We start from the raw sequence: 144179 nt of genomic DNA on the forward strand, positions 1-144179 counted from the left end.
CTTAGTACAGAATAAGTTCTTAGTTCGTTCTGGCACATATCAAAATACATAAAAAGTCATTTTCAAATCTATTTAAGAGAAATTATTACATCATATTCATGTCAACCTGCCAATTTTTCAAAATGCTGATTGGGGTTTTACGTGCAAGACGGATCTTCTAGTTCCACAAAACCTTCAAGGAAGCCTTCTTATATATTTTAATTTTAATGTTGTTTTGTTTACTTCTTCTCACTTTTACAAGGCTATAGCCATTATAATTTTTTTTTGTTTTAAATTGTGGACAAAATTGTTGTTTCAAAATTACCATTTGAGAGCCCCCATGAGGGAAATCCCCCAGAAATAGTGACATCTGCAGGTATGAACATGCTTTCATTGCACGTTTACTTGCCTGTAGCAACCAACGATTTATCATATTATGTACATGTAATTTTCATATCTTGAATTTATCTCCAAGCATGTTACCGTTTCTTGTAATTCTTAATTATAAAGAAAATATCAATTTCAATAATTATAATGTAATTCTTTATTCTAGGTATTTTTCAAATGCCGTTTTTGTTTATTTCCGGCTTTTATACGTGAGGGAGCAAAAATAACTGAACATTAGTTGCAATTTCTACAAATTTAATGAAATATTAAAGCAAAAGAGGCGAAATATACCAAGAGACATTCAATCTCATCAGTCGAAATAAATCTGATGACATCATGGCTTAAAAAAAGATATAAAACAAACAGATAAACAAGCGTACAAAAAGACAACCTAGAAAACAAAAAATGTACAACATGAACCACATCAAAAACTGGGAAAATCTCATGTGATCCGGAAGGGTAAGCTACTGTTTTAGTGCTTGTATTTGTCAATTTGCTATATGTAACGCTACAGCCGAAACATTTCAAGAGCTTTCTTAAAAAGCAGGTGTGTAAGAGGTAAGCATTTCTGAATTAAAAAAAAACTTACGATTATTATTTTATTATATGATTTTTTTGGCAAATATTATTTTCTGTAATAGAAATCAAAGAAAAGTACAATATGTTTATGAATGTAATGTGAGTTTATAAGTAATGTCAAGGATCTATAGAGACCCTTTTTAATAGTGCCTATTTGGAGGACTTAAATCAGCGGGTAGTGTTATAACGGAAGTGAAGGTCAATAGAGACACTTTTTATCTTGCTTTGGTTTGTAACCCGGAATTGTTTTTTTCGCAATCGATTTATGACTTTTGATAATCGGTATACTACTGTTGCCTTTATTTATTCATTCTAAAAGTTCCGGAATCACAATCTTCATAAACTGATCTTTACAGAAAAAATGAGAAAACATTATTAAAATTATCATAGGTATATCCCACTAAGCTTCAAGTGTTACCAATTTGACAAATATTATCAGAAAGAAGAAAGGGAAAACTTTTCAAAAGACATATAAAAAAGAAGATGTGATATGATTGCCAATGAGGAAACTCTCCACAAGAGACCAAAATGACACAGAAATTGACAACTATAGGTCACAGTACGGCCTTTAACAGTGTATACTTCAGTAAGGGAATTTTAGCATGTTTGGGTTAAAATAAAGTGATAAAATGATAAGGTAGAATAGACATAGTAAGAATTAAAAATAAACCTTTCATTCAGTTGTTGTCGTTTATCAATGTGTAACATATTTGTATTTCGTTCTTTTTTTATATATATATAAAAGGCCGTTAGTTTCCTCGTTTGACATTTGAATTGTTTTACATTGTTATTTCGGGGCCTTTTATAGCTGACTAAGCGGTATGGGCTTTGCTCATTGTTGAAGGCTGTATTGTTACCTATAGTTGTTAATTTCTCTTTCATTTTTGGTCTCTTGTGAAAAGTTGTTTCATTTGCAATCATATCACAACTTCTTTTTTATACATCTTGTCGGAGACAGGATACAATAAATATCATACCAAAAACAAAACGAATCATTAGGTACTAGATCGAAAGTTATTATTTTTGTCTGACCCAAAAAATGAGACTGCATAGGAAGCTGTAAACATTATTGACACATGTATAGCAGGATCTGCTAACCTTTCAGAACACCTGAGATTACCCCGAGTTTTTATAAAATTTGATAGGGTTCGTGTTGCTCCGTCTTCAGTTTTCTTTGGTTTTTTTTAAACTATTGTTTATGTGTTTGTCTTTTTTTAACCACGGCGTTGTAAGTTAATTTGTCACTAATTAGTTTGAATGCCCTTTTGGTATCTTTCGCTTCTCATTTAAAAAGATGCAAATTGAAACTTGAAAGATGCGTCTCGGTAAAGACATAATCCACACTAAAGTAAAAGAAAATAATTTATTGACAGTTTATACCTACCGACGTAGCATTTTTTACTGCTTTTAAATCAATTTTAGAACTACACAGTACTTTCTTATATACACTTATGTTTGACCAACTTTAACATCCCAGATTAAGATAAGACCATGCACCCCAACTTCTGTTGAGAAACTCGAACGTGTTTAGAACCTAGGCATAAGGAGCAATTCAGAGGCAACATCGGGATCCATTGCTAATATTAGTAATGTCCCCGTTTAGCCAGTCCGGAACGGTAAAATTGGATTAAATAACATATCAGGATACCAACATGCTGACTAGTTTCGGTTTAGGCATAAATACTTTAAGAAGGCAATGCACACCTCTACCTCTGGTCAACATGAATAATCGTTTAGTTTTACAAGCCGGTAAAAGATCAATTGCGAAGCAATTTATGTTTTTCTATTTAACAGATGCTTTTGTGTTTTTGGTAAAATTGTTACACGATGATGACTGATGTACCCGTATTTTGACTGTTTTATGTATTATGTCTGTTTACCTCATGCATCGTTGGAAACATATAACGGAATTTGATGATATTGTTGCACAAAGTGAGAGTTTTAGCGCTATAAAATCAGGTTCAATCCACCGTTTTCTACATTTGAAATGCCTGTACCAAGTCAGAAATACGACAGTTGTTGTCCATTCGTTTTTGATGTGTTTTATCATTTGATTTTCTCTTGTGATTAGGGACTTTCCGATTTTACTTTCATCGGAGTTCAGTATTTTTGTTATTTTACTTCTTTTTTGTTAAACATTACACTTTTATTGATTGTTATCTTGAGCTCTTTTATAATCACCAACTGTCAGCCCATACGTTACCAATGCAATTGCAGGTTCTATAATTCTTTGCATAATCTATGTGCCTTTTGTTAATCTAGGTACTCTAGGTGCCATTTGCATTGAAGTTATCATGCCGTTGTTCTGTATAAGGGGATATAACCTTATTTTGACATTTTCACCTATTATATCTGTTTGTTTTGCTCATGCATAGTTGTCAATATGATGGAATTTATGCGACTGTCATACAATAGAGATGTTTAGTTAGCTACAAAAACCAGGATTAATTCACCGTTTTCTACAAAAGAAAATGCCGGTACCAAGTCAGGATAATGACAGTTGGTATCCATTAGTTTGATGCGTTTAAACGTTTGATTTTGACATTTGACTACGCAGATTCGATTTTTTTATTTTTCTGCGAAGTTCCGTAAACTTGTTATTTTATTGTATATCCCCTTACACTTTCTTGCTTTGTGCATATACGGCATTTGAGTAAGAAATAGTTGATAGCTAAATGTTAATACTATAGATATCACAGAATTTGTAAATTCTCGATATGCATTTCTTCGTGTTCTCAAATTTTATACTGAAATGTCTGTATTTAAGGTAGTTAAAAGATTTAAAATGCTTTAACTTTCTTAATAATGCTTGAAAACGCATAAAAGTGGTATTTTTGGATAGCTAACAGATTGCTTTTTCAATTTTAGTATTATGCAACAATTATGTAACCAATTATAATGTTAACTGTGTCTAAAATATTTTTCACCAAATTTCCACTTTCAAATGAAATTAGCTTCTGCATATGTTTCCCTAGAGGGTTGATTTTATTATATGTTGTTCCTACGGCCATTATCTACAAAAGATTGTCTCAAATTTCAGATAGAATGCGTAGAACAAATTTTTCACCTAATTAAACATTATCTTCTTTTATGTGGTTAAGATGTTTACAACAATTAGAGCATTGTGAGAGAATGGAATACCATCTGAGACACCCTTTTGAAACCCATGATGTGTTAGTTAAGATTTCGTTAAAATGTTCTGTATAGTTAAAGAGATGATAGAAATAAATTCATTCAAGTGAACTTACCCAGATTTTGCCCCTTATTACATAATAATTGATTACATAATAATTGCATAATAAAAATATTGCATTCATTTAAGAAATTAATCTTTTATCTATCTATACATACCTCTTTTATTATTTTTTATGTATTCATAAGAAAGTTAAAGCATTTCAAAGGTTAGTGATTGGAACTAAATAAATCTTTGTAGTGTGCTACCTTGAGATAAATGTAGAATAAACAAATATTAATTAGATAAGTAGCAGAAAAAAACAACCAGCCAAGATGAAAGATGTGTGAAGCTAGTGTAGCACTTTACTCTAGTACTTGTAAGCTCCTTGGAATTGCGTGTTTAGTTGAATTAGAAAGAATAATTTATATAAATAATAGGCAATGTTAGATAATATAGACAAAACTTTTTAAAAGATTACTATATTATTGCACTTTATTCATATCTAAATCAAACCATTCTTTTCTATCTATCGCTGGTCGAGATGAGAATATGTTGCGTAATTTAATTAAAAATGAAATGTATGCAATTGCGTAGGATAATAAATCTGATAAGGTCAAGTGATTGTACATGTCAATATAAAAAAGGAGATGTAGTATGATTGCCAATGAGACAACTATCCACAAAATACCAAAATGACAGAAACATTAACAACTATAGGTCACCGTACGGCCTTCAACAATGAGCAAAGCCCATACCGCATAGTCAGCTATAAAAAGCCCCGATAAGACAATGTAAAACGATTCAAACGAGAAAACTAACGGCCTCATTGATGTAAAAAATTGAACGAAAAACAAATATGTAACACATAAACAAATGACAACCACTGAATTACAGGATCCTGACTTGGGACAGGCACATACATCAATAATGTGGCGGGGTTTATTTAGCTGTATTTGGCAAACTAAGCTGTATTTGGCAAAACTTTTAGGAATTTCTGTTTCCCATTGCTCTTCAACTTCGTACTTTATTTGGCCTTTTAAACATTTTTTTATTCGAGCGTCACTGATGAGTCTGTTGTAGACGAAACGCGAGTCTGGCGTAATTTTTTTTTTTTATCATGGTATCTATGTTGAATTTATTTATAATGGACTTAAAATTACACGGATATGATGGATGTATAACTCAAATTCAAATAGGGTAAAATACGTCGCTATTATGTAGCAAGTTAGTTTTTGAACTAAGTTACATTGGTCTCATGAAATGGTCATCGATTAAATTTCGTTCTGACGGTCTTTATTTTGTTAGATAGTAAAATATAGATTATGATCAGATTTAAATGCACAAAAACAATGGACCAATTGTATAGGTTTGCTTCTTTTGTGATCTTTTCTTATTTTCAATAAACCTAATAGAAAAGAAAAAAAAATGTCTCTGTGCGTGCAAAAAATGTACTCAATTTTACTCAAATTAAAATTCAATCTAAAACATATATATGCATAATTATGTTTTTGACTAAAATATCTTCTGAGTTGTCTTCCTTACACCAGCTAATGAATGTCTCACACAGTAAAAGTTAAAGTATGAGAAGGCAGATTTAATGTTTAATTTTAAAGTTGGCCTCGTTTTGGCATTTTGTTGTTATATCTATTTATTTTACTTGTTTCTTAAGATGTCACATATTTCAGATTATACAGTTTTAAAAGAAGATGAATCTGAATGTCCTTTGATTTCACAAATACTATTGTGAACTCATTTTCGTTCTCTCATTATTGATGTTATAATTACTGATACAGCTAAACACATGTATGAAGGGTGTTACAATTATAATCAGATAATCTTAATATATTTTGTCTCACATTTTACAAAAAAAATACGAACTTAACATTAAAACAGATGGAGGGGAATACGTTTTCCATTCATTGACATCCAATATGAGAGGTGTAGCTTTTTTTTTTATTCATATCACAACGTTAACACTTATGAGGGTGAAAACTTTCTTATATTGGATATTATAAATTACTGTAAAAAATTAAAGACTATTATCTAGATGATCCACATAGAGAATGCAATGGGTTGATATAACAATATAACTCTGGGTAATAATCATGATAATTAAATTTGCAAACACAAAATGGGAAGTCTTTCTCAGATATATTTTTATCATTCTTGCAGAGCAACTTCTGTTCATCTTCTTGACGCAGCGGATAGTCCATGCAGACAGTTACAGGACATAAATCAGAAACCTCTCTAAAAACATATTTTGAAAAACCTGGCGAGAAAAAAGTGCATGCGTCCAAAATATTAAATGAAAAAGGTGTGGAAAGAAATCAAAACAAGTAAAGTTTATTAGTTTATCTAATATTGATTTTCTATGTTGGCCACACAGTACATTTGAAGAAGAGGAAAATATTTCTGTTGACTTAAATAATGCACATTTTGAATTAGAGCTTTACAGAACGGAAATAATATGAAAAAAATACCAATTTGATGAAGTTCTACCAATTTATCGTTTGTAATATATTTGCTATAGTGCACCATGTTAATTTCAATTCAAGTTTGATGTTTTGACTACAAAAATACAACATTTGTGCGATAATATAAAAAAAAAACATTTTATAATTTTATTTCAATTAACACGTTTAATTTAAATGGACAATTTGCACACAAAATGATACTGAAGACACATACAGTTTTTTAATATTCATCATTATATTCAAATAATTACTCATGTTCTCAATGAACACATGATAAATATTCTATAGACAGTGTACATGTATATATTGTTATATAAGTGTCTCACTGTCAGATGAATGTAAAACAAAATCTGCTAAAACATATATTAACATGTATAAGTTCAAATATACATACCGTACACACATTATAATTTTTTGTATTGTATGTACACAATTATTCTTCTCCTATGTAGCAACCTTAACATCTAGACTTTCAGATACCTCTATTGTGTACACATATAGCTAGAAATATGTATATGCCAACGTTGTGTTTTATGTTAAAATCGTGACTTACTAAAAATAGTACAATCGATTATTGTGTAAAACACTCGACTGACTTTATGTTGTGATGCACTTTATCCTTGATCGCTGTCTCACTTAACTACATTACACTACGCAAAGATACCAGATAAATTATCAGATGGGAAACGAAAGCGGAAATTGCCAGGTCGTTCCATCTTGATAACATCATTAATGATTAACGATCACTTTTGAAAATCACAAGTAGAAGATCAAAGGACAAAGTACTTTTATATAAAGCAGACCTTCTGTTCATGTTTGTACAGGTATAATTATCCTATTTATATTAGAGCAATCCCACTTGCGATATAGATATTACACTTAACGTATATATTTTGTGTACATTTTATCATTATGTACAGGTTATAACTTGTACAAAAACTTTGAACCAGTAATTATTTGTATGATGCCATCATACAAGTTATTACTCGTCCACATATAATTGTACCAGTAATTACTTGTACATTTTTGTGTTGAGAAAAAGATAATAAATTGTACAACTCATTATCTTTCAGTTATGTTGGTTTCTTCTTTCGCTTTAAATGTTTTTGAACAGATATATCATGTTATGGAGGGGTATTGACGAAAAATACCAGTCAAGGGACTGTGAAATTTCCCGAGCCGCTAAACAAGTGGAATGCTGCCCAAAGACTGGTATTTTTCGCAAGTTCCCCTTCATAACATGATATATCTGTTTAGTAAATACTAGTTACACCGATTGATTTGAAACTTTCTGTAAAGGTGCGTATAAATCTTTTTCTTTACCTGTAAGCTGTAATGATGTTTATGTTTAATTTTGAGGATATGTGGATATTATCATAGAACCGGTGGAATTATAAATGTATTTATACTCATAAGCTCGCTTTCTTTATGTTTCGTCATATCCGAAATATTTTGGAAGGAAGATGCTCGCGAGGGTTAAAACAAAATATCCCAAATGGCAAATATTATGACATTTGAGGCATATTAACCAGAAGTGGTAAAAAAAAACCAGGCAAATTCGTTTGAAATATGCGAAAAAAACATTGGCTACCAACCAAAGAGTGCAAACTTTGTCTTTGTTTCTTATTTGTTTCAGTGTATTACTATTTTTAAATGTTAAAATATTACAGACAAATGACGGACGCAAAGTAACAACATCAGATAACATGACACCTTGAGCAAATTCAGCTGAACAGATTGTTGCCACTTTAGTAAAGACTGCTGCTGTATAGTGACAACGTCATTAAAAGCAAAAATAGAATAAAATCATTCTAGCATTTATTTTCAAACATAAATCATAATAAAAAAAATGCATATGTAATATCATGTATTGGAAACAAAATTGAAGGCTTATAGATCAAATAATCCATTTATTTGTACAAGACAAGTAAGCATGAAAACTGAAATTACACAAGAAGCTTAATCTCTTGTTTTAACATGTTCCTGTCTTAAAGCCACCCCGATAACTTCAGTGAACATGCCCTTGGTCACCACTTTATGATAGCAGTTGTATTGATTTCATGTCGTTAACCGTAGTGTTCTCTGGTATGTCCAACATTGTCAAATCCTCTTAATTCAGCTTCCTTGCGTTACTAATATCCTCTCTGTATCTTAAGCGTGGGCATACCGAATTGTTAGAAAATTTACTGTCATGCCGCAAGTTAATCATTTAATCATACTATATTTTTTCGACACTGTTTTGCACCTTTACACCTTAGTTTTGATATTTTTTACTCATATATCTGTTACATAAAAGGACACATATGTTGAAGTTTATACCTTTAGGTCTTAGTCATCAATTCAAAATTATTTGTATTATTTGTTTAAAGGGACACGATTTGGTGAGTACATCAAATAGGCCAAGGTAGAATAAAGGTTTGTAAAAGTTTTTATCTTTTTCTCAGTAAAAATTGTACGAGTAATTACTTGTACAATTTTATTTGTACAGGTAATAACTTGAATGATGGCCTCATATAAGTAATCACTTGTATAAAATGTTTATACAAGTAATAACCTGTACAAATTTATAACATGTACACGAATATATACGACTACCTGAAGACCTGCCAATAGCAAACTCGGACTTTAACAAATTCGACCTAAAAAAATTTCGGCCTCTAAAAAACATGCACTTCTAAAAGAATTGATAAAAACTGCATTCATTGAACTATTGTCTGATTCTTTCCAGATTTCCCTCATCCATGTTCAGACTTGGGGTAATTGTAATTGTAATCGTTCATCAGCTGTAATTGATTACATTTTCCCAAGTAATCATTGTAATCATTAATCAGCTAAAAATCTGATTACATGTAATTTAATTTAATCAATTACTTTTCAAAATGCCCTGTAATCCTGATTACTTTATGATTACATTCTGATTACAATGAAAAAAATCTTGAACTGTGTTTATGGTCAATAAATGAACCTTTTTGTTCTTCTTATTGAATGATATTCAACAAGTTAAGATAGTTTAGTTTACTTTTTAAAGCATGTTTATAATTGATTTGTATAGTTCATTTAAAAAATAAAATGTAACAGTATTTTAATAAAAGCAATCATTAGCCTAAGAAGAGACATGTCATACAATTTTATATATCTAGAAAAAGATATTGTTCACATATTTACAATTTAAAGATGTACATATATGTTTGGTTAAAAATTATTATATTTAAGTATTATAATTATACTTTTCTTTAACCCTGAATTATAATCTTTTGTTAATATTGTGATTTTTGTCAACTCTGAATTGACAGGTAGGAAACCAATTAAGGTTTGTTATCATTACAATTACCATTTGAGTATTCACAAAGTAGCTGTAGGACAATGTATATGATAAAAGATTAATTAGACATGTGAAAATTTATCTAATTAGCACAAATTAAATTAAAAGTTGGACAAATATCTTGCTTAAAATAAATAGATTTTGGTATGTACTTGGACCATTGTGGACTGGACATGTAAAATGCATTGATTTATAGTATTGTATTTTGTTAACAATTTGTTTAAACAATTCTATTAAAATTTTACATAGTTTTTATCTGGTAACTTTATGTCATCCATATTTTAACTTTCATACACTGCACCTTGAAATACATACAAAGTCTGGAAGAGGTCAGAAGACAAACAGCAAACTCTTTAGAAAGCCAGATTAAATTGCAGTCAAAATAATTGAGAGATAAATTAATTTATGATAAAGTGTAATGGGTGACACAATGTTCATGTATGTATGTAGTGAACTTTTGTGGTTTATTAAAAAGATGAAGTAAGAGGTTGTCATTTTATAATATACCAAACAAAATCCTTTTTGAAAAAGTGCTATAGTTATATATTAAACGTTAATTCATTCACATCATTCAAAAAGTTTTTTTTTTGTTTGTTTTTTTTATTCATTGTAATCAGATGTAATCATGATTACTTTGCCAGTGTAATCATTAATTTAATCAGACACTTTCAGAAATGATGTAATCGTTAATTTAATTTAATCATACAAATGACAAAGTAATTAATCAATTACATTGAAAGTAATCGGACCCATATCTGTCCATGTTTGAATAATAGGTAATTAATAAAGCTTTACTTACTAATATTATTACAACAAATCAACAAATTTTTTGACATTTTAACCTCTGGTATTCTTCAGTTTCTTTGTTATCGTTCCAAACTACATTGAAGTCACTTTTCATAAAGTGTTAAGATGTTATAAATGTAGATCATTGGTATCGTTGGTGCTTTAATTTTAGGGAACAATGTTATTTTCACATGACAGAAAAATTTGCCAAAAAAATACTAGAGAGAACCATGGAAAGCTATCCACGGATATATGTATTACTGAATTAGACATTTAATTGAATAAAATGTTCAAGGACTGGTAATTTTGTAAAAAATCAAATGTGTGTTTTATATAAAAAATGACTGAAACACTTAAGTTTTTCTCAAATCAACAAATGAAAGTGCATGTATTAAGATGATAAGCATATTACTGATCATCAACATTATACAACTTTATATGGTCTACCTTACCTGTCTTGAGGTGCATTTTATAATGTAGGTTTAATTCTGCAGAAATCAGATTTAATATATTGTTATTCAAACTGTTAAAAATGCCCAGTGTTAATGTCCTTAGGTGAGGATTCATCTTCAGGGACTACACTACTGGCCTCCAAACGTTTGCCAAATAAATAACAACCTTAAAGTGTTGTTGAACGTTTTAATATATGTGTGACGTTTTACAAGTATAACCCTCTATAAACAACTTTTAGCTTATATCAGACTGATATCCAGATGTTATCAAACAAAAGAGAATATAATTCCTACCTGATCACATTATTTAGAATCCGGATAAATCCGTTTTTTCTGGTGCTTTTTTTAGTTATTTTAAAGAAAGAATTGAAGCAACATAGTCGAGGGCCAAACATGCACAACATTCAGTTAATAACTCGGGAAACAAGGAATCACAAATGTCCCCCTTTTTTTCGTTTTAGAATATGCGTTTAAATAGTAAAACAATTGTCAGTTCTTACTGTGAACTTTTCTTAGCTTGTATACTATATTTAATTGGAATAATATCAAATGAATTATCATTCAATGAATTATCTTTTATCTTACAAAATGTTTAATATATTTATATGGAAAGAAAGACCTTGCCTCCATTCAAATAGAACTTAAATTTAAATATTGTTCTAGACAACTAGAACCAATATATCTAAAAGTCTATAATACATTTTGTGATTTCAATTGATTCATTATGCACAATTCAAGCTTATATTGACAGTTTCCTCTCATATAAAATAACAGTGTGCCAATTACTCATTTACACCGAGGTTCATCTTGTTAATAGGTCGTGTATTTTTTGTCAGCTGTTTCTTATCACCTTGACATACTGATAGTATTTATAAAAAGACCTTGTTTCACAACACAATATTCATGATATTTGAATCTTTACTTTTTTCGGGTTTAAAATCAAATATCAACTAAGTTAGTTGTTTTCCCAAATCAACATCATTTAACAAAAGAGAAAAAAGAATCATATAAAATACTCACAGTAATTTGTTTTCACATATTCGCTGACTTGCGTTTGTTTAAAGGATAGTGCTTTATTTAAACAAATAGTGATATATTTATTTCTGTCTCGATTAAATTTATTTACAACTTTTTATCAAATCTTTTGACAATCGTATCTGATATGAAACAAACGCATCATAGCTATCAGGTTTACAATTTGGTATTTACGACTGACGCGCCTTTGAATGTTATACATAAAATTGAAAAAATATAAACACTTTTAAAATATTCTTCATTAAAAGTAGAATTTGATTCAATTTGGCACAGTACTTATGAGCTGTAATCAATTCTGACAACAATAATGTCGTCAAGAAGATGTTTAATGCTATATTTAAGGAACGATAACATGTTTAACAAAAGTATGGCAAATAAGACTACACGGATTGTCTCCCTGTATAACATTCTGTACAAACATTATATCGCAAATTGCAATAAACATAACAATAAACATAGCATTTTAGAATGAAAAAAAATCGAAACTGCTTATCATTTTTCAAAAATATTGTTTTCCAGTTGTATTATTTTTTTTTGTTTTTTTCTCGCATTGTTATGCAAATGTATAATTTTTAGAACTATGGGCTTGCGAAGTGTTACTAGATATATATGTTATCTTATAATAATATAGATTTTCATAAAACAGCTTTAATTAAATTAGGAAATTCCATAATATAAATATTGAGTTCACTGAATGCCTGTTTATCCTAAAACAATAAACCATGTAAAACAACTCTCACAGACAGCGAACAACTAGGATTTATAGAAGCATGGCTATCACAACAATCAACTTCGTTTGTTTCATTTCATTGACCTGTGTTTAAACTTTGACAAGTATCATTGTCAAGATATATCCCAACATCAAATCACGCGAGATTCCCCAAGCTGTGCTTTGTCATTTTTAATATGTTAATTTGTAAATTGCATGATAAGTATTTGGAGTACTACTAACAGTGTTTTAATTTGCATTAAACTTTTGATCATGGTTCCCCGAGCATGGTTCATATAAACCCCTGATTTATAATGTATATTGCTTATAATTTTGAGTTCGTTCGATTGTAGGATCATTCTGAAAGACAAGATGTAGTTGTACATAGTGACTACAGTGGTGTAAGAGGGCAGTACTGTAACTTATAGATGAAACCATTATAAATAAAACAAGAATAAAACGACGATGACATACTAGCAGATGAACCAACATGAGTCTAACAGTAGAAGAGTCAAACTTCCTGAGATTTTACTTCCTGAACTTAAAGATTGCTTCAAAGGCTGTCAGGGCGTATTTTGATTTAGTCCATCCACCAGCTGGACTTTCCAACGAACTTGCCAATAGTTCTACAACTTTGAGAGGACTCCGTTTTATATCACAACTACAACTTAAAATTTTATACCCAAGTCCTGGTAAGTTGGAGCTTGTTTAAGTTCTGGGGTTTACGATGAACCAGATTAGATATAATTTAAATGATCATGCGTTAAAGACACAGAACGTTAAAATGGTAGCTAGGACATAGGGTGGATGTGCATGATGCAAAGCTTTTGAAAATGAAACTGAACAGTATTTCCCTATTCAAATACAGAAATTGCTAAAAAAAATATATAGTGTAAAAACATGTTAAATTATGCAGTTGAAATAAACTAAAAATGACAATTCACATATATGTGTAATTTGTCATTTGTCATATTGGTTCTTTTTGGCTTGTTTAAGCTAAAGGGAGTTTATTTTCATTCATAAATCTGATTGTGTAATATTTTTCCTTGTTCTATTGGTAAATTGGTACCGTTAATGTTATTCCTACCACTGGGTTGATGCCTCGCTAGTAGATTAATAATCCTCAAGGATATCACCACCCCAGTAGTCAGTATTCTGTGATAAGAGATATTTGGTTAACTTATCCTGCAAAGTGATTCGAAATTGTAAAATTGCAATGGCTGCTTGCCATGCTATTTATGACTTTTAAAGGTCAACACAAACTACTTTGTCACCTTGGAAATGTAGAAAAGTGGTTTCTTCATTAAAGTACACAGCTATCGCATGATTGGCATGAAATTTTTTATGTCGTCAAATTTGATTTAATTCTGAAGCATACACAATGCTTAAATACGTCTGATAAAGGAGAAAAACATATATCGTTTGACTGTAAAGGTTCTAAAATCAAATTGCAGAATTTCCCTATTAACACATGGAGAATTTTTGCCATTAGAGAAATGGGTTTAACAACTCGTGAGAATATATCACCTGCTATCGGCTTGATAATGATAAAGTCAGTCTGGTATATCATTATTTTGAAATTGAAAATATCCAACCCATATTTAAATTATGACATAATATATTTGTTACAGCAAGTAATGTTAGATCAGATGATTTTGATACAACACTGATAGTTTGCCTTTTACGGAACATGAGACCACGTGAAACTGCCCCTGTTACCGGTTGGGATAACTTACCAATTCCGGGTGATACAAGTACCAGTGCAGACATTGCTAGAGTAAAATGGTACAGAAACAAATTAGCACATACTGAAGATGGGAAATTGTCCCCTTCAGATTTTAGTCAGTACTGGGGCGATTTAGAAGTTGTAAGTATCGAGATTATGACCACTATACTAACAAACTACTCCAAATATTAGATTTGTGGTGACACCTTTGTGCATGTTAAACATAAGCTAGTATCCACTTTTAAAATCCAGCTCATAATTATAAGGACAAATTTGAGAAACAAAAGATTGGCTTATGCATCACGATGACAATTCGATGTTATACAAAAGTCTTATGCAATTTCCTCCCGATTGATCATGAAACAACTTTAGATACTTGTATTTAATGTGTGACTGCTAATAAACCTTATGAACAATGTTCATTGGAAGTTTCTTTTTTGATGCTATTTGATTTAGTAATAACATAATGACTCAAATTTGATTCACTAAATGGTGGAAAAATAACAATAATGTCAGGACTGATAGTGAACTCGATGACAATAATTCTGACGATAATAATAAATCAAGTAAAAAAATTATCAGCATGCGTTGGTTGAAATAGTAAATTCTTCGATTTTTTGTCGATGATGTCACCAATACTATCAGTTGTTGATATCTAGTTTGTTTATGCCGGTTATCTTTTTATCTTTTATAAAATGCAACGGAGAAGGTATGATACGGCCATTTTTTTCCCGTTGAATTCAAGAAATCAGAAAGTAGTATAAATCTATCAAATAACATCGATAAAATGTCGGACGTCTGTGTTTTGTCTTACACATTTGCATTCGGGCGGACTTCTTACATTTATATCAAAACAGCAAACACTGCCAAAATAACATTATTTTGAAATCTTGTTGTAAATATTTAGATACGAGCAACAACAACTTTACTGCAAAAGATATGATTATAACATGTGCAAAATATTTTTCATGTAAACATATATTTTTATTTACAAAAAACTATATGCGTGCAACTGCCAATTGAATGCAAATACGTTAATTGTGTCACATGTATAACGTTTTGGTGATATCACAAGGTTTTTTTCTGCATTAGATTGTCAACATTATTCCAAGCTGTTCATTTATAAAACAAAATGACATAGTTTTAGAATGCTTGAATAAGTTTTCTTTTATGTAATTTCAGAAACAAAGCAGCTCTTTTTTGTACAAACATTATAAAAGAATCCTCTTTTGACCTCATCGATCTATGCGTTTGTAAACTGATTTTAATATTTTTTTATAATTTTTAAAGGCCATTGGACGTCTTGGTGGACCATCACTACTGATTGAAGCGCAGTCTGTATTACATTTTGTTATGGATAAATCTTTAACAGATATTTTAACCCTTGTCAGAAACTGTAAACAAGATGTTCATGACCTACAAATAACCAAAGAGGAGCAAACCAATATGATCAAAGATCTTATAACAGCAATGGAAAATCAAAAAAATTGTAAAGCACTTCACGAGAACAAAATGCAGAAGCTCAATGATTCACTTAAAAAAGGTGAAACTGAGGCACAGAAAATTACAGCTGAACTTAAAGAACACAAAGGATTCATAGATAAATCTTTAGAGAAGGTTGAAGCATTTAAAAAAGAAATAGAGAAGAAAGAAGATATAATCAAGGATATACAAGAAAAAGCTGTCGAGAAACAAAATCAGATCGAAAATCATTTAGTCAGTCTACAATGTAAGTTTGATCAAAAGTTTAAAGACATTGATGAACAGTTAGAAAAGCATTATGTACAAATTGCAAAATATGGTGGACAGTTGGTAAAAAATGATGAACAGATTACAAAGCAAGGTGGACAGTTAGTAAAACATGATGAACAGTTGGCAACTTGTGAAAAAAACATTGTTGATATGAAAGAAGAATTACATGCTACTAATTTCACATCAGGTAAGACTGGTTCAGTATTCAGTTGATGTATTTTTCTCTAGTCATTATAAACCATATTCAATATTAAGCCAAGTACTGTATCCATGATATTGCACAGTACAGAAATCATCTTGACCTATTGAAATCTATAAAATTGATTTGCCATCGAATAACCGTTAAAATATTACTTTGAACAAAAGAAACTGCAATGCACTTCTGAGATTTAGAATAAGTTAAAGCGCCTTGTGGGCTGTAGTGTCTGTTTAAGTGTGACTAGATAAAAAGGAAATATTTTGTTATCATTTAATGTGTTTGTCCACACCCGTATTTTATATATACCGGTATATACCTGTTAGTCAACTGCGTTTTGTTTAAATATACTTTATCATCTTTTTGGTCTTTTGGAAAAAGTTGTTTGTGCTGTTTTTAGACCCCTCTACAACGAAATTTGTTTAACATGCACACGTATAAAAAATGCGGTTTTTATCCAACGCAATAATAGGTTTGAACGTAGTTTTCAATTTAGACTCGTTTATATTATTTCGTTTGGGCTTGTATCATAGTTTCCCTCCGGTTTATATGATCCTATAAAGACTCTTAAAATTCAAGAGTTAGGATCTAAAAATGAGGGTACTTTTTATATGGCCTTCCAAATACCGTTTCGATCTCTAACATCACCGAAGAGACATTTATTGTCGAAATCCGGATCTGGTGTACTAAAAAAATATTGACACCGTATGTTTGTGGCCTAACATCGTGGCCACAAGTTAAAAAGTTTTTTTTCTGTTTAGTATTAAATTTATATTAAGATCCATTTTGTTACATCTTGTGATCAATTTTTATTTGGCAATCGTCAATGGCAGTCAGCAGGGTAAAGAACATTAATTGTTAGTCGACCTGTTAGTCAAATGCGTTTTGTTTAAATATACTTTTTCACCTTTTTGGTCTTTTGGAAAATGTTGTTTGTGCTGTTTTTAGACTCTTCTACAACGAAAGAGGGAGGGCCAATTTGCTGGAGATTTGTTTCATTCGATAAGATAGGTAAATCATGTTTTAAATAGCCCGATAGATGCTATTTATAGTACAAGAAAATACATCACATTGGTTATTTTTCATACCTTGAACAACTGTTCCTACAAAACCGAGGCCAAGACTATTGTTTTTTCAATATTGATTTTATTTCATTATTAACATCATTAAAGCAATGTGGCATACTACGTAACTTGTCACGGAGCCAAATAATATTGCAATTTGTCTAACTGACATTACTTTAATATTTTTGTGTAGTAGATTAACAGCTCATTTTACAACTGTTATATATATATTTTTTTTAGTCGGCAGTAAACAAAAAAGATTTGAAGGTAAATATGTACCTGTAATCTAGATACTAATACCTATTTAAGGAATGCGTAGCGCGTTATTCAGTGTGTACCAAATCTTTTAAGTAATTTCTTCATTGACAGAAAAAATATTACAGCCATTTCTTAATAATTTAATTCTAAATTCCATTTTAAACCGTAGAAAACCATCAAAATACGTTGATGACGTCACGGTCACATGACTAAATTATGTCTATGGGCTAATAACAAAATAATCTCAGCGAATCAGAAGACGCGTTACATCCAAAATTAGATTATTGAAAATTAATGTAAATATTAGTTGTTTGTCATCTAGTTTTTTTTTTTAAGACTACTGTGAATTCATTTATATTCGTGGGTATCAATTTTCGTGGATTGCTGAAAACTTGCATATTCGAGGATATTTGATTTCGTGGTTTTGCCCATCTCTGTATACAAAGCCTATTGATAATATGATATTCGTTGAACATTTGAATTCGTGGTTCACCTGTACCCACGAAACCCACGAATATTGGTATCCAACGAATAATAATGAATCCACAGTAAGTATTGTCATTATTGCTAAAAGCCTGGTTTTAATACTTGGAATATCCATTTATTAGCTTGCAAGTTGAACAATCAGTGTTATATTTAAACAGTCTTTCTACAAAAACATATGTTGATGCCTTCAAATTCATAATACTTATTCCATAAATGTATGCTGATACCATAAATGTATCAATACACTAAGTTTAAACATGCATCCTGAATAAAACTGTTAACTGTATAAATCTGAAACATATTTTACAATGCAAGCTTTTTCACTATACGAACACTTTAAAATAAATTATAAAACTATTTATTGACTTTTCCGACCTCCGCATGATCATCTCTGGAGACATGTCCTCCAATCCTTTATGCCATGTACTTTTTTACTGCATCAATAAACAATTGAAATGCAATCTACTAATTATTCAGTTAGTTTTAGTTTTTTTCTACACTTTGATAAAATATTAAAGTAAAACAAAAGATTACGAGTCATGGATGGATATCCAAATCCTTTGTTTTACCATCGTTTGTAAAGTTCCTATCGTTTGTAAAGTCTCAAAATTAGAAAATGCAACACAGAAAACACACAAAAAGCATATGAACTGTGCATGCTTAAATCAAATGATTAAAACTAAGTTTACAGTTATATAAAAAGTAGTTACAGATCAATTTCAGCTTTGTTCCGGTTGAACATTTTTTTTATTCCTCTATGCCTTTATTAAATGATTTAAGTTTTAAGCTTACATTCATATCGAAAGTAGTTATAGTTATAGATCAAATTAAGTTTAGTCCTGTTATTTTTATTTATTGGCCTGAAAAGTTGAAATTTTGCGGAAATTAGAGATAAAAATAGACAAAAAGAGACCTTAAAAAGAAGTCTCTAAGAGGTCCATTAATTTAGTGGTATTTATCTTTCTAAAATTTTATATTGTATCATATTCACCTGCTTAAAGGCGGATGAGATAAATATGTGATCATTTATTGGTCCACACTATATTCTGTAATAATGCAGCTTGGTTTGGATTGTAGAAGACACTTTGCTTAATTCCCTGTAGATGTCGTCTTTCATTATACTAGATTTTTCTAAAACTATTTAACTGACTATTACATATTAAGCAGTTTATTAAATAATAATGTCTTCTTTGGGTGTAATACCACTAATTCAGTGTACTTCACATCCAGTTGTATACGAAAATAGGTAAAACAAATATATTCCCATTAATTTGACAGTTAAAAGTGGGGAAATTTGGTTATATAACTTCAGTAATGGTTATTTTCTTATAAGCAATGAAAAGTTATGTGATTTTTTTCTATAGTATGGGGCAGGATAAAACTTCAATCATGTTAAATATTTCGTTATTTGAAACAAAGATAAATTCTGCACAACTTTTTGAAAAGTGTAAATTTAACAAAGAGTAAGAGGGAGAAATCATTGGTGGTATTACAACTTTAATATTAAATTCTTGTATGATGGAAAGTGGTTGTAATTAAATAAATCTATCATATTATTATATGTTCGATATCTTTCATAGATGATACTAAAGCTCTGATTGAGAACGATGTGAGAGAAGGTACATTTGTAACCACCAAGGCCTTGACAGATGGTTTATTATTGCTGAAACAAAATGGAGTCTTGTTGATAACTGGACATGCAGGAACAGGAAAAAGTCGTATGGGTCGACAACTTCTTCATTTGTTTTGTGCAAAAAATGCTTCATACAAATGTATTAAACTCAATGCATTGGAAGAATGGGAAGATATGGTCAATTTAGAAGATAAAGTTGTGGTGTTGATTGACGACATATTCGGTGAAACAAATTGTATTTATAATAGAGAGAAAGATATACCAATTCTAGACAAAGTTCATGCATATGTAAGTAAAGATAATATTAAAGTTATTGTAACGATCAGAGTAACTGTCAAGCGACAATGTCAAGAAGTGTTTGATAATCATAGGTTACTAACGTTTGAGTTTATTGATTTAAGTTCAAAGAAGTATGTACTCAGCTGGGAGGAAAAACATGCTATTCTAAAAAACTATATGAAAACAGTTCGTCAATCAGACTATGTTGATAAGATAGGTTTTGTTAACCATAATGGTGATACAATTTTAGAGGAGGATGATATTTTGGCAATACAATGGTATAGTACAGTCAGAGGTTTTCCATTAGCTGTTTATCAGTTTGTCAACAATGACAATTATTTTAACCTTGGAGGAAATTTTTTTGACAGGCCAACAGAGGCCATACTTGAAGAAATAAATGAAATAAGACGTAAGGGGGAAGAGCATAGGAAATTTATGATACAATATGCAGTTTTAGTCTTCACAGAAATAAATGAAAACTATATAAAACCTGATGATTGTTCAAATGTTGCAGAAGTTGAAAAAATAATTGATGCAATCTATGGAGAGACCATTAAATTGAAGAAGTGCAACATATCAGATGCAGTTAGGGAACTTCAAGGAAGTTATCTTATAAATATTCCAAATCAAAAATCATACCGATTTCACCATGCAACACTGCAAGAAAGCGTCATTTTATCTTTTGCTCAAATTGATGACGAAAATATCAATAAAATCTTACCTTTAATCAGCTGGTCATTTCTCATGAGGATGGTTAAACCAGAATCATACATGGAAAACGAGGGAGAGGTAGTATTGAGAATTCCAGTTAATAGTTATCAACTATTGGCAGATAAATTAATCGATATATACATGGCAGAAACTCAGAGTCATAGAAAAGGTGTATTACGTGACTTAAGTAATACTGAAATATTCAAACAAGATTTTTCTATCCTACTACCTTGCTTATTTATCGCTTTAGAAAGAGAAGATAACAAAGATAATCATACTGAAAATATGATCAGATGTGGTGAAATGGAAAGGATTGATTATATTTTTGTATATATGAATAACAAAGAAATTGTCCTTTCTTACTTACTTGATATTTTTTCTAAATCAGAAAAGCAGTTAGATATATATTGTTTTGTATTGAAAACATTTAACCAATTAATCAAAACCAGCAATGACTATTTCACTATTAACTACATGAAATTTTCATTGATAAAATCTTTATATATAATTTGTTCGACTAAAGATGTAAGAAATGTTAAAGTCACATTGGATATAATAACAGAACACAAAATACCTGTTATACTCGATCAAGGTGTTAATCTTACACAGATAAAATTACCAGAAATTGCGTTTTTAATGGCTGATGAACCGACATGCGTTTTTCTTACAGTATGCATATGGAATGCATATAAAGTATTTAATAGGCCTGTGTTGGAGTTCTTACTTTCAAAATACAATGAGACTCCATTTGATGTCAATTTATATTTGAAGATGATTTATAGGAGAAAGTGGAGAAGGCCATTGTCATCTTTATCTTATATCCCTCTTAAATGGATAATAGAAAGATATACAGACCAAGAATTTATTGATACTGAATTCATCTTAAGAACTGCTTGCTACTGCCAGTTGTTTGATACGGTGGAGTATCTTGCAATCGGATGTAAAACAATTGATTATATTTCCTGTCTGAAAACATTCATAGATAGAGGACATGACGACTGGAATTCATCTATGTTATTTCATCATAATCAAGAATTGTTTAATTTTCTTCTAACACAAATCGACACGAAGTCAAACGAAATGATCCCTGCTATAATATCAATTTTACAGAAACGTCATGTTCCTAATTATATAGTTGATGCCTTCCTTTCTGTTTGTTTAAACAATACAGAAATATTGACTTCGGCTTCCAGGAATGGACAGTTCTATATTGTCAATCTAATAATTGAAAATAGCCATTTTCAGTTTGTAGAACTTCAGTCAGCTCTTACGGCAGCATGTATGAAATCGAACGTTGGAAACTGTTTTACATCTGAACTGAAATCAGAAATTGAGGTACAAGAGTTAAAAATAGTTGCATACATAGTTGGAAAATTCGGATTTAAACAGTTCGATTTGAAAGCTGCATGTCAAGTAGCATGTGAATCTAGAAAGTTCTATATTGTAGAATGGTTTGTTTGCAACATAGATATAACTTTGTTTAATGTGATTACCATTATAAATTCAGCTTTAGTGAACAAAAAGTCAGATGTATTAAAATGCATACTGAATAAGATTGAAATAGCAAGTTTAGATAAAAGCGAAGTTTTAAAATCTGTAGCTGAACATTATACTGCTAAATGTTCTACTATTATACTGGAAATAGTGCGCACCATCTGGGCTAGTACCGATGATAAAAAAGAATTACAAATGGAGGAAATAGTGAATACAGCTTATGAAGGTAAATGCTTCGAGCTGTTAGTGTGGGTTCATGAAAATTGTAATTTACAGATATCTATTGATGCAAGGAAACTGTTAATGTTAGCATGCACAGCTTGCAGGGTAGATGTGGCAAAGTGGGTTCTCCATGCGTTTGAACAAACTTCATTAGATATTGATGACGGGCAATTATTCTTGTTAGCATGTGATAAGATAGTAGATCCTGAATATTGTGAGCATGGAATAGGTATGGTTAAGTTGGTATGTAATCATTTTCAAATAAACCTTACTGATCTCAAATCAGGTTTGTTGAAGTTGTTGAGTCTGGATGGTTTGGCTATAATTGATATAAGAAAAGAGTTTTATAATTTAGTTGTTTCGATATTGGAAAAGTACTTAAAATCTCTGTGTACAAAAGACGTGGAAATAATGATAAACAAGTCTCTTGATCAAAAACATTATTATCTTGTGAATTGGTTTCTTGAAAAAAAACGGTCTTGCTCTTTTGATCAACAAAACATTTTGAACAAAGCCTGTGCAGATGCTGCCATTGAAACCATAAAGCTGCTAAGCAAATATTTCTATGTTTTGGATATAAATCAAGCAATGATCAATACATGCATTTCGGTTTGTTCCGAACTCAAAAAAGAATTGAGTGGTTTTAACGATGATCGAAGAGTTGATTGTTTGAATCTTTTGTGGACAGAAATGGACCATGATTCAATTAATATAAGAACACTAGTGGAAACAGTATGTGAGGAGAAAAAGATAAGTAACAATGTAATGACATGGATTCTTCTTAATCTTCCTCATGACAGAATTCCAATCAATCAAGTTTTGACAACATGTTGTCGACAAAGAAAAATCAATCATGTGAAGTATATAATTCATGAAGTAAAAAATGGACAGATTGACATAAAAGAATTATTCTATCAGGCATGTCGAACACCAATGTTATCAAATGAACTGAAATCATCAAAAAATGTTATGCTTGTTGATTATTTATTTCGAAAGTTGCATGATAAACAACTAAATTTATCCTTAATTTTGAATGGAAAGCACCATGATATAATACTGTACTTTCTGCATGCAGGATATTGTAGAAACATTGACATGAAGAACCTTTTGAAAGAAGCATGTAGGAATGGACATGTTAAACTAGTGCAATGGATTGTAGAAAATGTTGAGCATACAGAACTGGATATTAAATATGCATTGCTAGAGGCTTTCAGTTGTACAAAACATTTCGGACATATAGAACTGGATGTTGAATATCATGAACACATTTTTGATAAACCGAATAAAGAGAAACTAAAATGTGTTGTTCTATTGTGGCACTATATACAGGATAAGCCGCTTTTTGAAATACCCACTGGGTTAAAATTAATGACAGAGGAACCATCAGACATGTCTTTTACAAATTCAAATGATAACTGGAGGACCTGGTTACTAAACTTCAAGAACATGAATCAGAAAATGATTAGTAAATTTGAAATTGAAATGTTCAATAAGGGAGAAAATGCATACCGACAGAGTCAGCAAGTATATGATGGTCAATGTGAAAAGAAATTGTTAGAAGATTCAAATCACAACAATAATTCACACAGCAGGAGACACTGTCCATCACCAATGAAAACGTAGCGTTTGGAAAAAGAATACCAATCATAACCATTTGTAAGCTAGTAAATAAAACAAAATGTATTATGTAAGGCCTCAGACATTTATAAGTATACATCACTGTATTTTAAATAACATGTTCAAACTTGAATTAAAGATAACTGTATGATAGTGCATTTCATGATCATACTTGGGTTAATGTTAATCTTGATAATCAGTATTTCAAAAAATGTTCTTGTTCAATCTTGATAATGATTGTACTATTAATATTAGCTTCAAATAGTAATAAGTATATTTGAAATCATCTTATTCTAACAAAGGTCAGTAATATTCACTGTATAGTAGATAATATGTTGAAGCATGGATTAGAAATGTTTTTTTTTAGAAAAAATCATTTTAAACCTTTTTTTTTTCAAGTAAACATTGTTTTACATTGTCTTTTCGGGGCCTATTATAGCTGACTATGCGGTATGGGCTTTGCTCATTGTTGAAGTCTGTACAGTGACCTATAATTTTTAATGTCTGTGTCGTTTTGGACTTTTGTGGATAGTTGTCTCATTGGCAATCATACCACATCTTCTTTTTTATATATTCAATGTATTGAAAGTTTATAATAGTTGACTTGGGTCAAAGTTTATAAAAACCTTGATTTGGCTCAGGCAGTTTAACCCTTTGCAAAGAGGATCGCTCATTCTGGAATGTATTGAAAAGTAAAATAAAAACAATACCGAACTCCAATGAAAAAAACCCACATCAAACGAATTGCATTTCCTTCTGTAGAAAACGGTGGATGAAGCTTGGTTTTATAGCTACCTAAACTTCTCACTTTGTTTACATTTATGTTTAAAGGGGCGGGAATGATAATTCTAATGCAAAAAACTTTCTTATCAAGTCTCTGTGATGGGTACCAATTGCGCTCCTCTACTTGCAGATTTTTTTTTGGTATTCCTATGATGCAGAATTTGTCCAAGGGCTGGTACAGAAAGGAGAAAAGAAATTAGCCCAGTCTTTTAATTTCACCTTTCGGTATATTGATGATGTACTGTCTCTTAATAATAATAGATTTAGTGATCACTTACATTTAATATATCCATGTGAAATTGAAATTAAAGATACTACCGACACAGATAAATCTGCTTCATATTTAGACTTTTTCTCGAAATGACTACTGATGGTAGGTTAAAAACCAAAATTTATGACAATCGCGATGATTTTAATTTTCCTATAGTCAACTTTCCATTTCAGTGTAGCAAAATCCCAGCGGTCAGCATATGGAGTATATGTGTCTCAATTGATACGTTACTCTAGATCTAGCTAAAAGTACGTTGATTTTGTTGAACGAGGAATACTGTTTTCTCAAAACTTGCTAAGACAGGGCTATGAATCAATCAAATTAAGGTCATTACTCAAGAAAGTTTACGGTTGCCATGCTGAGATGATAGTTCATTATGACAACAGTGTGTCAAAACTTATATCTGAAATTCTTTCTCAGTCATAATAACCTTCCACCCTCCGGAGCACCTGATTTCACTCCCGCTTTTTGGTGGAGTTCGTATTGTTTTTTATTTATTATTTGTAACTGTTGATGTAAATGTCCTTTGATTTTTTTAGTCTTTGTTTACTCCTTGGTTTTGATTTTTATTGTCTTTACATCGAACTTATGAACCTTTAAACATGTTAAAACGGTTCAAATATTGCGTTATTCAGCCCGTCTTGCAATAAGGTGGATTTTGATTTTTAACCAAGTGAAATAAAAATTTCTTACAAATAATTTGATATAAACATGTTTTACCAAAGGGAAAAAATAGAGAGAAACTGTCTTCAGAAGTTTTGTTTTAGTTTTAAAAGCCGATTTTAATTCTGGTAATAAGGGTTGTTATTATTTAAGGGAATCAACATTTAAACAAAATGTTCTATATTTTGCAGAATATACTCTGTATCTGTCTGTATCTGTAGTGGTACGTGTAGAATCCTGTTTAGGCTTTTATACACGGTGGAGAAGAGCGCCGTTGTTATGGGCAGTGTTCCTGTAGAGCGGTCTTAAATGCCTCTACAGAACCTGCATGCACAACTTTATCTGGTAGTTGGTTCCAGTGAATAGTTGTTTCCACAAAAAATGAATGTTTGTACTGTGGTTTGTTGCTATTTGGTACTTTAAGTCCTCTGGTGTTATTGCTAACTTGACGTTCGATGATATTGTCAGTTTCACAGTTTGAATAAGTTTTGGATTTTATTGTTCGTTTCGGTCTTGCTGGTATGACAAAATTGTCGACTGGTAGAGCCGGCACCAGACCCTCAACCACCTTGTAAATCAGGATAAGACGGAGGCTGTGTGTTCTTTCCTCTAGCGTCTCCATTTCAAGCTGGCGTCTCATATTAGTTATGGATCCTGTTTCTCGACTCCTGTAGTTTTTCTTGATGAATCGTAATCCTCTGTTTTGGATTTGTTCTAGTTTGTCAATATTCCCTTTCATATATGGGTTCCAGATCGTTGCGCTATATTCCATTGTTGATCTTACAAGGGATATGTATGCTACTTTCCTACATGCTTCTGGTACGTTCCTCAAGTTCCTCCGAAGAAAGCCCAAGGTGGCGTTGGCTTTCTTGCTGATGTTATTTATGTGGAAGCTCCATTTCAGATCGTTTGAGATTTGGAGTCCTAAGTAGGGGTTCACTTGTACTTCTTGTAGAATGTGATTATTAAACGTGTAGAAATTGTCTGCTTTTTTATTTATGGATAGAACATATCTCTTTTTGGCGTTGAAACGCATTCCCAATTTGTCGGCCCAGATTTCTAGTTGTTCCAAATCTGTTTGTAGCTTTTGTTGGTCTTGGCTATTTTTAATTGTTCTGTATAGTAGGCACTCGTCAGCAAATAGTTTTACTGATGATGTTACACTGTATGGTAGGTCATTGATGTGGCACAGAAATAGGATTGGTCCTAAGACTGTGCCCTGGTGGACCCCAGAGTCAACTGTTGTTTCGCCAGATGATTCGCCTTCAACGATGGTTCTCATTGATCTTGCAGTTAGGAAGTTCTTAAGCCATTTGTGTGTATTTCCTTTAATTCCATACTGATCTAATTTATGTAATAATTTGTTGTGTGGTACTGTGTCGAAAGATTTGAAAAATGTAATATGCCTACGTCGATTTGATGTCCCTTGTAGTGTTCTTGTAAGAAGTCGTTGATGTTAGTTATGAGTTGGGTTTCACATGAGTATCCTGACCTGAAGCCGTGGTTTAAGTTGGTTAGGATTTTGTTTCTTTCCAGATGTTTAAGAATATGCCTGCATACGATATGTTCTAGAATTTTGCTGATGACAGATGTTAGGGATACAGGTCTGTGGTTTTCTGCCAGGTGTTTGTCTCCTTTTTTTGAAGATACTGGATATGTTTGCGTCCCTCCAGTCTTTTGGTAGTTCACCTGTGTCTAGCGAGCATTGCATAGTGATTTGTAGGATGGGTGCTAGTTGTTCAGCACATTCCTTGAGAATGCGGTTTGGGATGTTGTCTGGTCCGATGCTTTATTTGGGTTTGTGTTTTTAAGTAGTTTTTACAGTCCCTTTTGGTATATCGTTAATGGTGTTATTTGATTTTAGCTCGTATTCTTGTTGTTGGTAGGTTAGTGTCTGATGTTATTGTGAATACGGACTTGAATTGTTCTAGTAGGAGTTCGGATTTCCCTTTACTGTCACTGACAAGAGTAGTTGCCTTTTTTAATGGTGCTATTCCTCCTGAGTCCTGGCGTTTGGATTTAATGTATTTTCAAAACGGCTTCGTGTTATTGTTGTTTAGTCCCTCAAAGATGTTTTGGTTGACATATTCATATTCTGCTTTCCTCAGTTGTTTCTTGCATTCCTTTTGAAAAGACCTATAATTTGACCATTTGTTTGTTTTTCTGGCTAGTTTGTATAGCCTCTGTTTTTTCTTTAGCATTTCCCTCTGTTTGTGTTTGATCCATGGGATGTTATTTCTTGATATTATTTCTTTGTTCGTAATATTTGTATTTATGGTTTTTTGAAGCTGACTTTTGAAGGTGTCCCAAAGTTGATGTACCTCAGCTCCTTGATGATGTTTTTCTTTGACCTCTTCTAGGGTGTGTTTAAGGTATGTTGTGATTTGGTCCCATTTCGCCTTCTTGTAGATATTACATTTTCTTGGTAAGCTTTTTTGATGGTGTACTTTTGTTTCCAGGTCGGTGATTATAATGTCATGGTCTGATATACCTAGTACGTTATTTGAGGATTTAACTCGAGTTGTTTTTCATTTATTAATCATTCAAGAACCGAGATATGTTAATATTATGACATGTATGAACGGAAATGATTTTGGTTCGCTTTTGTGGACGTTTCGTCCTCGATGGTATCACCAGCCCAGTAGTGGATATCAATAATGTGCTCATTTTTATAAATTTCCTGTTAACAAAACTTTATATTTTTCGAAAAACTAAGGATTTTCTATTCCCCGGCATAGCTATAATAATAACTGGCGAGAAATAATGTAGTGTTTATACTGTTATCTCAATGTTTGATGAATTTTATGAATAACTACATTATATAGCTCTTGGTAAGACATTACATATCAAAACTTTATATACTTTTTAATATGAGAGTTTTGTCGTAAGTTAATGTAGTGTGGAAGAACACACTTTTGGTAAATGATACACTATTGCTCCTTTGTAGAATTATGATCTACGATTCCAATGTCAAGAAGATAACCTCTGTAACTAAGCGAATAAAATGTGGACAGAGGGAATCTTACCAACCTTTTGTTTATTTTATAAGTTTTGAAAATAACGGGTGTTCACAGAATCGAATTATTGAAAGCTCACTATTTTCAATTATAGCGGTTCACCTTCCGGCAAAAAAACTTGACCTAGTTATTGATTAAAATGAAAATAACAGGAAAGGAGAAATCATTATATAAATATTTGTCCTCTAATCTGGACTAAGTATATTTGAAATTTTTCGATTCTGGTAGATTTTGTTCTGAATAATATTTTACTTGTATTATATTAAAGTTATACAGGGAAGCTTTGTTGTGTTTCCAGGCTATTTAGAAACTCTAAATATAACATTTGTAAAATTACTGAAAACGTTTTAAAGTTTATTTCCCTAATAACACAAGTCAAAAAAAATGTATGCCCTTATGACAATTATTTACAGCAAACCTTGGATGTAGATAAAAAATAAATTAATTGAGTAGAAGTCTACATAATTGAGAAAAGAAACGGGGAGTGTGTCAACACTACAACCCGTTCAAACAGCACAAGGCCCTAGACCGTCAATGGATTTCAACACAGCAAGAAAATCATGCACCTGGAAGAGGGCCTTAGCCGGCTCCTTAAACAAAATGTGAACTAATTGCATGGATTTTAAACTAAACTCCGAAATATATAAATGAGCTAAAGTTATTAGTTGTTATTGGCTCTGCAATAGCTGTAAGTAACTGCGAGTTCTCTTAGATCTGTAATTACTGTCTTTCTGCTGTTTATCGATCTGACAAGTTAAGCACTTTTCAACTGATGTTATAGTTTATTCTTATGTTGTAGTGTTACACCAAGGTCACAGCGTAGAGGGACGGTTGGCGCACTTTCAAACAAGTTAAACCCCGCCACATTCTATATGTCAAGAGCCTGTTATTATATTTTTGTCGTTTGTTGCTGTATATCATATTTGTTTTTCGTTCATTATTTTGTACATAAATCAGGCTGTTAGTTTTCTCATTTGAATAGTTTAACATTTGTCATTTCGAGGCCTTAGATAGCTGACTATTCATTGTTGAAGGCCGGACGATGGCCTAGAGTTCCTTATTTCTGAATTTCATTTGGTCTTTTGTGGAGAGTTGTGTCATCGGCAATCATAACATATCTTCTTATTGTATAAGACTAACATAGTCCAGAGATTCCTGACTTTGGACAGGCGCAAAAATGCGGCGGGGTTAAACATTTTTTGTGAGATCTCAATCCTTCTCTTAGCCAAAGTAGAAAAACAAACAAACAGCAATACGCACAGTAAAACTCAGTTTAAAAAAAGTCCGAGTCCATGTTTGAATTGATGATAGAAGAAACACACTAAGAAACGTGACAAAGATAAACATAAATTAACAAAGAACTACTAGAAGTTGTGTACATGTTACCTCAATTTAACTGATGAACGATTATGTCTTCATCATATGAAAATCAAGCACATTCCCACCTGAAAGGTGTTTAGTATCATACCATCATAAATTATACGAGAAAAAACATAACCAGTATTATGCCTACAACAGGTTTGATAATAAATGTGTTTATTTCCGATACAAAGACTTTTGAGTGAATCAATATATATTCCAAAAAAAAGGCATTTTTTCAAGATCCGACAACAGTATTGTAACAATATAAACTACATGTTTGGTTAGCTTTTGTGCTTTATAGAGTATATTAACATAAAAGATTGATGTGAAGTACTTGAACGTATAAAATGTTTGCTTGTTCATTTCTAATGTTTACGAATGATATCCTCGTTCCGATGATAAAATTGAGTAAAGGAGGGACGAATATACCAGAGGGACAGTCAAACTCATAAATCGAAAATAAACTGACAATTAACGCCATGGCTAAAAATGAAAAGGAGAAATAGACAAAAAATAGTACACATGACACAACATAGAAAACTAAAGAATAAACAACACGAACCCCACCCAAAACTGATGGTCTCAGGTGCTCCGGAAGGGTAAGCAGATCCTGCTCCACATGTTGTGTTGCTTATGAGATAAATAAAATCCGGTAAATAGTCTCATTTGGTAGGTCACATTTATGAAAGGGAAGGGGATTGTACTTACGACGTAAGGAGCATATCCGATATCACTTGTGTAAAAAAAGTAAAATCATAAAACAACTGAACTTATATTTTTTTTTTTTTGAGAAAAATCAATTCGGAAAGTCCATAATGACATGGCAAAATTAAAATTCAAAACCCATCAAAAACGAATGGACAAGAACTGTCATATTCATAACTTGGTACAGGCATTTTCAAATGTAGAAAATGGTGGATTAAACTTGTTTCTATATCGCTAAATAACGATGAAACAGTAATTCCATAACGGTCAACAAACTCGTGATGGCGTCCGTAAAATTTACGAAGAGATGATTTCATTTTTACCATTTGGAACTCTTGATTTAATAGCTTCCTTGTGAGCAACAACCCTCTATCAATAAACTCATCATAGATACCAGGACTTAATTATGCATATACGCCAGACGCGCGTTTCGTCTACAAAAGACTCATCAGATGGTAGGAAATGCAAGCACGGGAATATCGTATCACTTGAGAGATATATAAACCGTATGCAGGTGCTGCTGGAATGTTGCTACTTAGAAATGGAAAGTTCACAATTGGAAAGATGAAATCATCTCTTTTGTCGTAAAGTTTTGTTTTCAATCGACCCTCATTGTCAATCTCTAGATGCAAGTCAAGATATGAGGCCGACTTAACTGTATCTGTTTATCCTTTATTTCTTGTTCAATGGGATAAATGCGTTCGACGTAGTCACCAAATTTTGAATTATTAAGTGAAAGGAAATCATCTGTATAGCGGAAAGGATATTGCTCACTGAAGAAGTTCCTGTATGAAATCAGCCTTATAATAATAAAGAAACAAGTCGACAACAATGGGGGCACACTTCGTCACCATTGGTATACCGATATGCTGTTGACAAACGCGTCCTACGAACGTAACAAATATGTTGTCAATCAAGAAATCAAGCATCTTTATAATGTCAGTTTTAGAGAACTTTTTGTTTGAATCAGAATAATCCTTTACAAAGAAGTATTTATACCGTTTTTGAGATATAAGCCAAAAACTGCATTTTACCCTGTGTTCTATTTTTAGCCAGGACGGTCATGTTTTTTGACGAAATAGAAAATAAAACACAAACTTTATTTTATACACCCTACTTATCATTCAGTTGAAGTTTGGTTGAATTTGGTTGAGCAGTTTTAAAGAAGAAGATGTTTTAAAGTTAGCAAATATGATGAACAAATTGTGAAAAATTGTCATTAAAGGACAATTACCCCTTAAGGGGTCAATTGACAATTTTGATCATATTAACCTATTTGTAGATCTTACTTTGTTGATCATTTTTGCTGTTTACAGTTTATCTTTATCTATAATAATATCCAAGATAATGACCAAAAACTGCAAAATTTACTTGAAATTACCAATTAAGTGGCAACAACCCGGGTTGTTTGATCCATCTGAAAATTTCAGGGCTGATAGATCTTGACCTATGTACACTTTTTACTCCCATGTCAGATTTGCTCTAAATGCTTTCGTTTTTTGAGATATAAGCCAAAAACTGCATTTGACCCCTATGTTCTATCTCAAGTAACGGCGGCCATGTTTTTTGACGGATCAAAAATCGGAGCACAAACTTTGTGCAGGATAATCTAAAGAACAATCATGCTAAGTTTCATCCTAATCCATTCAGTAGTTCAAGAGGAGAAGATGTTTGAAAAATTGTTAACGACGACAGACGACGACGACGACGACGACGACGGACGCCAAGTGATGAGAAAAGCTCACATTTCCTTTTAGGAAAGGTGAGCTAAATACTATAAAAATCAGTTGAAAAAGCCTTAACTCATCAATTACAAATACAAATACTAAAAATACAAGTTGATATTTATTATGCCCCACCTACGATAGTAGAGGGGCATTATGTTTTCTGGTCTGTGGCTCCTTTCGTTCGTCTGTGCGACCGTTCGTCTGTGCGTCCGTTCGTCCGTGTGTGCGTCCGTTCGTTTAGGTTAAAGTTTTTAGTCAAGGTAGTTTTTGATGAAGCTGAAGTCCAATCATCTTGGATTGGAACATGGAAAAGGATAGTGCAAGAGGGGGGCATCCGTGTACTTTGGACACATTCTTGTTTTTATGTATAGATTTGTAATACATATTTAAACAAAACGTGCATGCATTGGTTAAATTATTTCGATAAAATTAAAATTTCGAAAACTCAAGATTTTAAATAAGTTAATTAAGACATGTTTGCCTATTATGTCTTTTCAATGTGTTCACAAATCGTTGTCATATGATGGCTTTTGACGACTGTCATACAAGTGAGAGGTTAAACTTAGCTATAAAACTAGGTTTAATCTACCATTTTATGCATCAAAATCTGCCTGTTTCAAGTCAGAAATATGACAGTTGTCGTCCAGTCGTTTGCTGTGTTAAATATATTTTAATTTTGCCATTTGATAAGGATCTTTCTGTTTTCTTGATTTTACATTTTCCTTATATCTATTTGTCAGTCATACTTTCTAAAAGATATGTTTTCTTTTCGCATTTAAACAAAATTTCAAGTCAACTAATGACAAAAATTATTCATTTATATCAATCAGTTTCTTATTTGCTAGAGAACGTCAAAGTTCTAGCATTTCCTGATGAACCTCTAATGAACAAAGGCACTTAATCATAATCAAATCATTTGAAAACTAATCATGTATAAGGAGACCTGATACGATAAAGTTATACTAAACAATGAACGAGAACCAAGTAGTTGTATTCAACAATGAATGTACACAGTAGTCATATCAAGCAATGAAAATGTACACATGGTACACAAGAAGTTTTATCCAACAACTAATGAAAATGTACATATAGCTTTATCCAACAATGAACGTGTACAAAGTAGTTATAACCAGCGATAAACATGTACAAAGTAGTTTTATCCAACAATAAAAGTGTACAAAGTTGTTGGACATTGGATCCAACGATGAACGTAAAACAAAAAGTGTAACTAACAATGAACAAGTAGTGTTCTACAAAAATGAACATGTAAAATTAGTTGTACTTTATATCTAACAATGAACATGAACAAAGTAGTGTTTTACAGAAATGAACATGTAAAATTAGTTGTACTTTATATCTAACAATGAACATGTACAAAGATGTTGTTCCCAACAATGAACGTGTACACAGTAGTAACATCCGACAATGAACATGTAAATAGAAGTTGTATCCAACTATGAACGTGTACAACCACGTTGTACTTTGTATCCAACGATGAACGTGTGCCAAGAAGTTGTATCCAATGATGAACGTGTACAAAGACATTATATCAAACGCGATAAACTTTAACAAAGTTGCATCAAACAATGATCACGCACCAAAAAAAACCACATATCTAGGAACTCTGTAGTGGTATTTGAATAGTTTATTCTCACTCAAACAGATGTGAAATAATATTTGGTTGTATGTTGAATGGGATATTTTATTTAAACTTCGTATACATTGATTGTCTTGTATAAACATTAACTATGTAATGTTAGTTAAACCGCTAAAGAACATTGCTATGAATTTGAAAAATCAAAACACATGTTACTTCAATTGTTAATTACATAATTATGTGTATTTTTGTTTCTGATAACTTCATTTATGAACGTGTAATGTGTTTGTTCTATACTAAAACGTCAAACAGGAAAACTGTTGAGTGATTATTAGCAACAAGTAGACGATTCCTAAGTTGTAAATTGTAATGCATAAGGTGATTTCAATCCTTCGGAATCTGTCACCAACACGCGTTTATTCTGTTCATCTGGTGATAATACTATGACTCTGTTCATTTCCGAGCTTACAACATATACGAATCCATTGTTGTCGATTGATAAACCGCATGGGCCTGTAAAATAAGTGGCGTCTGTGAAAGTCCATAACAACTCACCTTCCGTGTTACAGCACGTTACAGTGTTAGTGTTGCGGTCAGTATAATATAGATTGTTGTTGAGTACAGCAATGTATCCAAAAGACAAATCAAATTTGACCATGGTCAACACATTGTAGTTTTCTAAACTTATCTTCTGTATGCCTTCTTTGTATATGCAGCAAAATAATGAACCATCACTGTATGCAATTCCGAAGCAAGAGTTTTCAGTTGGTATGCTTTTATGCACTTTTAATATTGATCTACTAATATCTACAATGTGTATATGATGATCGGATCCACCTGTAATAGCGAATTTAGAATTATCACCAATACCTGTAATATCCATACATGGTCCCTTATGTTTGGCAAATTTATCGTCAATATTTGAGTCATTAGCATGTGTAACAACCTCTCTTCCGGTACAGTTTCATAAAACGACGTTTCATTTTTGGTACAAGCCTTCAAAACTTTAGTTAAGGAATCTGTTGCATTAAACAACAAATTCCACTTTAAAATCGACAAAATATTGTGAAGGTGGATCTCTGCGATTGAGATTTCCGCCATTGGCATCTCAGACACGTTTGATAGGGTTTATGTATTGAGACATTCAAGGTCAAAACATAGTGTAAATAGCTTGTTGCTCTTTTGAATCGGTTAAAATCCGTGCCCTGTGTGGTCTAACGTTGTCGTCCATGTACAAGGGTCTTGACAATGTTGACGCAAGTGGGTGATTATTAAAACAAGGGACTACGATGTTGTAAGGCATCAAATGTCTGTTTTTCTGTCCGTTTATGTTACCCGTCAGAATATGCATACCCAGCTTAAAACGGTATAAGAAGCAACCCCGTACTGGAACAACACCAGCACTGAATGCAGTCCTTGTGCAAATATTGTCTTGGTCATCGGCCGTTTTGTTTTCCCGCGAAATTCGTATTATGGGGTCTACTGACAGTAAAAGATACTGATTCCCATCTGACCAATGAGTGTTTTGTCAGCTTCCTATTTTCACGCATAGAACGTCATTTTTCCATTGAAACCTGACCGTAGAGTGCCTGCTTGTAATAACAGGTCTCTATACACCACGACTGGCTCTTAGGTTGCCTCTATGCAGTCGACGGACCAATGCACAAACACTAATACGACCACCTGGGGAAACAGTGTATTTGTTAATGCACAGATGACCTTTAAAAAAAGTGATGAGAAAAGCTCACTTGGTCCTTTGGGCCAGGTGAGCTTATAATATTGAAGATAATGGGCAAAAACGGCAAAATTATTAATTCAGGGATATTAACGACCAAACAACGGGTTGTGTGATTCGTCTGATAATTTCAGGACAGATAGATCTAAGACTGATGACCAGTTATAAATGCTGTCGTATTTGCTCTAAATGCTTAAGTTTTAGAGATTTAAGCAAAGAACAATTTTTTAGTCATTTCGGCAAGGTTAGTTGGCAAGCGGTGCGTAAGACACATTTATTTAATTATATACCCTGATAATGGTTGTAGCCAAGTTATGATGCATTTGTCTAAGTACTTTCTGAGGAGAATTTTTGAAAAAGATTTTTTTTTTAAATCGAAAATAATTCAAAATTGACAATACAGCTGCAATAACTTCTTAATGGGGTCAATGGACAAATTGGTTCACGTTGACTTATTGAATATTTTACTTTGCTGAGCATGATTGCTGTTTACAGTTCATCTTTATCTATGATAATATTCAAGATAATAACCAAAAACTGACAAAAAATATTAAAAAACCACTTCAGTTGCAGCAACCCAACTACGGGTTGTCTGATTCGTCTAAGAATTTCATATTTACATTTTGCCGCCCCCTATTTTCTATTGTTAGCCATTGCAGTCATCTTGGTTGGCGGGCCCTGTCATTGGACTTATTTTCAAACTACATACCCCAACAACAAGTGTGGCCAAGTATGTTTAAATTTGGTACAGTAGTTTCAGCGGAGACGATTTTAAAAAAAAAGTCAATAACGGACGCCAAGTTAGCTAAATCATACCGTTGCTCAAACCAATGGTTCGTAAATTATACTGCTAACTTTATAAATCCTTGATAAGTGTTTTTTAATTTGTTGTTATTGGCTATGAACTAGCTGTCAGTAACTGTGTTACGGTTACTGAGTACTCTCAGCTCTGTACTTGGTGAATTTTCAATGTGGGAATGTATAATAACTGTGCTTTATACATGTTATATATATAAAAAAAAAAAGATATGGTATGATTGACAATGAGACAACTCTTCACATGAGAGTAAATGAAACAGAAATGAACAACTACAGGTCACTGTACAACCTTCAACAACAAGCAAAGCCCATACCATTTAGTCGGCTAAAAAGCCAAAAAGGACAAATGCAAAACAAATTGACAGATCTAATTTACCGTATGTAAAAGAATAATGAACGAAAACCAAATATGTAACATAGCAACAAATGACAACCAATGAATATCAGGCTCCTGACTTGGGACATGTACATTCATACTATATATTGCAGCGCTAAACATATAACATTAATAGGCATCCAACCCTCCATTTAATCCCCTCATCTCTGTGTTTTGTTAGATGTTTTTCTATTTGTATTCAGCTGATGAGTTTAGCCTTTTTCAAATGATTTTAGCTTGTTCTGATATTGCACTATTACACCACTGTCCCAACATATGGGCAAAAAGGGGAAGGGGTTACACCTTCTAACTTATCTAACCCCACCACATTCTATATGTGCCTGACCCCATGAGAAGCCTGTAATACAGTAGTGGTCGTATGTTGTGTTGCTGTGTATCATATTTTATTTTCATTCATTATTTTGTACATAAGATTCGGCTTGTAGTTTACTCATTTGAATCGTTTTACATTTGTCAATACAGGAATTTTTATAGCTGAGTACTTGGCATGCATTTTGCTCTTTGTTGAAGGCCATTGTTATCTTGAGGATGTGAATTTTTGGGTAATATGACATCTTCTGGAGAGTTGTCTCATTGGCAACCCTAATACATCTTCTCATTATTTTTGCATACTTATACTCAAGTCATTGTCTGAAAACTAAATGTCTTCAGACAATGCTGAAATACCATACACTGTAGATTCAGAAAGTATTGTGTGCATTTATTGTTGAAAATTTGTTATTTAAGTCTTTATTGCGATTTTATGCTTATGGTTTTGAGAAAAATCATGTTCAACTCATATAAAATATTTCAAAAATGTGAGTTTAAATTATTGTGTTTACAACTCTTATCACATTTTTAGCAATAATAAAAACCTCCCAATAATTTCAACAGCAAGTCATTCTTATTGTTGGAAATGAAAGCAAAACTAATTGTGGATTTGGAATTTATTAAATCATAAAGAAATATAAATTACCCATTTTAGATCATTTTAATTTATAAAATACTACTAAAGCATATCCATGTTATATATCTTAAAATAAAATCTATTTAAAAAGTACAATTCAACAATTCAGTCATCAAGGAAAAAAAGTATTGAAATGATTTAAAATGCATATGATAATATTTCCCATTGTCAATATGTATGATCTGTTGTAACTTCCTTGCTTCAAACTTTCAGATCTTTAAGGAGATACACCAAGATTAAGTGAAATAACTCTTAAAATCACCAGTACATTTATGTCAACCATTTTCATCACTATATTCCAAGCTTCTATGTAACATATATTATTTCCAATCTGTTTCAGGTAAATACTTAAAATACATTTCTGAAATTTGACATTAACTAAGTAAACACCAAATTTGAGAGTTATATCTCTGAACCAAGGTTTATCCCCTTAATATAAAATAAAAATACAATGAAATTGATATGGCACAAGAAAAAAGGAAAATGGATACCTTGAAAATAAAAACAACTTTTTGTACAGAAAGTAGTGTGTAAAAATCTTCAGCATAAGATATTTATCAAAATTCAAAAATATAGATATATGGCACAATATAAAAAGAAATGTTATTCATCTTCTTCAAAATGACAAAAACTTTGAGGATAAAAGGTGGTAAGAGTTCAATCAGGTATGTAGTAGTTTGACAAATAATATTTTTTATCATTGAGAAGCTTAATATTTCATTAACAATAGAACCTGATTGAAACATTCAGCAGATATTTAGAGTTATCTCCCTGTAGTGAAATGTACCATCTTTACATATAAACAATGAAAGACAAATCTTTTCAATAAGGGAGACAATTTCTCTGAAGTGAACAATGTTGGACTAGAAATGTAAAAAATAACCATACAAAAATTAAAGTTAGAGGTAGAATAAAAAAATATAATGAATTTCACATATAAAATCTTAAAAGTCATTCTTACAAATATTCAGCAAAGAAATCAGCAGAGCATTTATAAACTGCACTGACATTCAATATAAGCAAATGGGTAGTTTTTAATTTAAATAATTTATTAACAAACGACAAATTTTGATTTATCATGAACTAAATTTGATATTAAACCACCAAATTGACTACTGATATTCAAAAGATATTTCTGTTATAAGATTTTACATTTACATTAAAATAAAAAAAAAAAAGATAAACATGTACATTAAGAAAAAATATAATTTTGAAGAAAAAAAAGAAAATGGATGTGACCAGAATTTAACCTGTTATGGGACATTTGATCAGATAGAACAGAATCATTTATCCCCTACCATCAAAGAACAGATATAACTTCGTGTTTCAAAATTTGGTTGGTTTGTTTATTGTTTGACAAAAAAAAACTATCTTTCTTTTTTTTAGGGGGGGGGGGGGGGGGGGTAAAAAATCAGAGATCCATAGAAAAAAACAAAGAAAAAAACTTAAAAGATTGTTTTGCACTCACTCTGTGTTCAAAACTACCCTTGAAAGCTACTTATAAATCAAAGATCAGAATTCTTTTTTTTATCAAAGAGTACAACCCATTTGATTTTTCACAATTTCAATGGTATTTTTAAGTGCATTATAAGACAAAACTAAAAAAAAATCATGTGTACATGAAAAGGGGATATATCAAAAATACTTTACAAATAGCACCATTAGAAACCAGTGCACTGAACTCATTTACAGTAAAATAATAAAGACAAAATGAATTTATGACATCTTTTTACTTTTCATATCAGAGCTCCATCATTACCACTGAACCTCAGTTAATATTTGTATAAACATATGATAACAAAATATAATGGCTCCAAAAAGTAAACAGGGTTAAAACCGAAAATTACTTTTTCTATGAAGAAATAATAAGTGAAGAAAAAGATGAATATACTTTACTGTCTTGTGCTTTCAACATGGGTAAATTAAAGATTTCAGTTTACATTTTTAAAAATCAAATGATCTTTATTGAGCATAAGAATCCTGCAAGTTCTGATAATAAATAGTATTTTTTACACCTTTAAAAGGCAATATTGGGAACATCTGTTCTTTTTTCTGATGATGAAGTTTGTCTTTCTGTCATTCTGTTTTAGTTCTATGGTTTATAGCACTTTATTATGTCAGACTGATTGATTAGTCCAAGGCAATACATTCTGGGAATCAAGTATCATAATTATTTTGTTTCCCAGTTTTAAAAAGATGTCATAAATAAACTTATACAATCAAGCATTTATACAGATCTGTACACAAACACTAATGTATATACATTCAAGATATAAAAATATAAATTGATGGCAAGGGCAGCTGAAAAATTGTAAACTTTATCTCTTACAACTATATACTATCAAGAATTTCCCCAAAAAGCATGAAAAAATAAATCAATTATATAATACTGGTTTTTCAACAAAAAAAGTGTTTCTGAGAACCATTATCTAGTAAATCTAATACATGTACATTGTAAAATGGAATGTAATTAAAGTGAATGTTTAAATATGACATACATTTATTTTCTGTTGTTTCTAAATTTAACTTTTTTGTATTCTGTTTAAAAGTACATTCTATTCTATTGAATAAATTATTCAAAACATAATTCAATTTTATATTACAGAATTTTGTGTTTGATCTTCTCAACATGATTACATCTCCCCCCTCCCTAAAAAAATATTTAAATTATTAAAAATATTATAATATATTTATAATTTCTTTTATGTTAATTCTTAATTAACAAAAAAACTGTTAAACTTAATCATGTTAATGTTAGAAAACAATGGATTTCAATATTTAATGAAAACATAATAAATACTGATTTAGCCTAACAAGAAAATATAAAAATATAATTTCGTTTTTTTAAAAAACTCATTGCCCTTTTCTAGAAGTCCTCCCCAATACTGAAACTTTTTAAAGCTTATTTTTAAATGTATTTGTACATTCACTGCAGATCTATATAGAAAGATATATAAAAAATATAATCAATTTATGTAAGAGACTTTTACACTTTTAAAATCTAACAAATTAACGATAATTCAAAACAAAAACGTCTCTCAAAAAACATTTTAATAGTACAACCTCTAACAAATCATAAAATATTTTTATAGATTACATAATTGAACAAGTATACAGATCTTATATTTAGCCTGGTATCCTGGCCAATCTCTGCTTTGCTTCTCTAGGGGTAGGCATGGTGGAATTAATGTGTTCAGTTTTTCTGATCAGGAAATTTGCTGCAATTTTTTTTAATAATAATTTAAACATATTTTGATCATGTTGTTTATTATTTAGAGTTCTTATATTTATTCAATACATTTGACCAATTTTTTGAATATTTGTAAATCTTTACAGTTATGTCCAACAAATTTTGGCGAGCTACATTCACTTATCCTGCCAGCAAATTTTCACTATCCGATAATGCATCATTGATACTTTTAAAAGCATAAACATATCATACTTTGCCTAGCTTTACTATAAATCCTACCCTATTTTTACATGAGAAAAACATAAAATGTAATTATTTTGGCCTACACCTGAATAATATTAACTACATCTATATAATCAATGTTACCAATTTTCTCATAATTTGACCCCAAAAACCTAATTCTAAAATTCAGATAAATTTCTACAATCAGTATAAATATAAAGTACCCTATAAATATAATTTAGCACAATGTCCGATTGATTGCCAAGTTATTGCTGTTTTCAGAAAAAAGTGTATGATGGGTTTTTGGTCTTTGTAAAACAACACAAGTTCCAAAGTTTATGATTGATTGATAGTTGCATTAGGCCACATCGGCACAAAAAGGCTATGTCCCAGTCATGCAAATTTTATGAGAACAAAAAATGATGGTTCTTCTCATCAAGAAAATCCTTCCAAATTGATAGCCTCTCGCCTCTAGATTAAAGCGCTTGTTAGCATTGACGGGTAATGATTGCTATAATGGGAAGTAAAATCAAATATTGCATTGTATAATGCATTGGTCAAAAGAAGATTATTCCAATTTTTTACGATGACTTGTAAAAATTACATCATTGATATTTTTAGAACAGGTATTAGATTCCTACATTATGTGGTGTATTGAATGTCTAAGCATTGATTAATTTCTGGAAATGTTCATTGATAGAATGCATAAAATTTTAAAATCAATGCCTTATATTTTGTGTATTTCAAAGGTTGTGAAAAACCTTAAAAATTGAGAAATTAATTCAGTACCATAAGGTGTCATGCAATCTTTAGACAAAAATCCCACCATACAAAAATTTCTGAAATTCTATTTCTAATTTTGTCTTTATTCATCATTTCTCTTCAATCAGCTGATTATGAAGATCCATCAAGCCTTTGAAATACTTGACTGTTTTGACTTTCAGCTCTAACGTTGCATCTTCGTCACAGATAAAAATCGTCTGTGGATGTTGTTGGAATGCTGAGACGGTCCACATGTGACTGACACCCTCTTCTATCGCTTTGTGCATTGCGTATGCTTTATGGGCTCCTGTGATCAGAATCATCACCTGACGTGTATAAAATAATAGAATACAATATAAACAGATTTTTTTTAGGGAGTTATCATCATTGTTTTATTTCATTTTATTATTGTATGGGATTGTATTTTGTATGTACTTATATAATTACTTTTTGTGTAATATGTGAATTTGAGAGAGTGTTTTTAAGTAAAGCATAAGTATATTGTATTGTATTGTAATGTGAAATAATACAACAGTTTGATTTTGCTAAAGTAGTAAAAACCTCACATGTTAAAATTTTGAAAGCATTATTTCACTGAAATTAAAATGGGCTACTAGTTTCTCATATTAATTATCATAAATCATCAAAAAGAATAATATATGCATACCAATTTTTGAATTTGTATTTTATTTGGACAAATTGGATTTTATTTTTTAGATTTGTAGGAAGGAATAATTTTTTTTTGCCATATTGGCTATGTATTTATAATTGAATGCATTTATAAATATTAAAAAATATGCCTGGGATATAGTAGAGACCAGTATGGTAAAAAATATTTTAGTTTCATATTTGCTTTATACAAGTACATGAAGTATGAATTTTCAGAAAAATTAAATCATAAATCAATGAAATTTTGAGGATTTACTGTAAAATTACTTGTTTAAAATTTTGGAGATTGGTATGAGTGCCAATCATAAGACTACGCACAAAAGTTCAAATGAAGTGGATGTAATTAGTTATAGGCAAACATAAATTTTGAGTACCTGTCCATCATTCCACAACTTACCTCCCTTGAATAAATCATTGTTAGTTTTATTTACTACCCTGAAGTAAAATGGCATTACCCCTCTGTTTTCTTTAATCTTATTACTTATGGCAACTTCATAAACAAAATATAAAATGAATAACAAATTACAAATCTTGATACACATATTCCATTTAAATCATAATTACCTCCCTTGCATCCATTACAGTTTGAACACCAACGGTCAAGGCCTGTTTAGGAACTTTAGACAGATCTCCTCCAAAAAATCTAGCATTAGCAATAATTGTGTCGTTATTTAGTGTCTTGATACGAGTTCTTGACACCAGACTGGATCCTGGTTCATTGAAAGCTATATGACCATCAGGGCCAATACCTAAAAATAGATGAGTTTATGCACTGGTTAAAAAGTAAAACAATAAGTAAATTGTTAAAACCTGTTTTAATAAATTAAATAACAAAAGCTTTAAGATGTTTTCTGGAATTGTTTTAATTTTTTGTCAGATATTTGAAATCCTTTGGTTTTATCCATGCAACGGCAATCTAAATTTTGACCTTTAACTCTTCTCTATTCATAGATATATTTCATTTCATTTTAAAAGCCATTCTGGAAAACATATAAAATCCCCACAAACAACAAGGTCATTTACTTTCATTTGTTTTCTGCTATTTTAATTCTATTATTTTATATAAACCATCAATCTATACCATGCAGTTTTAAAAAAAGCGTTAGTTTGAAACAGAGCGAACATCTTAACATGTCTTTAAATGTAAAGCTTTGGTATGCATATATATTCAAGTAGTTTTTGATTTGTCGAATTTCAATTCATAAGAGTATGCAAATTGGTGAAAGCATTTTTTAGCTAATGTCCAACATGTTGAAGAACGATATGGAGGGACAAAGGCATACTGTAGAATTCCTTAATATTCATCAGATACTAATTTTTGTTGATTTCTTAGGTACGGGGGAACAACGAAACTTAAATGATTCAATGAATAACAAATTTTCTAAAGGAATGTACTAATATGCAAGTTTTCTGCAATCCATGAATATTGATAACCACGAAAATAATTGAACCCACAGTAAGACATACCTCCAACAAACAGTTCAATCCCACCAGCATCTGTGATCTTTTTCTCGTAATCATTACACTCTTTTATTAAATCTGTAGCATTGCCATCCAGTATGTGGGCATTCTTTGGGTCTATGTCAATGTGTTTGAAGAAATTGTTCCACATAAAGGAATGATAACTCTCAGGATGGTCCCTTGGTATAGCTAAAAATATAATATATTTCTCTTACAGTAAATGCATGTTGAATGACTTCACATATATATCAAATGGGAATAACTCATGCAAATTGAACCAATATACAAAAAATAAATGGATAATGTGTCCATAAGGCATTCTAAAGGGGATAAGCCACATAACCTGAGAGGAAAAGTGAGGCCACCCAAATTGGAGCTAATGATCTACATTTTGTGGTAATAAGAAGGGAGTATAAGATTTATAACATTTGGTTGAGGCAGCCGCACGCAAACTAGTTAACTAATGGAAACCAATTATGGGATGTACATGTAGGTCTATACAGACATTCATTTCTTATTTTCTAATAATTGTAAACCATATTTGTGTACTCATCTTTTTTTTATTTTGATCATTATTTTCTGTTTCCTTATTTACCAATTCTATTGTCTATTTTTGCCCTTATTATCTATTTTTGTTCTATTTTTCTATATTCTTTTTTTTCTTTCATTATGTCTGTTTTGGCCATTTTTATCTATTTTGTAAACCCCATCCAGACGCTCATGTACGCCCCCTATAATTCTATAAAACAAACAGAAAGGGGAGATAACTTGAAACAACTTACCAACATACTCATCCATATTGAAAGTCTTGACATATTTGAAGGATAGCTTCCCTTGTTGGATGAATTCTATTAACTTTTTATAAGTTCCTAATGGAGTACCACCTAAAAAAAATATAATAAATATGCAAGAACACCTTGGATTCATTTTTTTTTCATGGGTACCAATTTTTATGGATTGAGGACAGTGTTATCTGCATTTTCATTGATATTTGATTTCAGGGTTTGCCAAAGATTGCATACAAAACTATAGAAAATTTGCATTTTATTGAATATCTAAATTTGCGTTCAAATATAATACATGTACAAATGATATACCCACAAAATCTACATAAATTGTTATCTGGCAAATTATAATGAATCCTCAATAAAACTATTACCGGAAGACATTAAGAAACATGCATTTGTACTTATGACATACAATGTACATATGTACATATAAGGAGATGTGGTATGATTGCAAATAAAACAACTGTTTACCAGATTTGAAACAGAGTGGAGGGATCAATTATTGCCTATCTAAAGTCTGGAACCTGTAATTTAGTGGATATTTGTTGGTTGTTGTTCATAGTTATTTTTAGTTGATTGTTTTGAACATAAGTCAACTGTGTTTTTTTTGTTGTTGTTTTTTGTTGAATTGGTAACATTTTGTCATGACCTTAATATGTACATCATGTACATGTACATCTTAACATTGATCTATCATAAGTTGTGATAGAAACAATTTGAGCAATCTAAAAACTATCTTGAGCTAGCTTCCATTTTATCGCCATGCTGGTAGTGTAAGTGCATTATAATTCCTTCATAAATCAACCAAATTCATCTTATTATACTGACCACTGGATATAAGAATAAAAGTTTTTCAGAGCAATTTTCATTTCTTTTAATCTTGCTTAATTCATCACTTTGATCTAGTAAGCTTCTCTGATCAGGTTTGTTTATAACGTACGTAATTTTCAGTTTGGTTATAGTAGTCAAATAAGAAAATCAACTGTTGATTCATCAGTGATTCAGTCAAGGGAGATAATTACTCAAACCGTTAATCATGTCTTTTGAAAATTATCTGTAAAGTGTTGGTTGTTTTTTCTTCTTATTTTTATACTCTTAATGCAGTCTGCTTAATGTAATTCACTTATCTATCATGTCTATAATCTTATCTTTTCTTTATTTTAAATATAAAAAAGAAGATGTGGTATGATTAAAACCTGCTTTGACTTTGCATGTTTGCTTTTTAAAGTTTTTGCTGTGGATAAATTAATCTGTGTCGTGAATGGATGCCACATACTGTAGCTTCAGAAATTATAATTGTGTGCATTTATCATGTTTATTATTTCAATTTTGTAATATAAGACTAAAATGCATTTTTAATTTTTGCGATATATTGTAAACAATTCGGTTTAATTCTAATAAAAAATTTCAAATGCAAGTTTAAATTATTGCAATCATAACCATGTTGCACTTTTCACAATAATAAAAAGGTCGCAATAATTTCTGAATTAACAGTATTCATTCTTTTTTTATCATTTTTTTTTCTTTTGTAGTCCTCCAATAGATACTGGTCCATATTTTCTTTGCAACCCCTATATATAAACAGTATGAAGTGCATATTTGAAAGAGGCAGATATTCCCAGGATTTTGTAAGGCACCATATTACCTTTTATTTAATAGGCAAAGGAATCAGACATGTTCAGGTAAGTTTGTTTACAACATTTTGCCAAAATGTAAATTTACCTGTAGGTAAACCTAATGTGAAGTATTTATCTGGTCCAGGGTTAAAATCTTTAATTCTACGCCTAATATATTTAGCTGCCCATTCACTGACATAATCGTAGTTATCAAGAATGACTAGTCTCATCTGAAAATAGAAAAAATATATGTTACTTTAAAAAATATGTTTTTAGCTTTTATTTATTAGACTTTGATTGGAATTTTATTATGTTATGTATGTATGTACTGTAGAATGGAAGCCTTTTATAACTTTATTTATTTCTCTTTCTACATTTGTAATATATACATTGTATATTTCTGTAATCACTGATAATCATGGTAATTAATATTGTGTTATCTGATTTTTTTAAATACCATTATTCTATTTTCTTAAAACTTTTTGTTAATTTTTTGTTAACACAGTCATGGTTAATTTAATTTTTCTCTAAGTTTCTGTAAAACCTACAATGTATCCCAAACCTCAATCAAGCATCAATATTTAGGGCTAGCTACATGTAGGTTTTATAAGTCTGAACCCTACATATTATGTACATTTTTTACCAAAGAATAATTTTGCTTTTGATTAAGCTTACATTGAAATATCAATTATCTGTTGAGAACATGTTACAAGGTTAACATCTGGCAATATGACAATGTATCCATGTACATGTATGTAGATAATATAATAAATATTAACCTTGATCCTGTTGATATACAGGATATAAAGACATATTTGTTTAGGGGCCAGCTGAAGGACACATCCGGGTGCGGGAATTTCTCGCTACATTGAAGACCTGTTGGTGACCATCTGCTGTTATTTTTTTGTTTTTTTTATTTGGTCGGGTTGTTGTCTCTTTGACACATTCCCCATTTCCATTCTCAATTTTATACAATGTCAATAAATATAAATCAATTTTCTTCATGTTATCTTTTGCATTACAATTAAGATTCTTTTGTTCTTGGGGACAGGACAAATTATTTTGCCCTCCCCCTTTTATCCAAAATATATATTTTTTTCGTTTTTTTACCAACATGATTTTCTTGGCATCAAATCCCCTTGCACTGTGCATGATGTGCCTGACACGCTTGACCAATAGACAGGGGTGGAAATTAGCGCTAGTCCGGTGGTCAAAATAAAATTAAACATCTGTCATTTATATAAGTGTTCGTCAAATTAATGTCATTTTTGCAGGACCAGTAGATTTGGAGCCAGACCAGTAGAATTTTATCCACTGGACCAGTGGGCCAGTACACAAAAAAACTTAAATTCGACCCCTGCCACTTGACCACAAATTTATAGGCTCTACAAATTATTTATATACAGCATGTGTTTTCATCCTTGTATCACCATCACTGGTGATCTGATGGTCATGGTTAAACTGAATGTCATAGAGTTGTGACTGTTTAAGAAGTACATACATACATGTATATTATATATTAAACATGTACAATGATGTACATGATTACCAGGAATTTGCAAAGGAGGGTTATTTGGACTCACAAACTCAACTTTAACAGTCACAATTCGAACAGAACATTGAATTTAACAGTGCTTATTTGTTTTCAAAAGGGGGGGGGGGTCGTCCTAACCCCCTTGGCTATGGGTATGATTACAACATTGTTTGGATCCACACTTTTGGCAGAATTATTTGGTGAAGAAACACACACAATTTTAACAACTGTTTGTGTTTTGCTAAAAAATATTAAAAAATTGTGATATTGTGGTAGAGATGATTTTAAAAGATTTTATTATACTAATCGCTTCTTTATATAGTTTATCATTATTACTTAATGTTTAGTTTCTCTATGTATTATTAAATTATAAGTGTATTTACATTTGTAGCATTAATCTTCCCTGCTTGACCACATATTTTGATATCTTTTTCTACCTGTACAATTTATATATCATTAATAAGATAAGAAAGCTTTTGTGAATTTCCCTGTGGTCAGAATTATCTCATTGACCATGCTTTATTGGGACATACAGACATAAAACTCCCAGTTTTGAAATGGAAAATGTTTGAGAAAAATGGAGAATTTATATTTACTTGAGATTAGGCTATATCTATATCATGTATATGGTTTGGAACTGAAGGATATTTCATTGAGAAAAATGGAGAATTTATGTTTACTTTAAATTATGCTACAATGTGTATCTACCAGTATATGGTTTGGAACTGAATGATAACTCATTGATAGCAATAAATTGTAGTATTTTGGACATATGAAATTTAATATATTAAACATCTTACATTTATATGAACCCATTGTCATTGACCATACATGTACATGATATACAGACATATATTTGATGATAGATGTAGAGCATCTATAATACTAAAATTACGAGGTCCAATTTGTCAGCTGTCATCGGGTAAAAACGACAAATCAAAGAATTCAACTTTAAATATAACTAATATAGGGCAATGATGTAGATTAAAAATTACACCACTCCAGACCCTTTTGTTTTCCACATAATTAATATTGCCAATAATTAACAAGTTCCGGGTCGAGTCCGATACCGATACCAATATTATATTCACCTGCCTATTACCTTATCTGTATGTTCCGAATTCGACTGGCGCACCACCAAAATATGTATTTAGGCAAACGGGTCATAATCACAGGGTTGACATTCCTAAATTCAATCATTGTCAAATTGTTCCCTATTGAAATCAGTAAGACTTTCTAAGATAACAATACGAATACTAAAAATCTGGACTTAAAATAAAGCGTATACATAGGATATTTTGTTAGCGGGCATGACGTACATTTTTAAATAGCAAATACAAGAATTCAACTTTATTTACAATGCTGTTGATCATTGTTGATTAAAAAATACTCCATTCCTGGACCTTTTGTTTTCCTAATAATTAATAAATACCAATAATTCACAAGTTCTAGGTCGAAGGGTTCAAACAGAAATATCTTGCAAAAGCAGAGAAAACTGTGTATCTTATAATCGGTATATGACTTTATCAGATGATAATACCAATACTAAAATAAGGCTTACACATTGTTATACACTTTATTTTAGTCACGGACCCGCGATATCACGGGTGTGTTCTAGTTGTTATAATGCTTGCTGTTCAGTCATGTCAGTGTGAGCCAAGTCTCTGGGTTAAAACTGTATAAATGAAAGTAGACCAATAATTAATATTATTAATAATGATAATGGTTTACTTTTACAAATAGTGACTTGGATGGAGTCTCTGTCTAGTAAGTTGTCTCATTGGGCCTAAAGCAGGTTCAGGGTTACGAAAAAAAACAATATATTAGTTGAGGCCTTAGCACTCAAACAAAACACGCAAAATGTACCACATCTTCATAAATCTATATATGCAATGCTGTTGATCATGTTGATGTTGTGCATATCCAGATTCCAAAAATAAGGCTATATTTTTATACTTCCTGAATATTAATTATAAAGTATGAAGAAGTTTAAGCAAATTTCTATTATCATGGTTATACTATATACATGTATAGCATTTAGTGTTGTACAAGATCCAACGTGTAATCATAATTTTAATATATATATATTGCTTTCAGGATCTGCATTGATCTGGGTATCATTTTCTTGATAAAATTTTGAATCTAAATATACATGTACATGTATTAATGTAGACATGATTTTTTTTAATAATCTGTATGAATAAGTTGTTGATTATCAATACTAGCTTCATTACAATAACTTAGACATTACTGTTGATGTGTTGGAGTTTTATTTATTGGTAGGGTTCATGTTGCTTAGTCTGAAGTTTTTGGTTGAATTTTATGTACTGTACGTTGTTTGTCGTTTTCTTTTAAAGCCCTATACATGTATATACATGTATGTATACATGTATCTTGCCTTGTCTTCTGTAGTCATGGTAGTGGAGCTTAATTAGTTTAAACATATTTATTTATAGTGGATTGCGAAACAAGTTTTGCAACTTATATAAATCCCTTTCCACTTTGCAGGTGCAAGTGCTGCCTTGTAGCGGCATTAGGCTAGCCTACTCTTTTTCGAAATCTACAAGGGTGTCTTTAACGTGCAAGAGATACATGTATGACTCTCTCTTAACACGGGTTAGCCATTTATCGTCCCCTTCCGACGATTCCCTTCCAACGGACTATCATCGTTTCCTTAAGACCATACTCGCAAATGGTGTCAAGGGAGAGCTTAATTAACGGTTCTATTCGCAACCACCTCCAAAAACCAGAGAAGATATAAGATGGTGTTATCAGTTTTAATTTTAACTTATGACAATCAGAGTTTGAATGACTTTTTGATATCTTTCGTCACTTTTCTACAAATAACATTTATATTTGTATTCTATAAACATTTAGCCTGCAGACCTTATTTTCATAGGTCTGGCAGAAAGTTAAAAGCCTTAGGTCTGGTAGGACTGAACTGTATTGTGTGAAGAGTAACAGGTGGCGATTATCATTGACAATGCCAACAGAATTATAATTGGCAAATTCATGAATCAACTTCTACTTCTACTTCTACTATGTAATGACCGCCTTCAACATGTTAAAGTTTACGTCACTTGTACTGCGCATTGCTTTGTGAAGGTATATATACAGTGAAATATAACAAATTTGTGATAGTAAACAAAAAAACAAAAACAAAAAATTTTACATAGTGATAGTGCATATTTTTAATTTATTATTTTTAAATATTAAGATAAAACTATTTACACATGATGAATTTATGGGCTGTAGGTGTAGTTTTAGACGGCTACTTTGAACGACTCTATAGAGTCGCTCATCACAATACTCAGGGGAAGGCTGTTCCAGATTTTAATTGTGCGTGGGAAAAATGATTGTTGTCTTATTTGTGTTCGGCAGGATGGAATTTGGTATGAGAGTGTGTGCATATTCCTGGACTGTCTGAGCGGTTGAATTAATCTGTCTGCTTTTGTTATAGCAATGAGGTGATATGAAATTTTATAGAACATGACCAGGCGTGCATCAGTTCTTCTCTGTGCCAGGTCTCTCCATTTCAAATGATCTAGCATGTCACTAACGCTTGAGGTGTTTATGTGTCGGTTAGTGACATATCTAGCAGCCCTTCTTTGTACTTTTTCTATCTTGTTAATATCCTCAGTAAAGTAAGGGTCCCAAACTGAACAGGCATATTCTAGTGATGGTCTGACTAAAGATTTATATGCCTGTTCCTTTACTGAGGTGGAACTGATGTTAAGATTCCTACGAAGAAAACCTAGTATGCTGTTGGCTTTATTACAGATGTTGTTAATGTGACTGTGCCATTTCAAGTCTGATTGAATTGTTACACCTAGGTATTTTGCCTTATCAACATGTTCAAGAATGTGGCCATGTAAAGTGTAATTATATACGAATGGATTTTTATTTCGACTGATGGACATGACATTACACTTGTCAGGATGGAAAGCCATTTTCCATGTATTTTCCCAAATGCCTAGAGTGTTGAGGTCTTTTTGAAGGGTTTCGCAATCACTGTTTGACTTTATTACCAGATATGCAATGGTGTCGTCTGCAAATAGGCGTATGGTGGAATTTAGCCCAACTGGTATGTCGTTTATGTAAAATAAAAACAGACTTGGACCCAGATATTGATCATGTTGATATCAGTTAACTATAGGTATAATCTAAACAGTGACCTTGCATTCCTTTGAAAAATAAAGCAAAATGATTGAAATGCAACTCTTTGTTTGACTTAGATTAAATAATCAGCTATAAATGTGTGAAATAAAGAAATAATTAGTAAACTTGCAGTGGTTCAGTTTCTGAATCAGCTGATTGATGCTATCGTAAATTGTGTTTACGACATCAATTTGTAAATCTTTTTTTTTGGTTAAATTATTTATCAATTACTTTTTTCAAAAAATATTTGAAACAAAAATAATAAAAGAAATTATATAAATAACAAAGTGGTTTCAAATTGGAATATTGTGTGTTTTATATTTTACGACAAACACAATTCATTCACTTCCGGCAGCATGTTTTCAAAACTATGCAGACGAATTCAAAGACGAACTCTGTCAAATTTTCAAACATTTGTGCGTCAGAAGCAAAAACAGACAAAAGTGACACCAAACCAGATCTACTCGAACACTTTTTACAGATATTCGTTGGTTATTAACCAGTTAGAAAACACACTATTAAACATTTTAAAACGGCGAAATACCGGCTTCTCATTCAAGACCTTTGCTGTGCCGTTTGCAGGATCATTGGCACTGATAGGAATCAAAGCAAATTGTTCCGGGAATTTAGATGCAAATAGTAAGAAATGCATCATTCAATGGGAACATTAAATAATCTTCTTCACCATGTTCACATGTACTTGTCCACATTTATAATTATTGCATCAGACTGTTATAGATGAGGGTGGTAAAGGGGGGTGCTTGCATGGAAAAAACGTGAAATAAGACACAATTTCACGTTGAACGAGTAATGATTTCTGTCATGAATGTTGCACGAAAAATAAAGACTTTGATGTGAACCTTTTGTGACTGAGTCACTGTCTTGTACATGTTGTATATATATAAACTCTCTGTTTTACTTGATATTCCCGATTTAGTATACACATTTATGAAAATAGTATTACTTGACAATCTTTGCAAAACGTTTCAATTTTATTTGAAAAATACTGAGCACTCAAAATAAGCATTTGACAATCAATTAAATAAGCACCTGTCTTGCATGACTGAATGTCAAATAAAAAAGTAAAAACATGTTGAATGTGAAATAGAAAACGGTGATCACGTTGCAGGAAAACCACCCTCATAGATGCATGTTGAAAACTGATATTCAACAATATTTTTCAATGTACTAAATTGATTGGTTTCATATTTTATTGTTTGCAATATATCGGTCTACAAAAATTGTAGCATGCTATTAATCAGAGAATAAAAGGCAACACAAATGTAGCTGTGGAACCATTTTTATGCTCATTGCTGTGGTCTTTGTACATGTACATATAAATATTGAGCCAGCAGATCAGAAACTAGCAAAATTGCTTTCAGGCCTGTAAAATTCATATCTTCAGCCCAACAGAATCTAACAGAAACTTTCCAAAAATTGTCATTTGCTACACCCTACATGTATGACATGTATGAAGGTTATTGAGAATTGATTAACGAAGACATACATTATCCTTCCAGAATCCATTAACATTGTGATTAGCTTCATAACCCTACAAGGGTACCCTTGACTTGTTTGGTCCCTGATTTGTGACATTTCAGTAATTCAGTAACAGACAGCACTCACATATGAAAATGATGAAGGCACATGCATGACATGTCCATGACATGACAGACAGCAATCACATATGAAGACACATGTCACTGACATGACAGACAACACTAACATATGAGGGAACAGGTCACTGACATGACAGACAGCACTTACATGTGAAGGAACAGGTCACTGACATGACAGACAGCACTAAAATATTAAGGAACATGTCACTGACTTGACAGACAAAACTCAAATATGAAGGAACATATCCCTTGCATGACAGACAACACTCACATGATGAAAACACATTTTTCTAATCAAATCCCATGGTTTTATTAGCAATTAACAACACAGGGAGGAACCTTAGCGTCATTGTTGTAGCGCTAAGGGACATTGTTCATAACCAGGAATGAAATAAAATATTTAAAGTTGAAAAAAAAGAAAAAAAGAAAACATATGTTACAGACATGACAAACACCACTCACATGGCAGACAACACTCACATATGAAGGAACATGTCAATGACATGACAGGCAACACTATCATGATGAAGGCACATGTCACTGACATGGCAGACAACACTTACATATGATGAAAGCACATGTCACAGACATGACAAACACCACTCACATATGAAGGAATATGTCAATGACATGGCAGGCAACACTATTATGATGAAGGCACATGTCACTGACATGGCAGACAAAACTTACATATGATAAAACATGTCACTGACATGACAGACAACACTCACATTTAAAGACACATGTAACAAACATGACAGACAGCACTTACATATTAAGAAACATGTCACAGACATGATAGACTACTCATATATGAAGGAACATGACAAACAACACTCACATGATGAAGGCACATGTCAATGACATGACAGACAACACTCTCATAATGAAGGCACATGTCACTGCCATGACAGACACCACTCACATACATGTATGAAGACACGTCACTGACATGACATGCAACACTCTATCATGTCTGTAGAACAGAACAAAAACTTCACAGGTTAAGAATATAAAATAACAAGAATGTACTGCAGCCATGGCAGTGGCTCTTTAAAGATTGTTAAGAACATTTCAGGGGGTGCTTTATGATGTATCATAAATATGTGCAATATACTATCTATTTCTATTCTGAGCCCTATATAGATATTTTAGAATATTTTTTGATGAGGGGGTGTTGTCTTATACAAATATTGTCTTTCTAATTCTAGTCTGATAATTTAAAATGATATTGTTAAATGTATGTAGTTTAAATTCAATTACAGTAACAACTTTATTTTCATTTGTAGATTTGAGGCTTTTAGAAGCAGTTAAAGATAAAGACAATACCACCTTAGAGAGGTTAGACTTAGTTTTTAGTGAAAGCTCACACAAAACCATGAAAAATACATGTGATGTATCATAGAGAATGGAAATGGGGTATTTGTAAGAGACAACAACCAACCAAAGAGCAAAGAAGAGCCCAAGACCATCAATGGGTGTTCAAGGCAGTGTGAAAATCCTGTATCTGTTAATTCAACCATTGTTAACACAACAAACAATATCCTGCATCCAAACAACGACACAGCAGGCTTTAGTTGTCTCCAAAAAAATAATGTATGCCACACTCCAAAACACACAAATGAACATCAATGAACATTGAATGCCACACTCTAAAATACACAAATGAACATTGAATGTCACACTCCAAAACACACAAGTGAAACATTGAATGTCACACTCCAAAACACACAAGTGAAACATTGAATGTCACACTCCAAAACACATAAGTGAACATTGAATGTCACACTCCAAAACACACAAATGAACACTGAATGCCACACTCCAAAACACATAAATGAACATTGAATGTCACACTCCAAAACACACAAATGAACATTGAATGTCACACAACAAAACACACAAATGAACATTGAATGTCACACTCCAAAACACACAAGTGAACATTAAATGTCACACTCCAAAACACACAAATGAACATTGAATGCCACACTCCAAAACACACAAATGAACATTGAATGTCACACTCCAAAACACACAAATGAAAATTGAATGTCACACTCCAAAACACACAAATGAACATTGAATATCACACTCTAAAACACACAAAGGAACATTGAATGTCACACTCCAAAACACACAAATGAACATTGAATGTCACACTCCAAAACACACAAATGAACATTGAATGCCACACTCCAAAACACACAAATGAACATTGAATGTCACACTCCAAAACACACAAAGGAACATTGAATGTCACACTCCAAAACACACAAATGAACATTGAATGCCACACTCCAAAACACACAAATGAACATTGAATGTCACACTCCAAAACACACAAGTGAACATTGAATGTCACACAACAAAACACACAAATGAACATTGAATGTCACACTCCAAAACACACAAGTGAACATTAAATGTCACACTCCAAAACACACAAATGAACATTGAATGCCACACTCCAAAACACACAAATGAACATTGAATGTCACACTCCAAAACACACAAATGAAAATTGAATGTCACACTCCAAAACACACAAATGAACATTGAATATCACACTCTAAAACACACAAAGGAACATTGAATGTCACACTCCAAAACACACAAATGAACATTGAATGTCACACTCCAAAACACACAAATGAACATTGAATGCCACACTCCAAAACACACAAATGAACATTGAATGTCACACTCCAAAACACACAAAGGAACATTGAATGTCACACTCCAAAACACACAAATGAACATTGAATGCCACACTCCAAAACACACAAATGAACATTGAATGTCACACTCCAAAACACACAAATGAACATTGAATGCCACACTCCAAAACACACAAATGAACATTGAATGTCACACTCCAAAACACACAAATGAACATTGAATGTCCATGACTTCTGTCAAAAACTTTCTGAATTGAAAAACATGTACAATGATACAGAATATAAACATTTCAACCTTAAAACAAATCTGAACATGCTGAAAGAGAATTCATTGGGAACCATTAAAACATAATTATCAATTGTTTATAACATTTATTTACCTTTATAAGTAAACAGTTGTCTTAACCATTGGCCATTTCACAGGTTATCATTAGACACAATAAAAAATACTTGTGTTTCTACCAACCCTACTTACCTTTTTATTAAGCAAAACCTTGAAGATTATTACAAGCGCTATTTAAATCAGATTATTTCCCCCATAATACCAATCAAATCTTTTTTTTATAATAATTGCTGCCTACCTTCCTACCTACTTGCAACACAGGTATTATTTAGGCTTTACAAATAGGTGAATGTTTTATAATACGTTGTAGGTTGATCAAAAGTGGTGTAGATTTAAATAAAAGACACCAGTTAGGATGGACAGCATTACAAGTAGCTGCAATCAACAAAAATCTGAAGTAAGAGTTTTAATTCACTGAAAAATTGAAAGCCTGATTGATCGATTGCTGGTTTTTAATTAAAAATACTTTCTGAATGCTTGAATATATCTACAGGACAAGTAAATATTATTAGCTCACCTGACCCAAAGGGCCAAGTGCTCTTTTTCATCACTTGGCGTCCGTAGTCCGTTGAAGTTAACCTTTACAAAAATCTCCTCCTCTGAAACTACTGGGCCAAATATAACCAAACTTGGCCACAATCATCACTAGGGTATCTTGTTTGAAAATTGAGAATTGCAGATAAAATTATGTCTAGACGTTTATAATACCATTTTCTAATTATAGAGCAGTGGAATTGCTGTTGAAGAATGGAGCTGACCCTAACTTAGGGGATGACTACACTCATTATTTGATGATGGCTAGAGAAAGGGGCTTTAATGCATTACAAGGTATTATTTTATACAGGATTGTTGTAACACAAAAAAGTTAGACAACACATCTTTCATTATATATTTTAGAAATAAAAAAGATGATTTAATGTATACTACAATTAGTATGATCAAACAGCTACTCTTTTAAACAACAAAAAAAACCAATAGACTTCTTCAAATCAATTTATTTTCTTTATAAGATAGAGGAGTGTTAATTAAAGAAATATGTCTGGCTAAAAATCAACCAATAAGTTGTAAATAAAATGAACAGTGATTATAGAGCAGTAAAATGTAAAATTTACACTATGTCAGTAGAGCAGTAAAATGTATAATTTTCATCATGTCAGTAGTGCAGTAAAATGTATAATTTTCATTATGTCAGAAGTGCAATAAAATGTATAATTTACATCAAGTCAGTAGTGCAGTAAAGTTTAATCATTTACATCTTTATTTTTGTCAGTAATGTTAGCAAGAGAAGAAGAATTCAGTGATAGATTAAACAGACAATCAACGTTCCAGGGCTGTACAGCTTTACATTATGCTGTGTTGATTGACGATGCTGCCATTGTCAGGGCTTTGTTGGAAGCAGGTATGAATACTTGTGTTTAAAGAAACCATTGGAAATTGAGTGTAATATTGTCACAGATAACTAATAACAAGATTTTGAACCTTTGTGAAGTTTATTCATTGATACTGATAACGGATTAATGTTAACGTCTCCAATTTGTTCAGAATGCCAGTCTGGTAGAATTGAGCAGCCAAAACATCTAAGTACCCAAATCTTTTCAAATATTTTGAAAAAACAAAAAGTATCTATAGCTTTCAGGATAACACTTTTTTCATAGAGAGATAGATAGTTTTAAAAACATCTAATGGTTTTTATTATGTCTGAGAAAACAATGTAAATTGCTGATACTTATGATTTAATCAGCATTCTTTTTAAATATACTTTGTCTTAATTTCATGAAGAAGAAAATATTTAGTCCAGCCATTCATCCCAACACTCATTACATAGGACAAACTCCCCCAATCTTATTGAAAACCAATCTCTCATCGCTCCCGTTTTCTGATATGTCACGTGGAAGATCTAACGAAACCCACTTTGAGGTCACATGTGAGTGAACTAGAAGTTATGAATTTATAATGATATGCAAATGAGTTGACAACCTATAAATAAGCCAATCAAAAAAGTTTATGAATTATTTTGACGATTTTGTCGTAAATATAATGAGTTACATCCCTTTACCTTATCGATAAACTTTCAAGATTGTGGAAGACTCAATTTCATTGGTAAAAAAAGACACACCTACGAGGTCACTCACATGTGACATCAAAGCAGGTTTCGTTAGAACTCCCACGTGACATATCAGAAAACAGGAGCGATGAGAGATCGGGTTTTAATTACATTGGTACTCCCCCGACTGAATTCAAACTGCTGTTGCCACTTAATTATAAGGGTCTGGATGGTATTTTAAAACAGATACTGTGGATTCATTATCATTCGTTGGATACCAAGTTTTGTGGGTACAGATGAATCACTAATTCAAATGTTCAACGAATAACATATTATTAATAGGCTTTGTATAGGAAGATTGACAAAACCACAAATTCAAATATCAACGAATATGCAAGTATTCTGCAATCCACAAAAATAAATGAATTCACAGTATACAAATGATGGAGCAATACTAAAGAAACATTGGTGAAAAAAAGAGAGAAAAATAGGCAAAAAAAATTAAATAAACGTGTGCTAAAATATAAAAAAAAATGGGCAAATATGGGCAAAAAATAAGACAGAAAAATGACAGAAAAAATAAATCATACAGAAATAAAGGTTCCCCTTCCAGAACTTCATTTTTTATGATAAACTTCTATTACAGGAGCAGATCCTACTATTGAGAATAAGAATGGACATAAACCAGTGGATTATGTCAAGAGTGAAAATGTCAGTCAAGTTCTACATAATGCAGAGAACAAAGTAAGGACGTTGAACAAAGAAATGATTTTTATCTTCTTTAGCCGAATAGACATGTGTGTTTCCAGTTTATATATAAAACCTGATAGCCCCCCCCCCCCTTTTCCCCAATATTCTGTGGTCAAGATAATCTGATCAGATTCATTAAAATATGATTTTTTTAAAGTCATGTGTAAATTACATTATAGAATCTTATTTCACATTCACTGATCATGGAAATATAAAATTACTAGCAGAGTATCACTTCTACTATGGACACTTATGGCACTGCAGATAAATTATCATGTTGTGACCCACTATTATGGATCAGTGGGGCATAGTAAATTTCAACGGGGATCATGACGTCACATCTACTGTTAAATGGTGACATCATCTATTAATTTTGTTATCTTTCATGTTTTATTTTTCTACAAAATGGAGCAGAAAAAGTCCAGCATCAATAAATTCATTATACTGTTCATTACTGACTCCCTATGGGCCAAAGAGGATGAATAAAATCCATAGGAGATTCAGTCTTTGACCCATACATATAATTTATGCAATAAAATTAAGAATGTGTTGATATTTTTCTTTGTATTTCAGTTCAATGAATTGAAAGAAGCTAAAGAAGCAGAAGAGAGGAGAAAGTTTCCATTAGAACAGAGACTGAAACAGTTCATTATTGGTCAGGAGGGGGCAATCAATACAGTGGCTGCTGGTAAATAGGACTGTTCCATTAATATGAATGTGAGAGGGAGGAACATTCCAGATTCCCCTATACTTTCTATGAATAATGTTCCATACATCCAATGGACATACAACTAAAATAGAAAGACAAAAAATACCGAAGGGAAATTCAAACTCCTTAAGTTGAATTTAATCTGAAAACGCCCTGACTTAAAGTTATTTTATCAAAATTTTATGAAAATTAAGCAGGCCAAATTAATTTTTAGTGAAGTTGTTTAGTTCTACATAACACAATAGAAATATGAATAATTCTGTGACCTTGCCAACATACTAAGCTCTGAAGGTAACAGTCTGCATATGGCTATTTAAAAAAAAATCCTCTCAAACTCCATCAATTTTAAAAGCCAATTAAAAGTGTTGACATGCTAGTGATACAATAGATGAAGTACTCAGGTCAATTATCCACTAAGGCCCAAAGCAAAAATATAAAATTAGAACAAAACAGTACAGAAAACACAAGCTCCAACCAAAACCCAAAGGTGGAAACAGTGGACTCTGGAAGTATACCATAAATAGCAACTCCTTGTTATTATTTTTCTCTACATTTAGAACCCCTGAAATTTAAACAAATATGTATCCAAAAGATCTTTTAGTGACATTATATGTTTGTCATGAAACAGTGTATGTAACTTGTAAATCTTTTGTAAAAAATAAAAGCAATTACCTTACATTTCAGCTGTAAGAAGAAAAGAGAATGGATGGTATGATGAAGACCATCCTCTTGTTTTTCTTTTCCTGGGATCATCCGGTATAGGTCAGTTGTTCTTATCTTGTTATCAGTCTCTACCACAAGGAGAAGTAATTTAAGTTAGTTTCTACCCTTAGGCAAAAACATCAACGTACATGAAAAGCATATGAAATAGCAAATGTTTTAGTTTGGATTTATTTATGTTTTGACTAAGGTATGGTCACATCAACTTGAAACTTTGTACACAAATTCATTATAATGTGAACTTTTTAAAAGAGGGGTGAAAGATACCAAAGGGACATACAACCTCATAGATTGAAAATAAAAGGACAACACTAGGGCTAAAAAAAGAAAAGGAAAAAGACAAACAGACAAATAAAAGTAAACAGAACACAGCATAGAAAACTAAAGACTAAGCAACATGAACACCACCTAAAACTAGGGGTGATCTCAGGTGCTCTGGAAGGGCAAGCAGATCCAGCTCCACATGTGGCACCCGTTAGGTGTCAAATTTTGGTGTTATTTAGTGTTTCACTGATTATGTGATGTGATAGTGTGAAAGCTGTACACATTCTCAGGTTGGGGTTAAATTAGCCTTCTATTTAGTAGTGGTCATATCATTTCTGTATTCTTTGATTTTTTCAGTTAGTATATTATCTATTTTTTATAATCATCCACCTTATTCTTTATATTGAAGCAACTAATTAACTTATATCATCTAATCATTATTTTTGGCCCAATTTTCTGTTGTATTTACACATAGTTCTGTGTTTTCTAATTCGAAACCAGCCCCTGTGTGTTTAATTTGAGCTTTAGAGCAGACACAAGTTGTGTCTACAAATGTACAGAAGTTGTCGTTTGTTTATGTAATTTATATGTGTTTTTCGTTTCTCGTTTTTTTTTTATATAGATTAGACCCTTGGTTTTTCTGTTTGAATGGTTTTACACTTTAAATTTTGGGGCCCTTTATAGCTTGTTGTTCGGTGTGAGCCAAGGCTCCGTGTTGAAGGCCGTACTTTAACCTATAATGGTTTACTTTTTAAATTGTTATTTGGATGGAGAGTTGTCTCATTGACACTCACACCACATCGTCCTATATCTATTATCAGTGATGCATGAATAAAAAAAAAATTCAAGAGCATAGGACAAAAAATTCCTAAAAAATTTCCCAATTACAGCTAAGGTAATCTTTTCCTCAGGTAGATAAGCCTTAGTGTTTTAAAAATTCAAACAGTTAATTTATGATTTATGACAATATCAATGATAATTCATGTCAACACAAACATTTTTAATAATTTCAGTTATTGCATGAGTAATAAACAAGGTTTTGACCATATTTTACCAAATTTTTTTTGTCACAAACATTTTTCTTCAGGGACCATAATTCATAAAGTTGTTCGTTATGGTAGGAACACTTTTCAACTTGTGTCATTGACCATATTAAACTGCATTTTGATTTAACCAATTATCATGAGATATTAGACGATTGAACTTAAATGACACATTGTGAAAACATTTAGTAGATCTTTTTTGAATATTTCAGGCAAAACAGAACTAGCAAAGCAAGTAGCAACATACCTACACAAAGATCCTAAAAAGGTAACATGTTTTATAATAAGCCAGTTCTTGTTTTCATCTGGCCCAAACATATTTTCTTTTTTAAAAGCATTTTTTTTTTTAGAATTCCTTTATTTACTTTTGTTTAGGAGATATTAAGGTATAACCTTTTATTAATAATATGGTTCATAGAACTTAAAATATTTTTCATGATTAAGAACATTAAAAAATTAAAATTAAAAATTGTGACATGATTGCCAATGATTTAACTTGTTAACCCACAAGAGACCAAATGAAGTGAAATTAAAAACCTTAAGGTCTTATCAGTACAGTCTTCAACATTGAGCAAAACCCACATCAGCTAAAATATATTTCAAACAAGATAGACAAGTAAATATCTGAATAATGACAGACAGGATTTTTGTGTGAAAAAATAATTAGTACCACAAATTCAAAATTATGAACAATTTACAAATTTTCTATATAGCAATATGTATGCATTAATTTTTAAGACTACAAAAAAGATATCCACAAAAATGCAAGCTTAAAATGAAAATTATGACTCCACAGTAGTAAAATGTTTTTATAATTCTTTGTAGGCTTTTATCAGAATGGATATGTCAGAGTATCAAGAAAAACATGAGGTTGGTTTCATAATTAATGTATGCATATAAGAATGTCATTTTTATGGAGCCTGCAACTTCTGTTGAAGAAAGCTCTACATAGGGATAGTGTAACAAACTTCTTAAAAACTTAATATTTTGGAAGGTAGAAGATATGAATTCTTCATTCTTTTTTTAAAAAGCCTTATATTATTAAGTTTCTGTCTGTCATATGTCCATTGTCCTTGGCCTCATTTTCATGGTTCAGCATGTTCAGTGACTGCTTGAAAAACAAAAAAATTTAGTATTCATAATATCTCTCTTATTATGAGTTAAAAGATAACAGTATAAGATAAGTGCATACCTTGCAAGGTCCTCATGCCCGTCAGACATATTTTACTTGACCTCGACCTCATTTCATGGATCAGTGGAAAAAAAAAAGTTTTCTTGGTCAAGTCCATATCTCAGATACTATTTAACTTACCCAGTATAGGTTTACTATATTTGGTGTAATGAATGATTGTAAGGTGTACATGCATGGTCAACTGCAATGTTTCATGTGATGCTTGGTTGACCTAATTTTCATGGTTTAGTGGTTTAAGTTAAGTTTTTGTGGGTTATTTTTTTTATATAATACTGTATGCAGTAGGTCAACTATATTTATTTTACAATGTACATGTCAGTCTGGCATGTTTTATTTGACTTTGACTTGGTTTTTACAGTTTAATGCTCAATATTATTTTATTGTTGTTTTTTGTGTGTGTCTATTTTCTAATACTAGTATAAGCAAGAGGTCAACTATATTTGTTGTATGTAATGATAGTAAGGTGTAAATGTCTGTATGGTAATTATCATCCTTGCAAGGCAAGACATCATTTTCATGGTTTATTGGTCAATCTTAAGTTTTCCTTAGGTAGTGAGTTTCTTTCTTAGATACTGTAATATTTATGCAATAGGTCTACTATTACTGGGTGTTTGGAATAATTGTAAGGAGTACATTTCTGTGTGGCAGGGTTCATCTGACCTTGACTCTTATTTTCATGATTCATTGGTCAATATAAAAATTTCATGATTTTTCTTGTATAGTGATACTTTATTAAATCAATACATGTCAGTCTGGCATGTTTTATTTGACTTTGACTTGAATTTTGCAGTTTAATTCTCAATGTTATTTTATTGTTTGTTTTTTGTGTGTGTCTATTTTCTAATATTAGTATAAGCAAGAGGTCAACTATATTTGGTATATGGAATAATTGTAAGGTGAACATGTATTTCCAACTTGGTTTATATGATCTTGACCTCATTTTCTTGAATAATGTGCATGGTAACTTCAATTTGCATTATAGCAATAGTACTAATGTAAGTCAGTATCGTCTCCTAGGAGACGATATTAAGAATTGAACAATGGACAGTCAGTGCGTGAATGCTTCTAACTACCTGATTCGAAGATATTACGAGATGTGAATAATCAATGTTTATTGATTGGTTAGGACAATCCAAACCTAGTAAATGTCCTTCAATCCAGAAGAGAACACTTTCCATTTTCATCAGCTTAGAGACAACTAGCCCTTTTTGAAAGGCTAATACTTGTTTGTGTAATGAAGTTGACAATTTTCTTGAGTATTTTTTCTTTTTCCTTTTTAGAATTTTATGATAAAGGTAAAATCAGACCAATGTACTCTTGCATTAGTTTAATCTTGTAGGAAGATCTTATTCAGGATAAAAAAAACAATCAAAGTAAAAAAAATGGAAAACAGACTTGGAATCTGATGTTCAGAAGTTGTTGCTTGTTGATGTGTTCCATAAGTTTTTATCGTTTCTGGGTTTTTATATAGACTCTAAGACGGTTGGTTTTCCCCATTTGAAGGGTTTTACACTAATCATTGTTGATACATTCCCCATTTCCATTTTCCATTTTATTGGTGTTCAATGTGAGCAAATGCTCAGTGTTGAAGACCATACTTTGGCCTATAATGGTTTACTTTTATACATTGTGACTCGGATGGAAAGTTGTCTCATTGGCACTCATACCACATCTTTTTATATCTATTGGTTCTAGAAATCGCAAATCTAATACTGGCCCCTAAATAACAAGTAGCCCCACTTTTTAAAAATTTTATTAGTATAAAAATACATTCCAGCTTCTAGAGTGCTTTGAACAGTCATAATTTCTGTTTTTTAATTTTCAAGGTTGCAAAGTTTATAGGATCACCTCCAGGATATATTGGACATGATGAGGGAGGTCAACTGACCAAGAAATTAACAGAAAGTCCAAAGGCTGTAGTACTGTTTGATGAGGTGGACAAAGCACATCCAGACGTTCTGACAATAATGCTGCAATTATTTGATGAGGTAACAGTGTTTTGTATGAGGATAGTAATGCCCTTTATTATCAGGTGTCAAACGGTCATTTACGGCTACCATTAGCGTTAAATTGGTTGAAATTTTACCGTGTTTCGTCAAATATCCTAAATGTGATTCATCAGAGGTCCCAAATAATTATCTTTTTTGTCAATTTTGGGAAAAATTTCTTGATATGTCAGAATCAGTTGTTTTTTTTATCGTCTAAAAGAAAGCGTACATGCACCAAAAATGACTGTTAACGTCATTTGGCAAGAATTTTTACCGTTATTTATCATGAATGTACCCCCATTATTATCCTCTTGTATTAGATCATATTATTCTTTGCAGGATACCAATTTTCATGGATTTCGTGGGTATAGGTAAACCAAGAATTTAAATGTCCAATGAATTACACATTTTTTGTAGGTCTGTACAGAGGCTTTGCCAAAACCACGATATCAAATCTCTATTAAAATGTGAATTTTTTCCTGAATCCACAAAATAATGGTATTCAAGAAATTAAATAAGTCCACAGTTTATAGTTTATCAATGCATCCAATGAGATTTGATTTGTCTTCACAGGAGATTGTAAAATCTCTACATTTTAGATTTGCCAAAAAAAATTCAGACCTATTTCAAGTGCCAATATTGTGTCCCTTTTTGCCCCAACTGGTCGTGGTGGGACCACTGTGGTTGTTTCTAGCTGCTCTAAGCTAAGCAATCTATTTATTTTTGGTTATAATAAAGTTTATGCTAATAATTTAATGCAAAACTGTCTAAAATACAAACAAGAAGCAATTACTTTTATAGATTAGTTTATTATGAGTTACTCTTTAAATTCTCTCATTCTGAAGGTAAAGAAATTTATAAAATTTCATGGTCTTTTCTACAGTTATAAATAACACTCCAGAAATTCCAGGACAAATTTTTCAGTTATCTGTGTTGCTTTTATTGCAAAAGGAAACCAGAAAAATAAGACTGTCTGTTTCCGTTTACCATGTCTATTCTACTAGTATAGTGCTTGACATAAATCTTGTCACCTTCCGTAAGTTCCATTAATAGTGAAACTGATTGAGTTGTCCAACCTGAGTCATGAGAATATACGTTAAGAAATAAATCACCATTCTTATTAATCTGAAAACTGATACTAGCATTATCAAAACTTCCCATCAAACTACATGATATATGGTATAGTCCTGATCTTGGTGCAGTAAATTTTCCAGTCTTCTTGTTGTAAGCGTTTCCTTGATTGATCTGCACATCATCAAATTTCAGAATTTGGCTACCACTAAATGTCTTGCTTCTCTTAAGAAAAGCGAAAAATGCTGGCTAAGTTGCAGCTGTTGTCTCTGAAATGAAAAAAAAATAAAACTATATACAACAACAAAAATGACACAAAAAAGCTATATAATGTTTTAAAAAAAATATCTACATATGGAAAGCTACAGAATTGTAAGTAAAACCTAATTAAGGTGTTAGATGATGATGAAAGTTTTTAATGACCTTAACAGGATGTCTCGGGTGTTATATTATGAAGCACCAGATAACAATTGGTCTATATCTTTAATGCAAATTGTGTGAGTAGTACATGTATGCAATTCATGTGAAAGACTTTTTAAAATATAAATGTAGAAAATTAGGTGTATTATCATAATTTTGATTGTATTTTCTTATAAAAAAAACACAATATTTGTGTTTGATTCATTTTTTTCAACCTTGCCAAATAAGGTAAGATTACTCAGATATTAGGAGATATATAGATAATAACTGTTTAGTGTCTTTAAATATCAGCTGTATTTGTACGAGGCTAGGAAACAAGGTGTATGCGAGCTTTTAGCAAGCTATTACACCTGTTTCGAGCCGAGTACAAATACAGCTGATATTTAAAGACACTAAACAGTTATTGTCTTTATCCTGCAATTAATTCTGCATATTGTTTGTGTTTTTAAAGACACAAAAACTAACAAATATTTAGCATTTGTTTTCGATTTGTAATCCCTTGAGGCCCGCGTAGTAATATCAAAATCACACATTACGCTGAAGATGGGTTCGCAAAAAAAGAATCGTGAATGGTCAACAATAATACATCGCTCAAGGTGAATAATTATCTTTTTTAACATAGCAACTAATTTCAACAGTAAAAACAAATAACAAAATATTGTTAAATTTGAAACAGAAGTGTACGAGTTGTCCTACGCTTCAGACTTGACATTCATTGAAGATGCATGTTGAAATTGACATGGTTGATTTTGTAACACAATCATTTGAAATCGGCAATTGTCATTGTAATTGGAATTCAACTGGAATACACATTCTGAGGTCACACAGGTTCAAACAATACCCAGTCGGGCAGTGGGCGGAGCTTTCAAGCGATATCTGTATAGTATACAGATACAGCATAGCGATATCTGTATAGTATACAGATACAGCATAGCAATATCTGTATAGTCTACAGATACAGCATAGCGATATCTGTAGGGCTGTATCTGTATAGTAGGACACCCAATTGCAGGATAAAAAGTAATTTTATATTAGAAAGTGTTGTTTGATACATATATATATATGAAGAATGAAAACATGTCATAAATCACTACCTTTAATAGCAAAAATATAGATGCAAAACTCACAAAAAAGTCCATAACAGTAATGGACCCCATTACCCCCCTAACCCCAATTTTTTTTTTAAGAATTTAAATTTAAAATGAATTCAAATACCAATGAAATAATTCTCTGCTTGAGCCACTGAGTTGATATGAAAAAAAAGATAATTCTATAAAAGTTCAGATCTTTTGAAGTATTTGAACAAATATCTTCTTTTTGAGCCTATTTTTACTTTATTTTCCAATACTTAACATTTAATTAATATTGTTTCTTTGAAAAAAATAAATGTAAAATGCCAATAATATTCTTACCTTTCATTTCTTCTTTGTAGGTAGCTATGGTAACATTGTTATAAGTCTTTAAATTGTCTACAGCAGTTTCAACTCTCTTATCAACAACATTTTCCACAAGGTCTTTATTTGCTTTGGAAACTGCGGCTTGTACTTCCTGTTTTATCAGTTCTTTTAGTTGTCCAGTAAGAACTGAAATGTCCAACTCTGCTTTAAGGGGTGCATTCAATGTAGCTATTAAGAGAATGTCAATGGCATTTGAACAATTGTCATTTTCACACGAAGTCCCTAGACGCAGTTGAAAATTTAGTATCAAAACAAAAAGAAAAAGGTTATGTCCATGTTCCATCTTGGAAACCGTATCTCTGACTCGCAGGTACATAATGTTCTGTTCAATTTATTCTTTAAAAAGGTTTTAAAGTAATCGCTTGAAAATCGTTTGAAATATTGCTTATTACAGACTGATGGGAAAAGCGTTTATCTTTTTTTGAAACCTACAGAGTTTAAATTTTGAAAAATCTATGAACTTTCGCCATCTGTTTTTAAGTATTAAATGTGTATAATGGTACAGATTAAATCTGTCATAGATACAGATTTATAGATGAATTATAATAAATTGACACCTAAGTGAAAGTAATCAAAACAATTATGAATGACTAATATTTATTATATATATTACACAGTCAGGCAGTTTATTCCCAATTGTTCCACTTTTTAAAATTTTAGAGTTCTGATTTTCCCATATGAAAAGCTTTAATTCTCCCACATGAAAAGCTTTAATTATGTCCCACATTATTTTACAAGAAAAATGTTCTTAGATAAACAAGATAACTGTTGGTTGTTTTTTCTAAATAAACAAGAATTAATTATTGCACATTTTATATTTATTTTATAAAATTATAAAAACAAGTTTTTTAAATTATCAGATTAATGCACTTTTGATTAGAAAATAAAAAGTTTCTGATTTATGAAATATATTTACAATGATAGTTTATACCCATTTCATATCCAAACAATTGTACTGAAAAAAGTGAATATTTCTTTAATAATGGTAAATTTGTATATGATAACTCGACCAGACATATAATGTAATTGAAATTAACATAAAATAAAGAACGACTTGATGTACGATAAAATTGAAACTGCTTAATTAATACAGGTAGCCTTTGTGATAAATAAATAAAGATAAAACAAAACTTTATTCAAATAACTATATATGGTGAGAGGTATAGATATATAGATTCGTAATTATTGCATGGCATGTACATTTGTACAAGGATAGATAATATTTATAAAGGTAGATGTTAATAATTTATAGTGGGAGTTTTTTTTCTCATTTGCTTTCCCCCCGACAAATGAGACTAAAAATCTGGGCCCCCCTTAGTTGCTTTCCTGCATGGGCAACTGAAGGTTGATGTAACAGGGTGATTAATAATAAGATATGTTTAATATTAAAAAAAAAATCAATATTACATTGATTGCATAAAAAAATGCACTGAGGTTCCCAGTTTTTGTAGTTTGTGCGAAAGATTTGAACTGATTTAGTTATTTCAGATAGTCATATTCAAGCTTAAATATGGAAAACTTAACATTTAATATGCCATAATATGTCACTTTTCAGATAGTTTATGTTGAAAATGAAAGTGGCCGCATCTGTGCTCACCCTCAACCTTAATATATGTTATGTATTATCATCAAATACAACTTACATTTCAATATTAAGAATGAACACAAATGTGGCCACTTCCCTTTAAGATGAAAACCATCTAAAATTTAACTCAAATGCTTAAATTGTGAAGATTTCAGTAATTTAGTATGACTTAATGATGCTAGTACGCGATATATGTGCATTGTATAGTCAAAAATAGATCATATTTATGTAGCAGAAGTATTTACTTTCAGATAAATAGCTGTTTCAGTGTTTACATTATAACAATTTTGTAAAACTGATATATTTTGGGGCCAAAAAGGGGTCTTACTGAACCTACTCCTTTGCGAAATATCCTGTTGGATAAATTTTATATTTTTAGGTTATGAAGATGGATGATAGGAGATTATGCAATATATGGTCAATGTCAGATAAACCATTAGTATGGTCGTATGAGTGCCAATGAGACAACTCTCTCTCCAAATAACAATTTATAAAAGTAAAACATAATACGTCAAGGTACGTACAGCCTTCAACACAAAGCCTTGGCTCACACTGAACAACAAGCTATAAAGGGCCCCAAATACTAGATTGTTAAACCATTTAAACAGGAAAGCCAACGGTCTAGTCTATATAAAAAACATATGAATAAGGGAATGTTTATGGTAGGCTTGTAGAATAAACTTATCATAGATACCTGAACTAATTTTAGGATATTCGCTAGACGCTTGTTTCGTCTACAAAAGACTCTATCAGTGATGCTCGAATCCAAAAAAGTTAAAAAGGCCAAATAAAGTAAGAAGATGAAGAGCATTGAGGACTAAAATTCCTAAAAGTTTTGCCAAAAACAGCTAAGGTAATCTATGCCTGAAATTACCATAAAACTTTAAAAAATATCTTCCTATGAAATTTTATTTTAATTTTAAATTACCTCTTTTAGGAAAATTAGTTGCTACTTAAATATATGATTGTAATTCAAATGAGATGATATAGTTCAGGGGCGGATCCAGGATTTCAAGTTAGGGGGGGCGCAAAATTTATATCTTCGCCGAGCGGAGCGAGGCGAAAAATTTTTGGAGGTTTTTTTAGGTAAAATTATTGAAATATTCTTCTAAAGGGGTGCAATGTTGATATCTCGAACTATTGTGAGTTAAAATTAGCGAGGAATTAAAGTTTCAAGCTGAAACCGCCTTGAAAGCCGTACGGTGACCTAAAGTTGTTAATGTTTGTGTCATTTTGGTCTTTTGTGGATAGTTGTCTCATTGGCAATCATACAACATCTTCTTTTTTTATATTAATCCACACCTGACAACAATCTACAGATAGACGGGCGGACAGACGGACGCAATGTGAGGCGAGACAGATCACAATTGTTTATCAGACCAATATATTTTTCAAACGAAAATTTCTTCTTTTACCAGCGATTTTTTAATGTTCTTTCATACTATCTGTTTTTTACATTTTTGATTTTCGGAGGTCGTGCCAGACTTTACTGTGTTCGCCACAAACAACTCAAATCAAAATGAGATGCATTTACGCAGTTATGTTTATTTTCTAGGGATCCAAGCATACAGTAATACGGTACAGATTTCGGCTAAATATTTAGGTTGCAATGAGAAACAAATATAGACACAGAGATACAAATTAATAAACTAACCTTTCGCTTGAAACCGTATTTCTATCTTTCATTACGGATATTATAAAAGATCCCACCTGCCGACTGCTTTCTTGACCGTGTCATGATGAAATTGTGAAAGTGAGTAAGGGATGTTTTGGAACTTCAATTATCAAGCAAATTAATTATAAAAACCGCAAATATAATGTAACATTTGTTTTTACTTTAACTGCTAAAAACCTAGTAATTTGTCATCAAATGCAGCTCCGCGTTTGACACTTCATTTGAAATCATTCAGTATAGAACTTTAATAAAGCGTAGGTTGGTTGATCAGTAATCACGTTGATTCTGTTAAACTGACTGTTTTATATACTTTGAATGTTAAAAAAGATTGAATGGTCTCTTCTGATACTTTAAATATGTTGAAGTCAACCCATGCTTTGCAAATTTTAGGGGGGGCGCACGCCCGCCACGCCCCCGCCTAAATCCGCCCCTGTAGTTGAATAATGTATCATAAGCTATAAATAAAATGGACTCTTTGAAGATGCAAAACTAATTTTAATATTCTTTTAAATGTTATACAACATCATAACTGTCATAACTGTCCCTTGCTTTTAAAAAAAAGTAACATTGATGCCCAAATACCCAAAATTATAATGGTGGTTCATATAGGTTGCAGGAAATATCCAGAGAAGAATGATGGCTCAAGTTGCCCAATAACTCTCTCAATTCTGTTTGTTCTGTGTAAAATGTATACTTGGTCCCCTTTGTTGAGTTCCATTAACACTGAGGAAGGGGACGTAGCATATCCAGAGCCATCTGCATAGCCATATACAAAGGCTTCATTGTTTTTGTTTATCTGAAATGTAACAGTGGATTTTTCATATCCCATCAGATTATATGATATATGGTAAAGTCCAGATTTTGGTGCAGTAAATTTTCCAGTCTTTGGGTTGTAGTGACTTCCAAGATTTATGCGGACATCATCAAATTTCAGAATGTCACTTCGACTGAATGGGTTTATTTGATTCTTAAGAAATGCTGAGAAAGCAGGCTTCACCATTGTCTCTGAAACAAATAAAATGTAAAGTAAATATAGCAACAAACAAACAAAAAATGATTATAAACAGTCAAGATGATGTAATAAATCAATTGTCTCATATCCTGGCAAAAATTAATAAAAAAAAAAAAAAAAAAAAAAAGAAGAAGAATTAAGATCAATAGAGGCCATATTTGCCCCACTTATATTTAATTCATGTTTCAAAATTTTAAAAATAATGATGAAAAGAGATGTGAGAAAGCTAATTAGAACAAGTCTTTTGTCAAATTTTATTTCAAAGTATTGATTTTTACATGCCTTATTTAAAGTCATGAACTAGAAAGAGAGATTTTTTGTTGTAATTTGACAAAATTGTTAGGATTTCAACCAAATTAAGGGCATACGATACAGTTACAGGGGAGGTAATGACGTTGCTAACATAAAATGTTATTTTCATGACGTCAAACTATAACTTATCGGGAAAAGATTCAGTTTGCGACTGATTTTTATCATTCAAACTTATTTATCTTGAAAACCAGTTCATCGATGGACCCCTCTTTTTTAAAATGCCATTTGGTTTGATTTCGCGAAAAGATTATGTGTGCCAATTTTAATGAAAACGTAAATAGTGCAATTTTTTTTAATTTGATAAATGTACAGCAAAAAATAATGGGTTTTTTTTCTACATTCATGAACATTTGATAAATATGAGTTATATCTGAATAAAAATATATAATTTTTTAGGATACTTATAAAATACAGAAATTACAAATTATTTAACAAAAAACAATTTGTGTTTATCTTTGAAAACAAAAAGTTATGTCTTTCTTTTGGAAGGGAAAATACGGCAACAAATCCGAATTTTGAGCAAATATACAAAATGTCAACCTCATTATACTCAAAAAGTAGCACATGAAGATATATATTTTATTATATATTTGATTTAATCAGGTAAAAAATAGTCTATATGGAAATTTTTATCAAAATGTAAATACGGGATCAAAACTGTATCGTATGCCCTTAAGGAAACATGGGGTGCAGGTGTTGACAAACTAAATATTCCAGGTAGATATGTAAAATGTCATAACAAGCATAATGTTAATATATAAAATATCTTTTTTATGACACATGTACTCCATGTTTCCTGTCCAAAGAATCAATGGAAATTTACCCATTTTCATGGAATTTTTGTGGAAAATCAAAATGGATGTGATTTGTGACGTCTTAATTAGATGGCAATTATGTACATATTCAACAAAAAGACATATTTTTCTATCAAATCATTGTAAACCCTATGATACATTGTAATATTGATTAATAAATACGAATTTGAAATTTTAGCTAGAAATAGAGGCCATTTTAGGGCCTTATAGCAGCTTCTCCTTTCAGTTAATTTTCTGGTAATCAGAATTTCATGCAATTTCCAGGCTATTTCAATCACTATTAACATGTGAGTTTGCGATTTCAACTTTTGTTTTAAAAGCTTAATTGAATAAGAATTTATTTATGAAAATGTTTGATACAAATGTGACAGTGATTTTAAACATTAATTTTCCCTAAGCTATGTGTATTTAGCCTCTTAAATGAGCCAATTACTACCAAATTTTTGATATTTTAAAAATACATTCAGAGTTCTCCCCCATGGCCTTATGTTGCATGCTCTATACCATGACGGTACGTCTAAACACCACCTAGGCCGCCTTGGTGCACTAAGCTCCAGGAAGTGCACTAAGCCCATGATGGACCAGTCAAATAAGCACCAAGATCATTCAGTACTATACAGATTTGAATAAAGAGCATATATTTAAATTTTGGTATAAATATATTCAGAAATAAAAGAGTTATTAACATTTTATATGGCACGCGCCGATTTTGTGTAATGTGTCCAGTTGTCATATTGTTGATTGGATCCAATGAAGCTTGACGAATTTAAAAATACTGCACTAAGGACATGAAGCAAAGGTTAAATATGCACCAAGTTCATAAATTAAGATAAATCATTATATTAAAAAACATATGTTAAAAGTTGATTTGATGATATAAAGAGATTTAAAAGTTATTAACACTTTTAACGTGACACGCGCTCTACTTGTGTAATGCATGTCTGATCACCTTGCTAATTGATCCAATCAATTCTGAGGGACTTGCATGTGTATCTTTAAACTAGTAAATTATTTTCTTTGTTCCCAATTAGTAATGATAAAAGGTCTCGGTTTTCTGTGATGCTTTGTGAGAATTTTTTTTGGAAAAAGTGGTTGTTTGCCCTTCTTGAAATAAAAGATTTGCGGAAATAATAGTAAAACCAATAGAAATTGGCTTTTTACGCGAAGAGGAGTATATTGTAGTCTTTTTCTTTCCTTTTATTCTCCCCCATTTAGTGTTTCAATAATTGCACGAATAGACACAAATTTATACAGACTCAGTTATTCCAAATATAATATACTTGAAATTCTGCAAGAGGTAATTATTAAATTTATATTTCATATAAATAGATAGTTATGATTGCCAATAAGACAACTATCCGCCACTGTCCAGAGATGGAAGGACGAAGATAAAAGCAAATAAAGGTCGCGCAATACAACCTTAAATGATAATCATACATAGGAAAAATTGCAACATATGTTTTTCATATGTTTTGAAAACATATGATAAACATATGTTGCAATTTTTCCTTTGTAGAGTAATTTCTATAGTCTCTCACAATTCTTTATAGGATGTCACTTGTATTTTAATTGATAAAATTGCTGTTTTATTCAATGTTTTTATTAAAATGGTTATATTACAAGTGTACAGACTTTAATAAAATATTGAATCTGACCCTTTTTAGAGAGATATTTTGAATTATTTTCATTAAATGCTCTAAGTACTTTCTGTATATGTATGTAAGGTCAAGAAACAGTAAATGACCAGTCCATAGATATTTTTTTTCGAATTAAGAACTCAATTAGATATTGAAAATATATATCAGAAAATGTTAAAAAAAATGTCACCGATAGGGTACTAAATTACATTGAATATATAGAGAAAATAAATATTTTTCTTCAACAATTTCCGGTTTCCTGAATAAATAAATCACGTGAACATCTCCATAGAATTTTTTTTTTTTTTTCCTCTTCCCATATTCATTGGTCCATTATATATACATGGTATACTTACCTTACTTATATTTTAACAGCTGATCATAAGGTAATGTTTGAGGTAAAATTCTTGTTTCAAGTTTATCTTAATATTTTTGTATATACAATCTCAAAAATATTAAGATAAACTTGAAACAAGAATTTTACCTAAAACATTACCTAGAGACCAGAGATATTGCAAATTCTGTAATGAGATAGAGGACGAAAGACACTTCTTTCTTAACTTCCCTAAATATAACTTTTATAGAAACAAATATTTTGATTCATGGAAATCAATTCGGAGTGGAAAGATATTTCTAAAGATGACATGCTTAAACTTAAATAATACTAAACCCCACCTCTCACAAATTTATATGGCAATAAAATTATTTGATTTGATTTGATTATTTCTGCACTGGGAAGGCTCTTATTTAATGAATTTATGATAATAGTCGTTTATTATGCACTTTCGAATTACAATGAAGTATTGATGAAAAACAAATAAAAGTATCATAAAGTCTAAATAACCTATCAAAAAATACACACAAAAAAATGAAAGAAATACAAAGTTATGTTTTAAATCCTACAAAAACAAAAAAATCGCATAAAAAAAATATATAACACGACAAACAAGAAGGTGTAATTATATATAAGCTGTGTAATTGTTATGTTTCTTTGTTTCTTCATGGATCACTGATTTTATTACCTGGTCAATTACTGGCACGTGCCGTCGGACAAAACCTTTGATGACAGAAAAATCAAATTACGAATTAACTACAATTTTTAATGACTAAAAAATTCAGATATATTATCTTCATGAAAAACTACGTCCGATGGTATGTTTATTTTATCCATAGCACCATCCCATCATGGGCTTAGTGCAGTTTCATGAGCTTAGTGCACCAAGGCGGCCTAGGTGGTGTTTAGACGCTCCCATACCATGATGGTGATATCTGAAGAGAATATATAATAGAATGTATATAATAAATGTTGTACTATAATTTAAGGGAAACCGTTCTATTTCAGAATCTGTGGTGCTTTTCAAAAAAATTAAAAAGGGGATACTGATCAACAGATTTTTTTTTAGTTTTCATTTAAAGTATTTGGAAATGTTTCAAAGTGATCGATGTATGGAGTCCTTATATAAAACATATGTAAAGAGAATTACAAAATTTTCACAACTTTAAGGACGATTAAACTCTGGATTAATTTTTATTTGTTGGGTACCAATTTTCGTGGGTTTTGTAGGAAAACGTAAACCACAAAATCAAATCTTCAACTAATTACAAATTTCCAATTGGCTTTTATGCAAAGATTGGTAAAAAGCATAAAATCAAATATCCCTGCAATTGTAAGTTTTCCTCAATCCACGAAAATTAATACCCACGAAAATAAATGAATCTACAGTATATTTCTAAGCATTTAGAATAGCAAAAAGAAGTTGCACATATTTAAAAATCTATAAAATCTTGTAAGCCTTTTTATATGCTCCAGTTTTAATTTTTAAAGTTGATTCCTGACTATTTTGATATAGTTGAATGTTTAAAGGTGGTACCAAACACCTTGACTTAAATTAATTTGGCTTGTTTAATTTTCATAAAATTTTGACAAAATATATTTTTTGACCCTTTGACAAAAATATAAAAATTTCAAAAAACTGGAACCACACACTTTATCGGAAAAATTTCATTGGATATATAGCAGTTTGACAAACACTGATTTTGATCATTGAGAAGCTTAATATTTCCCTGGCAATAGAACATGATTAAGACGTTCAGCTGATTTTTACAGAGTTATCTCCCTGTAGTGTTATGTACCACCTTAAAATAATATTATTATTTTTACCTTTCAGTTCTTGTATATAGGTTGACATTGTAATACTATTATTAGTCTGTAAGTAGTCCACAGCAGTATTTACTCTCTTCACAATATTTGTTGTTGCCAGTTTTACCTTCTGTCGTACAAGGTCTTTCACAGTTTTTGACACTGACGCCTTCACTTCCTGTTTTATCAGTTCTTTCAGTTGTGCAGTAAGAACTGATATGTCCAGTTCTGCTTTAAGAGGTGCATTCAGTTTTGAAATTAAGGGAACATCAATTGGATTTGAACAATTGCCATTTTCACACGAACTCACAAGACGCAAGTGAAAAAACAGCATCAAAGCAAAAAGAGTATGTCCATATAACATCTTAGAAACCAGTAAAATCGCTGTTGCTGGACTAGCCGGTACAAAGTTTTCTGTTCAATTAATGTTTTACACAGGTTTTAAAGCAATGGTTTGACAATCTTCCAAAATATTGTTTATAAGATCTAAAAGATTTAAGTAATAACAATGATTTGAGAACTTTATTGTTTGTAAAAACTAAATAGAACAGGTTTAAATGAAAATGGTTTGAAAATCATCAAACTTGTGACTGTTTATTTAATTTATATTGGGAAATGTTTTATAAACATAGTTTTAGGAAAATCAAAAATGTTATAATTAGATGTTTATAAAATCTCTGAGGGAATTGTTTAGCTTACCACTAATGAAATGTCTTTTATTTTAAACATACTTGTAAGAACTTTATAGTGAAATGATCAGATGGAAACCTTTATAGTGAAATGAGCAGATGCATAACATAAGAATAAGCTGTTTGTACTCTCTTTTTTTTTTAGATTAAAAATGCAACAATGCAAATTCAACATATTTTTTATCAGAACTGAAAAATGTATTCTTAATTATCTTTTGTTTGTATCAGTATATTATTAACTGCAAATGCACTTTGAGTATATTCCAACATTATTTTTTTTCTAATTAATAGCCAATTAATTTCTGTTATTGATTAGCATTGCTGTAAGGTGGTAAAAAGAAATTCAATTTGATGAAAACTAAAGATTAATTATGAAATCAAATGTTTGTGCCATCCTTTATGTGAAATTATGAAGTCGCCAAAAAAAAATATAATATGACACCCAATATTACAAATGAAAAATACCATCACACTTAAATTATACAAAACAGAAAATTTGAAAAAATTGGGAATGAAAATAGGAAATATGTTTAACAGACAACAACCCAACCAAAGTTCAGAAAAACAGCCACTAATCAGGGTCCTTTACACAGCAAAAAAACTAGTTCAGTGATAATGGATGCCATAAACTTTTCGGCATTATTTTAATTTTTTCATAATTATTTTTTTTCAGGGAAGATTGACAGATGGAAAAGGGAAGACAGTGGATTGTAAAGATGCTATATTTATCATGACTTCTAATTTAGCCAGTGAGGTCATAGCTGAACATGCTCTACAGTTAAGGAAAGAAGCTGATGAAATAGATAAACAGAAACATACAGGAAAACTGGGTTTGTTATACATATGAATTAAAAGAAAGAGTGGGTAATATAACAATGAGACAGCAACCAAACAACATGAATAACATAAATAACCAAAAGACTTTTAAGAAGTGACCATGCATTTAATTGTCCAATAAAGACAGGTGTCTATAGAAAAGTAGTCTATAGAGAAAGTAAAACTCTCTACTGAATACCAACTCATTTTCATAAGCTATTTATTTTCATGGATCTTTCATGATCTTTCAAAGTAGAAACTGCCTGCCATAATTCTGAGTCCTTTGTTGCAATGTTAACTATTTTGAGAGGACTGCGTTCTAAAATCCTGTATTCCTAAGAGTCATAAAAAGGATGTCAAAGTTTAGAGCAAACTAATGCTCAAATGTTTCAATATTTTTGTTTACACTATATATTAATACTACTCAGAAACATTTTTCCTTTGACATTTTTTGTTTGTTTTTTGTTTTGGTATTTTATATAATTAGTTAAGTTTCCATTTCACAGAGGATTTAGAATCATCAGAAAGAATAACTATATCCAGAAGGTTCAAAGACCAAGTTGTCAGACCCATTTTGAAGGTAATAGAATATAATTAAGTAATTTATTATTGGTCATTAAACAAAATTTGTAGATTTCTAAGGCATATATTACATGTATTATTTTAAAGTGAATAAGAATTTTTGAGAAAGTAAAAAAATGAAGACTAAAAATGTTGACTGAAGCCAACCAAAAAAAATGTTTTCTAGATGTAAAGTAAAGCGTTACCATAGATATAAAAAGATGTGGTATGAGTGCCAATGAGACAACTCTCCATCCAAATCACAATTTATAAAAGTAAACCATTATAGATCAAAGTACCGTCTTAAAGGGAAAATTCACAATTTTTTACTTATGGTTTAAATATGTTCATTATGACATAATATATATATTCACAAAGTTTTATCGCTATATGTGCAGTAATAAAGGAGAAATTCAATATTTAATGAAAAAATATTAACTACTTCCTGTAGGTCGTGACGTTCTCTCCTGGTTTTTGCATGCCGGGATTTAAAATACAATCATTAAAAGTCTTGGTTTTTAATCATATTTTAATGTAATCGTAAGCGCGCCGATGACTTATGCTTTATCTAAATAACCATCCGATAATAAGAAGATAAAACGCACAGGCGTTCAATTGTACATATTCATGAGATAAATTTTCTATGTTAAACGTATATATTCGAATTATTTTTGTAGACAACACAAAAAGTTATAAATTTATTTTTAATTAATATATTTTCGGACTGATAAGGTGAACAAAGTAAAGTACAATAATCTGTAAAGACAATATGTTGGTGTACTCTTATTGACCTTTTACTATCTCTGCTATGACTTGGTTGATACGATGTGTGTATTCACGGTTCTGTGGCAATACTCGTAGATGGCTTGTTGAAAGGTAAATTGTTATTTGCACTTTGGTATTTAACCACGCCTCTCGGGCACACCTTGCCAGGTGTGACTGTCTATTCGGATCAGTGAATTATAAGACAAGGGAGCATTCAATACACATATTTAAAATATATATTCAAGTTGGTGACAAATAAAAATTGATCGCCGTGGAATTATTTAATTATGTTTAGTGCTATTATTTATTTGAATTCAAATAAGTTAATTTACTAAGAAATACACAATTTTCGGTTAAAGACGGGAAACTTAAATCATATGTCCGATTGAAATGATTTACACCTTTTGTCCTTGATTGATGTCTAATAAAAAGGAGAACTTAGAAATTATAAATAGCTTTACCAAAGTATTTTTATTTGTCTTTATTAGGCAAATAAATGAATGAGAACACTTAGATTTAGACTTTTTAAAAGCCACGTATAAATTAATAACTGGAACTCACTGAAGATAACTCTACCGAAGTGGAATATAATATGAACGAATAAAGAAAAAATATATTTCTACTTGAGAAGTTTTAAAAAATTGCAAATTTAAGGTCTTCTTGGAATGGAATCGAAAAATTACGAATATATATTCTTTATCAAGTGTGAAAAACGTCAACCAAATTTAATCATAATCGGGGACGTCCTTATTAAGATAGTCTTCGTCTCACAACGTATAATACTTAATAACTATTTGATCAAAGATGTTTAAAAACAAAAGACAACGAATTTAATGTCATCTTTCCCTATTTTTGAATGTAATTATAAGTCTGTTCAACTGGCAAGAATACCCCTAAAGCAGACAAATATCTGACAAGCAGTTTATTCTTTAAATTTGCTGTCATTGAATATCAAGAAAGAAAATAAATCCCGAAAATGATTTGAAACTTTAATACTAAATAGCTTTCCTAGAAAATATTCACATCCCTCGGGGATTATTAGTGTACGTCCAGTTGCATATGTCGGAACAATTGTGGTGATGACGAATTTCTTTCTTTATTCGAGAACAATCTACATTTTGTAATTGATATATAAATCTGTGATTTTACTATGTTCATAACTTGGATGAACCAAAGCAAGTTATAGATCGACCTGTATTTAAATCAAATTGGTCCTCTTCTTCTTCTTCTTTTGGTATACAATAGTCTATCGAATTGGATTATTACATACTGTTGGTATACGTGGACTAATCTATTTACAAAACTTTTACCCCAATTTGCACAATATGTATGTTTCTTTCTTATGTTCAATGTATACATGTATATATTTTAAATTGTGCTGTAGTTCCGTAACTTTCTATCCGGGCGTATAAACGAATCGTCGACAAGTGCGCACATTTTTTTAATCAACATTTCTGGAATGATCCAACTATGTCCTTTACTATTGACAACGAGTAAATATTACATTTTCCCAGAGACATATAATACAATTATATGTCTCTGATTTGCCCAAATTAACCCTTGGAAAAAATACGTATATTTGTATATCTTCAATTTTTTTTTTTTTGTATCATTTTTTTTTTTAATAAATAATATTCTATAGTAATGAATAGTATATTATATCACTTTCGGACACGCAGGACAGAGATGTATATTATACATGCACCTGATAGTTCAGAATGGAAAGTTATAAGTTATCGGCCGTGTACACTGATCAATGCCTACAGAAGTGAGACGATGCATGAACTTGCAAGCCCGACAGGAAATTGCTTGAATACCTGGACGTGTCACCTTACACCCCTCACAATACCTTTGGGAGTAATACCTTAAGCCATGCGGGTGATCAATGGAGCGAAGATCCTAATTTATTTGAATAAAGTGTATTACTTTAAAGAATTATGAACGAATTAGATTTTCGAAAACAATTTTCACGGAACACTTATTTATGATTAAAACTTTGACATTTTAACTAATTCCAATATTAACAGTTTAAAAATAATAGACTATATGGTTATTAAAAAAATAAGAACATTTTCCTTATCAAGTTAGTTAGTCAGATAAAACAACCGTACGATTGACAAGATATCGACACGTAATTAAGACTACATCGGTTACTGTAGTTTGGTTTCTTTGTGGTTTATAGACATATCGTGATTTTTATTTGGACAAGATAACAAAATGGCGGAAGGCAGAGAACTGATACTCAAAATTTAAAATCGATGGTGATCTCTTATCTAGCGGAATAAAACTTTAATATTTATAAATTTGAGCATTTTTATACAGAATGGACATAATATCAATTTTTGATTTTTTTGCGAAGTTTCCCTTTAAAAAAAAAAGAGCCTTGACTCACACTGCAAAGTTATAAAGTGCCCGAAAAATGACTTGTGTAAAATCATTTAAATAGGAAAACCAATGTGTTCCTGACATAGGTGGTTATTGTAAGTACCTGGACTTAATGTAAACACCTGCTGACCTTACTGTTGATTGTATTTTGTTAAACAATAATTTATTTACTTTCAGAGACATTTTAGAAGAGATGAATTTTTGGGAAGAATCAATGAAATTGTTTACTTTCTACCTTTCTCAAGATCTGAACTCTCAAAATTAGTGACAAAAGAGCTACACCATTGGTCTGAACAGGTAAACATTAGCATTGTATATCAAATAAAACCCTCATGGGCTTATGATTAAATGAATTCTATGTCTACTAATTTTAGACTTTTAGCTTAGTAGATGATATAATCACAGGAGTACTGAAACATCATCTGAAGAGATATGATGGTATTTGGTTGATAAAAGTAATAGGCCACTTTCGAATTCATTCGTCTCCTGAAAAAACTCGTCAATTATGCGTGCTTTATGACGTCATTTACCAGATAGAGGGGCTTACCTGTATCCCTGCCCTATAAATGTTCCTCAAGCGTCTTAGTGATCATCATTGTGCAGGATAAACTAGAAATAATGGTTGTTCTGTGGGTACTTAATAACAATTCCCTAATGACAGCAGTGCTGATAGTCAATTTTGAGAATTCAATTTGCCGAATAATTCGTACAATATAGAATTATAGTTTTCCAACCACTGGCTCAACATTAGAATAGAAGTGACGACGCCCCTAAACGCACAAATGACGTTCACTAAAACCAGAGTTTTTGGACGGAATGCATTGAACTTGAAAGTTGTCTATTCTGTCACAGTTTGGCAAAGCAAGAAAAATTCTGTTGCTGAAGGACTCATTTAGCATAAGAGTAATCTAACTAAAGGGTCTCACATGGTTTCATAAATCAGTATTGTAACAGTGAATCTCCAGATAAAAATCTAACCTTTTTTATATAAGACAAAATGGTCGGTCCCAAATGGGTTTCATGTATACTATATGTTGTAATAAACAGCCATGATTATTCATGATCAAGTAGAGAAGAAACTAAAAAGAATTTGTAATAGGAACAGAGAGTAATGGCAACACAAAGATAAATGTTTGGGCAGGTGGCTATTATATAGTATACATTCTCCTTTCTTTCAGTCAAACTTATAAAATTAACAATTGTCAAACTCTAAGTATGTGACCCGGCTATTTTTTTTTTATGTATCAGGAAATGATTGAATAAAATATTGGTTATCATTAAAAAAAAAATCTGAACAAAATATTCAGTACCAAAGATATTCAGTGTAGACTTGTGTTAACACTTTTGAAATGTTTAAAGCAAAGTGTTTATTCGATGTAGACATATATAATTTATTAAAACAGTTTTAATGTTTTAGGCCGAGAAGAAACACAATATGAAGTTGTTATGGGATCACAATGTTGTCGATATTTTGGCTGATGGCTATGATGTTCACTATGGGGCTAGATCCATCAAATATGAGGTAAGAAATAAATTATCATATTAAAAGTGAGTTAATATAAGAAATAAACTCACATGGAATTATTTTTGGAATGGAACACCTTAGATATCTGTGATAAAAATTGCTCTCTTACAGTTGGTTTTTGTTCATCTCCACCTCTTCCGGAGGTGTTCAAGGTTGTAGGGGCGATATATTATGTACACAATTTTGGGAAAATGCTTTGATCCAAGAAAAAAAAATGTCTGCTGCTTCTTATCACAATTGACAATGTTGAGGCTAAATTTTCCAACCTTATCATGCACTGTTAAATCATAAAAAAATACCAGGTTTATATTTTTTTTATGCATGACAAACATTTTCCCTATATAATACTCATCAGTGGTGTTCAATTCAGAATAGTTGGAAGGTCAAATCAAAAAGAAAGTTGAAGAGCATTCAAAACCTAAAATTCTGAAATGTTTCGCCCAATACAGCTACAGCAATCTGTACAAGAGGTAGAAAAACCGTAGTATTTGATTCTAATATTCAACATTTTTAAACAGTTCTTTCACAAAAATAAACACATCAATGATTATTTTATGTCAACATTAAAGTGCAGACTTCTTGGCTGATGATACCTTAGTTGGTCAATCAACCAGAAATGGCATACTGTGGATTCATTATTATTCATTAGATACTAATTTTCATGGATAACCTGGGTACAGGTGAACCATAAATTTAAATATTCTCTATAGGAATGAATGCAGACTTTGGCAACATGTGAAATCGAATACCACGAACATGTTTTCCTCAATCCACGAAAATTGATACCCATGAAAATAAATAAATCCACATTAGCATAGTTCATTGCAATTATCATTTCTTTTACAGGTGGAAAGAAGAGTGGTTACCCAGCTAGCCATGGCTCATGAGAGAGGGCTAATACAGAAAGGCTGTGTGATCAAACTTGCTGCTTCACATGCTAACGATTTGATCAAATCAACAGAACAATCAGATAAAGACAAAAATGTTCCTACTATATCACTTCAACTTCAAAAGAAAGGAAAGAAGGAGGAATATATTGATATTAATTTCAAGAATGAAGAAAATCCATTTGATATTGGCTTTAAGTGATAATGATGTTTATTATAAAATTCTTCTTGTAAATATAAGAGATTTTGTCAAGTTTATGATCATAAAGTGACAGTTACATGCATATGTCCAAATGATTTCTACGATTGGAATATAATTTGTTAATGATTTTTTGACAAGTTCTGTTATGAATGCTGACTATTGTGTGAATTTTGTAAATCCAAGTGCATTTATTGATGTCTAAAAATGTACAATAAGATTTTGAATATTTTTTAGGGACTGTGGACAATTAGAATTTTTTATTTATAGTGCGGTACTTAATTAATCTTTAACATTTAGTTAGTCACTAACTAATTATGTGTCTATAATTGTTTTTTGCTGGCAACACAATAAACTTTTTATATTGTTTAAACTTGTTAATACATGTATTAGGTATACTCCTGTGACTGTTCTTCTGTTTTTTGTAAGATTTTTTTTACATTTTTGTTTTCCATGAGCCATTTTTTGATGAACTATATGGTGTCTTCCATGAGCCATTTATTGATGAACTATATATGGTGTCTTCCATGAGCCATTTATTGATGAACTATATGGTGTCTTCCATGAGCCATTTATTGATGAACTATATGGTGTTTTCCATGAGCCATTTATTGATGAACTATATGGTGTTTTCCATGAGCCATTTATTGATGAACTATATGGTGTCTTCCATGACCCATTTATTGATGAACTATATGGTGTTTTCCATGAGCCATTTATTGATGAACTATATGGTGTTTTCCATGAGCCATTTATTGATGAACTATATGGTGTTTTCCATGAGCCATTTATTGATGAACTATATGGTGTTTTCCATGAGCCATTTATTGATGAACTATATGGTGTCTTCCATGAGCCATTTATTGATGAACTATATGGTGTCTTCCATGAGCCATTTATTGATGAACTATATGGTGTTTTCCATGAGCCATTTATTGATGAACTATATGGTGTCTTCCATGAGCCATTTATTGATGAACTATATGGTGTCTTCCATGAGCCATTTATTGATGAGCTATATGGTGTTTTCCATGAGCCATTTATTGATGAACTATATGGTGTCTTCCATGAGCCATTTATTGATGAGCTATATGGTGTCTTCCATGAGCCATTTATTGATAAACTATATTGTGTAGGTTTCATTCATTATGGAATATCCAATTCACAGATGAGCCATCAGGAGGATGGATCTGATCCAATAGTATTAAACCACAATCCTGCCCACTTTCTCATAAAGTGACCTACCGAATAAGTCTCATCTCTTGGTTTGTACTTACATGAGCAACACATCAGAAGGCATAAAACTTTGCTCAGTGCTCGGAGCACAAAAATCATGCTCGAAACATGAAATGTAGCATTTTCATTGGTTGGTTCTTGAGTCTGATCACAAAAATCATGCTCGAAAGTTTTATGACCGTGAGGCCAGGCCTAACGGTCATAAAACTTTCAAGCATGATTTTTGTACTCAAGACTCAAAAATCAACCAATCAAATTGCTGGATTTCACGTTTCGAGCATGATTTTTATGTTGAATTTTTTTTCAGTTATGAATATAAGGCAGTATGAACCAGTGAAAAACGTTCCTATCATTGTCCTTTGATTTTCTGTTGAAAGTTGTATCATTGGCTTTAATACTGTGGATTTATTATTATCATTCATTGGATACAAAATTTTGTTGATAACATTGGTATAGGTGAACCACGAAATTAAACGTTCAAGGAATAACAAATTTGCTATAGAAACTTCAGCAAAACCATGAAATTAAATGTTCATGAAATCTCAAGTTTTGTCAAATCCATAAAAATTGGTACCTACGAAAACAAGATATCATTGAGATGGAAGCCATCTCTGTGGGCCCCCTGTCAATAATGGACTGACCTTTGACCTAGGATGCATACATTATGACACATTGTCTGGTGTTGGTTAATATATATGTTAAGTTGAAAATGTTTGTCAAGTATGAAATATTAACGGTTCTCGAGAGGTAGAGCGGACACAATTTGTCAAGAACAACGAACGGATGGACAGTCCGACGGACTGACCTTTGACCATACATTATGACACATTCTCTGGTGTTGGTTAATATATATATTAAGTTGAAAATGTTTGTCAGGTATAAAGTATGAAATAATAACAGCTGTCCTCTCAAAATATAGTGTGGATCAAATTTGTTAGCGATGGACAGACCAACAGACAGACAGACCTTTGACCTAGGAAGTTGTACATACATCATGACACACCCTCTGGTGTTGGTTAAAATGGATGTCAAGTATAAACTTTGAAATCATAACGGTTCTCAAGATAAAGCGGACATGATCTTCGCCACAGGACACGGGGTTGTCAACTGAAACAAATTTTTTTTTTACCTTGACCTTTGACCTAGGAAGTTGTACATACATCATGACACACCCTCTGGTGGTGGGAAAAATTGAAGGCAAGTATAAACTTTGAAATCATAACGGTTCTCAAGATAAAGAGCGGACACTGTCTTCACCACAGGACACAGGGTTGTCAACTGAAACTAAAGTTTTTGACCTTGACCTTTGACCTAGGAAGTTGTACATACATCATGACACACCCTCTGGTGTTGGTTCAAATGGATGTCAAGTATAAACTTTGAAATCATAACGGTTCTCAAGATATAGAGCGGACACGGTCTTCACCACTGGACACAGGGTTGTCAACTGAAACTAAAGTTTTTGACCTTGACCTTTGACCTAGGAAGTTGTACATACATCATGACACACCCTCTGGTGTTGGTTCAAATGGATGTCAAGTATAAACTTTGAAATCATAACGGTTCTCAAGATATAGAGCGGACACAAAAGTGTTACGGACGGACGGACAAACTGATCACTATAGGGCGACCCGCCTTAGACGGGGCCCTAATAAATGAATCCACAGTACCACATAACCTTGCAAAAAGTTTAACTTCATTTTATCTTTTAACTATATATTTGAAAAGATTATGGTCAAGTTTTGAAATGAAAATAGCTCAAAAGGATATATGATTAATCAAAGGTAAAGTACTTGAACACTATTGATTGATGTATGGTGTTTAACAACACTTTTAGCACTATAGGCTAGAGTGTTGGAGCCAGTTTTATTGGTGGAGAAAGCTATAATAGTGGCTGGAGAAAACACTTGGCCACTGAATCCCCATAACAATATTGATTTAAGTAACTAACAATTAATATTTCAACATTTTCTAAATACAAATTGAATTACAAATTGCATGATTAGCAAACATTATAAAATATTCATGAAAGTTAAGTTAAGACAAAATAAACCACATTAGATGGACTAAATATATATTCTAAAACTCACCTTCTCAGGAAAATTACAACAGTTCCAGGTTAAAACAGACAAGGGGACATTTACACCTTAAAATCATTCTAAATACCAAATACAGCTGACCTATTGGTTTTAATACATTTGAAACAGACCTAAGTTAGGAGCCTGGAATTTAATGGTTTTTCGTTTGTTGCTGTATATCACATTTGCTTTGTTTTTTTGTTTTGAGCATACATATATATACCATGTACATCATGCTGTTGGTTTTCTAACATGTCTTTTCTGATTCTTTTATATGTATAGTTCGCTATGCAGTATGTTATAAGCTCAAGCTTATTGTTGAAGTCTACAGTGACTTAAAATTTCTAATTTCTCTAGTGGCATGCTGCATCATTGGCTATCATACCACATCTTATATATTTGAATATTTATCACAAAAACTTAACATCAATTACAACGAGAGGCTGTCACAACGACAGCAAACTGGATTTATTATAAACATTTATTTGTGTCCTGGCAATATCACAAGAACCATAACTGATGAATGGTGAAAGTAAATATCCTCAATATCAAATTTGACCTCCATTTTGTCATCAGTATCAACATATTAAAATTTGAAAAGCTTAGGTTGAGTGGTTCATGAGTAAATGCAACAACATGAATGGAAACGCCATTTTTATTTTTCAAGAACCATAACTCTGAACAGTAAAAGTCAAAATCAACATTATTGAATATGACCTCCATTTTGTTATCAGTAACAACATATTAAAATTTGAAAAGCTTTGGTTGAACAGTTCATTAGTAAATGCACGGACACAACTGAAAAAGCCATTTTTCAATCTTTGAAGAACCACAACTCCTGAACGGTAAAGGTCAAAATCGTCATTATTGAACTTGACCTCCATTTTGTCATCAGAAACAACATATTAAAATTTGAAAAGGTTTGATTGAACAGTTCATGAGTAAATGCACGGACACCACTGGAAATGCCATTTTTCAATCTTTCAAGAACCACAACTCCTGAACGGTAAAAGTCAAAATCGTCATTATTGAACTTGACCTCCATTTTGTCATCAGTAACAACATATAAAAATAAGAAAAGGTTTGGGTGAACAGTTCATGAGTAATTGCACGTACAACATTTGGTTGCTGCCTGCCAGCAGTACATCCCTAAATCAATAACCAACATTTTTGTCACAAAAATCCGGTTAAAAACTGACATACAAGACAGAAACGTCAGAAAATAAACCATCAGTTAACAAATATATTGAATTTTCAGCTCATCTACCGTCTAAAAGAACAAGCCAAAAGTTCCTTTGGATTTCGTGCGTAGGGGACTTATAACCTTTATGCACTTCTCTAATAACACTGCCTATAAAACAAAAATCATACACAAACTAAAAATGGTCTTAGGTTACGTTATTAAGAAGTAGTAACACAAGATAGTGTTGTTATATTTTTTAATATCTTTCATGCATTGTAAAATATAATATTTCGGTACACTGTACATTATATAACATGTAAACAATGAATACCATTGAGATTTTTATTTTTAAATATCTCTTGACCTCTCCCTGATTGCCACTGGATGATGTATGCAGTAGTATAGGTTTTGCTAATTAATTTCTTTTGTGAAAGATGTTAAATTTCAAACAGTTGAAGACTTTTATTAGGATGATAACTTGTTCCACTATCAAAGAAAAATCATGATCATTCTTTACTGTGAATATGATGGAAATATTCTACTAAGAATGACTCCCACAATTTTAAAAGTGAATCACAATATTCAAAATTTAATTGATATTTTCAGTCAGCTTAAAAAATCCAAACAAAAAATCTAAGCAAGCTGGATTTCAAGAAAAAGTAACTACATACATGTCAAAATTTGTTTTCAAATTTTTGTAACTTCAAAAAGAAAACAGTTTGAATGAAAAAAACATTATTAAAAGTTGCATCAGTACCACATATCACATTTGCATGTATTTATTTCTGTATCACAGTCATTTTAGTTTCAGTTTAATTACAAATGTTTTAAAAAAAGTTACACAAAACAATACATAAAAATAAGTCCTTAATAACTACAAAACAATGTACAGTACATACATATTTTCTCACTCAGAATATATCAATGCTTAAAACTTTTGAGAATAGTATCATGAGTATATAAGAGTGCAATTCACAGCAATATTTTTCATTTGATTAAACAACATGAATCATTAAAATCAACGGTACCAATTTTGTTGCACCATCATTATTGTGGGGATGTTTCTTTGTACTCTACTAATTAATCAAGAAATATCTCAAAATAGCCCTTGTGAAAATTTTACAATTCATCTACACATTAGATTTTTGTTTTTTTTTCCATCACAGATGTCACTTTACTTTGGATAATTTCAAAATTTGACTTAAGCTATTATAAAAAGAGGATTTAAGTACAAATCAACAATATCTTTCTTCCATCAGTAAAATGGCCAAACAGAAAATTGTTCTTCAAAATATAGTGTTTTTAGAATATAAATCTATTTGCACCATTTAAGCCCCCAAATCCACTGCCTCCATCTCCTCCCCCACAGCTCCCTGGAGGACCATTGTCATCATCATTGTTCCAGTTGAACCAGGAACTAGTATTGGCTGCATCCTGTTTCTTTGTTGACTTTGTTTTTGCTGCTGTTTCTTGTTCCTGAAATAACAAAAAAAAATCTGTTCAAATATGTGCATATGTTTACAATGATTTGATCAGCACATCAATGTTTTTGGCCTCGAGCATCACTCAAGAGACATTTATTGTGGGAATGTGAATCTGGTGCCATAAAATTAGTACGATAAATGTTGCACCTACAAATTAGTTTTATACAGAACTTGCACTTTATAGAACAATACAGAACTTATTTTTCTGTTTTTAACAATAGTAAGTAAATCAATTATTTAAAAGAGCACAGGATCAATATTCAGTTTTAAAAAGTTAACACTACAAATTTCTTAAACCGTCCGGTAAATTTGAAAGTGTGAAATACAACTTGTACATACCGTAATTCTATCTCTGTCATGTTTATTTTAACTTGAAGAAGGTTATTTCTTTTTTACTCTTGTCATTTTCAATAATCCCATGAAAATTTAAAGAAAAAGTTTTTAAATGCACACCCTATAACTGAATATGTAAAATTTACATGAAGTGAAAAAATAATAAATTAATATGACCGTGATGACTCCTAGAATTTCCATACTCAGTTAAAACCAAATAAATTAAAATACTGTTACCTGCAGAAAAAATGTATTGTCCTTATTAACAAGAGCTCTAAGGTCAGCTCTCATTGGAGGGTCCACCTCTGATGTATGAAGAGACTTATTCAAATCAATATCTTGACCTTCAGCCTGACTAGGGGTTATTCTCTTGTACAACAATATATATGGTGTATCCTTCGTGAATCTCTGTGTAACATTACTAAACGAATTAAAATGAGCATGGGATACAGAACTATCGTTGAAGAGGTACCACTTATTTTGCAAGAAGTCTATTTCATCTTCGTCTTTGCAATCTTGAACTTTATCACAGTAAGCTTCAGGATTTGTAAACAATGAATGTCTTGCATAGCAATAATAATGGCCACTTTCAGACGACACTCCAGAATGAATGATAACACCAAACAGACTATAAATTTCACCCTTGGAATTGGAAGTATTTGTATTTATACCACATTCTTCAATTTTATTGGTTATCATAGTTCTGACCGATTTTCGTCTGTCGGTTGTTTTTTCTGAAGTTTCAGCACTATCACAGTCACTTGGAAGCACTAAAGTTCTGGGGTATTTTACATCACGGAAAATTTTAGTACGTTTATGCCTTTTGGCATCGTAGGAAAACCGAAGTAGTGTGAAGATAAGAGTGTCAGGCACTTGTTTTAATTTGATACTTCTCTCTGCATCCTGTAGTTCACCACACTTTTCACAGAAATATTTATTATCGCCTGTCATTTTCTCAGGCTTGAAATAAAATTGCACTAAATCGTTCAAATGTAACTTTTTAGAAGCTGTGGTATCACTTTGTTTTTTATCTTCATCATTGACTTTAGACGAGTCACCACTTTTATTACGTTTACTGTCACCCCCCACCAATGATTTTTCACATGTCCCATATTCAGGGAAGGCAAGAGGAAGATCGGTAAATAATTCAGTTCTTGAAGATTCAGTCTTACAAGTGAGGCAGGTATAAGTAGTTTTAACTTGCCCGCCAAAACAATCTTCAATTACAGAATTTGCCTCTGTAGTTTCAGAGGCTTCTTCTGTAGTTGCCTGGCCTTGTTTTCCTTTAATACTCAATTTTTTCTTCTTTACGGCAGTTTTTTCTTCTTCATGAATTTGATCCAATAGGTATTTTAAGAACTCTGAACAGTCTTGTTGGTGGCCTGCTGTAAACCATGGCGGTCTTGAAGCAGCCAGAAAATTAATTGGGGCATAGGCTGGCCTCTGTTAACATGGAAAAGAAAAATATTGTAATGATTTAATATTATCAAAATATTTGAAACTTTTAAACAATCATTTCTACATTACACTCTACAAAACTTCTTTAATGTTTTTAAACATTCTGTTTGAGAGCAAATGCAAAGCAATTTCCAAAATAATTAATATTTCCAAGTGGAATAACTCTTTGCAAATATTTGATTGGCAGTCATTTTTTTTTAATTGGTCTTAGACATTGTTGATATAAAACTACGATATAATTTTGATAAAAATCTGGCAAAATAGTACACGAGAGCGTTTATGCGCATTTACAATGCAATTTTCCAGATAATCAATATTTTCAAGGGAAATAACTCTTTTCAAATATTGTTGATAATCAACTGAACAAACCTGTGTATAACTAAGAAATGCAAACAGTTGTTGTAACTTTGTTGACAAGTTTTTATCTCCCATGGATGACAGTGAAAATATGCTTCTCCTAAATCTAAAAAATAAAATTTATCATATTGTATCAAGAGGTGAACATTTCTACTTTTACACAGTTAAACTATTAGCATAATAAGATGAACAAGTGAAACTGCGAGCTACTGCTCACTGATGATACCCCCGTCGCAAGTGGATAATATTAATAGTGTAAAAATATGCAAGTGTTCGGTAAACAGGAAGTTGTCGAGTGATGAATCTGAAAACGCATCACACAGTATAGCTGACTTATATAAATCCTGAAACCAAATTTCAGAAATCCTTGTATTGTAGTTCCTGAGAAAAATATGACAAAAATTTTCAACTTGGCTATCATGTGTAAAATCATACAAGTGTTTGGTAAACCGGAAGTTGTCAAGTGATCTGAAAACGCATCACACGGTATAGCTGACTTAGATAAACCCTAAAACCAAATTTCAGAAATCCTTGTATTGTAGTTCCTGAAAAAAATGCGACGAAAAATATTCATGGGATGGACAGACTGACTGACGGAAGGACAGACAGAGGTAAAACAGTATACCCACCCCCCCCCCCCCCCCCCCCCCTTTTTTAAAGCAGGGGTATAATTATGTCTGTGTATACTGGTGTAGTCCGTTTTCTTTTGTCTATGATTTCTAAATGTCTCTTTGGTATCTTCAAACTATTTTTTTGTATAAGAATGAGAAGAAAACATATTAAGATGGTCATTAAATCATTACTTTGCAGTGATACAACTCAAGAAAATACCACATGATATGTAAGAGTGAAGCCATTAAATTTACAATCACTCTCTGTGAAAAATCCCCACCAAAAGTAATTTCAAATTTAATTATTTTGTCATGCTTGTAAAAACTAGAAAAAAATCAGTTTATCCATTAAATCCCATTGAAACCAAACATAGGCATATATATATCTATACTATTAAACAAGAAGACCTCATTTTGGGTGTCGCTTCTCTTCTTTCCACAATAAATTAATCAACACGCCTCTGTGTCCTATAGGTACAGTGCATAGTGCCATTTGTCATCCATTCATATGAGTATTCAGATTGAGTTATTTTTGGAGAAAAACGAGAAAAAAGGCATTCGGATATTGTCTTGTCATTGGACGAAATTTTAAGTCAGATTGGACTTCCGGTTTGCGCTTTTCTTTGTACTTTGAACATACATATACAAAGAATAAATTGTATTTTCAGAATTCTATCTGCTATCATTTTCAAGTTAACTATCCATGGCAGTCACAGAGTTTAATAAATAGAGAGGGTCTGTATACTTTATCAATGACCACTATGGATCGATTAGTAAACTTAGAATTGAAAGTAAATTCACTATATTTATATATAGTAATGAATGTTCATAATATACATATAATATAAAGCGCTAAAAATATTCATGTGAACTTTTGATACCTTTTCGGAAATTCTCCAGTCATTAAATCTTTTACAAAATTCATTGATTACAAAAAAAAAGAAGATGTGGTATGATTGCCATGTTGAGACAACTCTCCACAAGAGACCAATATGACACAGATATTAACAACTGTAGGTTACCGTACGACCTTCAACAAAGAGCAAAGCCCATACGGCATACTCAGCTTTAAAAGGCCCTGAACTGACTATGTAAAACCATTCAAACCAGAAAACTAGCGGCCTTATTTATGTACAAAAAAAAGAACGAAAAACACATATGTAACACATAAACAAACAACAACCACTGAATTACAGGCTCCTTACTTGAATGTTCATAACATACTAAATGTATGTTCATATTGAAATTGATAGAAAACCAAAAAATAGGAATATTGGAAATAAAGGAGGAGGGATAAAAAAAAAAAGCATTTTCCTGTCCCCAATAACCTATGACTAAAGATACTTTTGCTGAAATTCTCCAGTCATTCAATATTTTACAAAACTCTTCCAACAACACTTCACGTACTTTAAACTACGCTCTGATTGCCCGCGATTTCACGGGTGTGTTCTAGTATATGTAGAAACAACATTGTCAGTTTATCAAGATTCAATTTGTATATGTATTCTCTCTATTTTACTGATCTGAACAATGATATCTTACCCATCAGCCATAAATAAGGCTTGTACAATGCTGTTCATAAAACATGTGTTGCCAAGGTTATGTAACCCTGTTTTTCCTGTCTCTGACCTCTGTGTGACCTTGACAACATAATTTTTATTTCCAGCTTTCTGGTTGGTCCATCTTGTTTCTGCTAACTTCTTTTGGATTTCTTCTGGATCTGGTTGTGGAAAGTCCTGTAATCAAACAAGTCACATTATTGAATAACATCCAATTTACTGTACATGTATACATACAAAACTTCATCTGACGCTTCATTGTAATGCAATTGACCGGTTTGCATTTATTTTGATTAATGATATGGTAATATCATGGAAATAAAAAAATGTTTAAAATGCACTAATTTCATTTGAGCACTTTTTTTTCTCCATTTAACCACTTTTTGTCATTAAATCACTTTTTTCATAAAAGCACTTGCTAAGATAAATATGTCATTCTTTAGAAAAACTAACTGTAAAATCAGTACATGCAGTAAGGGTTGTTCTATATTGAATCGTACGAGGTCAAGGGAGACATTTTTAAGATTGCAAAAATCAATTAAATATAATTTTTCAAAGGCAACAGTAGTAGCTTTGGTTGAGATACAGACTTTAGAAAGTTTATTTTTTTTAATAAGAACTTGCTAGAATTCAAGATAATCTAGTAGAACAGTATTTTTTAGTCCAAAAAACATAGGTTCCCTTTTTTCCTAATGTAAAATGTACTTAACTCCCTTGCCTATCAATTTTCTCTTAAAAACATGTGTCTAATCACAGAATAGAAAAGACTTTCAAGTACCATTTAGGAATTGAAAATATATATGTAACACAGAGTGCATGAAGTGTCTAGTATTAACAAAATTCTGCGACAATCAGACATACATTAACCAATTAGAATGAGCCATATATTCTTAATTCTGAATACCATTTGTAATATCTAATTGTGGATTCTAATCTTTATGGTATTAAATAATTTCTAAAATTAGGCAGTTTATGGTGGACTAGATGCACAAACATATGTACCGACCTCAAAACGTTCTCTCATAACTTTCTGAATTTTCAATATTTTTAATCAGAGGTGACCCTAGTCTAAAAATGGAATATTTTTTGCCCTGGTTTTTCAATTAATCCATTACTTCTAATGTTAGAATCTATATTTACATTACATGATATCTAGATCTTACCTTAATAATTTCCATAACTGGGTCATAAAGATCAGGGTAACCAGCATGATGGTACATACAGCAATGAATAAGGTAAGCCAATCTAACAGCACAATCTTGACTGGGTGCTGAAGTTTCTGTAGTCAAAATTGACATAACTCTTGGAATCTTGGGTAAAATCTGAAATTATTACCAAAGGCATTTTATTTTAAAAGTTAGTTCATTATCTGAAAGAAATTTCTATGATAATTAATATCTAAAATAGACATTTATTATTCTTTTAACCCAATCTATATAAACTTTTTTTTAATTTTTTGGTATATGTAAAGAAACTAGATATTATAATTCATGATGGCCCATTAAACAGTTCAAGTCTAGTTTTGATTGACAAGACAAATATTGCCAGTTTTCTTATGGAAGGATATGATAAAGCCAAGGTTGCTTATAAATAGTAGCCTTGTACACAATTAATCAGAACAAATCTTTTAAACGTGTATAAATCTCTTAATTATTTTACAATCATTCATTTTATATTGTTTGAAAACTTTTTCAGATTGTTTAAGGTGGTACATGTACATTACACTACAGGGAAATAACTCTGTAAAAAACAGCTGATTTTTTTAATCACGTTTTATTGTAAACGAAATATTAAGTTTTATGGTAAACGAAATATTAAGCTTCTCAATAGTCAAAATTAGTGTTTGACAAACTGCTATATGTATCCAATGAAATTTTTCCTATAAGGCGTGAGGTTCGTGTTTTAATATTTGAAATTTTTATATTTTTGTCAAAGGGTCAAAACTTATATTTTGTCAAAATTTTTAAAAAATCAAGCAAGCCAAATAAATTTTAATCAAGGTGTTAGGTACCCCTTAATTCTTATATCCGTTGGCATTGTCATGAATAGTGTCCAAACTTACCTTATGGAATGGCTCTGGTGAGTGTTGGAAACTCAGTAACATATGGGTTAATACATTTAAAGCACCTTTCCTTACTTGTGACAACTCTACTGCTTTGAATACCTAAAATGATTATTTTTTATGAATTTTTACAAAATTATTGTCAATTAAAAAAAAAATCTGTTGTTTTTTATTACAATGAACATGTATTGCAAAAAACTTGCCATGCACAAATTATGAATTTCAATAGTATGCTGCATTTCATGAAATTACTGTTTTTAATCTTGCATTGTTTTCAATTGTTGAAAAAGATCCCAATAATAAATGTATGCAAACAAAATTTGGAATTCAAATCTATATATACATGTACAACATGTACAACATGAACATACATGTATAACCCCTGGAACAGATCCGACCCTACTCCTGGTTCCGTCACTGTTCCACCCTGAATGAGAAATAGTTTTTGGTTTTGCCCTTAGATTCCAGTGCTTTAACATGTTAATAATAACTGAGAAGCAGCAAATATAGATATTTAAGTCTTTTATATTGCTATATTTAGGATAAAACCACATTCACACACTTGTTCATGTTGTGGCAGTAGTGTCACTTGCCACAAGACTACAAAGACAAATTTTCTGAAAACAAAAAAAATCATAGTAATGTCAAATAGGCCAGAAGCAAAGTTGTCTCAGTTATTTATTTTACTTTGGATTTGTTTATTTTCCTCTGTTCAAATTTATGAATTGCTTACCTGTTCTATTTTAGACTCGGTGACAGATATCAAAACAGTGAATCTCTTTTCTGCTGCAAGACTCTGTAGGAATCCAATAATCCAAACACTGACATTAACAGCTGTTGGCCACTGGATCCAACCTATGATTCTATTTAATGCCCTTGTCATACTGTCATCATCTATATTACTTTCAAACACAGCATATTTAACAACTATATCAATCATTTCTTTTGGAATATGCTGAACAATCGCTCCAAGACAGAAAGTCATTTCTATGCTTTCGTCAGAAATCAGAGTGAACACAGCTTTTAACGATTCCAAAATGAATCTAGAATCTGCTTGGTTCCATAACGCGTTGATGAACTTGAAAATTAATTCAGAACCCTGAATATATTCTAAGACCCTTCCATCTGGATGACCTACTAATGCCACTCCGTTTATCAATGCTACACAAAATTTTGAGGTGAAATCACCTTTCGGTATGCATTCTTTAAAAGTTCTTAACAAACTAATGAAGTTCACTATAGAAGCCATTGAAGGATGTTGCTGTACATAATTAATTGCCATGGCTTCTACAACTTTCAGGTGACTATAAAATACAGGCGATCGTTGAAGAAGATGTAAACATTCTTTGACAAGGATCGGTATGTTGCAGTCTCTGCGACATTTTTTCAAAAGTAAACCAACTAAATAATCTCTGTCGTAAAATTGTTCAAAAGTTGATAAATTGTGTTTAGCCCAAGATTTCAAAATAGTCAAGCCTTCATTTGATGCAAGCTCATTATCAATTTCCAGGTACCAGTTTATAGTCAGTTCAAATACAGATTTTATTGTTTTTATTGCCTGTGGTTGTGCCCCTTTATCTGCTATTTTATGCAGTAACTGCTTCTTCAGTTGATCCGGATGGTTGGAGGACAATATCCCATTCAATAAAGCATCCATGTTGTTTACATGCAGCTGTTACTTTTCTTGCAAATGAAAATTACTGAAAGAGAAATTAAAAGTTTATTTTCAATTATGTATAACACTATTAATATTGTCATCATAAAAAAAAATCCATATTTTTCATTTTTGGGCCTTTTATAGCTAACCATCATAACCATATGGGTTTCTTTCATTGTTGAAGGCCCTACAAATTCATTTAATTGCTTACATCCACTTTATATGAACTTTGCTTGGATTCATGTTATTAAGTATTTTTTTTAAATTTTATTTTGATATTTTCTTCTTGACCACATTCATGACATTACATTGCAGCTCACTTGCAAAGATGATATTTAAAAACTCTGCGTTCATGTACAGGTCAGATGTAGATCTTTTTCAAAGTATAATATTTAGGTTGAGAAAAGTGTCATTCATTGTCATTGTTTAGTGGTTGTCTTTTGTTGATGTGCAAAAAAATGATGTGGTTCAAAAGTGATTTTGGACATGTTGGATTTGTTTATATAGATTAGACCATTGTTTTTTTCTGTTTGAATTGTTTCACATAGTCATTTTTGGGCCCTTTATAGCTTGCTACTCTGTGTAACCCAAAGGTCTGTGTTGAAGGCCATACTTTGACCCATACTTTTTTACTTTTTTCTATGTTATGAGCTGTCTGACATTGGCACTCATACCACATTTTCTTCTTTATATTAACAATGTTTAAGATATTTAAAATGCATTTTATAGCATATAAGACAATGATGATTAAAAACCGAATAAAATATCATACTAACTTTCATACAAATAGCGGATAGAAGTTACATTTGTATATATTTAATTAAACCTCATGATCAATTTTCATATATTTTAAATGATAACAGTCTTTAAGGATAGGTTTCTGCCTTCTTGAAACTACTTTTTTTATATTAATGTCACATTTGGTCTATGATCATGGGAATAACCAATGACAAAAGACAAAGGATGCTTACTGTTCGTTGTGTTAAAAAGATGACGCATGTTCAAATTGTAGATAACCATGGTAAATGCTACACAGTATTATTCTTAATCCAACAATTTTTTTTTATCTCATTTCAAGTCGTACTTCAGGCATGACCATGATGACAGGTGTTATCAGATTAATATATTACATTTTGTAATTATATACTGTGGATTTATTATTATTCCTTGCATTTGGATACCAATTTTCATGGCTTTCGTGGGTACAGGTGCACCACGAAATTAAAATTCAACAACTAACAATTTTTCTATAGGCTTGTATGCAGACTTTGTTAAAACCACGAAATTAAGAATCCACGATCATGCAATTTTTCCTTCATCCACGAAAATCGGTACCCACGAATATAAACATGATAAATGAATCTACAGTACAAAATTTTTGTTTTACATTGTCATTTCAGGGCCTTTATAGCTGACTATGCAGTATGGGCTTGGCTCATTGTTGAAGGCCATACAGTGACATATAGTTGTTAATTTCTCTGTCATTTTGGTCTCTTGTGGAGAGTTGTCTCATTGGCAATCATACCACATCTTCTTTTTTTTATATACATTGTACATACGTTTTAATTATGATCCACTTCTAGTTTCCTTTATCATGATTATTCACTTCTGAAGAAAGAAATGTCATCTCATTATTTCATAATTATTCACTGTTTTATTGTTGTTTGTTAAATCTCATCTTGTATATTATATCATTGATATGCAAAAGCGATGGTAAGAAGTTTTCTTCAAAAGAAAGAAAGCAACATGTTATAAATTTCATATGTCTGAGACTGAAGTGCTTTTGTTGAATTACCTGCATCAGGAACACTCAATGACAAATATTTGAAAGCTAAGGACCTATAAGAAACGAAACAGCTGAAGAACTATACAACCAAAACAGAACCTGAATAATGCCAATTCCATCTACTTTGGATCTAACGTTGGTTTGAACATTATGACATCATTGATATGTCAGGGTCAAACTCAAAATTATTAAGGTAGGTTAACATACATGTATTGTATTTGTCATCATAAATATGCAATATTAAGCCATTTTTGAAGTGGTAAACTACATATATACATGACATTCACTCCACATATTGAGACACACAGATGACGTTTTACAATATGAATATGCATCCAAACTTATAATTGATGCTTATAAAATAATGGATCATTATCATCATCATAATCATAAGGACTGAAGAATGTTTTATACTTTAATAATGTTTGATCCAGTGGTGATCCTTATTTCACTAAAGGAAATACATCGACATGATCGATAGACAAAACAAAAATTAAGACAAATTATAACACACCTTCAATTACGGCAAAGCAATTGTTTATAATAAATGGTCTTGTTTCTCCAACAAGCAATGAAGCTTGAGGCCACACAGATAAAGAATGGAGAATAATGTGCATGAACATAATAAAGAACTAGAAACATGAGAAAACACCATGTTAATGTGAAATCCAGGATATGTGACTAAATTAAAGAACCTTCGCCTTATTTTAAGGGCAAACGATACAGTTTTGATCCCGTATTTACATTTTGATAAAAATAATTCCATATGGACTATTTTTTACCAGATTAAATTAAACATGTACATGATGTAATATAAAAATATGCCTTCAAGTGCCACTTTTTGAGTAAAATGAGGTCGAAATTTGGTATATTTGCTAAAAATTCAAATTTGTGGCTGTATTTTCCCTTAAATTGAAAAAAAAAGACATAACTTTTTTTCTTTTATAACATGTATGAGATAAACACAAATTGTTTTTTGTTAAATAATTTGTAATTTCTGTTTATCATTCATAAGTATCCTAAAGAGTTATACATTTTGTATTCAGATATCACTCATATTTAACAAATGTTCATGAATGTTTTACTATACATTGTATATTTATCAAATTTAAGAAAATTGCACTATTTACGTTTTCATAAAAATTGGCACACATTATCTTCAAGCGTAAGGCCAAAAAAAAACATATGTCTGTTTTAAATAGGGTTACCCGACTGTCCCTATTTTTGAGTGCCCTATGTCATTTTATTCAAAATTGAAATTGAAAGTGAAAGTTCAAAGTCGGAAACACCTACTTTCAGTTTAAAACAAAAGTTGTATGATCATCTGTGCGCTTTAACAATGTTTAATTTTGAAATTGCTTTGCTTACTCTTTAATAAAGTTTTTACAATCTAGATCTTAATGGCAGCCTGCATGGCCAAACAGACTATCACAGGCAGCAGTACTGGTCGCAATAAAGTAAAAAAATGATACCAATGTGTTCGATCTGTACCATATTAAACATGAACCTGCAAAATCTTACATAGTAACAGTGAGTGACTTGCAAGACTGAAATTCCACAAGGTGACGGTTTTATTGTTGACAGGAACTTAGCTGAACATTGAAAATGTTTGAATATATATATGTGACTTTGTCAATGTTTTTAAATATAAAAGAATTCTGACACCACCCTAATGACATAACACGTGCACCAATCCCTCCAATTATATTTCAAATCAAAAATTTAACCTGTTAAAACAGGCATGTTTTTTTTTTAATTCATACATGTACAAAAAAAATGTAAGTTCTGCAGGTAAGTCATTGTAAGTGTCAGTACTTGTAGAGGCTAGCCAAGTACTGACAGAGAGATAATTTTAGACTAACCTCTCATTATTAAATGTAAAAACGTGTTCTACACATTTAATAATATGTACATGATGTATGATCTGCAGGCGTGTCACAAAAAGTTGCACTGAAATTTACAACATGTAACAAAATCACACATCTCAGTTTTGGCCTCATCAAACCAAATGACATTTTAAAAAAGGGGGGTCCATGAACTTGTTTTCAAGTTAAATAGGCTTGAATGATAAAAATCAGTCGAAAACTGAATCTTTTCCCCATAAATCATAGCTTGATGTCGCGAAAATAACAATCTATGTTAGCAACGACATTACCTTCCCTGTAACTGTATGGTATATGCCCTTAAGCCTGGATCAATTACGGTCTCCAATTTGGGATATTTTCTAAAAAAATTGCATTTACTGTAGAAAAAAGCTTGTTTCAAAGACAAATTTAGAAAGTACAAAACACTACATTTATATCTCATATCACAAATATTCTTTTTTTAAATTCATATGAAATATATTTTCATTATCATTCCTTGTAAAAATATATATTTTATTTGGACCTGATCATGCTGATATGGACCATAATTTGGTATTTGGCCTTTGGTTTCTTTTTGTATCCTTTTTTATAAGTTCTAAAGTTTTAACTTTTATTTTGTGGGTTGTGTTGGTGTTAGAATAGTATGAATGGAACAATTGAGTTTTTCGAGAAAAAATTAATACATTTTGATTCACCGTTTACGTGACATGGAACCAAACAGGAAACCAATCTTTAATGACTTTATTTTCTTTATTTTGCACAATATAATTCAAAAGGCATAAATAAACACCATTACTAGTGTTACTTGCTTCATGTTAATATTTAAAATCTATTTTCAATGTTCTATTAAAGTTTTTTTTAAACCTGACAGGAAACCATAAGAAACCGAAAGCATTTTTTTAGTTTTATTTTATTGCAAAATCTGCTTAAAATAATCTGAACAGTATACTTTTTCTTAAAATCCATCTTAAATGTAACAGTATTATAAAACTCCTAAATATGTGCTTGTTTTGAAAACAATTAGTACAATTTATTCAGAATTTTCCATATTTTCTCCATTGATACAGGATACCATAATCGTTGTATCTTGATGTTTAAGCAAAAAAAATGTATTTATATTTGGTTTTGATATTCCAGTTATATACAATTTATTCCAAATCATTGGCAATGTAACATTCTTTAAATCCAGTAAAGAAAAAAACTTTTAACTTGGAATTAAAATCTTTAAAATAGGCACAATGTGATACTCGTGTTTCATGTATGACCGGAAATGGTTAGAACTTAAGGACAAAAACAATTTTAATAAATAACTGGACTTCTATTTCATGTGAAATGTAACGCATAACGACAACGTAATTTTCTTACTTAATTATTACAAAGATCAAAACAAGAATGTAAATCATCTCGGATTTACCTGTTTGAACATCTCGCAAGAGTTCATATTTGCATATTGTTTTTAAGAATTCTATTACAACAAAGCAGATTACATCATCTAAAAATTGCGTTACGTAATCGGACACACAAATCACGCCACTGTTCTTACATCTGCTACATAAATACTTTTAGTTCTCTGCATTTTCTTCTCACTATTCTTATTGGTCGATGTTCTTTGTTATTTGAAAGCAAAAGTTACGAATTTGCCGGTGACGATTATCTATAAATCAGTCAGCGTTATGCTCTTCGGAAGCAATAAGTAACGCGAGAAACGACACAAAAATACGGTTGTAGAATCTTTGAAATTCGTATATTTTAATTTTTTTTCTAGGGAAGAGTAGCATACACTTGTATGTTGATAAAAATAATGGCATCTTTAAATGTAGTTGCAACTTTTCTTACAGTAATTCACATTTTATCACTTTTCTATAGTTATAGGAAACGGAGCCCAATAGCAAATTATGGTCCATATATATATCTGTATATGGGGCCTGATCAACATTGGCCATAATGACATGGGCTGGATCAACTTTGGGCCAGATCAACATGAAAGCCTGTCATGACTGAAACATTTCACTAGATTTACATGTAGAAAAATGACATGCACTGCATACAATGTATATTGAGCATGTATAGAGAATCCAAAAATGAAAGACCTACATCTTCACTAATGTTAGATGCAGAACTATAAGGCTCATTGTAAAACAAATAAAACTGCACAAGTACCTGAGCGCTACAGGGCATAAGCTAGACTAATGTTAGTTTTAATGTTTGCCGAAAAATAGAACGGCGGGATCGCAAAAATTTGAGAAAAAAAAGAAAAAAAAACAATCAAAGGATCAGACAAACATAGTGTTATAGTTACTTTACTGTGCTGTTGTATGACAGCACCATGGTATTCCCTTTCTACAGAAGGAAACCTTTGCATATATTTACAGGGGAAATATAGGCTATTTGTCAGTTTGTAAAAATTCTAAAATTGGTTCGTCACTTCTTCGATGTATTTTATACTTGTCTGTACACATGCATTTCCCGTGTTATTAAACGTAGCAGTGATACCAGATAATTACCGTCTCGGTCCAAATAAATTTCGTCCCATTATGAACATTTTTGTGTTTTCTGAATTTTCCTTCATCAAAACGCTCAAAGCCAAATGCAAACATTTGAAATCCGAAGATGCATAAGCTTTAACCTGAAACGGAACAAACGGACGGAGGCACAGACCAGAAAAAATAATGCAACCCTCGGGGTCTGATAATAAGGATAGTAAGGACAAAATAATATACATTTAAAATGAAAAATTGTCAGTTTTAAGCAAGACAGACCACTTTTCCATTGAAAAATCTAATTCGGAAAAGAACTTAAAAAGTACAGAGCAATTTTAAGATGATAAAATTAAAGGCATTTTGGGGAACTTTAGGGAATAAAACAGTTTCACTAGTCCATTGTAGTCCATTGTAGTCCAGCCCTGGCCTCAGTGACAAAAAAAATGAAAATAAGTCACTTGATATTAAGTCACTTGGGTCTTTTGACCACTGTTCAACTTCTAAATTTAATTGTCATTGTAGAAAATGTTGTTTTAAATCCAAAATGTGTGATGCATCTGTTTTGCTATCAATTAGCCTGCGAAATGGAGTGGTCAGTATGATTTTTTCCGTGAATAGTTGCAACCGATAAAATCTCCTGTAATATTGCTTCATCTTGAAGATCAGATAGTTCCGACTTTTGGTGCACATCCGCCTGTCAGTGACATATTAAAATGTCATATAAGTCTCAGAATTATCACCAGTAAAACATTACTCATATCAGACATGGATTTTGTCTCATGGTTGAACAAGGTATGGACAATTTGTAATTTTGACCCTTTTTCGGTACTTTTTTATATAATTTTCTTAGGACATTGTTAATGTGATGTATATGACAAAGAAATATACAACCAACGCATTTTGACTGCTCAAATAGAACAGTGCAGTATAAAGATGCTTTAAGTCATCAAAGGTCAGTTAATGCTCGCTTGATATCTAAATATCAGGGAACGAAAAATAATATATCTTGTAATCTGTCCACACTAGTATTTCGACCACATTTCAAAAATATATTATAGTTCTCTTTCTTAACTATTGACTGAGGGCCCTGGTGATTAATATAATTACATTTAGAAACTCAACATATACCCTGTGACACTCACTGAAAAAGAAATCCTGGACATTCATAGGTACATGTATGCTCTATGTTCCTTTGGAATTTCAACCAAAGATGAAGAACTGGATCTTCAATCACTGTATTGGATGCCTAAACTACATAAGTTTCCTTACACACAATGGTATATTGCTCGGTTATCCAAGTGCTCCATGAAGCCTCTTTCTAAATAATTACCAACAATGTTATCAGCAATTAGTTCAATCAGAGTTATTGTGCAAGTGCATATTCTAGAGGTGGCGTGGAGCAGATGTGGATACGTATTTTGTCTTAGAGGAGACAAATCCTACTATGTAAAACATCACTCTGATTTAAACAATAACATTCTCTGAAAATGACATAAGTAGTTTCAAGATGCTTGATGATGTCAACATGTTTAGTGCGTTTAGACGACGGTTTTTTTAACAAACTGTCGGCATTAATGGGAACCATCTGTGCCCCTCTTCTTCCCGACTTGTTCCTTTATTGTTATGATGCTGACTTCATACAGTAACTTTTTAAGAAGAAAGAAAATAAATTAGCACTATCCTTCAACTTTATTTTTCATTAAATAGGTGATGGTCTTATACTTAATAATTCAAAATTGGCTGAGTATGAGATAAAGCATACAACAGATAGAGCGAAGTCTGCATTATATCTTGAGTAACATCTAGAAATTGACAATGAGAGGGTAAGTTGAAAATAAATCCTAATGACAAAAGAGATGATTTTACCTTCCAAATTGTGAACTTTCCATTTCTATGTAGCAGCATTCCATCAGCTCCTGCATACAGAATATATATATTTCACTTGATGAGATATTCCCGGGCTGAAATCTCCAATCATAATCGATGTCATTGACAGAGGGTTACTGATCACAATGAAGTTATTAAATCAAGAGTTCCAAATGGTGAAGTTGAAATCATTCCTTCGCAATTGTTACGGACGCCATCACGAGTTGCTTGACCGTTATGATATACCAGTGTGTTTGAATAGGCAGTAATTAAACGTTTAATTGTACTGTAGGTGCTGTTTTTGTTTTAGTAAACAGTTCATGCCTAGTCAATACTTTTTAAAACTATTAATCGATACACAATCTTTTAACGAGGGAAAGTCTTTGCTTCCAGTAAAAGAGAGGCGAAATTCGAATATAAACTGACAATGCCATGGAAATTTAAAAAAAAACAACACCAAAAGACAAACAACAGCTAAACTGGAATGAACAACACGAACCCCCTCAAGAACTAAGTTGGTCTTTGGTGCTCCAGTAGGTTATGTGTGGCCACCATAATTATATGAATATGTAATTAAGTTTAATTTGGTAGGTCTGGGTCACATTGGGGGAAAAGAAGACTAGATTATGTTCTCAAAAAAATCGAACATATCCGAATGTGAAGCAAATAGCCCGAATAACCTGTTCCTAGCAGCAAATAGTGGGGTTTGTTTTTACAATTAACCGTTTACATTTAACTGTCATAGCATTTTTAATACAATTTTGTAAAATATAGTATCTTTAAGCGTATATGAAATATAAAGGAAATGTGTACTAAGCAGTTTTATGATATGTAATATTTTGGTTGAATGATCCAAATTTGATCGAAAACCAATACATTAAGACATCTTAACACTGGTTTCATTTTCATCCCCCTTGCTTTTTGTGTCATTGCTTATGTTTTAAACTTCCCCATACTTGTTATTTATCACCATAATAACCAAATCTTAAAAAGTGTAAACAATAAATTTAAGAGCCCATTTAAATTGATTAATCAATTGTATCTATAAACATTTTGTAGTGAAAAAGACGATAAAAGGATAATCCAGGAAACACCTATATTTTTTAAATATGATTTAAAACAAAAGAAAAGAAAAAAGAATGCAAAATGATCAAACATCAAACACACATACTTTAAGAACCAAGAGTATTGTAAATAATTAGCCAAATCATTCATTATAAAATTGTAGAAAAAAGAAAAAAGAAAATGGGGGGGGGGGGGGGGGGGTAGATATTGAAAAATTAGGAGCTAAAGGTACGAAGGAAATGAACAGAGATGAGAAAACTAACCACAGTCCCCTATGTCTGTAGTTAATAATGCTGTGTTTTTTCTTGAATTGAAGAATATATTCTATGATGTAAAACACTTTGTCTACAATTTGAATATGATCGAAAAGTAGTTCGTTAGATTGTCACCAAAACATCATTATAGTACTTGATAGCACATATTTACCAATTAGCCAAAATGAACACTTTTTGATTAATAATCTTTATGAAATAGAATTAAATCAAACATGTCAAATGATGACAAAAGTTTTAAACACCTTATGCAAATATCTCACTGCCGCATGTGGAGCAGGATCTGCTTACCCTTCCGGAGCACATGATATCACCCCTAGTTTTTGGTGGGGTTCGTGTTGTTTATCCTTTAGTTTTCTATGTTGTGTCATGTGTTCTATTGTTTTTCTGTTTGTCTTTTTCATTTTTAGCCATGGCGTTGTCAGTTTGTTTTAGATTTATGAGTTTGACTATCCCTTTGGTATCTTTCGTCCCTCTTTTCTATACTCACTCATATTTCACATATTTTTATATTAAGTTTTGAAGTAAGAGTTAAAGGAGGTGGATTTTTTTTCGATTTTTCAAATGAATATTCTGGTTAAAAAGTAGAATTAATTAAAAATAATTTTGTCAAAAAACATGACGAAAAGCCTTCATAACTCATATTTTGAAATTAAGGCAAAATGCGGAAAGTGAATGTGTCTACAAGATAAAATAAACTTTTAACACAGATGATTAGTAATCAGCCCTTTTAATACCAAAATGACGCAATTTGTCTCCACTATTAACATTATTAACACATGTTACAGTGAAACTGTCTTTCTTTTACCATGTTTACCAAACTGGCTTTCCTCTAACATTTTATTCTTTCTATATAACATGTACTGTTTATGGATGTGCTTATGTTTGTCGTTTTAGATATTCATATTTCCATCGTGCCTTATTGATTAAAAAAAAAACATTTTTTATTTGATTGTTGGTTAAAAATAGAAACGAAAGTAGATTTAAAACGAAATGGAAATACCCAACTGAATTGCGTAAACAAAATGGCAGGTACGTAATTTTAAATAAATAACCTTTATTGCACAATTACACCCATAAGGGTCAAGCAATACAATCAAACAATAATTTTGTAAAATACAATGCAATACAATGAAATATAATGTAATACAATGCAATACAACAATGACATACAATGTAATACAATGCATTACAATGAAATACAATGTAATACAATACAATATATAGAATAATAGAACATTAGAGTTCAATTATAAATGTATGTAAAAACACCATCATAACCTTGCCTGACACGGGTCTGACTCCCTCAGTTCTAAAGACTGTTTAATAAAGACTCCAATATGGCAAACAAGTTCAGGGATGGGGCTTAGTGTGTGTTTAAGTTTATTGAATGCATCTAAACTGTTAAAAGAAGTCTCAATTTCTATAGAATACTACTACTTGGACACGAGCAGACGAAAGCCGTTAGTTTAAAAAATATTTATTTATAGTGAATTAGCATGATTAGGAAACAAGTCATTACAAATAATACTAATCCACTTCACTGGTGCGAGTGCTGCCTTATAGCGGCATTAGTCTGCTCTTTTTCGAAATCTACAAGGGTTGTTTTTTTACGTTCAAGAGAAACGGAAGCCGTTCTCTCGTGAATTCCTTTATTTACTTTATCTTAAAAAATATGTTCGAATTATATATCACACGAGAACAGATGTTCTACTCCTTATAGGTTGCATTTCTGCAAATATTGACAATGCAATTTCCCATATATAGGAACTCCTTTAACGGCTAAAACTGTACCACTTATGCTTTGAAGTTTTGAAACAAATCTTATCCTAGAATTGAAAGTTCATATGCACTACAATTTTTTTCAACGGTCAAAATATAGGGCTGTGCGGCATATTTTCAACGTATATATGCCCTGAACTTCTCAGAGTTAAAACTAACTATAAATTTCTGAACTAGCCCTACCTCGAGTGAAAAGTTACCAAAGATTTCAATATGCACATGTTTATTTACTGTTAACATTCCCAAGTTATGTCTCCGTTTAGATGGAACACAGAGGGTATAAATGGGAACTAGTATGTAACCATTAATTTTCTATGAATATCCAAGATCTCCACAAAAAAGGCGTGGTTTGAGAAATGTAGAATAAGGTAGTTGAGTTTTGATACTGCCTATATCATGTGGAATATCTAGACGAGCTCGGTCGGGCGAGTTTAGAAATTCCACATGATATAGTCAGTATAAAAAACGATACTACCTATTATTCTGTTTATCGGTAATTATGACGTCACACAATGTATTGCCTAATATTTTCAGCGATACAGCCAGTACGTTGATTATCGAAAATATTAGGCAGTAATTTCAAAGGTAAGATATACGAATTACCGATAAACAGCTGTATTTAAATTACAAGATGCAACCTATAACGAGTTTTATTAGCCAGTCGGTTTGTATACAATTTAACCATTCGCTCAGTATCATGAATTATCATTGCAAATCCGGCAAACATTTAATTTCTAATATTGCGATGTGTTCATTCATGCTTTTTTTTAATCTTTAACTTGAATATTTGACTATCACTTTCAAATTGGTATCTTCTTTCTCTCTTTTAAAATAGTTATAACAATTGTATTGCAATCTCTAGTAGATCTATTTTAACATCAGTATCAGGGATAATGTATTTATAATATAATTTTTTTATGACATGTTTATTTCAGACACAGAAACAAACACCATATCATTAGCACTGTATCGTTATATGTGTCAGAACATAGTTGGATCAGAGAATCATGTTAAAAATTTGAGATTAATGAATACTGTCAGGGATAATATGACATTTCAGAAGTTTTTAACCCCTATCACAAGTGGAAGTTTTGGCGAAGGACTTGAGATGAGAGGTAGTGATTTAGATATAATGTTTGTACATAAAACGATGGAGGTTTATGAAAACGTTCAAACGTCTTTCAATTCAAATGTTATATATCTGTCAATGGAAACAGATGATGTAAAAACTGGTTTCGCTCAATTGCTAGTTAAACCAAATTATAGTAAAATTTTAGATGATTACTCTGAAGAACATAATGGAAAACAATATTTTTCGAACACATTTTATAAAAAAGCAGTCAGGCATAATTCAAATAGTGTAATACATGGACCATGTTTATCTGACAAAGAGGGAACGCATGACTATGCCATGTGCTTTCATTGTACCACATGGATATCACAAGCGTCACACTGGATAACAAGATCAAATAACTCATGGCCAAGTTATAAAGTCAAACAAAGGATTTTAAAACACGGTGTCCTTTTTGTTCCAATCGGAGTTAAGGGATCGCCGAAAGAGGATATAGAATGGCGAATTTCTTTTTCTGTTGGTGAAAGATTTCTAATCAATACTTTTACACACACTCAATTGATATGTTATGCTCTCCTGAAAATTCTTTTGAAAGATGTAATATCAACGGACGCTGAATGTGAAGATTTACTCTGTTCATACTTCTTGAAAACAATTATTTTCTGGATGTCAGAAGAATTGCCACAATCAATATGGAAACCTGAAAATCTTATTCATTGTTTTATGCGATGTTTAAGCAGACTGATTTATTCTGTTGATTATTCAATTTGTTTACATTACTTCATTCCAGAGAACAACTTGTTTGAGAACAAAATAGAAGGACGCGCTCGTAGAATACTTTTAGATAAACTTTATAAACTGCATAGTTACGGATGGCGATGCTTGTTATTTTCAGATCAATTATCAAACTTTCAGGTATCAATGTGGATGAATCCTATCGAACCACATACATTGCATACTATCGAGTTAGCAAACACTGTTAATTCAGAATTATTATACTTGGCTAGTCATATGTATAATGTTATTGAGCAGGACACCAATCTATACAAAAGAGGAATACATCAGATCATTTCCTGTTACCAATCTTCACTAAAATACTTACATACATACTGTTTGTCAGTGTTGATTGGACGATATGCACAGTGTGTTCCACTGAATAGTTCTAGAAATAATAATAAACACCAATACAAACAATACAAATCCTGTCTTTGTACTCTCCTGCAAAATATTTATCATGACAGTGTTTCTGGATGGCTGATGTTAGCTTCGTTTTTCTATAGGAAAAAAGAATACAGTAAAGCCTTACACATTATCATGTATTCTATATCGAAATGTACTCCTGAAAAAATACACCGCTTCATGGATATGTCGGATATGCATGTCCGATCATTCGATTTGCAAGGGTTCAAAACAAAAAGTAATGTACAAATGTTGAAAGTATTATTGGTAGACTTGATGAATTTTAGACAAGATTCTTGGCTTATACCATATGAACTACAAATAGAAGTGAAAAATGACGATTATTTTATTTCATCTATAGTGTATGCTTATTTTCTAAAATTGTTATGTCATTATCATCTCAATAATGTCAGACAATGTAAGATCATTGCCTACGAACTTTAGAACTTATTATAGATGAAAGCTATTTGATTGAAAATGAGAAATTGTTTCATTTTGAATCTTACACAATTCTCGGAATAGCTTTACAATTATTAGGAGAAAGTGAATCCGCCCGACATGCATTTATGCGATCTGTTGGAATAGATCCGAAGAAATATAACACTTCTGCACAGAGACTTACACTGATGGGCCCGATGTGACAATGTGTGATATGTGTGCATTTTGTTGAACAACTCGTAAAAGACTGTCAAACATATTTCACAGATATATGTATTTCGATTCAATCTATTTTTGGTTTTCTAGAACTTAATATTTTGTTCAGTACAAATCTTAAAACTAGAAATTATGTTCAAGAGGAAAATACCAATTAAAATATATTTTTTTAGGAAAAATAAACAAAACTTTATTCATAATATTTAAAGAATGAAATGTGGTTTTGTTCGAATGGAAGAGAAGATAATTGGGCCGGAAGAAATGAGAATATTAAGACATGAGAGAAACGAGGAGGGAATAATACTTTACAATATCTGAAGTTTAAATCGAAAACAAAACAAGAACTAAAATTAATAACTTCGCCAAAACAAGACTTAAACTCTTGATAACGAATATTAAGCAAGAAAAAAAATGCAGGTAAAATACAAGTAAAAGTAAATTTTAACACAGATAATTAGCAAACCGAAATGATGCAATTTTCCAACACTTTTTACACATATTACTGTGGAGTTGTCTTTCTTTAACCAACTGGCTACTCTCTAACATTTAAAGTTTGATATGTGGTACACCTGTAACGTTCATTAATTTGTATTTGTTTGTCCTTTTAAAAAATAACATTTCCTTCATGACCTATTGATTAGGGAAAACATTTTTATATAGTTATTGGTCTATAATAGAAACGAAAGTAGATTAAACACGTAACGGAAATACACACATTTAACAAATCACATAAAATGGCAGATTCGTATTTTGTTTAGGAGTTCTAAATTGGTATATTATCTGAAAGGTCAAACGTATATATAACGCCATCATCAATTGTTGCCGAGTTTCTATACCACGTAAATAGAAAGGAAACATAAATCAATCTTTATAAACATTTACACTTTGATATTTACTTCCAAACTATTCAGGTTTGCTCAATGTAACAAACATCACAAAGACAGGACAATGGTAATGAAATTCCCTAGTCGGAGATAACACGAACATGAAGTCCAATGTACTGGCAATTTTTAAGAAAGGTTCATTTTAAGACCTAATTAAGGATGATATACACAGGCACTTGTTTCTGTCAATATGGGGATTTACTATCCATACCAGTACAAAAAAACACAAGGTAGCTAACGGGAATTTTCAGTGGTTCGCTTCAACCAATATTTTATTACTTTCCCTTGCCCCTTTCACGAATAAAAGTACACCAGTCTTTCGGTAATTGATTTATCTTTACAATGAAACAACTCTCACGTACCTTGAGAATACCCCTCAAACAGTACGACACACTTTAGTGAGAATTATTGACCTTTTCCAGACCATTGAATTTAGAAGGACTAAACTTCCGGTTTACTTAGGAAGTTAATAAAACTGTGCAATCCCATTGGTCACATTTTTCTGGTTTCTGGTAACTAGTATAAATAAACAGGTAACCAGATGAATTCGACCAATCAGATTGCTGTGTTATATTAACTTCCTAGGGAAAGTAATAAAATACTGGTTGAAGCGAACACATTGAAAATTCCCGTTAGCTACCTTGTGTTTTTTTTTTGTACTGGTATGGATAGTAAATCCCCATATTGACAGAAACAAGTGCCTGTGATGATATACCTTAATACATTCTTTGATGTTTAAGTATACTAGACGTTATATGAACTTTATTCATCTTTGCAATACGTTTCTACTCGAAAGAACATATAATTTTAGTTAAAATTAGACAAACCTTAATGGATACTACTACCACGTCGGTAATTTAAGAATTTTATGCTTTTGTTATTTGTTATTTTATTCTCATATTTTGTATTCTTCAATTTAAGTCAAGCGCCTTTCACCTAATTTTACAGGTTGTTTTATAATGTGTTATGTTATAACACCACTGTCTCAGAATGGTGCCAGTAATTGAGTTATATATTACCAATAATAGGTACATTACACAGTTGAGGCGGGCAGGCTTAAATACATAGCACCACGTTCTGTGTGTTCTTTCATGATAAGCCAGAAGTATGTAGTTCAGTGCACGTGGTTGTCGTTGATCACTGTTTGTCATGTTCGGTTTCTTTCTTTGACCTGCACCCCATGCTGAAAAATTAGGACATTTAGTATTGCAAACTATACGATTTCGGTTTAGAAGTGTAAGCTGTACTTTTTATATTAACATCTTCTTTCTTTATTCCCGTTGACTGTTGATTTTTTTTGATAATATAACTCTACATCTTATTTTGGTTTATATATTTAGCTAAGTAAACATACTCAATAGGTTACACTTATTTGACAGGAGAACAACTGTTACTCTTTAAAGTGACAGTTTAGACAGTCGGGTTGTATCTTATTTTACCAGAATGATTCAATCGTTGATTTCTTACATTTGGTCCTTTCCATTCTTTATGCTGCATTATGGAGCATTACCTACCTACACTTTTGGAGCGCATGAGATCGTGTGTATGATGTGGTTTTAATGTTGTTGCTTCTCTTTTGTTCGTGTTTGAAATATTTTTGACATGGAATTGTCAGTTTATCTTAGACTTGAGTTGAATATTCCTTTTGATTTGTTCGCCACAGTTTTTTAAATGGTTGAAATCAATGTTTATTACAATCAACAGAACCAAAGCAACGAATCATTTTTTTGTTAAGATCAATTGACATTGCAAGTTCAATGTTAACGGTCAACATGGTAGACATTGATATTCATCCCATATGGCAAATCCTTATATGTATAGCAAATTTATTAGAGACATATGCACATAAACAAAAGCCGTATGCATAGCATTATCACTATATTGTTATATGTGTCAGAACATAGTTAGGTCAGAGAATCATGTGAAAAATATGAGATAAATAAATAATGTCAGGGATTTAATAACAAGCAACACATTTATTACCATTATCACAAGCAGACGTTTTGGAGAAGGCATTGAGATGAAAGGAAGTGATTTGGATGTAATGTGCGTAGCTAAAACATGGAGGTTTATAAAGACATTAAAACAGATTACAAATAAATCTTCACATATTGTTTTATGGAAACAGATGATGTCAAACATGGTTTCACTCAGTTGTTAGTAGAACATGCAAAACAAACGAGTAATCAATGTTCATGTAAGAACTTTGAAGAACTAAATGGAGACCATTTCGAGCGCAATATTTAAAGAGCTTTTGTGTAATACAGAAATATTAATTGATGGACCATGCACTTCAATGTTTAATCGATATGAAGTGTCGCTGGGGTTCTGTTACCCCACCCTTTTCATATAATTTAGATCTTAAATTATTTGCTTTAAAGCTGGTAATATCGAGCGTAGTAGATGGCAAAACTATTTTGACTTATAGATGTATTGCTAAAATATGTGGAAAAATCATTTCTATGATTCCTGCTCTTGGTAACGTTTGTCAAATGATGACGAAGCATATGCATATGCTAGTCTGTTGTAGATCTGTATGGGACGATGTCATCCCTATAAATGACAACATTTTGAAGGAACTAAAATTTTGGTATTTTGAATGCGAGTCATTATCTTTCCAACGCATTGTACCTATAAATAGAATACCACAGCGTGTAATTTTCACTGACGCTAGTCAGTATGCCGGAGCAGGGTTTATAATGAATGATAACAAAATTGTACATTTTATGTTTGATGGTCATGAAAGAAGCAAAAGTTCTACATGGAGAGAATTGAAAACTGTAGAAAAGAATATTTCTTCTTTTAAATCTGATTTAACAAGAAAATTTGTTAAACTTTATACAGGTAACCAAAATGTAGTACAGATTGTTAAAAAGGGTAGCATGAAAGTAGAATTACAAGACATTGCTTTAAGCTTATTTCATATTTGTTTGTCACATAATATTTTCTTGGATATTGAATGGATACCTAGAGATAAAAATACTTATGCAGATTATCTGAGAAAATTTTTGATTATGACGATTGGGGTGTTTCCTATCAAATTTTTATATATTTTGATAAATTATGGGGACCATTCACATGCGATCGTTTTGCAGATTCGAAAATCAAAAAAGTAGACTATTTTAACTCTAGATATTATTCACCGGATACTTCCGGGGTTGATGCTTTCGCATATGATTGGTCTGCTCATAATAACTGGTTAGTTCCACCAGTTATTTAGTTAGCAAGTGTTTAAATCACATGCGATTATGTAAAGCTAAAGGCACTTTAGTTGTACCTAAATGGCCATCAGCGTTATTTTGGCCTATCTTAGTGAATAGGTTTTCAGACAGATTTAAATCTTTTGTTATAGACTTTAGAGAGTATGTAAAATCTATGAACTTTTTTACAAAAGGTTCACAAGAAAAGAGTATATTTGCACCTTTTAACAGTAATGTATATGTTTTGTTGTTGGATTTCTAGAAGTATTGAGATTTATACATTGAATGTTGTATACAGACTGTAGTTGATTTAGTTTTCTGCGATGGTTATTTGCCGCAGTTATCAGATATGAGACTATATTCGAAAGAATGTTAAATTTAACATTGTGATGTTTTAACTGCAACAATTAGATATGTCATTGTTAACATTGTTGATTAATTGTTTATGAATACAGTGAGGGTTAATGCCACTGTATATATATAAGTATATGACTTTTTTAAATACTGTGAGGTTGAATGCCACAGTAAGTGTGCGAGGAAAATGCCGCATTCATTTGTTTGCGAGGAAAATGCCGCATTCATTTGTTTGCGAGGGAAATGCCGCATTCATTTGTTTGCGAGGGAAATGCCGCACTGGGTTGTTTGCGAGGGAAATGCCGCATTCATTTATAGTAGTAATGTTAATTATATTTACTTTGTTTATAGTTATTAATGATTCAAGATTTGCCAGTATCATACGAGATTTACCCTCTTTTGTCGAATCGTTTAGATCAAATTCTACAATTAAGAAATACAAGTGCTATTTTAAAAAGTTTGAAAAATGGTGTGTTTCATGTTCACTTGAGTGTTTACCAGCGACAACTACTACGATTTCTATGTATATAGGTGGACTCATTCAACAGGGATCCAGTGTTGCGATTTTAGATGCAAGTTTTTATTCAATAAAATGGTTTCATGACTTTAATTTCAAACATAATCCTTGTGCAGACAAATTCCTTGGTCTTATTTATGAAGTAGGAAGGAGATTGCTAAGTAAACCTATAAACAAAAAAGAACCTATTACGCCAGATATATTAAGGAAAATTGTTTTAAAGTTCGGAGATCATAATAATCTCAAAAAATTGCGTGTAGTAGTATTATTTCTGTTAGGAATTTCTGGATTTTTGAGGTATAGTGAATTGGCTAACATTAAGATGAATAATATTGAGTTTCAAGTCAGTCATGTTAAAATTCGCATTGATAAAAGCAAAACTGATTTATACAGAAGGGGTAATTCTGTTGTTATAGCTGCAACAGGTACAGATTTATGTCCAGTTTTTTGGTTAAATAAGTATATCAATTTAGCTGAATTGAGTAAAAATTCTGATAGCTATATTTTCAGAGCACTGTCTTTTATGAAATCGAAAGATGTTTATAAATTATGTAATATAAATAGTCCATTGTCCTATACCAGAGCGAGAGAAATTTTGTTAGAGAGTTTATATCAGATATTGGTTTAGATAAGCTCAAGTTTGGGCTTCATAGTTTTAGAAGTGGTGGCGCTTCTACGGGGGCTAATAGAGGAGTCTCTGATAGGTTACTTAAAGTCCACGGTAGATGGGCTTCTGATAAATCCAAAGATGGTTATATTAAAGACAATTTAAAATCTCAAATGGCTGTTTCCTTGAATCTTGGCATATAGTTCTCAAATTATTTATTCCTTTGTTTTATCGAAGTTACTGCGAGCAAACAAACCTAAATTATGACTTGTCTCTTATTTAGCCATGTATTTAGTATAGAAATGTTTTAAATTCGGACGAATTCATGAGGGAGAATTTAAATTTATTTCTATTCCGTTATATTTGGAATTTCCCTATTCTATTTCTATCTTTAGACGTGTGGTACAAGTTTGGCTAGTATGTAAATCAGAAGTGGTCTGATGTTACTGTTGTTTTCTGCACGAATATTTCGAGGGCGGTAGTACGGGTGGGGTTTTATAGGCATATATAAGTCCTGATTACGTTTGATTATTATCGATGTGCTCGAGTAACTTTGATAGACGAAGTTAACGTTAAGCTCTGCATAATATATTACAGTTATGTTTGTATTGATATGTATTTAGAGGACATTGTGAATGTATATAGATGGAATTGTGGTATATTTTTGTAATTTGTAAAATGTTTACAAGATATTAAATGTTGTTTCGCTGAGAAAATAAGAAAGTTACTGCGAGCAAACAAACCTAAATTATGACTTGTCTCTTATTTAGCCATGTATTTAGTATAGAAATGTTTTAAATTCGGACGAATTCATGAGGGAGAATTTAACTAAATGGAGACCATTTCGAGCGCAATATTTAAAGAGCTTTTGTGTAATACAGAAATATTAATTGATGGACCATGCACTTCAATGTTTAATCGATATGAAGTGTCGCTGGGGTTCTGTTACCCCACCCTTTTCATATAATTTAGATCTTAAAAAAGTTTACCTTTTACATTTTAAGATTATTCCAAAACATATGTCCGTTTAATAATTTATTTAAAAAAAAATCATGCTGTGTTTCCGTTTATCTTATATTAATAACACTAAAAGGTAGAAATTCATCTATAATTGAAAATCCAACTTTCATTGTCCTCTCTGAACAATTGACGGACATGATAGATAAATACAGGACAAATTAAATTAAAATCCCAAATGGAATAGGTTTTTTGTTTTAAATGTACTTGAATCAACTCGCATCAGTTAACCTGTTATTTTTATTAATGGTTCCTATTCATAGGTATAATCTTTTCTGAATTTCTCTCTGCCTATTGTCTCCAGCTTAAAATAGATATTAGAAAATGTGGTATAAGTGTCAATGAGACACCTGTATATCCAAGTCACAAAAAATACCCAAATATTACTAGTACAAACTCATTCAAAAGCATGCTTGACTATCTATTGCCGATGCTAAATAGTATCTTATAAGTTTTGCGTCAGCTTTTATTTCAAATTTGATCAAGAATTGATAGTCTTTAAAAAAAGATAGTTCAATGACATTTATTTCAGAGTTGATATTGACAGTATATTATACCGTAGAGGAATACAACAGATAGTTTTTTGTAACGAATCTTCAATACAATCCACATTTGCATACGAAGTGTACAGCACGCGATCAGTGTATACAATTAAACAACATAAAAATAAGTAATAAACGCCAATACAAACAGTAAAAATTCTGTCTTTTATTTTTGTTAATTTGCTGTGTCTATATGCCTTGTCGTGCTCCTTTTATATAAAGAACGTGGCTATGTACCTTTAAAACCCGTCATTGTGTAATAGTGCGTTTGTCAATTGTATTCTTGACTTTCAGTTTTGTCAATGTGCTTAGTTTGTACGCCTTTTTTTACTTATTTGTTACTTATATATTTGTTGTAATAAAGATTCAGATAATAACACATTGTTGACTCCTGTACGTCTATTTGAGACATTTCTACCTTGAATATCTGTTTGGTTTGTTCACACATCGTTGTCAACTTGATGCGACTGCCATGCAAGTGAGAGGTTCAGCATGCTTTAAAAACACAATTTTCTACAAAAATGCCTGTACCAAGTTAGAAGTATGAAAGTTGTTATCAATTTGTTTGATGTGTATGAGCTGTGTGAGTTTGCCATTCGATAAGGGACTTCTCGTTTTGAATTTTCCTAGGAGTTCATTATTTCATATTTAGTTCATATAGTTTTGTGATTTTACTTTTGGATATAATGCAGTCTAATGAAAGAATGTTAATTAAACTTGCACAATGCAGTCTTCTGATGGAACAAATATTCACAATAGAATAAAAAAAATGATGAAAAAATAATAATAATGAATACATGAAATGTTAGAAAAACATTTAAAAAATTAAGATCAACATCCACGTTCTTTAAGAAAAAAACAGACCTATGAGTCAGGAACGTGATGTTCAGTGGTTGTCGTTTGTTCATGTGGTTAATACATGTTTCTCGTCTCTTCTTTTTTTATATAGATTAGACCGTTGTTTCTTCCGTTTGAATCGTTTTACACTAGATCATTTTTGGTCCTTTTATAGCTTGCTATTCAGTATCAGCAAAAGCTCCGTGTTGGAGACCATACCTTTACCTATAATGGTTTACTTTTACAAATCATGAAATGAATGGAGAGTTGTTTCATTGGCACTCATACTACATATTAGTATATCCAACCAATATGTATACTAACTAGCCATTTTAACAACACGGTTTAAATTACCTAAAAAATATCATATTTTATGAATTTTTTTAATGAGGCAATAAAACGGGTTTTAGAGAGCCGTGGTGTAATGGTAAGTGCATCGGACTAATAACACAAAGGTTCCTGGCTCAATTCCCGTTCGGGATAAAAAATTTCAGGACACAATTTTCTGCTCTCCCTCGACACCATTTGCGAGTGTGGTCTTGAGGAAACGATGATAGTCCGTCGGAAGGGGACGATAAATGGCTGACCCGTGTTAAGAGAGAGCCATATCTCTTGTACGTTAAAGACACCCTTGTAGATTTCGAAAAAAGAGTAGGCTAATGCCGCTACAAGGCAGCACTCACATCCGCAAAGTAGAAAGGGATTAATATAAGTTGCAAAACTTGTTTCCCAATCCACTATAACTAAATATGTTTAAACTAAACGGGTTTTACAGAATCACATCTTATTCATGTCTTTAATTTTCACCAGCTGTTTAGTCTTTAAAAGAGGTTATATATGAAACCAAAATGTGATTTGGTATATTTGAATGTTTCAGTTTACTGTTACTCAGTTTTCTGTTCAAACGTAAAAATGAAAACAAGCCAAAATACGGATTAAGGGGTATAATGGGGAGTATTTTCTTAAACATATTCCATTCCTACATTACAAACTACAAACTTGTCTAAACCAAGTGCTCCAAGTTATTTGAATCCTTAAGAACTGAAACGGGACGTTGAAAATTTTGCAACACGGATACTTTGCTATTACCAACATGACCAAATGCAACTGCAATCGATAATAATAATATTGAAAAAAACACTATGTGATTCTGCAAATCATATTTGAATTGAACTAATCCAATATGACTAGTTTTTTTTATTTATAACATCAATGAATGAAAATAAGTCTTCATTAAAAATCCCATTTTAATTGTCCTTTATGAACAATGGATGGACGTGATTAGTTATCACAGGACAACTTATGTGTAAATCCCACATGTACATTTTAATACGTCTTTGAAAATGTACTTAAATAATCTCGCATTAATTAACCATACATGTAGCTCTATCGTGAGTTTATTTTCAACTTTGATTGTTTTATTTAACCGGTACTCATTGTAAATGTCCAGCCGCATTCTTTATGTATGTGCCTGTCCAAAGTCATGAGCCTGTAACTCTATAAGACGTGTCACGGTACTTATCTATCCCAAATTCATGTATTTGGTTTTGATGTTATATTTGTTATTCTCATAGGATTTTGTCTAGTGCTTAGTCCGTTTTTGTGTGTGTTACATTTTACTGTTGTGTCGTTGTTCTCATCAAATATTTAATGCGTTTCCCTCAGTTTCAGTGTGTTACCCCGTTTTTTTTTTGTTTTTTTGTGCATGGATTTATGAGTTTTGAACAGTGGTATACTACTGTTGCCTTTATTTGAATTGTTTTACTTGTCATTTCGGGGCCTTTTATATCTTACATGGGCTTTGCTCATTGTTGAAAGCCGAACGGTGACCGTTCGTTGTTAATTGCAGTGTCATTTGATACATTGTGAAGAGTTGTCTCATTGGCAATCAATCATACCATATCTTCTGTTTATACAAACAACAAAAAGTTTCATAACTTCCTTTGAGGGTAGAATGCTGATTTTTCCCAAGCATATTCAATTCCTTGACTACAAACTGCAAGAGTGTACAAAACTGATAGAAATCATTTAAAACATTAGAACAGAAAGGGGCATTTAAAGGTTTGCCACAAGGATACTTTGCAATTACCCAATGCAACTTTAATCGACAAAATAATCATTAAAAAACCACTCTGTGTTTCCGCAAATCATTTTTAAATTGAAATAAATTCAATATGACTATTATTCTATTTATAATATTCATGCATTACTAAGAACAAGAAAGAAAAAAAGAAAAACTAATTAACAGATACGTAATACATTTTTTTTCCACGGTTCAAATTTAATTTTCATTCTCATTTTTAAATGATTTAACCTCATGTTAGTTTCAAACTGCAGAGAATAGTAACGTTTTAAAACTGTATTCGCAGAACCTAAAAGCCAAAAAAGGCAATGCAATTCAAACTATAATACTGAAAATAATTATTATCAATGCTAATATATATTTTCCAAAATAGGGCATTCTTACCAGGACAATGAAATATTGTGTTTTTTATGCAGACAAAGATACCTCATAAATACTGTATCCCGACAAAATCACATTAAACCTAAACAGACCAGAGAAAATGGAAGGTGAGAAAATTAAGACATACATTTAACAAAGAAATGTTCGAATTGTTTTAGACTACTAGTCACTGAAAAAACACATTTCATGAAATTCGTTTTCCGAATGATAGAATCTACTTATGACTTCTGACTCGATTAAGCTGTTACTCAATACAGTAGGATTTTATCTGGTGTGAAATCAATAGTATGCACTGGAAATGTTTGATGTTTAGTAGTTATGCATAGACAAACAGATTTGCAATGGCCTCAAATAAGTAATGATTAATTGTATTTTGCAATTAATTATCTATTTTTAGTTTTGATAAAGTACTAAAAAAAATAGAGAGAGTTTAAACTAAAACCCACAAACGGATTATGTTTAATATCAAACTGTTTCATTAATTCTGCGCCTAGAAGCGTAATTTTCTTAATATCTCTTTATTTTAATATTATTCTGAGAAAATGTAAATATCGATCAATCTGCTGTCGGCAATTCTTATGTCTAAAATCAAACAACAAATGGCAAACCGACAGCTTATAATTATTACTTACCGAATATACTTGTATATTACACGAGGTACTCAACATATAAGTTTTTAAAATGACCATTAGTTGCAAACTTTTATGTTCAATCTAAATAGGTGATGTTCTTTCACTTAAAAATTCAAACTTAGCTGAGTATGTTGAACGCATCTATCCCATCAAACTAGAGATGAAGCATACAACAGATAGAACGAAGTCTGCATTATATCTTGAGTAACATCTAGAATTTGACATTGAGGGTCAGTTGAAAACAAAACCTAATGACATAAGAGATGATTTCGGCTGCCAAACTGTGAACTTTCCATTTCTATGAAGCAGCATTTCAGCAGCTCCTGCATACGGAGTATATATCTTTCACTTGATGTGATATTCCCGGGTTTGAAATCTCCAATCATAATCGATGTTATTGATAGAGGGTTACTGCTCACAATGAAGGTATTAAATCAAGAGTTACAAATGGTGCAGTTGAAATCATTCCTTCACAATTGTTATGAACGCCATCACCAGTTACTATTCCTTTTCAAGAATGTGACCTACCGAATTCGACTTTTCACTGGGGTTGGTACATAAGCAACACGACGGGTGCTACATATGGATCAGGATCTGTTTCGCTTACGGAGCACCTGATATCACGGTTTTGGTGGGGTATATGTTCCTTAGTTTGATTGTTGTGTTTTGTGTACCATTGGTTGTCTGTTTGACCTTTTCTTTTCTAACCATGGTGTTGTTCGTTTATTTTTTATTTATAAGTATAAAGGTCTCTCTGGAGCTGAGATATGTTTGTACAATATTTTCTATTTCGGGTTGTTTTTGTGTTTCCTCTATTAACTTGCTGGCTGATATCTTTATTTCAGGTTTTGAGGAAAGAGTGTATGCCGATGTTGAATAGGTAGTAATTAAACGTTTAATTATACTGTAGTAAACAATTCATGCCCAGTCAATACTTTTAAAAACTTTTAATCGATACACAATGTTTAAACGAGGGAAAATCTTTGCTTCCAGAAATAGAGAGGCGAAATTCTAAAATAAACTGACCACGCTATGGAAAAAAAAGACAAACAACAGCTAAACTAGAATGAACAACACGAATCCCCTCAAGAACTAAGTTGGTCTTTGGTGCTCCAGTAGGTTACATGTGGCCACCATAGTAGGTCACATTTGGGAAAAAGAAGACGGGATTACGTTCACAAAAAATCGAACATATCCGTCTGTGAAGCAGATAGTCCGATAAACCGGTTCCTACCAGCAAATGGTAGGGTTTGTTTTTACAATTAACCGTTTACATTTAACTGTCATAGCCTTTTTACATACGATGTTGTAAAATATAGTATCTTTAAGCGTCTATGAAATATAAAAGAAATGCGTGCTAAGCAGTTTTTTATGATATGTAATATTTTGGTTGAATGATAAAAATTTGATCGGAAACCGATAAATTCAGACATCTTAACACTGGTTTCATTTTCACCCCCTTGGTATTTTTGTGTGTCATTGCTTGTCTTTTAAGCTTCCCCATTCTAGTTATTTCATCACCATAATAACCAAATCTTTAAATTTAAAAAGTATAAACAATAAATTTAAGAACCCATTTAAATTGCTTATTCAATTGTATCTATAAACATTTTGTAGTGAAAAAGACAATAAAGGGATAAGTCAGAAAACACCTATATTTTTTTTTCAAATATGATTCTAAAAATAAAAAAAAAAAATAGAATGCAAAATGCATTACCATGATAACCAAATCTTTAAATTTAAAAGTGTAAACAATAAATTTAAGAACCCATTTAAATTGATTATTAAATTGTTTCTATACACATTTTGTAGTGAAAAAGAAGATAAAGGGATAAGTCAGAAAACACCTATATTTTTTTTTTCAAATATGATTCTAAAAATAAAAAAAATAAAATGAAAATAGAATGCAAAATGCATCATCATGATAACCAAATCTTTAAATTTAAAAAGTGTAAACAATAAATTTAAGAACCCATTTAAATTGATTATTCAATTGTATCTATACACATTTTGTAGTGAAAAAGACGATAAAGGGAAAAGTCAGAAAACACCTATATTTTTTTTAAATATGATTTTAAAAGTTAAAAAAAATGTAAAAAAAATGCAAAATGATCAAATTCAGCGTTTATAAACAAACACACAGACTTTACATGTGAACGAACCAAGAGCATTGTGATATAATTGGCCAAATCATTCATTATAAAATTGTAGAAAAAGATAAAAAAAAAAAAAAAAACTGAACAAATTTTGATTTTTTTTTATAGAAGGATATCAAATTGTTTTTTTTTTAGGTATTGAAAAATTAGGAGCTTAAGGTACGAAGGAAATGAGCAGAGATGAGAATACTAACCACAGTCTGTAGTTAATATTGCTGTGTTTTGTCTTGAATTGAAGAATATATTTTTTATGATGTAAAACACTTTGTCTACAATTTGAATATGATAGAAAACTAGTTCGTTAGAATGTCATCAAAACATCATTATAGTACTTGATAGCATATATTTATCAATTAGCCAAAAAGAACACGTTTTGATTTACAATCTTTATGAAATGAGATTAAATTAAACATGTCAAATTATGACAAAAGTTTTACAACACCTTATGCAAATATCTCAGTGTAACTGACATCTGTACTCACTCATACCACATAATTTTATATTAAGTTTTGAAGTAAGAATTAAGGGAGGTAGATGTTATTGGGATTTTTCAAATGAATATTCTGGAATGTTAAAAAGAAAAATTAGTTAAAAATAATTTTGTTAAAAAACATGACGAATAGCCTTGATAACTGATATTTTGAAATTAAGGCAAAATGCAGAATGTACATGTGTCCAAAAGATAAAGTAAACTTTAATACAAATGATTAGCAATCAGCCCTTTTAATTCCTGTGTAATTTAAGGCCTGTGCGGCATACTTTCAACGTTTATGCCCTGAACTTCTCGGAGTTTACACTAACACTAATTTTCTTCACTACCCCTACCTCGAATGAAAGGTTACCACAGATTTCAATGTAAACAATATGCAAATGTTTATTTACTGATAACATTCCCAAGTTATATCTCCGTGAAATGGAACACAGAGAGCATAACTGGGAACCAGTATGTAAACAAAATAAATCTCCACAAAAGAGGCGTGGTTTGAGAAACAGCTTTATATACAAGTAAGTGTAACCTATAATGAGTGTTATTAGCCAGTCGGTTTGTATACAGTTTAACCATTTGATCAGTATCACGAATTATAATTGCAAATCCGGCAATCATTTGATTCCTAATATTGCGATGTTTTTATTCATGTTTTTTTTTTATCTTCAACTTGAGAATTTGACTATCACTTTCAAATTGGTATCTTCTGTCTCTCTTTTAAAATAGTTCAAACAATTGTATTGTAATCACTAGTATATCTATGTTAGCATCAGTATCAGGGATAATGTATTTATAAGAAAACCTTTTTTTATGACATGTTCATTTCAGACACAGAATCAAAAACCATATCATTATCACTGTATCGTTATATGTGTCAGAACATAGTTGGAACAGAGAATCATGTTAAAAATTTGAGATTGAACAATACTATCATGGATAATTTGACAAGTGACAAGGTTTTAACCCGTATCACAAGTGGAAGTTTTGGTGAAGGACTTGAGATGAGAGGAAGTGATTTAGATGTAATGTATGTAAATAAAAAGATTGAGGTCTATGAAAACGTCCAAACGTCTTTAAATTCAAATGTTTTATATTTGTCAATGGAAACAGATGATGTAAAAGCTGGTTTCGCTCAGTTGCAATTTAAAAAAAATTATTGTCAAAGTGTAGTTAAATACTTTGAAGAACATAATGGAAAACATTATTTGTCGAGCACATTATATAAACAAGGAATCGAGCGTAATTCAAATAATGTAATATATGGGCCATGTATATCTGACAAAGACGGAACATTTGACTATGCCTTGTGCTTACATTGTACTTCATGGATATCACAAGCATCACAGTGGATAACAAGATCAAATAACTCATGGCCAAGTTATACGGCCAAACAAAGTATTATAAAACATGGAGTACTTTTTGTACCATTAGGAGTAAAGGGATCACCAAAAGAAAATATAGAATGGCGAGTTTCTTTTTCTGTTGGTGAAAAATTTCTTATTAATACTTTTAGACATACACAACTGTTATGCTATGCCCTCCTGAAAATTCTTTTGAAAGATGTAATATCAATTTACACCGAATGTGAAGATTTACTCTGTTCATACTTCTTGAAAACAAATATGTTCTGGATATCAGAAGAATTACCACAATCAATATGGAAACCTGAAAATCTTATACATTGTTTTATGCGATGTTTAAGAAGACTGATTTATTCTGTTGACTATTCAACTTGTTAACATTACTTCATTCCAGAAAACAACATGTTTGAGAACAAAATAGAAGGACGTGCTCGTAGAATACTGTTAGATAAACTTTATAAACTGTATAGTTACGGATGGCGATGCTTGTTATTTTCAGATCAATTATCTAACTTTCAGATCTCAAGGTGGATGTTTCCTATCGAACCACATACATTGCATACTATCGACTTAGCAAAAACTGTTAATTCAACATTATTATATTTCGCTATCAACTTGTATCGTGTTTTGGAGGACGACACTATTGTATACAAAAGAGGAATAAATCAGATAATTTCCTGTCACCAATCTTCACTAAAATACTTAAATACATACTTCCTGTCAGTGTATTGTGGACAGAATGCGCAGTTTGTTCAACTAATTAGCTCTAGAAAAAGTAATAAACGTCAATACAAACAATACAAATCCTATCTTTGTACTCTTCTACAGAATATAAATCATGACGCTGTATCTGGATGGCTGATGTTAGCTTCGTTTTTCTATAAGGTAGAACAATATAGTAATGCTTTACACATAATCGCATATTCTATATCGAAATGTACCCCCGAAAAAGTATGCCGCTTCATGGATATGTCGGGTATTCATTTTCGATTTTCCGACTTGCAATTATCCAAGAAAACAAGTATCGTACAATTATGGAAAATAATGCTTATCGATAATCTGACATTTGCAAGAAACTCTCGGCTAATTCCAAAGGAACTACAAATGGAAGTGGAAAATAGAGTATATCGTATTTCCTCTATAGTTTATGCTTATTTTCTAAATATTTTATGTCATTATCATCTCAATAATGTCAGACAATGTCAGGATTGCCTACAAACTTTACAAATTATTATAGATGAAAGCTATTTTATTGAAAATAGGAAATTGTGTTATTCTGAATCTTACAAAATTCTCGGAATAGCTTTACAATTGTTAGGAGAAAGTGAATCCGCCCGAAATGCATTTATGCGGTCAGTTGAACTAGATCCGGATAAAAAATAACACTTCTGTGAAGAGATTTACACTTATGAGCTCGATGTGATATGTGTGCATTTTGTTGAACAACTCGTAAAAGACTGTAAAACATATTTCATAGATATGTATTTCGATTCAATCGATTTTTTGGTTTTCTAGAACTGTTTATTTTGTTTAGTACAAATTTAAAACAAGGAATTATGTTCAAGAGGGAAATACCAATTATATAATTGTTTTTGGTAAAAAAATACACAAAACTTTATTTTTTACATTCAAAGAAAAAAAAAGGTGTTTTTGTTTTAGTGGAACAGAAGATAACTTGGCAGGGAGAAAGGAGAAGATTAAGACATGAGAGGAACGAGGAGAGGATAATACTTCACCTTATCCCCTTTTTAGCTCACCTGGCCCATAGGGCCAAGTGAGCTTTTCCCATCACTTGGCGTCCGTCGTCCGTCGTCGTTAACTTTTACAAAAATCTTCTCTGAAACTACTGGGCCAAACTTGGCCACAATCATCATTGGGGTATCTAGTCTTAAAAATGTGTCCGGTGACCTGGCCAACCAACCAAGATGGGCACCATGGCTAAAAATAAAACATAGGGGTAAAATGCAGTTTTTGGCTTATAACTCTAAAACCAAAGCATTGAGAGCAAATCTGACGTAAGTAAAATTGCTCATCATGTGAAGATCTGTCTGCCCTGAAATTTTCAGATGAATCGGACAACCCGTTGTTGGGTTGCTGCCCCTGAATTGGTATTTTTAAGGAAATTTAGCTGTTTTTTGTTATTATCTTGAATATTATAATAATAAACTGAAAACAGCAATAATATTCAACAGGGCCGTGTAACACTTATCAATTCAAAGTTTTAAAAAGTTTTGAAATTTTAGATTTTTGGAATTTTGATCAAAGTTTTAAAATATCAAAATTTCAAGTTGTGTAAAAGTTTTGAAATTTTGAAATTTTAACCAAATTATTAAAATATTAAAATTCTAAAAATCGTTTATAAATTTGAAAGTTTAGGAATTTGATCAAACTTTTAAAATACTAAACCTAACGTGCAATTTTGATTATTTCACTTTTTGAAAGTTTGATGTTTTAAATTTTTGACTAAAATATCAAAAAAAGAAAAGGGGCGAAAAGAGGGGTACCTGTAAACACTGATGTAAAGACGGCTCTGATAACAATTATTCTTAGTTATAAATAAATAGCACGAAATATATCCAATCATTTTTATTAAATAAATAAATAATGAAAAGAAGAAGTCGTTACTTATGAAACATATTAGACTTCACATGGAAAAACAGAATCCTGAAATTTTAAGGTTGTGCATCTATCAAAAAAAAAAATGAAATCTTTTTAAACTGGAATCATATAAGTTGATTTAAATCTCTTATATATAAAGGTTAGCGTTTGAGATAAATAATTCAGAGCTATTTGGTGTTCCCAGCGCCCAACTTTTAGAAGTATCAGTGAAAACTGACCAACTAGCGATCGCAGTAAACCAAATAGTATTATTCGCCTTTTTGACGTTCCTGATGAAGGTAGATCCAGAAATAGCGATTCGGTCGCATGCAGCTTTAAACGTTTTGTTTTCTTTTTATCGATTGCATGACGATGATAGCCTATTATAAATTATTTCAGTTCCAAGAAACGATACGGAAGGAATACTTCATATACATGTATAGCGTCGCAATGAACGTTGTGCTAGGCGTGCTTCAGCTGGCCCCTAGACGAAAAAGTGTACTGGTTCAGTGATTATAGATTATATAACTCCGAAATATAACAATGAACTAAAATTAAAATCATACAAGACTTAAAAGGACAGAGGCCCTGACTTGAGACAGGCGCACAAATGCGACAGGGTCACATTAAACATGTTTCGTGAGATCACAACCCTCCCCTATACCTGTAGCCAATAAAGAATGAAAAACACACAGTAATACGAACAGTAAATTGCACTGAAAAGGAAATACAAGTCCTATGTCAGAATAGGAAACAAAAGAAACTAATCAAAATGACGGGTCCTACTAAAATGCACCCGGGAGCGCCCGGGTGAAGAAAAAGCGCCCGGGGAAGAACAAATAGCGCCAGGGGAAAAGAAAAGGCGCCCGGGGGGAAACAAATAGCGCCCAGGGAAAATATATAGATATTTTAGTTCAGTTTCAGTGTACTTAAAATTCAGCGTTTTACATTGTACGGGTTTTTCGAGAGCAACATTGATGTCCGCCAAAAAATGGAAAAATCCATCATGCATCTGACAGTGTGGCTTCTCTTTACACGCCCCATTCTGACTGGGTGTACATGTGCTCTTTTATTTTGCCCAATGTCGATTGTCGTAGCCTACGATAACTTTAAAATGCTCAAATAACAAAATAAAAATACGGAACAATAATATCCCTTAAGGTAGCACAATACAAAGATTCCTTCACTCCCAATCAAATAACTTTAAACTGATGTAATTCATTTCATCCTTCACAGTATATTTTATAAATAAGGTACCAAAAGAAAGAAGAAGATTAATCTTTCAAATTGTAATAATTTCTTTATGACATAATTATTACACAATTTATTGTTATGTAATTAGTTGCTATATTGTGATGTCCGCACTTGGATGAATTTAGCGTCTTTGTTCTTTATAGCATTCCAAAATATTTTTTAGATTCTTGTACAACACAGCTTGACCTCCAAAACTGTGAGGAAGGTAGTTCAGCGGCACCTATCACTTAAATATGAATGCTCGTGAAAATAATGTTTATGGTATACGTTTATATATGATATGAAAGGTTTTAACTTTTACAAAACCAGATCTATAAGTTGGATTTAAACGTTTAATTTATTTGTCCCTTTTAATTTTATTTGGCTTTATTTGGCTTTTTAACTTAATTTGATTCGAACGTCAGTGATAAGTCTTTTGTAAACGAAACGCGAATCTGGCGCTAAAAAAAACCGGTAAAATTTATATCCTGGTATCCATCTATGATGATTTTTTGTAGATACCTTGTAACGGTATCTTGACTCCAATCTACTTATATTAGATCTTAGTACTCTTAATTTCAGCGTAATTAAGATATACATATATATATATTAAAAACCTCCCACATTGTAGACTAGCACAACCTTAATTGGGACACCATGCATTCAGTATTCTTACCGTACCAAAAAAATATTAACTAAAGTCGACCTTCTTAATAGGGAACGATCAAAGCTGAATATTTAGGGCCAATAACTTACAAAGAACAGATTAAAACGTTAAAGATGATCGTTCATAATGTACATGAAATGATTTATTCTTTAGCCAACATGATTGCAAAAAGAAGTCGTAGAGAAAAACAGAAAAATTAGAAATCAAATGAGATAATACACCGTGTATAGAACTTTTTTTTGCTTTTTATTGAGTTCAGTATAAAATTATATATATACATGCTCAACTTAACCATACTATTTGACCTACTGCGAGTTGTTCAATTTTTACTGCTACTCCTGTTTCTCCTAAAATATGGGTGCTAGAAAAACCAGCAAGTAAAATGGCCAATATCAGAGCCGTACGTCTGGTTTCGAAATGAATTCTCTTCTTTTAAGAAATATTTATTTTGTCATCCATCCAATTTTTCACCGCCTACAACAGTCTGTCTGTGGTTTTATTTAATACATAAATTTTTAAGTATCAGTATGTTTTTATAATTCATATTGTTTCGTTTCGTTCTGCTTTTATTTCGTTTCGCTTTTTTTAGGTACCCCTCTGTTCGCCCCTTTCTATTTTTGATATTTTAATCAAAAATTAAAAAAATCAAACTTTCAAAAAGTGAAATAATCAAAATTGCACCTAAGGTTTAGTATTTTAAAAGTTTGGTCAAATTCCTAAACTTTCAAATTTAAAAACGATTTTTAGAATTTTAATATTTTAATAATTTGGTTAAAATTTCAAAATTTCAAAACTTTTACACAATTTGGAATTTTGATATTTTAAAACTTTGATCAAAATTCCAAAAATCTAAAATTACAAAACTTTTTAAAACTTTGAATTGATAAGTGTTACACGGACCTCAGCAAAGTAAGATTTACAAATTAGTCAACATGACCAAAATGGTCATTTGACCCCTTTAGGAGTTATTGCTCTTTATAGTCAATTTTTAACCATTTTTCGTAAATCTTAGTTATCTTTTACAAAAATCCTCTCATCTGAAACTACTAGGCCAAATTAATCCAAACTTGGCCTCAATCATCTTTTGGGTACCATTTAAAAAAACTGTGTCCGGTGACCTTGCCATCCAACCAAGATTGCCGCCACGGCTAAAAATAGAACATAGAGGTAAAATGCAGTTTTTGGCTTATAAGTCAAAAACCAAAGCATTTAGAGAAAATCTGACATGGAGTAAAATTGTTTATCATATGAAGATCTATCTGCCCTGAAATTTTCAGATAAATCGGACAACTCGATGTTGAGTTGCTGCACCTGAAGTGGTAATTTTAAGGAAATTTTGCTGTTTTTGATTATTATCTTGAATATTATTATAGATAGAGATAAACTGTAAACAGCAAAAATATTCAGCAAAGTAAGATTTACAAATAAGTCAACATGACCAAAATGGTCCAAATTAATCCAAACTAAGCCTCAATCATCTTTTGGGTACCATTTAAAAAACTGCTGTTTTTGATTATTATCTTGAATATCTATACTATTAAACGAGAAAACCTAATTTTGGGTGTCGCTTCTCTTCTTTCCACAATAAATTAATCATCATGCCTCTGTGTCCTATGGGTACAGTGCATAATCGCATTTGTCATCCATTTATATGATCATTTAATTTGTATATAATAATAAATTCAGAACCTCGGGATTTCGTGTTTTTAAGCCCGGGATATTGGGATCAGGGCCCCTCCGCAGTGGCGGATCCAGAAATTTTCATACGCAGGGGCCCGTTGACTGCCTAAGAGAGGCCCGCTCCGGTCATGCTTCAGTGATTTCCTATATAAGCAACCAATTAGTTTCCAGAAAGGGGGGGGGGTCGGGCCCCCTAAATCCGCCTCTGCCCCCCTTTTAATGAGTGTTCATAATATACAGATAAGCGCTAAAATTATTCATGTGTCATTAAAATTAATAGAAAACAAACAAAACAAAAAAAGGATTTTTTTTAGGAAAAAGGAGGAGCCGGGCTAGAAAAACAATTATCCTGTCCCAAATTACCTATGACTTTTGATACCTTTTCTGAAATTCTCAAGTCACGAAATGTTTTACAAAAAAAAGAAGATGTGTTATGAATGCCAATGAGACAGCTCTCCACCAGAGACCAAAATGACACCGAAATTAACTTTTAAAGGTCACCTTACGGCCTTCAACAATAAGCAAAAGCCGATACTGCATAGTCTGATTTAAAAGGCTCCGAAATGACAATGTAAAACAGTTCAAATGAGAAAACTAACAGCCTGATTTATGCACAAAAAATGAACGAAAAACAAATATCACTGAACCACTGAATTACAGGCTCCTGACTGGAATGTTCGTAATACATGTACACTAAATGTATGTTCATAATGAAATTAATAGAAAACAAAAAATGGGTATTTTGGAAATAAAGGAGGAGGGTTAAAAAAACAATTTCCTGTCCCAGGAAAACTACATCCTTAACTTGCAAAGAATAAAATTTTCACCACATCAAAAATGCTAATACTTGGACCTGAGTAGAATAATGCCATTCGCTAGTGATTTCATAATAGTTTTCTCTTCTGAAAAAAAAGGCGTTCGACTTGTTTCACAGGGAAACAACTGTTACTCTTTAAAGGGACAGTTTAGACAGTCGGGTTGTATCTTATTTTACCAGTATGATTCAATCTTTGATTTCTTATATTTGGTCCTTTCCATTCTTTATGTTGCACTATGGAGCATTATCTACCTACACTTCTTGAGCGCATGAGATCGTATCTATGATGTGGTTTTTATGTTGTTGTTTGTCTTTTGTTCGCTTATGAACTATTTTTTACATGGAATTGTCAGTTTATCTTAGACTTCAGTTGAATATCCCTTATGAGTTTTCTGCTTCTCTTTTGTTAAAGGGTTGAAATCAATGTTTATTAAAATCAACAGAACCAAAATCATTCATTTTTTAAGATCAATTGACATTGCAAGTTTATTTTTTAACGGTCAACATGGTAAACATTGATATTCATCCCATATGGCAAATCCTTATATCTATTGCAAGTTTATTTCAGGCACAGAAATAAAAGCCATATGCATATCATTAGCACTGTATTGTTATATGTGTCGAAACACAGAATCATGTGAAAAATATTAGATAATTGAATAATATTAGCAACACATATATTACCATTATCACAAGCGGACGTTTTGAAGAAGGCCTTGAGATGAAAGGAAGGGAATGAATGTCATTTGCGTAGCTAAAAGAAAAGTTTAAAGACATTAAAACAGATTACAAATAACATTTCACATATTGTTTTATGGAAACAGATGATGTCAAACCTGGTTTCAATCAGTTGTTAGGAGAACATGCAAAACAAACGAGTAATCAATGTCCATGTCAGTAATTTGAAGAACTTAATAGCGACAATTTCGAACGCAATATTAAAAGATATCATTCAAATTGATTTAGTTTGATAACGAGTGCATGGACCCCTATGTTTCAAAAACGATATTTCGTTTTATTTTGCAGGGAAATTATTTGGACTAAATTTTATAAAACTGTAAATAGTGCAATTTTAAAAATTTTGATAAATATGTACAACAAAAAAGACGGTTTTTTTTCAATTCATGACCATTTGATAAATATGAGTTTTTTCTGAATAAAAATTGCACAAACTTTTAGGATACTTATAAAATACTGCAATTACAAATTATTCAACAAAAAACAAATTGTGTTCATCTTTTAAAACTAAAACGTTATGTCTTTCTTTCGAAAGGAAAAATACGGCCACAAATCCGAATTTTGAGCAAATATACAAATTGTTTACCAGATTTAACTAAAAAAGTAGCACATGACGGTATATTTTTTATTTACATATTTGATTTAATCAGGCAAAAAAAAAACTATATGGAAATTTTCATCAAACTGTAAATACGGGATCATAACTGTATCATAGGGCATACGATACAGTTGCAGGGGAGGGAATGATGTTGCTAACGTAAACTGTTATTTTTGCGACGTCAAGCTATGACATATCGGGAAAAGATACATTTTTCTACTAATTTTTATCGTTCAAACAGATTTAATTTGAAAACAAGTGCATAGACCCCTATTCTTGAAAACGACATTTTGTTTCATTTTGCAGGAAGACTAGGTGGACCAGATTTTATAAAACTGTAAATAGTGGAAATTTTTTTATTTTGATAAATGTACAGCAAAAAATTACGTTTTTTTCTCAATTCATGACCATTTGATAAATATGAGTTATTTCTGAATAAAAGTTGCACAAACTTTTATGATACTTATAAAATACTGCAATTACAAATTATTCAACAAAAAACAAATTGTGTTCATCTTTTAAAACTAAAACGTTATGTCTTTCTTTCGAAAGAAAAAATACGGCCACAATCCGAATTTTGAGCAAATATTCAAATTTTTTACCAGATTTAACTAAAAAAGTAGCACATGACGGTATATTTTTTAATTACATATTTGATTTAATAATGCAAAAAAACAAACTATATGGAAATTTTCATCAAACTGTAAATACGGGATCATAACTGTATCATAGGGCATACGATACAGTTGCAGGGGAGGGAATGATGTTGCTAACGTAAACTGTTATTTTTGCGACGTCAAGCTATGACATATCGGGAAAAGATACATTTTTCTACTAATTTTTATCGTTCAAACGGATTTAATTTGAAAACAAGTGCATAGACCCCTATTATTGAAAACGACATTCTGTTTCATTTTGCAGGAAGACTAGGTGGACCAGATTTTATAAAACTGTAAATAGTGGAAATTTTTTAATTTTGATAAATGTACAGCAAAAAATTACGTTTTTTTCTCAATTCATTGCCATTTGATAAATATGACTTACATTTGAATAAAAAACGCATAAATTTTTAGAAATCTTATAAAATACAGATATAACAAATTATTTAACAAAGGATAATTTGTGTTTATCTTTTAAAAATTTTGAGCAAATATACAAAATTTCTACCTGCTTCAACTCAAAAAGTAGCACATGAAGGTATATTTTTTATTACAAATTTGATTTAATCAGGCAAAAATTAGCCTATGTAAAAAATTTCTTCAAACTAAATACGGGATCAAAACTGTATCGTATGTCCTTAATCGATTGGGAGTGTCACTGAGATTTTTTTACCCTACCCTTTTCATATAACTTAGATCTTAAAAATGTATACCTTTTTATTTATTGCAGAAGTCAATTTGTAACCTTTTCCCCTTTTGGTTAGGCTTTGTGGGGGTGTATTGGAAATGTGGAATATTTATGAGACTTAGATTATGTGTGTAATATTTACTTACGGCGAGACTTTCAATACTTTCGGCTGTTACAAAATGACAGGGCTTTTCATATACAATTAATTAATTAAAAAATTAATTGATATAAAACTCGTGTGATTTGATTTTTTTCTAGGTCTGACTGATATTATATTGCAGAATTTACGGCATAAAAATGAGTATTTGTAGATCGATTCAGTCAACTAAATGGTTTCCCCTTATTTTTCTTCCAATGTTTACAATCTATTTCTTTGAATTTCTGAACACGTCTAGTTTATGCGTAACCCATCTCTAGCTAAGTTATTCAATTGACGTTTACATGAATACGGATTTAATGAGGTCGAATTATCCACTTGCTAATGTCCTTAAACGGTAACCCGAATTATAAATTAACAAGCGTACACACGCTGAAATGTCTCGCCTTCTTTTCTAATCATTGATATTATGTGGATTGTCCTAAAGATAAAGCTTAATCACAACTGTCACATAAACTTAACATAAACCAATAAAACTAAACATTGACCAATGAACCATGAAAATGGGGTCAAGGTCGGATGAACCATACCAGGTAGGCATGTACAGCTAACAATTCTTCCATACAAAAAAATATAGTTGACAAATTGCAAAAAAACAGCCCAAACACAAAAAGTTAACACTATGCAATAAACCATGAAAATGAGATCAAGGCCAATGAAACCTGTGCGACATAAAGATTATAAAATATTTCCATACACCAAATAAAGTTGACTAATAGCATATACATATGTTGTATTCAATTAAATACCAAAATTCAAAAACTTAACCTTGATCACTTAACCATGAAAATGAGGTCAAGGTCAGATGACACCTGCCAGCTAGACGTGTACACCTTAAAGTCCTTCCATACACCGAATATACTAGACCTATTGCATATAGTATCCGACCTATGGACTCGACTACCAAAGTTTAACCTTGGTCACTGATCAATGAAATTAGACGAAGGCCAAGTTAAAACTGTCTGACGGGCATTAGGACCTTAGAAGGTACGCACATACCAATCATAGTTATCCTATCAATAATAATAAGGGAGAATTAAACATTACACAAAATTTAATCTTTTTTCAATTAGTCTATGAACCATGAACATGAGGCATCCATATACAAAGTCGTCAACAAAGAAAATGATATGCTATTGTATCGTCTTTGATTTAAAAAAAATATCTTAATTAAAAGAGCAAATTAGCATATTTCTATATCAATATCTATTTTGCCGGCACTGGCAATAAAGTTAACTTGTTATTTGGTCGGTACTTTGTAAAGAGTGAATGTTAACTAGTGACAAATACTGCGAAAATATACATTGTCATAAAAGAATTAAATTATTATTCGACATTTAGTTGAAGAAGATAAGTGTAAAAATGTTTGAGCTACATATAATCGTGTAAAAACATTTATGAGTCCAAGTGAAAGTAAATGTTTGTAAAAAAAAGGAATAAAAATAAAATATCTTGTGGATCTATTGAAAGCAACGAACTCATATAAACTAGAGGCTCTAAAGAGCCTGTGTCCCTCACCTTGGTATATGTAAATTAAATAAAGGAAGCAGACAGGTCATGAAAAAAATGGTGTTTAGCTGATTATAATGTGTTTGTACATCTTACTTTAGTGAACATTCTTGCTGCTTACAATTATATCTATCTATAATTAACTTGTCCGTGTAGTTTCAGTGGAAAATGTTAGTAAAAATTTACAAGTTTTATGAAAATTGTTAAAAATTGAATATAAAGGACAATGACTTCTAGGGGGTCAATTGACCATTTTGGTCATTTTGACTTATTTTTGAGTCTGAAATTGCTGTACATTATTGCTGTTTACAGTTTATCTCTATCTATAATAATATTCAAGTAATAACCCAACACAGCAAAATTTCCTTAAAATAACCAATTTAGGGGCAGCAACCTAACAACAAGTTGTCAGATTCATCTAAAATTTTCAGAGCAGATAGATCTTGACCATAAAAAGAATTTTACCCATCTGTCAGATTTGCTCTAAATGCTTTGGTTTTTGAGTTATAAGGCAAAAACTGCATTTTACCCCTATGTTCTATATTTAGCCCTTGCGGCCATCTTGGTTGGTGTGCCCGGTCACAAAACACAATTTTCAAATAAGATAGCCTAATAATGATTCTGGCTGTGTTTGGTAAAATTTGGCCCAGTAGTTTCAAAGGAGAAGATTTTTGTAAAAGTAAACTAAGATTTACGAAAAATGGTTAAAATTGACTATAAAGGGCAATATCTTCTAAAGGGGTCAACTGACCATTATGGTCATGTTGACTTATTTGTAAATCTTACTTTGTTGAACATTATTGCTGTTTATTGTTTATTTCCATCTATAATAATATTCAAGATAATAACCAAAAACAGTAAAATTTCCTTAAAATTACCAATTTAGGGACAGCAACCCAACAATGGGTTGTCTGATTCATCTTCAAATTTCAGGGCAGATAGATCTTGACCTGATAAATAATTCTACCCCATGTCAGATTTGCTCTAAATGCTTTGGGTTTTGAGTTATTAGCCAAAAACTGCATTTTACCCCTATGTTCTATTTTTAGCCATGGCGGCCATGTTTTTTTATGAAATTGGAATTAAAACACACACTTTATTCTAGATACCCTAGGAATCAATCAGTAGAAGTTTGGTTGGAATTGGTTCAATAGTTCCAGAGGAGAAGATTTATGTAAAAGTTAACGACGACGGACGCCGAACGCCAAGTGATGGGAAAAGCTCACTTGGCCCTTCGGGCCCGGTGAGCTAAAAATGTATTTGCAATTATTTTTAAACTCATTCTTATGATACATGCATAAGAATAAAATCTTAGATTTTTAGCTCACCAGGCCCGAAGGGCCAAGTGAGCTTTTCCCATCACTTGGCGTCCGTCGTCCGTCGTCCGTCGTCTGTCGTCCGTCGTTCGGCGTTAACTTTTACAAAAATCTTCTTCTCTGAAACTACTGGGTCAAATTAATTCAAACTTGGCCACAATCATCTTTGGGGTATCTAGTTTAAAATTTGTGTTTTTTGACCCGGCCAATCAACCAAGATGGCCGCCATGGCTAAAAATAAAACATAGGGGTAAAATGCAGTTTTTGGCCTATAACTCAAAAATCAAAGCATTTAGAGCAAATTTGACAGGGGTAAAATTGTTTAGCAGGTCAGGATCTTTCTGCCCTGAAATTGTAAGATGAATCGGACAACCCGTTGTTGGGTTGCTGCCCCTGAATTGGTAATTTTAAGGAAATTTTACAGTTTTGAGTTATTATCTTGAATATTATTATATATGGAGATAAACTGTAAACAGCAATGATGTTCAGCAAAGTAAGATTTACAAATAAGTCAACAGGACCAAAATGGTCAATTGACCCCTTCAGGAGTTATTGCCCTTTATAGTCAATTTTTAACCATTTTTCGTAAATCTTAGTTAACTTTTACAAAAATCTTCTCCTCTGAAACCACAGGGTCAAACTAATCCAAACTTTACAACAATCATCTTTGGGGTATTTAGTTTAAAAATTGTGTTTTTTTACCCGGCCAACCAACCAAGATTGCCGCCATGGCTATAAATAGAACATAGGGGTAAAATGCAGTGTTTGGCTTATAACTCAAAAACCAAAGCATTTAAAGCAAATCTGACAAGCAGTCAAATTGTTTATCTAGTCAAGATCTATCTGCCCAAAAATTTTAAGATGAATGGGACAACCCATTGTTGGGTTGCTGCCCCTGAATTGGTAATTTTAAGAAAATTTTACTGTTTTGGGTTATTATCTTGATTACTATTAAAGATGGAGATAAACTGTAAACAGCAATGATGTTCAGCAAAGTAAGATTTACAAATAAGTCAACAGGACCAAAATGGTCAATTGACCCCTTTAGGAGTTATTGCCCTTTATAGTAAATTTTTAACCATTTTTCGTAAATCTTAGTTAACTTTTACAATAATCTTCTCCTCTGAAACTACAAGGTCAAACTAATCCAAACTTTACAACAATCATCCTTGAGGTATTTAGTTTAAAAGTTGTGTTTTTTTACCCGGCCAACCAATCAAGATTGCCGCCATGGCTATAAATAGAACATAGGGGTAAAATGCAGTGTTTGGCTTATAACTCAAAAACCAAAGCATTTAAAGCAAATCTGACAAGCAGTCAAATTGTTTATCTAGTCAAGATCTATCTGCCCTAAAATTTTAAGATGAATGGGACAACCCATTGTTGGGTTGCTGCCCCTGAATTGGTAATTTTAAGAAAATTTTACTGTTTTGGGTTATTATCTTGAATATTATTATGGATAGAGAAAAACTGTAAACAGCAAAAATGTTCAGCAAAAGTAAGATTTACAAATAAGTCAACAGGACCAAAATGGTCAAATGACCCCTTTAGGAGATATTGCCCTTTATAGTCAATTTTTAACCATTTTTCGTAAATCTTAGTTTACTTTTACAAAAATCTTCTCCTCTGAAACCACTAGGCCAAATTTTACCAAACATGGCCAGATTCATTATTAGGCTATCTAGTTTAAAAATTGTGTTTTGTGACCGAGCAAACAAACCAAGATGGCTGCTACGGCTAAAAATAGAACATAGGGGTAAAATGCAGTTTTTGGCTCATAACTAAAAAAACAAAGCATCTAAAGCAAATCTGACAGGATAAAATTGTTTATCTAGTCAAGATCTATCTGCCCTGAATTATTTTAAGATGAATGGGACAAACCATTGTTGGGTTGCTGCCCCTGAATTGGTAATTTTAAGGAAATTTTGCTGTTTTTGGATACTATCTTGAATATTATTATGGATAGAGAAAAACTGTACACAGCAAAAATGTTCAGCAAAGTAAGATTTACAAATAAGTCAACAAAACCAAAATGGTCAGTTGACCCCTTTTGGAGATATTGCCCTTTATACACAATTTTTAACCATTTTTCGTAAATCTTAGTCAACTTTTACAAAAATCTTCTCCTCTGAAACTACAGGGTCAAACTAATCCAAACTTGGCTACAATCATCTTTGGGGTATCTAGTTTAAAAATGTGTTTTTTTACCCGGCCAACCATCCATGATGGCCGCCATGGCTATAAATAAAACTTAGGGGTAAAATGCAGTTTTTGGCTTATAATTCAAAAACCAAAGCATTTAGAGCAAATCTGACAATCAGTCAATTTGTTTATCTAGTCAAGTTCTATCTGCCCAGAAA

General features: G+C 31.6%; 4 protein-coding genes across 4 annotated transcripts; 2 read left to right on the forward strand and 2 right to left on the reverse strand.

The window, feature by feature from the left end:
- The first annotated feature begins 7280 nt into the window (after positions 1-7280).
- On the forward strand, positions 7281-24568 carry LOC134696044 (uncharacterized). Its single transcript, XM_063557594.1, has 6 exons — positions 7281-7418; positions 13252-13590; positions 14530-14765; positions 15915-16563; positions 17877-17903; positions 19961-24568. Exons 2-6 carry the CDS (start codon positions 13389-13391, stop codon positions 24340-24342), a joined length of 5496 nt encoding a protein of 1831 aa, XP_063413664.1. The 5' UTR covers positions 7281-7418; positions 13252-13388; the 3' UTR covers positions 24343-24568.
- A 15178-nt stretch (positions 24569-39746) lies between these two features.
- Positions 39747-52941, reverse strand: LOC134697413 (glucosamine-6-phosphate isomerase 2-like). The gene is made up of 6 exons (XM_063559676.1): positions 52889-52941; positions 47173-47296; positions 45445-45546; positions 44669-44851; positions 43766-43950; positions 39747-42858 (listed from the first exon to the last, which is right to left on the reverse strand). Exons 2-6 carry the CDS (start codon positions 47294-47296, stop codon positions 42643-42645), a joined length of 810 nt encoding a protein of 269 aa, XP_063415746.1. The 5' UTR covers positions 52889-52941; the 3' UTR covers positions 39747-42642.
- A 160-nt stretch (positions 52942-53101) lies between these two features.
- On the forward strand, positions 53102-86362 carry LOC134696024 (mitochondrial disaggregase-like). The gene is made up of 16 exons (XM_063557571.1): positions 53102-53397; positions 55667-55718; positions 57712-57798; positions 58126-58229; positions 58672-58800; positions 60092-60189; positions 60769-60883; positions 61589-61666; positions 63144-63199; positions 63757-63801; positions 65950-66111; positions 79598-79754; positions 80247-80320; positions 83629-83748; positions 84869-84973; positions 85823-86362. Exons 1-16 carry the CDS (start codon positions 53115-53117, stop codon positions 86063-86065), a joined length of 1908 nt encoding a protein of 635 aa, XP_063413641.1. The 5' UTR covers positions 53102-53114; the 3' UTR covers positions 86066-86362.
- A 5240-nt stretch (positions 86363-91602) lies between these two features.
- Positions 91603-101769, reverse strand: LOC134695708 (ubiquitin carboxyl-terminal hydrolase 35-like). The gene is made up of 8 exons (XM_063557077.1): positions 101640-101769; positions 99157-100123; positions 98424-98525; positions 97525-97683; positions 96345-96538; positions 94204-94297; positions 92614-93819; positions 91603-92035 (listed from the first exon to the last, which is right to left on the reverse strand). Exons 2-8 carry the CDS (start codon positions 100078-100080, stop codon positions 91862-91864), a joined length of 2853 nt encoding a protein of 950 aa, XP_063413147.1. The 5' UTR covers positions 100081-100123; positions 101640-101769; the 3' UTR covers positions 91603-91861.
- Positions 101770-144179: the final 42410 nt, after the last annotated feature.

Source organism: Mytilus trossulus, chromosome 14 (genome assembly GCF_036588685.1).
Source record: "Mytilus trossulus isolate FHL-02 chromosome 14, PNRI_Mtr1.1.1.hap1, whole genome shotgun sequence".
Classification (NCBI taxonomy): Eukaryota; Metazoa; Mollusca; class Bivalvia; order Mytilida; family Mytilidae; genus Mytilus; species Mytilus trossulus.

Coding starts and splice junctions, on each gene's coding strand:
- LOC134696044 (XM_063557594.1), top strand. CDS start 13,389: ATGAGTCTAACAGTAGAAGAGTCAAACTTCCTGAGATTTTACTTCCTG. Junction 13,591..14,529: donor AATTTTATACCCAAGTCCTG/GTAAGTTGGAGC, acceptor TATTTGTTACAG/CAAGTAATGTTAGATCAGAT. Junction 14,766..15,914: donor ACTGGGGCGATTTAGAAGTT/GTAAGTATCGAG, acceptor TAATTTTTAAAG/GCCATTGGACGTCTTGGTGG.
- LOC134697413 (XM_063559676.1), bottom strand. CDS start 47,296: ATGAGACTAGTCATTCTTGATAACTACGATTATGTCAGTGAATGGGCA. Junction 45,547..47,172: donor CACATTAGGTTTACCTACAG/GTAAATTTACAT, acceptor TATTTTTTTTAG/GTGGTACTCCATTAGGAACT. Junction 42,859..43,765: donor CTGTAATGGATGCAAGGGAG/GTAATTATGATT, acceptor TATACACGTCAG/GTGATGATTCTGATCACAGG.
- LOC134696024 (XM_063557571.1), top strand. CDS start 53,115: ATGTTTTCAAAACTATGCAGACGAATTCAAAGACGAACTCTGTCAAAT. Junction 63,802..65,949: donor AGTATCAAGAAAAACATGAG/GTTGGTTTCATA, acceptor TTAATTTTCAAG/GTTGCAAAGTTTATAGGATC. Junction 80,321..83,628: donor TTGTCAGACCCATTTTGAAG/GTAATAGAATAT, acceptor ATTTACTTTCAG/AGACATTTTAGAAGAGATGA.
- LOC134695708 (XM_063557077.1), bottom strand. CDS start 100,080: ATGGATGCTTTATTGAATGGGATATTGTCCTCCAACCATCCGGATCAA. Junction 97,684..98,423: donor CACCAGAGCCATTCCATAAG/GTAAGTTTGGAC, acceptor TAATAATTTCAG/ATTTTACCCAAGATTCCAAG. Junction 93,820..94,203: donor CATTTCTTAGTTATACACAG/GTTTGTTCAGTT, acceptor CCATGTTAACAG/AGGCCAGCCTATGCCCCAAT.